Source organism: Tinamus guttatus, unplaced genomic scaffold (assembly GCF_059628265.1).
Source record: "Tinamus guttatus ecotype Peru unplaced genomic scaffold, ASM5962826v1 Tinamus_guttatus_pri_ptg000508l, whole genome shotgun sequence".
NCBI classification, from domain to species: Eukaryota; Metazoa; Chordata; class Aves; order Tinamiformes; family Tinamidae; genus Tinamus; species Tinamus guttatus.
In genome coordinates, this window is record NW_028289042.1 from 337297 (window position 1) to 459281 (window position 121985).

At 39.6% G+C, this 121985-nt stretch overlaps 2 protein-coding genes across 4 annotated transcripts; one reads left to right on the top strand and one right to left on the bottom strand.

Moving 5' to 3' along the window:
• Positions 1–35376: 35376 nt before the first annotated feature.
• Positions 35377–37470, top strand: ID2 (inhibitor of DNA binding 2). Its single transcript, XM_010225430.2, has 3 exons — positions 35377–35752; positions 36056–36120; positions 36826–37470. The coding sequence occupies exons 1-2, from the start codon at positions 35405–35407 to the stop codon at positions 36110–36112; spliced, it is 405 nt and encodes a 134-aa protein (XP_010223732.1). The 5' UTR covers positions 35377–35404; the 3' UTR covers positions 36113–36120; positions 36826–37470.
• Positions 37471–51922: 14452 nt separating this feature from the next.
• Positions 51923–114166, bottom strand: KIDINS220 (kinase D interacting substrate 220). Of its 3 annotated transcripts, XM_088533519.1 has the most exons (30): positions 114108–114166; positions 107563–107710; positions 103047–103145; positions 101869–101967; positions 101314–101412; positions 100303–100404; positions 99683–99781; positions 98532–98729; positions 96283–96381; positions 95132–95230; positions 94322–94420; positions 93261–93438; positions 92508–92672; positions 91617–91796; positions 91097–91262; positions 90339–90490; positions 89319–89608; positions 87984–88124; positions 87401–87644; positions 87163–87251; positions 86340–86484; positions 83451–83613; positions 71105–71283; positions 70397–70623; positions 65458–65568; positions 64554–64610; positions 57694–57840; positions 56364–56462; positions 55008–55256; positions 51923–53420 (listed from the first exon to the last, which is right to left on the bottom strand). In XM_088533519.1, the coding sequence occupies exons 2-30, from the start codon at positions 107668–107670 to the stop codon at positions 52149–52151; spliced, it is 5355 nt and encodes a 1784-aa protein (XP_088389645.1). In that variant the 5' UTR covers positions 107671–107710; positions 114108–114166; the 3' UTR covers positions 51923–52148. The 3 variants fall into 3 exon arrangements, with proteins under 3 accessions (XP_088389645.1, XP_088389647.1, XP_088389648.1); XM_088533521.1 differs by lacking the exon at positions 64554–64610 and having other exon boundaries at positions 114108–114165; XM_088533522.1 differs by lacking the exons at positions 64554–64610; positions 65458–65568 and having other exon boundaries at positions 114108–114165.
• Between the last annotated feature and the right edge of the window lie 7819 nt (positions 114167–121985).

Genomic DNA, 121985 nt, shown 5'->3' on the forward strand with positions numbered 1-121985 from the left:
TCTGCTGATCTTACGTGAGAATTGGTTTAACATTAACAACATACACTGCACAAAAACTCATATGGGCTGAACATTGCAAGGCTGCCAATTTAATTTGAAATGACTTGACAGAAAATCTCTAGGCCACCAAATGCTATTATAAAGCACTGTATTCTCATTAAAGGTCTGAGCCTTTTTTTCTCCCTGAGGGCAGGCTCCTCGTGAGGCTGTCCCTCTGGCATAACATGTGATAGAGCTAATCTGTCTTCACTTGGACAGCACTGCGGATATGCAAACCCAGGTGGCACTAATAGGTTTACAGTAATAACTATGGAACTGGATACAGTATGTTACACTGTGAGAAATTCCCACAGATCAATTTTTGTGGTGAAGGTTAACCAACAGACACAGAGCCATAATATTCCCTTTTCATGGGTCTGCTAACAATTTTATGGCTTTAAAAATAAAAGAAGAGAGAATCTCCCATATTTGGGCAGAACATACATATTTAACTTTTCAAACATAGCTGCAATATATGTGCATAAAAATGCTCTCTCAGAAAGAAATCTTCTGTTGTCAGTTATTCCAGTATAAAACTGGAGGAATTCCACTGGCTTCAAAGAAGTATATCAATATAACTGAGAGCAGAATATGCCCCCAAAATGTATTTAACATACTGTACTGCCATACTATTTGTTCCTACATTTCAATGGCACTTTTATAACTTTATTATTGGACATTAGAACAAGAATAAAATCAGCTGCGTGATTATAATGAATGCACTTCTCAACTGAAAATACCCTTGTTGTCATAAAGCATTATAGGCAGAGACATAAAATTGTGATCTGACCATTTGTGGTCATTAGAGATCCCATGGTACTCTTTGTAAGATTAGGGGTTTTAATCTCAGTGTGCTGGCCAAATTCCAGCATGGTTAATTACATTCTCTCTACCTAAACACTCTGCATTTTACTCAAGGTGGTTGCATTTCCATGGTGCATGAAGTGTTCCTTGCACACAGATTTTAAAATTCTGTAATACTCCTTAGCATCAAAGGTGTTATACAAGATGTGATATCCTTGTTATAATTAAGTAAAAGTATGTTCTTTCCAGAAAATAGAAAAAGCCATCTGTCAATCAACTACAACATTTAATGTACTGATTAAAAAAAATCATTTCAGCTCAAGAGGCTCTCCTGTATTGTGGTATGTTATAGTCTTTGCAGTCATAAATTCCATACCCACGTTAGCTACCACAGATGGAACATATTGTGAAGTTAAACACACAGCGCTAGTGACTGAAGAGGATGTATACAGCCGCACTGCAAATTCACCCAGCTTGTCAGTCCCCAAACTGCATTATTACCAGCTCAAGCCAATGCATCTGCCTCGCTTGAGACTAACAGAGAGATCTCTGAGAAGGAGTGGAGAGGGAGCTCATCTAGGAGAGGGAGTTCTGAAGTAAAAATACTTAAAACAAAACAAAAGATGGGCAAAAGAAATATATTTATCAACACAGAGCCACCTGAGCACTTCTGAAGTAGGGTGCTTGTCTACCTGAAGACAGGGTTATGGGCAATTGCCTACCCATGCGAGTTATTTCTTCCTCAGATGATTCAGGTAGTACCTCCTACTCTAACACCTACTCATCTTCACTAGTAAGCAAAGACATATGGAAAGAGGGTTGATGTACTGTGCATAATTGTAAGGAGATGGTTCTCCAGCTCAGAATGCCATCTCCCATACGCCGCGTGCCCGGATTTCTGTCAGCCATTTTGGTTTGTCTTTCACAGAGAAAAATGGACAGGGAGCCATTATTTACAGGGAAAAGCAGTCATGGAAACTACTTTGGAGCCTTTTGAGAGCACCCACATGCCACATTTTTGACACCATCAGCTTTTCCAATAAGAGTTTTGGTATTATGTAAGCACAGTTAAAGTAGATTTTAGTTTCATTCGTTAGTACCAAAGAGTAAAATAACACCTCAGGATGGTTCAACTCATTGATCCAATAAGCCCTGGATCAGCTTCTGAGACGCTCACCCGAGCAGACTGCCATCTTTGTGACTGCGCATCTCAACATAAGCAATGTCTCGGAGACAAGTCAGATTCTGGTCTGGTGAAACTAGACCAAAAAATATATATATGAAGTGGTTAATCGGCTAATCACTTGTGCTGAGCAGTGCCATGTGCAATGATTGACACCAAGTGCAGTTGGAAGCAGGAAATCACTGATACTCACTTGATATTTGGGCAGGAAATCTTTTACTATAGACTGCTTTTAAGCAGACACAGTTGTACTGTATTAATGCAAAATGACCTGATGCATGGGGAAAAAAATCTAGATAATACTAGGTGAATTTAACTGTAAACTCTAAACACATTTTCTCATTTGCTTAAGCCTTCCATATCAGTCTATATAGCCTAGTTACACAAGATACAGTCTTCTGGTAAGATTAATGTTGGGTTTGTATATTTACAAAAAGTATCATGTGGGTCCCCACTTGACTTTATACATGTCATGTACATTTACCTTTCTGCTAAAAGGTTGTTTGACAACTGATACCTGCCAGAATTAATTCTATTTCCCTCTAGAGAAAAAAATGAGATACTTCAGGCATAGATATCTGATAAAGATTTAAAAAGTCTGTCTTCTTAATTATGGATCTTTGTCTTACCATGCTGTATCCTTTTTGTTTCACCATGTGATCATATTCAGCCTGTACATGGCTAACTTACTTAGGTAAAACACAATTAGCAGAGTGTCCAAATTCAAAAGAACTGCACCCCCTTCTAATTGCCCACAATCCAGAGCTTTTGGACCTGACTCCATATACAAACAATGCAGAGAGGTCACCATGACCTTGAATGTGAAGTTCATCATGAAGTTCATGAAGCTTATCAGCCCAAGACTGTATTTCCATTTATGTTTTGATTGCACAGACACATTAAGACCTGAATTGATCCTATCTATCATAGGCAACATAGGTATCTTAAGAACCCATTCCCCTTTTGATCCTTGTCCCACCAAAAAAATGGAGAGACACTCCAAGAGTGCAACTCCAATCACTTCGGATCTATCCAAGTCCGGAGTTGCCCATCTCATCCCATGGACTACAGGCAAGCCTGACCAACTGCACTACTATTTTAGGCACCTCAGGTGAGTGTCTAAAACAAAGTAAGCTAAACACAGAACAAAAATCTCCCAGAGTTCATGCCCTAAACACACTAACCGGACAAATGAAGTCAGAAATGAAATGCTGACATGTCCACTACATACCAAGAAATGAAAGACATGGTAATGTATTTGAAATATATGGTAACGTAACTTATCCAAAATCCCAATGAGCCCTAAAAAAACAAACAAAAAACAACAACAGTAAAAACAAACAAACAAAAAAACACAAACAAACAATAAAACCCAGGAATGGTTCTTAGTTCTATTGAGTCCTGGTCTATTATCTTAATTATAAGATGCTTTCTTGACTCATTTGTTTGCAAAGGTGCCGAATTTGGGGGTTCAATTTTAGCAATATCTTTTAATAGTGATATCTTTTAATAGAGATATCTTTTAATAGCGATATCTTTTAATATATTTTAATATTTATTTTTCTATCACAAGAAAAAAATATGCTGCAAGAGGTTTTCCTACATTACTTCTAAAGAAAAGACCTGGCTGAATCTTCCAGCTTCAGAGAAAGATCTGACTGAGTTTAAAGCCAAACAATAAATGAGTTAATTAATGAATTGGCAGCTCCTGAAATGGATGCCACATTTTCAGCTACCCAAATCCAAAACCAGCCTTTTATCTCAGTTCTTCTTCCTCTTTCAATGAAATTTCACATCACCCCGTCCTAAGATATCACAACATCAACATTTGCCTTTCCTTCTTCTCAGATACCCCTCTTTTCTCAAAAAAAAAAAAAAAAAAAAAAAAAGAGGAGTATCACCATCTTCCCTATCACATAAATTCTTAGAACTACACCTTATGCAATTTGATTCTTCAGCAGACTCCCCCACCTCTCCATCTTTTGTCCATCCCCAGGCATCAGTAGTCACCACTCTCCCAAGTTACACAACCCACTAATCTGCACTGCCAGTATCTTTGCTTCCCAACACATGATGCTAAAATCTCTGCTCTCTTTTGTTCTCTGGTCATTTATCTTTGCAACTCCCTTCGTTTCCTCCCTCCCTCCCTCCCTCTGACAAATTACACAGGTTTCCCAACCTCTCCTCCCTCGTTCCAATCTCTCTCACATGCCCTGTTTGCAAGATCCTCCCAATCTCTTGCCTTCCCTTATACTTTGCTTTCTCTTGCCTTACTCACCAAGGTACCTGCCTCCTCATTTGTCGTTCACATTATAGAACATTTCTCCCACAAAGCAACTTAATCATAATGTAATAAATACATTTAATATGTGAGGAAGAACTTCTTTCCTGTGAGGGTGACAGAGCCCTGGCACAGGCTGCCCAGAGAGGTTGTGGAGTCTCCTTCTCTGGAGATCTTCCAAACCCACCTGGATGCCACCCTGTGCCACATGCTCTAGGTGTCCCTGCTGGAGCAGGGGGGTTGGACTAGGTGATCTCTAGAGGCCCCTTTCAACCTCAACCATTCTGGGATTCTGGGAATATCCCCATTAATAAGAAATGTGAATATTCAACCTATGAATTTTGCATAGCTCAACACCTACTGTCTCATCCAGCTAAGTCCGTTGCAAGCTCCATGGGGCAGTAATATTTCCCGCTGTATTTTTTTATAGTGGAAGTACTCTGGTAGACCTTCGCAAATAATAAAACAGTTATATATTTTAAAGTAAAGTGATAATAATAATGACCATACGCATATGCAGCAACATTTGTCCAGATGGATCCCCAAACACTCTGATTTGCCAATTAACTGTACAAAATGCAGTATTTATATAGGAATCATTTCACCCACTAACAGTGGCATAATGCCAGCTGTGCTTTAATTGCACAGAGTTACACAATACAAGTTTAGGACAGGAAGTAAAGATCCACATCATATTTCTAAGGGGAATTAAGCTGGTATAGGTAATTGCCAGACTACTGGCTGTAAAATGCCAATAGATTTGCTTTTATCATGCTTCTTGCCAAAATTTCAGAAGCACTCAAACCATTTTTATCTGGTCAAAGAAGAGAGCACATAAACCATCAAAATTCCAAACATTTTTAAAGTTTTCGCAATTTGAAAAAAAAAATCTTGTGTACTGCTGAATAATAATGATCAAAACTGGAAACCAGCCAGGATCCGAGCCTATTCTTCAACAATTGCCACATGATTTGACTGATTTTTATGCTGGGATTTCAGACGACAGCAAATGCAATGTTTTGGAAATTTGAAAAAAAAAGCAATCTAATGATGCACTCACTTATCCAAATTCAAACTCTAATTTATATTAATTAGTTTAATAAAAGCTGAGGTAACTCCTGCTCATGCTTTTTCTATGCATTGACAAATTCACAGGCAGGCATTTCCCATTAATATTTAAACTGAAGTTCCATAAGTAAAAGCAACTTTTCTTTCTCACAACCTTGCATAGCTCAAACTATTCGGAAGATTTTTCACTAACTTTTGCATAGCCAGTTCCACCCGCAGCCCATGGGCTAGAGGACTGAATAATGAAAAAATATTTATGAATAAATTATTCACTGATTGCTCAACGTTTATGAATAATGTATTTGGAGAAGAATATTCAGCCATATATAAAGCTGGTCAAAGAGGGGCAAATGTGTTTCTGAGTAATTTATTCAGCAATTAATGCAAAAAAGAAAAAAAAAGCTATTCTGAAATGTCATTCAAATATCTCTAGACTATAGTAACTTGGTTTCCAGCTTTAAATGAGTCAGTGTGTCAGAAAGTGCCAGGTTTTCATCCACACTAAGCTTTCTTTCATTATTTGAGATGCTCTTGTTCCTATTTTTCCCTTTACTCCAGCAAAATAACCTCATTTTCCAGTACTGCTTACACCGTCATAGGCCTGACTTGCTTTGACTGAAAGTCCAGGACGTAACTCTGGTACCAGGCTGTAACCATCCCTCCCTTCACCAGAAAACCCAAAGCTAAGGAAAATGAGCCCGTATACTTCTAACATATATGCTCAGAGGGGTGCAGGGAGGGAATCCATCTCGAAACAACGGTGCGAGTCAGAGGAAATGCAGAAGAGGTGACATACATAGAGCAGCCACGTTCCTCCATGGCCCCTCTTCCACCCAGGGCGCTGTGGGGACCTCTGCGCTTCCGGAGAGTCCTGGGGATGGGAGCACGCAGCCCGAAAACTGGATTTCCATTCTCCAGCCACAGCCTGATTCATCACAACCAGCAGCCAGCTAGGTTACTGTTGAAAAGAAACCCTGCCATTTGTTGTAATTATGTTTTATTAACTTTATCTACATTAAATGCAGGAAATTTATCACCGTCTCAGCATTTTGTTATCATTGTTTTTCCAATATGCATTTAAAACACACTGTTGCACTCCAAATGTTGGCTGGTATTACTGACTCAATAGGATTTTCTCAGAGCCTTAAGCGCAGCATAATGGAGCACCTTGTCTTTCAACAGCTTGATATGTTTATTTTTCAAATGCAGCTTAAACAATAAAGGTCAAATTTAAAGACACAGCAAGACAAATAGTTCTGCTTTACTTTTTTAAGTAACTCACTGGCACTGCCAGGGTACTGTAAACTGCCAAGGCTAAACAGAAATGAACTGGTAAGGAGAACTTACCTGAAAAGGAGGCAAAGGTGCAAGAAATACCATACAGCCCGCTGGTAAATATGATCTCCATCTTCTTTGGACACAAGGTGGCCTGGAATCAGTGACCGACTTCTCGTGTTCTAGATAAGAACAAAGGCAATCAAAGTGAGGAGGCAGTAGCAGAAAAGATCAGGGCATTAGGCTGTATAATGGTGATTCTAAAACAAACAAAAAAAAAACTCCAACAGTTTCCATCCAAATGTGCTTTAAAATAATGGAACATAAATTATGCACAATATTTCCTTAATTTAGAATTTTACAATACAATTTTACAATTTTTTATTTGGCATCTGCAACATATAATCATCACCAGAATATGAATGCTATAATCCTCGTGGCAATGTCTATTCTACCTACCCTTTCTATTGCTGTTTTGGGATGATTCTGAGAAACATTGCATGTCAGGTATTATTTTTATTAATAAAGATTAAGCATAGCTGAACACTGCTTACTGAAATCTTGTTTAACTGAACAAGTAACTTCTAGAAATGATTAATATACACACTAATGTGCATCCTTTCATTACCACATAATATACCTTTATTAACATACACAATATATTATGAAAGAGCTATGGTCCAATACCAGTTGAAAGATATTTATTTAGTAAAGCAACCATTTTAAAAGTAAATGTATTGTTTAATGCTTGGACTATTTGCCAGCCTGTGATCTTAAAATACAACAGACAAGCAGGGTCTGGAGCTGGAAAGAGTCCAAGATAAAAAGAGGGTGTTGTGGTTTATGGTGTAAGCTAATTCCTTCAGCAGCATTTATCCATCTGCGTCAGATCTGAACCTGCATCGTGCCACGGGTGAGACCCTGCTGCAGGCGTTCGCTTTCACACGAGACATCGCCCAGGTGTCGGCCCATGCAAAAGCGGCAGCACGATGGGCCAGGCGGAGCGGGAAGGAGAAATCCAGGGAAGTCACAGTTCACCCAACAGCCCCGAAACCTAATGCAGCCTCTGCGGGTTCTCCATGGGCCGGCCTCGCTGATGAGCAAGATGGGGAAAGAGCGGAGACGGACGGGATTTGTAAGGACACGGGCAAGAACGGAATCCTGGCAGCAATAACCCGAGACCCCTGCTTCCAAATTAGCAGTCAGATTTTATTTTCATATTTCATGTGGATACTGCAGGACCTAACTCTCCCAGGCACAACCTGTCGCCACACTGATTTGAGCAGTATTAAAGTGGGATACATTTGTTCTGCTGTTTGCATTTTAAATTGCCATCATCTCCTCTATACTTGCAGCATCGGACTGAGATTTCATCTTCGGAACACACCTAAAATTGCCACCTTGCCACCCATTAGAACATCCAAATTACCAACCATTTAACCACCCTCAGCCCCTGCAAGAAATAAGGTCTTTCTCTTTTTCCCCTCCCTCCGCAGCAGATGAATGTGCAGATCCCATCCATCCTCCATTGAAATGACCCCTCTGCAAATATCCTGTTTTCTAATATTTACCACAGAGGTGCGGAGTCCGAAAGGTAAACTTGAAAAGAGCCGGTTTCAGCCCTCACCAACAACTAGCTAGGAAGTGCTTCAGGACGAGCAGGCTGCTTGAGCAGGACTACAAAAGGCATTCACAGCCCCCTTGTTGACTCTGCTTCACTTCTTCGGGACTCGGCTTGCTAATAAACCTGCAAAAGGATTAGCCCAGCCGTTTCACAGAAATGGCCATCATATACTTTATGACCTTGCTCTTGCTGCCCTGATGCAGGCCAATTCCTATTCAAGTCACTGCACACCTGGAGCACAAAAGATTCTTTCTAAAACAGAAGGGGGAGAAAGCAAACTGATAACAAGGACTTGAATTCAAACTCCAAAACTTCAACAGTAGAAGTATAAAGGAGTGTAAAAGAAATAAGATCCACGCATGCAAAATAAACCATTCCTACCAGCTCACAAGCAGCTGATGCCACCGTGCCCTTATCTGCAGGCCTCGACATGGCAGAGCTGCCACTGGGCAGCGGTTTTGGTATCACAACAGTTTTGATATCCTTCATTGAAGCTGGCAGCTTCAAAATAGCTGTAATAAAACAGAGTTTGCATTTACTTTCCTTAGCGATATTCTTAAACTGCGCTTCTTCCAAAAGAAGATAAATGCAGCTGTATTCCTTCTAACCAGGATACCTCTCTAGAACAGAAAAAAGCGTCTTTGCAACAGGCTAAGCGCCTGTAAACTCTGTGGATCCAGGATGTGTCTTAGGCCCGAGGCTGAAAAAGTTCCCCCTTTTAAGAGTGGGGTTATTCCGCCCCTTAACTGCAGTAACGCTGAGGCAGCTTCCAAAAGCAAAATGCATCTGCCAGTTTGGGAAGCGTTTGCTTTAGTGAGGCAGCCTGGATTGGGCTCCTGTTTACGCTGTCTATTCCTGCTTCGAGGAAGCGTTTTAGTGCACAATCCTACTACATTACACCTCATTAAAAAAATAAAAAGTTCCATTTTGCTTTCATGAGCAATTTCCATTTCGTTTGTGATTTTTAAGCAGAAAACCCTTGGCACTGATTTTACAGATGACACTGAAAAAGGTTGGGCTTTATTTTTTCTTCTCTTAAAGGAAATAGGCTTAGAGGTAGAGGCTTTTATATTCCACCACTTCTGAGACATATGTTCTGCTCTCCCACCAGTTATGAAGTGATTACTGGAGTGGCACAAACAGATTTTTTTTAACAAAGTGAAGGTGTGATTTTCTCAGGTTCTGTGAGAACATGCACACTTATTTTTACCAACCCAATCTGTTTTCCAGTAGTTTAATGTCCGCAGGGTTTATAAGGCTATCGGAGGTGTTGGATTCATCGCAGCTTGCAGGGTGCTACCTGACTATGGAAGTTTAAAGAAAAAGACACGGAGAAAGCAGAAATAACACAAGACTCAAAGTAATTTGGAGACTGATTTAAATATACAGAAAGATTGACCTTTTTTTGCTGTTTGCCCATATATGGTTTTCTAAAGCTTGAAGGCCCTCATATCATTGCTTAACTTTACTCATTTTAGAAACTCCACTGAACTGGGGGAGGGGATCTATCCCTACATAATTTACATATACAGCTTGACTTTTAAAATTATTATTTTAATCTCCCCAAAAGAATGTGATCTTATAAACACTTGCTGCTAGGAGCAGTGTTTCCTACATGAAATGTTTAAATGGGGCTTGATTTCTTGCACCAGTTTATGCTGGCTACAAAATGTTGCCAGAGGAAGAAATGCAGAGTTGTGATTTGGTTTCTCTTCAAGGCTTTTTTCGGGCATCTAAATCCCTAGACAAGAGGCTTCCCTGCAAAGTGGCGTAGGGAAAGGGTCCACACTTGAACTGAACTCACCTACTCCAGATTCTTAGCACAAAAGCTATGAAAACACAGACAGATGACAACGCTTCTCCAAGGGACTCTTAAATTTTGGTCTGTTACACTGCTACAAATTTAGAAGAACCACTTCAAATGCAGTGAAATCATTTAGGACCAGAGGAAGTGAGAAAAATGTTGGTGAGGACTGTAGAGGGAAGTAGTCAGTTAACATTTAATCCGTGATGAAAATCCTCAGGTCTTGTGGCTGTATACGGAATTTACAACAGATTTTCTGAAAATCCCTTCATGGATGTATTTCAAGCTACCAATATCAGTTTAGCTTGTAAATTTATTACCAAAAGCTATAGATTTCAGCCAGGCTGCAGTTCATACATAGGTGTCTACAAAAGTTTGAAGCCATTTGAAGTATAGTATTGTTTGAATAGTTAAGTCACTAAAACTTTACATATAGAAAAAAGCCTTACGTGCCTCAAACACTTTGTCCTTACCTTGTCAGTGCCATTAGGACGAGGGGTTTTGTAGGACATTGTGTCGATACAGGACAGCTCAGCCCTCCCAATCAAGATTTTCCCAAGAAGGGCCTTCATCCTTGGGTCAGGATCAAAGCCATTAGCCCCTGACAAAAACCCTAGCAGGACCCGCTAAGCACGCTCGGTAGGACTCGTTGTTGTGATTTGGGATGTGATTTGGCACCCCCTCCGTGAAAACTGGGATCTTAAGGGCAGCCTCACAGAAGTTAATCTGGCCACACTGACGGGAGCAGCCAGGGTTTGGGGCCAGCAGCGGAGCTGCTGGAGACCCTACGCTCTGCAACGGCACCCGGGATGCCCGCTGACGCCCTGGAAGTGCAGGAAGTGCATTAAAAATGTGACTATAAAGCTAAAGGGAAAAAGGATTTAAAGGTAACTTCATCGGCACAGCAATCCAGAGGGGGAAAAAAAAAAAAAACACTACGTAAACTTAAAGAATGGATAATTGTGTTGTAGGAAATATCTGGAGATGGGCCTGGCCATTTTATCTAGAGACAGACCCCTCACCAAGCCAAAGGCGTTTCTAACATCCAAGCTCACGCAGTTTTGCTTTCCCTGCTTGGCTGTCTCAGTATTTCCCGCTTCTGAAACCGCTCCTCAGCAATGGCATCAGAGATGCTGCACTAACTTATTTTTTCTTTCCCCCACATAAGCTCCCTGTTTCCTCTTACCCCACTTCTTTCTTTCCCAAATCTGTATCCACTACTAGACAGAGCTAAGTGCAAATAAACACTCCCCTTTTAAAATTTACTGCATATACCATGTTACCTAAGAATTACTCAGTGGTCACCTCAAACATCTTGCATGAATTATAATAAGTTATTTTTATTTATTTTTACTCTTTGTTTAATGCCACCATTACAAAGCACAAAAGAAATTAAATGGCAATAATCTACGGCAATGCAAAACGCGAAGTGTCGGCTTTAGATCCACAGAGGCAAGAAAATTAAAAGAGGCTTAAACTCTGAGCTAATGTTTCATCCCTAATTCATTCTCTTGTGCCTAGATACTGAAGTCTCAGCACAATGAATCTGTGAACGGACACGTTAATGTGCTGTGGAACCAGCGTAAGATAAACTGATATGGAATTTAATGAACCTCTGATCAGAGGCTGGGCTACAGATTTCAGTGACGAGTGATACTAGACAAAGAATTTACATTTCAATTCAGGCTTTCTCTGAATTTCTGGCTTTAATTCATGCCCCAAGTACTTTTGGGAAAGAGGTTTCTGCTGAGGCAGGTAATCGATGCCTGAGAGCAGTTAGTACTTCTATGATTTTATTTTACAGCTAATTCTTAGTAATACAAGTTCTTATGTTACAAAGCAAAGTCAGGGTCTGAACCTCTGCTCTTCAAGCTTAATAAAAATAATTAAGTCCCACTTAGAGCAGGAGGAGCATACTAGCCCTAATATTGCAGACTGACAAAGGGCTCACAAGATCTCGTAATCCTATATTCTAGCGAAGCAAAAATATCTTACATGGGTATTAACATCAAATCAAACAGAAACTCATGCTCCTTGATATTTTTTTTCAAGAAGAAAAAGCTTGCTTTTCAAAGTTTTCCTTCCCAGCTTGCTTTTTAGATTAACCAAGAAATGAAACAAGATATTAAAGAGATATTCAAGATATTCAGAAAAAAAAAATAAAGAGAAACAGCGTATTCTTTCCACTGTTAATATCCATGCTGAAACGAGAAAGGAAAGTAGAAGGTATATGTAAATTCACTGAAAATAAATTGGTACATGTGCCATATCTTGTAGAAGTGCTGAACAGTTTTTATTACATTTTTGTTCACTGGAGATTGCTATAGAGATCCCTGAATTGCAAGTAGCCACACCATTTCAGTGCTCTGCTGTTTCAGAAGAGCAGATTTTCTTGATTAATAACAAAAGGTTTTGTTGGGATCAGAGCTGTTTCCCACCATCTCTATGCAAACCCGGCAACACAAACTGTGTACATTAGCATTTCAAGGAGCCTCCTATTAACGATGGCAAGAAAAGCTCCTCTCGGTGGGTAAAATCCATTTTGTCCTCTCTTGTGACATCTGTTCTAACTTTTAAAGCCAGAAAGGAAACTAGATAATGCCAGAGAGTCTTTTGATTTACTGTATTGGCACTTGTGATGATGCTTCAGACTATAAAAGCATGTAACCCTAGTGGACATACATGACTGTGTAAATGTGAACATCTGCATATTCCCACAACATAGGGTGAATTGAAGAAGTAATTCCAAAGTTCTTTGTTAAACTTTTAACTAGCTTTTTTCATCATTTCATAATTATGCTTTCAGTTACTTCTATACCATACAAAATTCAGCATTTTAAATTGTATTTTTATGTAAATGTTTACTGCTACATATGTTTTTTGATTTCATTTCATTTCCCGAAAGCTGATTTTTTTATATTTTTTGTGAGTAAAAGCATTCAAGCAAATACGAGTTGGAGAAACTGAAATATGGATTAAAAAAAAGTAAAAACCAAAACAGTGTAGGATGAGAAAAAGTAAACTAAACCCTGCAGATTTCTTACCTCTTTACACCATCTGTGCAGTATTGCTCTTAGGCCTTTTACATTGGTCATCCTGGGAACAAAGCTGAAGGCAGATTCCAGCAGTTTTTCCATTCACTATTCATTCAGAGGTTCATCAGCTCCATATGGATCCAGCCAACTGCTGTGTTAAATCAGAGCCTTTTCCCAGAATTGACATGGTAATGAAGTCATGGTATTGCTCACAGAAAAGGCCTCCATAGGTATTTTCCTCTCTAACAAATCCAGCCTTTTCACCCCATTCACTCCCTAAAATTATCTCATAACGTTACAACATCTGTGAACTGGGTTTTTGCCTTTTAATGTCTAGCATGTTTTATTACATGACTATGCATTACATACTGGTTAACAAGACTCCTACACAACCAAGGAAATAAAATAAACTTGCACTCTTCTCCTTCCAGCTCAAATAGATAGTTTCTTCCCTTTTAATTTATATCATCTACTATATTTATTTTTCTACAGATAGAGCTGTCCAGAGTAGTGATATACACTATTAACTTCAATTCTTCTGTTTTTCATTGGAAAGCATTTTAGAAATATGCAAAGATGATAATTTTTAACAGTAAAACATTAATTCCATCAATATCATGAAAAAGCCATAAGACTTTGTTAACAGCGAATATGCTGTAACAGTTTTTTTAAGGTGATATTGGATGGGTCTGAATTTTTCTTCACTAGCAGTAATTCAATATGTGTAAAGTTAAAAACAAATATAGGTGAGCTTATTTTTATAAGACACTGCCTGCAATGGATATATAGATATTACCTTGATATGACACTATGAGGTAGCCTTATTGAAAAATTAAGCTTTTATTCATAGTAATAATACACTTGAACAAATATGATCTATAAAAACAAGCACCTTTATAAATGGGTATGTGTAAGGTTAGCCATATATCGACACAAGGGAACAGTTAGAGTTCCTTAAAGTTGGTGTAAGTTTTTGAGATGATTTGTCGACATGTCCTGCGCTTCTGGTCTGCAAGTATCCCAGTATTTTGTTGTGTCAGGAACTATTAGAGCCAACTCTGTGTCCTGGTTGGCGCTGGCTTTTTCAAGGGGAAAGCAGAAAGATCCAGCACATGGTCACCATCTCCCTAGAGTAACATCCATCCAGTACTATAACAGAGTGGGAAGCAGCTTGGATCACAAATGGGGCACCTCAGGACCAGAGCTAGGGTGCACTGGTGGGATGCAAACCAGAGAATTCTCTTCTTTTTTTTTAGAGAAGCTGTGATATATGCCTCAAATTTCCAGAACTGGGTACAGTTCTGGTCCCTGCATCTCAAGATGGGTATCATAGTGCATGTACAAGAGCAGCTGAAATGCAATACAGGAGTAGAGCAGTTGCTCTAGGAAGGAAGGAGACACTGGAAGACATCCAGTTCAGAGGGATGGCTGAGAGGGGAGCAACATTTAGAGAGTCACAAAAGTTGAGAGAAAAGCTGAAAGCAAAACTCTTTCAACAAATTTTGCAAACTAGGAGTCACTTGAAGAAACTATGTGTTTGATTTAAAACATATAAAAGGGCTTCTTTACAGAGCAGGTAGTGAGCTTCTGCAACCTGCTGCAACACTGGGCCATGGAAGGAACTGCACCAGCAAGATCTTTTTTTAAAAAGAAAAAAAAAATGTAAATATGTTCATGGGCAAAGGGTCCATTAGCAGACAAACTAGGTAAGATTACATGGTAAAAACCATAATATCACCGCTCTGGGCACTGGGAAGTACAAGGAGATTGGACTGCACAAAGTGCTTGGGCTAGTACTGCTTCCCTAAGCAGCATCTCCTGGAGACAAATAGTAGGACAGCTGGACATTGGTCTGGCCAGGTAGTGCCATTCTTACACTCCTTTCACATCTTAATGAATGTCACTTGACTCGTCTGGATCCTCAAGCTCAGTGTCCAACCTGCTGAAACAGTGACTGCAGGACTGATGAGCCAGCAGACACGGGCCTGCTACTCAGAGTAAAGCTGTCTTAAGGTAGATGGAGTGTAAGACCATGCCCTAAGGAACAGCTCTGGAGCAGAAACTGCTGCATTCCTTATTCTGATTTGACACAATATTTCACAGTGTCCAACAACAAAGGATGTGCTGTGCTATCAGTGATGATTTACGGTTGTCATATGAGGATATTCCAATTGCATATAAGATGACCCCTGGGAAATATGGGGCCATATAAAGTCACTGATGCATCAACTAGATATTGCAGTATATTAAGATGACAGTATTCGTGCTGGATTAGTTCCTTGGAAAAAGTATTCTTGCTTGTGCTCAGTGCAGCCAGTATACCATCATGACTCCCAAAATGCATTTATTATTCATTTGGAAAAGAAGCAAAAAAAAATACTAGTATGATACATGTGTGTAATACTTAGAAATATCCCTTATTAGCAGGAATAGCCATACAAATACATCTTTAATTCTGGCATATTTAATTCTGTTGTATCTAGGGACACCAGAGGGGTCCAATTCTAAGCATATTCCTTCTACACCTTTAAATCCTGAGGGCTAGACAGTGGTAAGGCACCATGACAGCTCCACCAACACAGTAATTTAGAAACACTAAGATTGTGGGTGCATCCAAGCCAGTCCTGGAGTGCATAGCACCAGGCCCATGAAGAATACAGAAACACCTGATGAGCAAGTACAACATCCCTAAAATACTTAGGGCAATCTGGGAAAAAAATGTTTTTGTTTTTATGAAAAAAATAGCAGCTGGAACTTCTGTAGTAGATTATGCAAAGGAGTACCCTGCCCACAAGTACTTTGTTTTACCTACCCACGAATAGCAGCTGCTGAGTCAGAATCAGCCCACTCTACTCGTCCACGCTTTAGCTTTCAAGTTTGCTAAGGTTTCTACCAGACAGTACAATGCTCACTGCTCGCGCAGGATGTCCTGGGCAAAGGCACCCTCGTGCCACCAACGGGCCTCGCTGCTCCCCATGCATCTTAGACACGATTCCGCCACGGTCCCCACCCATGGGGTGGGCGATCCTGGGCCTTGATGCATCAACCGCCGCCGCGCGGATGTGGAACTGAGAGTAAAGCCTCGGCAAGTTTCAAGTCCCCGTTGGCAGGTCCTGCTGGGGCAGGTCCCTGTGGATCCCCGCTGGGGGGACAACGGCTCTGTCATGGCTTCTCGCGTGCCCTCTGCCCAGCCTGGCGCCAGGCGGTTTCGAAGAGGAAACGCGATCGCGGTGGCGAGGAAGCGACGCCATCCCCCCACACTGCGTCTCTCCTCCTCACCAGGCAGCGCTTTCCAAGGCCGTTACAACACCAAGGCCTCCTGCACAGCCAAGAGCCGAGGAGCTGAGTCGCCCCCAGAGAGCGGCACAGAGGGAGGGGGCCGGGGCCGCACCGGCTGCTGAGGAGGCTGCGCCCGCACGGCGGCTCTCGGGACGGACGCTGAATGCGCCGGCCATCTCGGTGTCTGGGACACCTACTGACAGCTGCTCTCATCCCTTCTTGGAAAGAGCCTTTTAACTGTTCAAAGTAGTGTAGGCCTCTTCATACGCAACTCCAGCAGAATAGCAGCTTTCCTTCAGCGTGGGGCACAAGTGTACGGCACCGTGTATTGTAGTTGTGTCCCAATATTTGCAAACAGATTGCCTAGCATACTCTGAGGTGTACGCCAAGGGTAGTGCGAAGGGAAGGAGAAGACTGTTGCTTTAAAACAGGGTCCTGGCGCTGGGTGAGCAGTGTTTTCACTAAGCTTCTGCACTCAGAGTATGGGCTGCGTGATTTAGCGATGCTACAAGAATCACTCAGAAAACAAATGTCCTCTTGCCCTTCTCCCAGGAAGTTAGAGACGCCTTGACCCTACATTACAGGTATTAGATCAGCAAAGAATGAAAACAACTGGAAACATAATTTTGGCTCCCCCTTAGATTCACAGGATTTTGTGGAGGAATATAGAATCCTCTGCAACCTGGCTCAGGAAATCAGATCCGGTCTAACGTAACTCTCCCTCAATCCCTGCACCCAGGGATTTGGGTGTAGCAAGTAATTCAGTTAAATCCAGTTTACTAACAACCTGGAAAAAAATCTCCAAAATGAAAAACAGCTTTGCTAGCCTCTCTGAAGCAGTCAAGAGCTAACAGACATAGAGGGTAAAACATTTCTCAGCTAGATGTGACTGAGGCTTGAGCACAAAAGACTTAGGGCATGGAGGAGGCAACACTGCCATGACCTGTTCCCAGAGAGGCACAAGGAAAGACGCTTCAGATTCTTCAGTCCAGAAAACTTTCCTGAATATAAATACTACTTGGCAGAATGTAAAACATCACATGAATTAGAGACATAAATTTAGGATCACAAGACCAAAGCATTTATCTTTTTCTTCAGCTTAACTCACTGAGGGTCCATTTCTGCACTGATGAAATCAGCCTCCCAAAGGTCAGACGGTCGTCTCTCCTGCCCAGGAAGAGTCCTCTGACTTTTCACCTTCCTTGTTTTTAGTCCAGCTTTCAACATCAGTCACTGGGTGATTCTTGGAAATCAGCAGTTAAGCATTCAGCACTTCTAATTTTTATCTCAGTCGTTTTAATCCTTCCTGACTAGTGCCTTTTTTTTCTTTTTTTTTTTTTTTTCATTTCTAGGCAAGTGTTTTCAGTTCATCTGTTCCATCTCATAGCAGCTGTCTTTGCCACTTCGCAGAATTGCTTTCCAATTGAGGTTCATATTTAGTTACAGTCCATCCAAATCATCGTTTCCATTAAACTACTACCTGCAGCTTTTGTTTTCTTTGATCAGTAGCCCCCTAATATTTTCTGCCTCTACTTTTATCCCATCAGGAGTCACAGAAAACCTGTAGTTTCCCTTGATTGTCTAGCCCTTGAAATTAAGACTGCAGATATTTTGTGGAATTATAATCCATAAATCAGTAAGGAAATTATTCTGAATTAATGACCAACCATACTTTCCAAAATAATAATAATAAAGAAGTAGAATATTTCAGTGTATTTATCTTCTAGGTGGCTTTTTTGGCCCACCATGAGAGCATGAAGAGTTCAGATAAGCATTACCACACAGAACAAGAACACATCCATAAAGTAAGCTACTCATTAACAGTAAATTTCAGCATCCAGATTCCCTGCCAACATGCCAAGAAAATCAAGATGAAGGACTGGCAGGAATTTCAGGACTGCTGTATATATTCTTTTGTAATCACTTTAAAGATGAGGTGGGAAAAAATGTGCTTAGTCGTCTGTAAGACTCTTTAGAAAGAAGCAAAGATTGCTTTGAAGTTCACAACTTCCTAATATTTTAGCTTGTGGCTGTTATGTAGAACTGCTTGTTAAGTGCAGCAGGAGCAATCTGTTGCACTATTAATTTGGTTTAAAAAAATACATAACTGCACTCGGTGCTGTCATTAATAAAAGAGAGAGTTCTTCCTTTATAAGACCTGATCTTGCAGGGATCTCCACACTTTGCATTGTGCATTGTTTGAACTCATGGGTGGATCAGGTACTAAACCCCTATTTTCGGTTCTTTATGGTTTATTTTAAAAGAGCTTTTGCATTTGGTTTAATTTCATATCACCCCAGAAGCTTTAGCTTGTCTCAACTGATCACACTTAAAGTCAGAGATGTGTCAACAAGAAAATAATTGCATTCACTTCCACTTAACTGATTTTAGCTATCTTACCTGCAGCCATAACAGATCCCAAGGGCTATGGCCCACAGCTTCCTAAAAGCGCAGCGACATTTCAGGCAGATGAACAGACAAAATGTTCCACAAGTGCAATGCATCCCACCCCACCAGGATCTCCCTCAACACACGAGGGGGTGCGCAGCTGGAGGTGTGCTGCACAGTCTGCAGACCAATGTAACACATCTTTGGTTCAGTTCAGCACTTCCTTCTCGCTTGCTGGATGCACAGACTGTTCCAGAAAAGCATGTTATAATGAACAAACGGCACCTAGGGTGTAATTCAGCCCCTTGAATAAGACAACTAATTTTGATGCCTATGTGTAGGCATCCATAAGTGAGCTAACAGTCAAAGGCTACAGAACCATTCAACTGACTCAAAAGTGGGCAGTTGTGTTTGGGCAGTTGATCGGAAAATCTCTGGAGACTCCATTGATTTTATTTATTAGACACCAACTGACTTACAATCAGTGTCACGTGGGTTGCAATAGGATGTCTAATCTGAAGCAGCAGCCCAAGTCCAGGTGGGAGACTTGGGCACTTCAAAGAGTGCTGGACTCCTACGTGCCAGCAAATAAATCAAAATTCTGAAGGCTGTTGATGTCTTCATCTGCCAGGTGAACCCTACCTTTACTTCCAGAAGAGCTGTACTCAGATAGAGTCACTTCCAGTTTGAGAGAGACTGGAAACTAAAAACCTACCTCCTACCACGTACAAAGAGAGATCCGATGTGATTGCACAGGACCTGTGCGGAATGTCTTAGGGATGTATATGAGGAATAGAAAGTTGCACTCTAGAAAGTTACAGGAAAACTGCAAGCCAAACTTGCTGCATTGTCAAGCCTACCACCCTGTCAGAGACCTTCAGAGGTAAAATCAGCCTTTGAACTGCGTGTTATGTGCAGCAGGTTGTGGCTGACAAGCCTCAGATGGGACAGTAGTGACAGATCAGGCAGCTTCTCTTCTAGCTAGAAAGGTACCTCATCTGCTCTTGGGCAAGAGATGCACAGGTCTGTTTCTCCCTGGAATTGATTCCTCACAATTGAGGCTAATACTTCATTTGATGTTTACTCAGTTTATGGCCTGTCTGTATTCTTTACTGTCCACATCTGGCATTAGACTTTTTATTTATTCTAACTGATATACATTTATTCATCAGCTGTGTTTGTTCTAGCTATGGTTGAGATGCGATTTCATTCTAAGTCTCCGCATGCATTGATGGATACATTACATTTTAACTAAATTTTCTCAAGTTTATTCTTGGGCCAGAATTTACATACTTTTTTTTTTTCTGAAAGCTAGAAGAAACTGTGTAATCCTTTTCAGACCTTTCATATTTAGACAAGATATGTGGCATTTTCACAAAAACACCTTTTGATAGAAAGTGCTTCTTTTATTTCTGTTCTTTAATTCTTCCACCTTATAGCAACTCTGAAACTCTAGGCACAATTATTTCTTCAACCATTGTCATCAATGTGAAAAAGGCACAGGATTTTGCCTAGGAAAAAGTAAGGTTTGTAAGGAGAGGGGACAACACTCCTCCGAACTGTTTGTGCGCACACTCCAATGGGAGTGTAAAGCTTGTGACTGTGAGAATGTTTAATGAGTCACATTTGCATACAAATAGTTACAGAGCACTCAAATGAGTCATGAAAATTCACGTAGTTTCTAAAAATGAGTGTCTATGTTAATGCAATGGTAAGGGTGAGATTTTAATTGAAGATAAGCAAAAATATTTACAGTTACGACTCCAAAAGACAGTTTACCTTCTGTCCACCCTCCATACCTATAATCACCTCTGAACTACAGAACATTCGTTCAGTTCAGATCTTGCTCGATATAGAGCTTAGATTTTTTTTTTTTTTTTCTGAAAGGAGGGTGGATATTTTTGGTACAACACAATTTCATTTTTCTTGTATTAATGGGAATGGATAAAATATTAATACTACTTTCTATTTTCTTTCTATTTTGTGGCCTCTGCAGTCCGGTAGCTTTCTTTTCCTCCACTCTAGAGACCATGATTGAAGCCCGTGCAACACACCTGGAAGGCCATGAGAAGTAGGACACAGAGCAGCCCCAAGCCCCGATGCAGAAGCCACGGCAGAGCCAAGGCTCTTCTTTTAAAGAAGGCTGATGTGTTTGGCACCTCGCCTGCTGAACAGCTAGGGTGACAATGCTCTCCACTACAAGCACACAAGCAACCACACCACACACCAGTATAAGCTGAGGAAAGAACTAGAGAAAGTTGGGGTATTCTGGGGCAAGGAGTAAACAGAATATGCATTTCTGAAGCACATCTGGCAGAGATGGAGTAGTATGATATTACCAGTGTGTCATAAATAAATTTGAAACCTGGGTCCAGGGAAGAAGAGGGAATTGGGCTAGGATGATCTAATATGCAAGTATCAGAGCTGGGTTTTGCACAATGAGGAAGATGGAAGGGAAAAGAGCAACTGCTCTTTGGGAAGGCGGCTTGGGTGCTTGTTTGCAAGGTTGTGCCATGAAGTATTAGAAAAAAAATTAAAGAGAGTTAAGATGAGTGCAGTCTTCTGTTGGCGTAACAACAAAAAGAGGGTACTATCCACATCCAGAACTCACTGTCCGCCATAAAATTTCATAAAAACTAAGCTAATGTAACAAACAGCAGCAAGAACAAATGGGGTTTTCCCTTCTCTAACACCAAGTAAAACAGCTGAACAACCCAGAAGGCTTCCAAAGGAGAGAGGATGATTCATCGGCAATTACGCTACCATAGCAGTTATCACAAGCACCTGTGCATGTCATAGGTAACATTTCTTATGACTCTAGGAGCAGACATCACGTGAGGACTACAGGATCTAAGTACTGCCTGACTTTGGCATCTGTCATTCTTGCAAGCTGCCTGATTTTGAAACATTAACAAAAATGGCAAGGTAACAGCTTGTGTTTGTTCTGTCATCCCCCCTCTTCAAGACCCCTGACGCATTGAGAGACAGACTGTGGGTCAGGTTCTGCTCTGCCCTCTTCTTTCGGTAGTCATTTACACCTGTATAAGCTGAGTGGAAAACATGCAAAATGGTACCATTTTGTTTTGATAGTGTTTTACCCTCACTTCACAGGGGTGAGAATGAATAGACAGGGTGCAAGGCAGTGGAGAATCTGGGATTTTGTATATTAAAAAACAGTGCAGACAGCCACGGGAAGTGTCAAACCCCATACAAAAGGACTGTTCATGCATTCGTGCTCAGCATCTGTGACCCGGACAGTATAAACACAAGGCGCTACCTTTGTGCAACATGGGGCTTATAGGGTTTTGTTTATATAGTTTAAAAAACAGCAGACCTGCATGGCTGAAGGTTGTAGGGTGCTTGGCAAACAACATCTCACCCGTTCACAGCATTTCAGGAGCCTCAGGAGCATTCGCTTAGGAATTCCCTCTTTGTGGGGACATGGCGATGGCTACTGTGAGATGACAGGTCCTGGCTCCCTGCCATGCAATCCTGGCGCCTACTGTTTTAATTAAAAACCCTAAAACAATCCCAAGAATTGCTGGGCTGAAGCTCTGATTAGCAGAGATGCCTGTCCCCCCGCAGGCAGTTAGACAACTATGGAGCAACCCTTCTATCACGCTAAAGGGTTACGCTCTTTGACTCCACATGCGGAAGCCACCTCGCAAACAACTGTGAAGGGGGGAAGAGTGTAAAGAGGATGGGGTCAAACTCTTCTCGGTGGTGGCCAGTGACAGGACAAGGGGTAATGGGTGTAAGTTGAAACACAGGAAGTTCCACCTCCATGTGAGGAAGAACTTCTTTCCTCTGAGGGTGACAGAGCCCTGGCACAGGCTGCCCAGAGAGGTTGTGGAGTCTCCTTCTCTGGAGATCTTCCAAACCTGCCTGGATGCCACCCTGTGCCACGTGCTCTAGGTGTCCCTGCTGGAGCAGGGGGGTTGGACTAGATGACCTCTAGAGGTCCCTTCCAACCTCAACCATTATGTGATTCTGTGATTCTGTGGTGCTTGGGGCTAAGCTGCATTTGTGGAATCGGCCCCTTAGCGAGGCGAGGGGGCTGAATTCACAGCTGTGAGACAGTCGTGAAGAACGAAATAAGCCTGGTAGCTAAAAGGCAACCAGGCCAAGCTGTGACTCAAGGAGAGAGAAGGTAACAACTAGCAGAGCACAGAGCTGTTCTTATCTCTGTCAGGCTCCAATGACAGCTGGTGATTACTAAAAAGGCATTACGGCCTTGTCCTCCCCAGCAGGAGAGAGGCTGATAGTAAAACCACAGCAGAAATAACGTGAGCGTGTTTTCACACAGGCTGGCTAGAAAACAATTTAACTTGCGCTCTGCCTAGCTATTATCAGCAGTGCCCCGTAGGCATGGGGGTCGAAGTGCATCTTAAGGAGTGATTTGAAGGAGAACAGCTGGAGAGAATTTTCCAGACCTTTGTTCCACGCATGAAGGGCAGGATGCAGGAAAGCATGGAGATGGCTGGGTGGGAAAAGGGCGAGCACGTGGTAAGGACGGTACTGCTGGCAGAGCAAAGGTCGTGGTCAGCAATGCGCTAAGTTAATAGAGCTGCAAAGAAGGGGTAAAGAAAGCCCTACAGCAGAGCAAGGTGGTTTTTTTGCCTGGAGCACAGGAGCCAGAGCCAGTGGAAGGGTGTCATGTGAGGCCAGTAGCTATAGGTGCAGGTTTCTCTCTTTATTAACTATTTGGCTTGTGAATTATTGTTTCGTTGTTGTTGTTTGCAAGAGAATTTCACGCATCCTGGGATTTTGCATTGGTCCTTGTGATACTACAAGCATGCTTGGGAGCTGTTAAATAGAACAGCCACTAGCTAAACAGGTAAAGCTGAGCTTTGCCAGGCTTCACGGCCTACTTCGGAATGCCTCTGCAAATAAAACGTCCTCTCCTTCCCTAATTTTACCTTTAAAATATGTTAGCTCTATAAAATAAAATAAAATAAAATAAAATAAAATAAAATAAAATAAAATAAAATAAAATAAAATAAAATAAAATAAAACTGTGATTACCTTGTTCTTTAAGCATGAGGGCAGAATCTATTTAGACCCGGAGCAGGACAGCTACCTGCAAGTGGAGAGCTTTAAATAGTGCCCACTTCCCAACAAATTCCCTCTCCGCAGGCAACTGCTGTATTAGCCAAATACCAGCTCTATCATTCACGTGTATTCAGAAACACACCTGAGGGCAAAGCCAAAGCAGTGCACCTGATTGAGAGCATCTTCCTGGGCTTCATCGGGCCCCAAATGCAGAAAGCATCAAAGAAGCTCCCATGGCCCGTTTCAAGTCTTACCCACAGCCACCCCCACAACAGCTGACTGCCTGCTTAGTCTGTAAAAGGATGCACATTTGCAGCTCATGCACATGGGCTTAACTCTCCACAAAACACTACCACAATAGAGCAAAAGAGGGCGGTTGGTTTCCTGCAGATTGCCCCCTCAAACAGTTCTGAAAGGTGTGTGTGCTGCTGCTATCAGTGTCATCGCGTCCCAAAACAGCAATGTCTTTACTAGGTTTAAAATAGGAACAGCTGCATTACAGGAAAAAGAAAAATAGACCAAGAAAAACTTACTTAAAAGTTCCCATGACATGTGTTTTCCTTGATAGAATCTATACAAACACTATCAAAAATAGAGCAGAAACTCACATTAAAAAAAAGACAAAATGATCAAAGTAGAACACAGCCACACTATAGTAATTTCTACAAACACAGCCATATACTTTCAAGAATCTAGCAGAAGCTTAACATTATATACAACTTTAAAGTGATGCTGGATACTATGAAAAAAAAAGGTATATATCCCAAATTATGCTGAATGGGTGTGTGAAAAATTATTTTCCCATTTTGTGAAACTTCTTAGGATTTCAGTAGTTTTACTTCTGAAGAAGACCAACCTTCTGAAGAAGACCAAGGACTTTTGAGTATTTTCTAAGCAAATTCTCAGAGCAGTAAAGGGCCTGATGTTTAAAAGGCCTGTCAAAGACCAAGGTATCGTTCCCAGATCTTCCCAGCTCCAGCTGCAACTTGAAGGTTGCAGTGCGCCCGGGAAGGCTCCGCTCACCACTTGTGAAGTGGCTCCCCTAAGGCAACGTGTGTCAAGGCTTATATGGACTTTACTGGATCAAAGCCTTGAACCTACAACTCCCATAAAGTGGAAAACCTATCTAACTGGGGCTAAAAACATCCTAATTTACTTCACAAATTGTCCCATCTGTAATAGGACGTAGAAATACAGAAGTATTCACTTTTTGGGCAGCGTAGCTTTTTCTGACTCATAATTACAAATGAAAGAAACTTAAATGGTAAGAGATTTGAAAGTTGAATCCCTTCTGGCCTGTCTCTCCCTAATCCTCAGAGCTCCTGGTTCCAGCTCCACCTCCTCCTCCAGCCCAGGTGTGTCAGAGCCAACCAGCCCACCAGGATCCCTCTTCTCCCGCTCTCTGGTAGCTTCATCAAGTGCCTGACTCGGCCACCTCACTGGCTCTACACCACCCTGCAAGTGCCAACAATCTGCGGGCCCAGAAAAGCTGATTTGAAAAGAAACTGGAATGGCCCTTTCTACAACGAGCCTCTGTCACCCTCATGATCCTTTCCCTCCTTTGCTAGAATATACTCTGCCCTACACCAAAAAAGGAACTTTCAGTCTTCAAGAAAAAAAAAAAAAAGATAATCTGTTAACTTTAAACCAATGGTCATTTGTGAAGCAGCTGACCAGAAAATGTCCTGGTTAATAGCTCTAGTTCTGGCTGCCAAGTTTGTGATAGATGGCACCCACTATTTCAGAGCGCTTGGCACTTTTGTTACACTTTAGATATTCAAGAACAACTCCCATTGACTTCCCATGTGGCAAACAGTCTCCTGACAAATGTCTGCTTTAAATGACTTGTCCATCATCTCACAAAAATCTTTGTGGCAGAGGCATGGATTGAATTAAGCCTTCCACAGCGGAATTCAGTTGTTTCATGGGAGCGTCCTGCCTCTCTTACAATCCTTTGCACACAGTTCTACAATAACTGAGGCAGGGCTCCAACACACAGCAAACTTTCTCACTGTAGGAGCAAGTAGCATCTATGTAGTAAATGAATAACCAGACCTGCAATCCGAGATTACCGTGGACAACAACTGGCTGAACTCTGGCTCAGGAATGTATAAAGCAAGTAACGATGAGCCTGGAGGTTCCACGCTGAGGCCTGCAAAACGCTAACACGCCACAAGGCCTCGGCAAGAAATTCAGGAAAACATATTAATTGCTGCGTATTTTCTCTCTCAAGTACTTTAATTAAAATGTGTCCAGTCACACAAAAGAAGTTGGGAGAATTGTCAGTGGTCTAGAAAGGCCAAGAACCGCCCTGCGCAGAGATAACCCACATGGAGACTGAGGAAGCCACACGCTGGCCGTGCCACCCACAGCTCTGCTTGGACGTCCTCTCCCACGTCACGGCACGCACGGGACTGCGACGTGTGAACATTGCCTGGCACATCTTCCTACAGGGCTGGGAGGTAGAAACAAGTGTTAAATCGTAGTTAAATGCCTCTTATTTGGGTGCACATGCCAGAGACTAATACCCTATCTGCAGCAGCACTGGTCGAAGGAGGCAGGCTGGACGGGCCCAGAGCGAAACAGAAACAGCTGCCGTGTGGAAGTACAGACACAGGCTTAGATTCCTCTAGGCTTCCGTATTGGGATGAAATAAGTCAAATTGCACAAGGGGTGATTTTCTCAATTGGTTGTGAAACAGGTCTTGAAAGACCGGCTTAGATGTAGACATCCACCAGACACGTGCCTTAAGTGAGAAGAGCCTCATCTCCAGAGTTAGGAGACTTGTGATGCTGTGAAAGGGAACATGCAGCGTTAAGTTCGTGTTGCTCAAACAGAAAGGCAGGAAATAAAGCAACTGCATAAACAGTGCATATTCTGACCTCCTAAAGGAGGAGTGCATAGCGGATCCACAGCTAGGTATAAACCAGCTGCTTTGTTCTGCCCCAAAATATTCTGAAAAGTTGGCATATCCTTTTAGTGATTTCAAACCTCCTGTGTCTGCTGGAAACAATAGCTGAAGGCCTTAAGGAATTTAATTTTGAGCTTATTTCCAATTACTTTTAAACTGACAAATTTTTAAACTGACAAATTTGAATATTTTGGGTGCACATACAGCTTCAGTATTTTGATAGAAGTAGTGGATAGGTTTCTTGAGCATGTGTTTTGTAGTAGTTGAAGGCATTCAGCCTCATGGAGTGACTGACATGAGCAGTGTGGTGGAATCATCTCCGACTACATTTGTAGCTAAAAACCCATCAGCAGAACGTATGACTTGAATTTTGCCAAACCAGACACTTAGTATCTGCCATTGTCTCTACAATCCAAATTTTGAAAATGACGGGATATCAAACTTTGGTGACCTTTGACAAATATTAAAATTATAAAAACACATAGCTTGTTGTTTCATGCGATCATCCCTTTGCAAAAAATCTATGCACAACGAACTTGAACTAGCACACAAAAAAAAAAAAAAAAAAAAACACTTGCACGGCTGAAATCTGATAAGAAGGCTGGGTGACCAGCCTTTCCCCGGTGAAAGAACAAGGGTACACGTTTGGGACTTCTCCTGTACTGCGCCTCACCATTACTCTAGGTTATCAAAAATGAAAAACTATAGCTTGTAGAAACCAGAAAATCACATGCTCATCTCTTCAGGGCTAGGATTAAGGATAATATTTTTAAAGGTACCCAAGCTGCTGTTTTAAAAGTTAGAGTCAGATTTTTCTGGGTATGTAAGTATATAGGAGTGCAATACATGCAAAATATTGAATTTCCATCGATTTAAATAAGTTGCCTTTCAGATTTCCGGGTTGTAGCCTTTCTGTCTTCATATGCATAGAAAAGTGGCTCCTCTCTTAAAATAAATAGTCTGAAGGCCTTTTAGGTACTTACACCATTCACAAAAGAGGCTTTCACAGTAACTTTCAGTATTTCCATCCCTAACTTTCAGATAAGCACTGACAGGACTCAAGCCCACGTTAGGGGCACGCATACCCTGTAGGCTCCATGGGCTCCGGGAAAGATACCTATCTCCAAGGACAATTCATCCCAGCTATCCACCTCCAGCCTTCCAGTGGGAGGAATTACCATTAGACAGAGAACTGGAATGATTAACTTTTAAATACACACCCGTTTCTTAAAGGCTAAAATTAGGTATGATGAATGAGAAAAATGTGTCACCTGCAGTGGAATACACCTTGCTTGGCATGTGTAAGTCAAACTTCTAGTCTAAACTGGCTGTCTAGGTTTTGCTAAAAGCTGACAGAGAGAGACAGGCCCCAGAGAGGAGATTCGTTCCATGCTGAGAGGTGTCTAACAGGCACAGAATGAATCATTCTTGCAGGTGTCTCTTGTTCTCTCTTCCCATTGATTATACTGAGAGACAAGACACCAAACCTCCAACTCACTAAGATAAGGTGAGATCAACCTCACCCCGAAGAATGGGTGAGTCTAGCAGGCCAGGCCCAGGATTTGGGCTTTTTGCCATCCAGGAGATGCCTCTACCCTGAGCTACTGTTGTCAGGCTGCCTTTTGTTTATACTCCCTCTGGCCCTTTGAAATTTGCATCCTTTTCTTTAGCATGGCAAGCTTCGACAGGATGGGCGGGTATCCTCCGCCTCAGCCTTATCTCTGGTCGTTCGGGGTGCTCTGCTAGCGCACGGGAGTTCATGCCGCCCCCGAGGAGGAGCACGTCGAACCCGCGTGTCTGACTGCCAGAGCGGGCGCTCTCACGAGAAAAGCACTTTATAAAAGAAAAGCACTTTCCTTTGCTCCCGCTAAACCTTTCAGCAGCTACAGCTGCTGTGCTTTGTGCTAAGCTCCACGCTGTCAGGGCGCATTTGAGCGCGATCTGAGCACACCTCCCGGACCAGGCCCCTCAGGAGATGTAGACACATACCTATTCTGTGCCTCCCAGGCGGGTTTACGCAGGAGACAGCCATAAAGAAAGTCAGCTTAACCTAGATAGAGCTGGTTCTGAGCCTACAGAAAAGCGGAATGGTAAAAGCCTAAGAAACTTCCCTAGGTGTCCTGTGGTTCAGCAGGACTTTTGAAGGAGCGCCTGCCTTTGGGATTGGGTGCGCACATTTTGCTGAATTGCACCTCCGATGGCTGCAGCCTGAGGGGAATTGGCCTCGAGCAAAAGAGAAAATTTTTCTCTACCCTTTGGTTCAAAAGCACTGGGAATGCCACAGGTCCTGCCCTGTCCTCACATTACAATAGCCCCAGTAAATGGCTACATTGGTACCGCCTACTCACTACTAGAGGGCTTTCCGCCACACAACGGAGGGCGAGATTGTGGCAACCAGGTCACCGCTGCGCCACAGGCTTCGCTCCTCCTCCGCGTTCATGAATCAGCCTTACTGACCAACAACCCGTGTGCGGCACGGCATACAAACACACCACGCCTCCAAATTATCGCGAGTTTGGAAGTTGAGGGGGGAAAAACCCACTACCTGGAACAGATTTTCAAATTCTCCTCCCAACAATCGAATTTTCCAATTCTCCAGTGAAATGGAACCATTTCATCGCTTTACTCATACCTAAAAATCAAAGTTAGGCCAATGTGAGAGGCTGAGAGGAATTAGGCCAGAGAGACAGATACGTAACCAAGGAAAGAACAAGCCTGTTATTAATATTAATTATTATTATTATTATTATTCCTTGGCTTGTTTCTGAGCATTGTTGAAAGGGTGCAAAACTTGCAACATTGTAGAGCCACGCTAGGTTAGAGGTTTCCCTGGAAAAGCTACAATAGGTGAAAACCAGGTTTGGTTCTGCTATGTAGAACCACATGCTAAGAAAGGGGCTGGTTTGATCCCAAGTCTTGCACAACCACGTGAGTTACAGAGCTACCCAGTTGTTCCTTATAGGCACTTCTACAAGTCAAGCTATGTAACACAGGCATTACATTACTAGGAATGCTAACCCAGTTCAAGACCCAAAAAAGAAATATATTTATTTCAGTGCAAGGGTGTAAGAGTCAGTACTTGGGTTCAATACATCTCACACCATTATCTATGCCAAAGTCGTTCAGAAGAATTTCATAGCACTATTTTTCCAGTAGCATCAGCTTAGCAATGTCCCTTTGCAGGTAGCAGTTTATATATAAATGCTTTTGATGCAGTGATCCTATTGAGCAGGACCAAGAAACGTCCCAAAATGAAAGATGTTAGGAACAGAGGTGACTCAGACTCGGCATACAAACCCCTGCAAAACAACCTAATTCATGGAGAAACATCCCTCTTGACAGGTTCTGCTGGAAAACACGGCCTGGGTAGCAGACAGTCCTGCAGAGGAACACAGGACTGGGGGTGGCACCACACAACCTCAAGCATGTCAAAACGGAACCTGACCAAAGGCTAACACTGGCCAAGGGAAGGTATTTGGGAAGAAAGGAGAAGGCAGGAATTTGCCTCCAGAACACCTCCCAAAGCATCCAACAACACGCAGCTCGGGGGCATGCAGCAGAGCAGGGATGTTTATGAGCGGATCTGAGTGGAGGTGCAAAAAAAAAAAAAAAAAAAAAGCCAGATGCTTCAGAAGGAAAGGAGATCGCACAGTTGGTGAATTTGGAAATAAGTTGGTGAACCTTTGGAAATAAGGCCCAAGGAGGCATGGATTTGGAAGTGGGACTCAGAGGTGCGTCCATGCCTTCCCTGAGGAATCACATGCATACTAGGAAGCAAGGTCTGGGGGCGTTAGCGCTACTGCAGAGCTCAGGAGAATTAAAGCAGAATTAAACCCAAGTTCCCAAGCGAACTCGTGCGCAGCAGCAGCAGGATTTGGGGACGGCAGCAGTAAGTCTGAGCAGCAGGGGTGCACGTGGCCAAGACCCATGGAGGAGGCTTTGGGGAGGGAAACATCCACACGGCCAAGGGGCATTTGAAAACCAGGCTGGGGGACAGAGGGCAGCCACATTCCGGGCAGAACAGGAATGCTGGAAGTGAGCTGGGTGGCAGGATCCTCACGGATTCCTCGAGCGAGAAACCTGGAAGCAGCAAGGCCATTCCCATCGCAACAAGAGACACCGTGAGAAGGATGCCAAGAGCCCGGCCGGGGGCAGAGCCAGGAGCGTCCCCAGTGCTCCCCGCGTGGAGCGAGGAGGCTCCGTTCCCCGCAGGGCGCGGCGCGTGGCGAGGCCGCCGCAGAGGGAACCGGCACCGCACAGGGCTGGGACTGAAGCGGGGGGAAGCAGAAATACAAAAAAAAAACACACACACAGAGACAAATCCCTTCCCCCCGAGGCAGCTGCAGAGAGCAATGAAACCCCCTTTTAGGCACAATCAGCCCAGAGCATCTGGGCAAGGATGAGGTGGGTGCAAAGTGCACGGGGAGGAAATGTGTCAGCTGCAGCATCTGAGAGCAGCGGAGCAAACTCAGACGGGAAATGAGCTTGCAAAGTGCACCCAACAAGATGATCGCGGGGATAAGTTGCTTCTATGGAAACTACAGCCCGATGAACCAAAAAACAGTTTGATGGCAAAGTTTTAGCAGGAGCCGGCTCGCGCCTGGTTTTAGCTACATTCCCCACCCCCTAAAGAAGAAGGAAAAAAAAAAGCAAAAAAGAAGAAGGAAAAAAAAAAAGCTGCACAATGTGTTTCTTGTTATGGACAAAAAAAATGGGGACACAGGTTTTTTCCTGTATGGGCTACATCATATTAAGCTGTAAGTTTAGTTCTGGACAAACAATCTCTTGTTGCATCTCTGGGATGGAGGTTAATGAATTCCCACAGATGATGTTGGCCAAACAGTGGTCGGCTTGTGACTTGATTTCCAGCATCATGATGTGAGGGGATCAGTATAGAAAAGCACTTTGAAGGGAAGAGGCTGCCTACAGCAGGATTGTTTCTACAAGCTAATTGTACTGAGTGCAGCTGCACAAAGCTGGATCAACAGTAATAGAAGGCGGCGCAGACTTCCTGACGCCAGCCCCGCAGAGCTCCCACCAACAGCCTGGCAATTCCAGATTGTTTTCCAGACCTTATCTCTCCCCCAAGTTTTTTTTTTTCTTTCGCCTTTTTTTTTTTTTTAATTTTGTGACCGGAACAAAAGTAACAGGAAAATCCTTTGTGAAAGTCAAAAATGCTGTTACAGATCGGTGCGTTTTGCAGAAGTTGTAACTAAATATTTTGCATGTGTACTCTCTCCCGCCCGCTCAAAAGGAAAGCGGGGGGGGGGGGGGGGAGAAAAAAAAGCCCCAAACCCCAAACTTCTAAAACTTTCTTTGAATGAATGTGAAACGTGAGGCAAACAAAAGACACCGGGCAGCTGAAAGCGACCAGGTTTAGCAAGATGCTTCACCTGGTGTATTAAAAACTTCTGCATCCAAATGTATTTGGGCTCCCAGTTTGCATAGATTAGATAGTGTCAATGATTTGGAAACAGGCCAAATTTAACAGATTTTTTTTCCACTCCAGTTTGATGGCTTAAATTCGCAGCAATTAACCCCATTTACATTATTACCGGCTGTTTCAGATAAATAAATTCCACTAGAGTGCGGGGCACGCGTGAGTGTTGCAGGCCCTGGGCAGGGACACGGGACGAGCCGCGCGTGGCAGAGCTGCAGCCCCGTTGCGTTATGCAACCCAGATGCTCTCCCTACAAAATCCTACCGGGGAAAAAAAAAGAGGGGGGGGTGTAAATATATATATGCATTTTTTGTTTTGAGAAGTGTGTTTTTCCGTAGAGAAACGGCACGTTTTCCGCGCGGCCGGAGAGGGGAATCGCCCCGTCCCCCTCCGGCACCCGAGGAGAGGCCGGGCCGCAGCTCCGGGGCGGCGGGGCCCGGCGGATCGCGTCCCCCCCGGCCCGGCCCGGCCCGGCCCGGCCCGGCCCGGCCTTGCCGCGGGGCTCCCCAGGGCGGCGGCGCCGGGCCGGGCTCGGCCGGCGGGGGGCAGGGAGGAGGCGGAGGAGGGAAGGGGTGTCCGGCCGCTGCCCCCGCTGCAGGTGCGCCCGGGAGGGGGAAGCGGGCCCGGCCGCGCCGCCTCCCGCCGCCCCGGGCTCAGCCCCGGTCGCCATGGCAGCCGCCTGAGCGGCGCCGCGGGCCCGGGCGGCGCGCGCGGGGGGAGCGGCGGCCGCGGGGCTGATGTCACGGCGCTGGCGCCGCGCAGTCCGGGCCGGCCCCGGGCGCGGGGCGGGCCGGGCCGCGCCGCCCGCGGAGCCGAGCGCCGCCCGTGGAGCCGAGCGCCGCGCGGGCACCCGCCGCGACGGGTCCCGCGCTGGGGAGCGGGCGGGAGGGGGGCGGCCGCCCTGGGCCGGCGCCGGGGCTGTCAGAGCCCGCTCCCCAAAGGGGCCCGCAAGGTTAAACGCACAGAAATCAGAGAACTAAACGGTGCAGGGAAGCCTCGCGGCGAGCCCCGGCGCGGGCGCCCACGTACGCGCAGGCTGCGCCTTCCGTGTGGCGCGCCGGGGCTGGCAGCATCAGAGAGAGGAGCCGGGTCGGCCTCCCCTCGCTGAACTCGCAACCGAGCGTTGTGCCCAAAGTGGGGAAAAACGAAAGCGGGTGCAAGCGCGTCCTGTGCAAAGCCTAGAAGGACGTTACTGTAACATTGTTTCCCTGTCCAAGAATGACAAATAATGATGGAAGAAGCATGAACATATTTGTTTACATTGTCTATTATTATGCCAAAAATAGTGTCAAAATAAAATTTCTTCCACTAGTGCCTTCAGGAGACTGAAAGGCAAACACGCTGAAGGACCGAAACCTGTGGCAGCAAATCAAGTACCAGATACGATTTAAACTGAGATTTTAGTGATGTAAAGTGGAAAAGCATTAAAGTTGCTACACTGCTGGTTATTTTAATCATGTTGTTAATTGACAGGGTAGCTTTTATTATTATTTACTCTGTTTAACTGCACTTGAACAATGTGTTTGCCTTGCTATCAGATCGAAGGTAGAGACTCACTTTCACCCTTTGCATTTCAAGATGACTGAGCTGTGTTCCTGTCAGCCTCAGCACCGCCTACAGTCCACCCTCGGATAAAAGCCGGGGGGCAAATACGCTGCTGTTACCGCCACCAAAATGTCCTGTTAGGGAAGCGCCAAACACCAGCTAAGGAATGCAACATTAATTGGAGAAAAACATCCACGGACCTCCACGGAGCTCCTTCTCCAAGGGTCCGAAATGTTCCTCACCCCGCATCCCCAGTTCATTTGAATGCAGCAGCGGCACAGATAAATCAGTGTCTGTCTGCTTTTAATAGTCAACGATAGGCAATACAGTCCTAACCGATTTTATAGATGCCACGTCTATGCTTTCGTTTGAAATAAAGAAAAACATACATTCAGGTGGTTATGGAATTCTTCTATGATAACGTGTGTCTATGATATGCATTAATTGTATATGGAAATTGACTTTTTTAAAGTTTAACTTGTGTGAAAAGATGGTAGGGTGATGCGTTGGTATGTTATAGAGCACTGGGTATGAGCAAAATATAGAAAAATGCAATCGACCTAAACCTGAAGAAAAAATGAAATCATTTCTCCAGTTAAACCAAACCCCAACTTTTTCCTCTGGAATGTTTCTGGAAGATGTTTCATTGGCTGCAAGCAAAAGCTGCAAAAAGTACAGCGCGCTCTAAGTATTCACATTTGTCACCAGAAACAATCTATGGGTAATTAATTGCAGTAACATGTCACATGCACTGATAGGGTGCAGATGAGCAGCCTTTCAAGGGTAATACATGTAAATGTACTTTCAATATGCACATTTGCCTAATGATCGCCAATTAATAGCATTATTTAAAATAGCCCTGTCCTCAGGAAACAGCGAGCAAACAGCAGCCACTTCTTAGTCTGCCAGGGCTCTCTGAGCTCCCTGCCTTGTAGTGGGGTTCTGTCATTAGGAAAGAAAAGTTCCAGCTGATTTTATGTTTCCATATCTTTATGTTTTACACTTTCATCTCCTACCTAAACGTGGAGCCCACCGTGCTCTACCACCGAGCCTGGCCGCTGATGTGTGCAGCCGTATTTTTAAACAGGCACTTGGAAGAGCTGCTTGATCCTCTAATTCAAAGCGACTTTCAGGAAGCCTCAGCCTGCACCAACACCTTGTTGTAACAATAAATATCGTTTGGTTCTGCCACGTTCTGCACAGAGACCGCTCACGGCAAGGCAGCATCCTCCGGCGCCTGCCCTCGCGATCCGCGTACGCTCACCCCAGCCTGGCTTATACCCGCGGTATTTTTTTTATTCCTGCTTCAACTATCCGAAATGGGGGGACACGAGGGGCTCGGGTGACTGTTATACGAGAGGGGCGAGCGCCGAGGGGGAGCGCTGAGGGTTCCGCGATGCCAGCGCAAGGACGGCCGCTCGCCCAGCGCCTTTGTGGCGCCCCGCGCGGGCCCCGCCGCGCCGCTATTTGTAGCAGCGAGCGCGTCGCGGCGCCTGACGGGCGGGCGGGCCGCGCCAATGGCGGCCGCGCGGGCTGCGCCGGCGCCCGCGCTATAAAGGCGGCGCCGAGCGGCGGCCGCCGCATTCCGCGCCCGCAGCTGCTCGCGAGGAGAGGCCGGGAGGCGAGCGCAGAGCGAGCTGCCGTGCGCTGGGACCGCTCTCCGCCCGCCTGGCAGCATGAAGGCTTTCAGCCCGGTGAGATCTGTGAGGAAAAACAGCCTCTCGGAGCACAACCTAGGCATATCCCGGAGCAAAACCCCCGTGGATGATCCTATGAGTTTGCTGTACAACATGAATGACTGCTACTCCAAACTGAAGGAGCTCGTGCCCAGCATCCCTCAGAACAAGAAAGTGAGCAAGATGGAAATCCTGCAGCACGTTATCGACTACATCCTGGACCTGCAGATCGCCCTAGACTCGCACCCCAGTATTGTCAGTCTCCATCACCAGAGACCAGGACAAAACCCTTCTTCCAGAACTCCTCTGACCACCCTAAACACAGACATCAGCATCCTGTCGTTACAGGTAAACGAGCTCCCCGCAGTCCCCGTGTCCGCTGACCTAGATACAGCACTGTAAGTCAGCGTTAGAGCTGTCCTCAGTGCGGAGCGTGGCTGAGTTGAGCAATGCTTGCTGGAGAAGCAGGGCTTAGATGAAAACGCACGGGAATTCCAGCAAAACTGCCCCTGCCTTAGCTAGTCCCTGCTGCGAGTCTCTGTCAAAATGTGTCATGAGTGAAGTGCTTCCCGATCCAGCGTACTTTCTTCTGTTTATCTGACTGCTAAGACATTTAACACTGCTCTGTTTTGTTTTATTCTCTCCTTGCAGGCATCTGAATTCCCTTCAGAACTAATGTCAAATGACAGCAAAGCACTTTGTGGCTAAATCAAACGGTGAGTAAAGTGAATCTTAAACTTCAGATGAAAGTGCCTTTTTTTTCCCATTTTGAATGGAAAAATTCTGCTTATGAAGCTGTTACTATTTTTAAGAAGTCTATCATAAAAGTTGATTAGGAGATGCCTTTATAACAGCAATCTGACCATAAAAATTAGACTCATAATTGAGCGTGATAGTCCAAAGTATATTTTGGTTTCTAAGGGTAATTAAGCAGCACAGACTGTTTGCTCTGATACTACTCCCTGCTCAATGCCAATTCTCTGGTTATCTGTTCCTGAAGTCTTAACTTCCCGGGCCAGAGTGACTGATTAAGTTGGGAATCTTGGCACAATTTCTTAAATTTTGTGATGTGGGATTGTCTACGCTATCAGTTAAATAAATGACTGCTTTTAATCAAGTAATTGCTGTAAGAGGCAGACTGGCGCCTCTGAGCAGTGCATTTACAGAGATCTAAATAGAGATTGGACTGAGAATCCTCTTTCTCTCCTTTCCCTGGAGTGTATGTTATTTTAATGTTCAATTTGGGCTCTTGAGAGTGAGTGTGGGAGCGTGTATGTGTTGCATCTGGACGCCAGGGTTTGCCCAATCTTTGAGTGTTTGGTTAAATGTTCAAACTGTGGCTTCCTCTCTGGCGCCAGTCTGTCCGGATCTCTGCCCTGTTAGCATTCTCCCTAAATACGCCTCTTTTCAATCTTTTGCAGGTGTTCCACTGATGAGTTTTTTTGTGATTTTTTTTTTTTTTTTTTTTTTGCACAAGAATATCTACAGTTTTTTTTTTAAGGCGCTGAATTTATTTTTCAGCTGTATCTGGAGGGGAAATCCACATCTGAAAGGACCTTTTAAAATTAATAAAGAAGAAAAATCAAGATTGTTCTTTATCCCCACCCCATTCTTCAACTTGGACTGAACCTAGTTATTTATGAAGAGACTCTTAAATACCCTTTCCCTAGATGGAAGGCTTCCTTTATATACTATTCCCAACGTGGGGAGCGAAACAAAATCTTACAAGGAATTGCCCATTTTAAGCAGACTTTGCCTTTTTTTTCCAAAGGTGGAGCGTGAGTACCAGAAGGATCCAGTGTTCAGTTTTTTAGGAAAGTCTATGGTCAGAAATTACCTTTTTGACATAAACCTAGGGCTGAATGCTGTGTATATATTTATATATAAATATATATATATGAGTGAAACCTTGTGAACTCTTTAATTAGAGTTTTCTTGTATAGTGGCAGAAATGTAAATTTCTGCAAAAAGTGTAATGATGTACTTAATCATGCTAAACTTTTTATAAAAGTTTAGTTGTAAACTTAACCCTTTTTATACAAAATAAATCAAGTGTGTTTATTGAACTGATTGCTTGCTTTATTCTTTGGGGACCAGTTAGTGGCTTTGATTTGTCTTTTCAAATGCTTACACGTTCTGTTATGATTTTACTGAGTTCAAATATGTAAGGAATATAAAGAATAAAATTACCTACAGTGAATAATTCTTGTAACTTGGAAAATCTTATTTGAGTATATATTCCAAACTTGCAGATGATCTATCTGTAAACTGTGAAAGGAACTGGTAAAGTAATTTATTACTCAGGGGCTGCTATTGACAAAGTGTTTGGAAACATACACAAAAGCAGTTAATCCATAGACATTCCCAAGGAGTGGCGACTTTTTTTTTTTTTTTTTTTTTTTTTTTTTTTTTTTTACCCCTACAGATGATTCAGTTCTCAGTAGTGATGCCCCAGATCTGTTAATTTGTGTTTAGAATAATCACTCCGAATTAAGGGTTGTGGGTGGTTATTAGTCCCCCAACTATTAAATTTCTGTAAGATGGCTTTGAATGCAAGAGTTGGTGATGCGTTAACATGGGATCTAGGATGATGAAGTGACTGTTGCCTTTCCACACTGGAATTTTCATGCTTCCATGCAATATTTCAATGAAATGGGCTTTCTAATCAGTTGCAGCAGCTTCTCTGTATGACTAAGATATTGAGAATTGAGCTAAATCGCTGTTGTGTTACTGATTAAACTTTGGCTGCTCCTAAAGGAACTCTTTCTCCATAAGAATTAAATTAAGTTTGAAATAAGAGCCTAAATTCTTGAAACCCAGTAACAGTTTATTTCTTCCCTTCCCCTCCTGCCTCCAGAAACCTGCATGCAATATGCCCTGCTTACTCAAGGACAGTTGTTGCACCCTACACATCCCCTCAAACCTTCACCCTTCATTAGATTTACTCAGTTGTCGGAAGACAGTAGATGTGGGAACTGTGCCTTATCAGATGACATTCTAATTTAAGCTCGGTTATAAAGTTGCCTAAAATGGGAAGTTAAGTTCTGCATCCCGTGTGTGAATTAAGAGAATCATTAGCACTGGGAATGAAGGGAACGTGGCGGGTGCTTGGGGCAAGCAGCACTCCCGGGCAGGGCCCCAGGCCGCGGCTTTGGGATTGCGCTGCTCCGGGGACGCTTGGAGGGAAAGGCAGGAGCTCACCTGGAGCTGGGAGCGCCTTCCGCAGCCAGCAGGTGGGTGGGAGGCGCCTCCGGGGCGCCCGGCTGCCTTTCCTTGCCCTTGACACCAAATCCCTTCCCGTGGGCTGGGAGGGAGCCAGCTCGGATCTCGCAGTGCCGCGGCCACGGGAAGGGGCGCGGAGGCAGCGCCGGGGCCGAGCACCCGGGGTGAGGGGAACGTCCCAACTGCAGGGAACGTCCTCGCTGCCTCATGCGGCCGGGCCGCGCTACCGTCCCCGCGCGATGAACATTAACCCTGACCACCGAGGAGTGAACGCTTCACGCGTGTCTCTGCCCCTTTCGTGAATATTTCATCTATTTATCAACAAGAGCAGAATGAGCGGTTAAAGCAGGACTGGGATCTTTCCTCTTTTGAAACACTAACAACAACCTAACACAATTGCCAACCAATTCCTCCCTCAAACATGATTTTTCACCCTTTTGCTCACTTTTGGGTAAGGCCTCAGTAAGTGTCACTTCAAAGCCCCGTTAATGAAGCTGGGAAACAGTGACAGTCAATTTATTGTCATTATTGCAAGATCACCTCCTTTAGAAAGTAAGGCGTTCACACTTCGATATTTTCGAGCTACACGATGATCAATACATTTGTAGAACAAAACAAAAGTTTCCTTCTCACACACAGCCAAAAGAGAAATTCACAATTTACCAGGCGTGGGGACAAGAACAGAAAAACAAACAAACATGTTTTAAAATGTAAATTAAGAAAAATGTTTTCTTTTTTAAAACCAATTCAGTGTCTCTACTACGCATTCCTGTGATCAGAATTAGGGCTTGTTCTAGAAGTGCTCTGCTTGGAGATGCACTCTTTGATTTTGTTCTGGAGATTTTATAGTCTGAAATTAAACAGCAAGGTCAGAGTTTAGCCTCCAGAGCCTTAACGTAAATTCTCGAAGCTTCCTTAAAGAATTGGGCTTTCTTCATTATATAATATTGTCACTATCCCCCAGTATATATTTGAAAATTTTGTTAAATTTCCACCACCACTTCTGGCCTGTTACTCTATATTGAAACAGAATCATTAACAAAAATCAAGATAACTGACCAGCTGAACACAGAGATCAAGACAAAACGTGCTCAACATGGTGCTAAGGAATGGGCAGTACTCATCATTAAACACCGTAAAGCCTTCGAGGCCGTGCAAGGAAGTAAGTTGCAAATGCACAGGCATAAATGTAAAGTCTCCCCTAGAAATAAAAAGACGCAACAACAGTAGGTGATTTTTCCCTCTAGAACAAGGTTTTCCTAACTTGCTATCGCTCGCTTATTGCCCCTAACAGATGGTTCAGTTCCTGCTGTCGTCCATGTCCATGCACTAAAACATCTCATTTGAGCGTTCAGGGAATGTATTTGTATTATAAAGTACTTAGCACGCTGCTGGCAATACGTATCAGGGCAGGTTAGAAATCCTCTCCCACACGCTTGGGTGGTAAGAGTTCCTCCGATCCATCACCAGGTGAGGGAAACACAGAGAGCAGGCGCCCGGGTCTTGTTTACCCTCTCCTGGGAAAAGGGCGTTATTTCCATTGCGAAGATGTTACTCACAAGCCACTTACTTAAAGAACCAATGCCAATATTTTGACAAAACTCTTACCAAGAACCCCGACGAAGGCAGTACCTTGCGGTGCCGCCTCGGCCGCCTCAGCGCCAGGGCCGCGCGCGGCGCTGCGGGGCGGTGCGTGGAGGGCCACTGCCACCCGCTGGTCCGCGCCGAGACAGCAGCCTCGCCGCTCACACACTGCCTCCAAGGCAAGGACTCGTGCTTTACAGGACAAACCTCTCGCTTCTTTACGTTTTATGACTAAAATCAGAGCAGAGATCTTTCGTGGATTGTTTGCAATCATTTTACAGCTGCAGGTCTTCTAGTTCTTCTAGTTGGAGACTTCCTAAGAAGAATGAAGCAGTTCATAAAATTCTGAAGAAAAAGTTAGATAAAACTTAAAAATACTTCCTTTGTATTATTTTTGGAAAAGCAGTATTTGATTAGCCATAGATAATGAGGTTTGTATTTGAATGCAGAAAGTGAGACAGATTTTCCGGACAATCATCTCATGTGTTAATGATTCTCGTCCATAACAGTTAGCAGACTGACTCAATTAATGCAAGGAGGAAGAGGTATCAAATACTTTATTAATAAGAATTATCCTAGTTGGAGGTAACCAATCTCTTCCTGTTTATCATTGCCCTTACTCAACATGCAGCCAGAAAGGACTTACATAGTGTTTACTGGAAGCCATAAGAAAGATGGATAGCAGTATGTGTCTGTCACAGCACACTAGAGTAAATTATACAGGCTTTGGTGTGGAATTTTGTATTAATTTGTTACAAATTTGGCTCAATTTGTTACAAATGTCCTCTTTAAAAATACTGCTCTGTGGTAGGATCAGTAGTTTCCCATTTCACAAAAAGAGAAATGAAAATGTTAGATCTTCTGTTTCTTACCTCCATTGCCGTCATCTTGTTGAGAATAGTCATTTGTGTTAATGTAATTCTAAAATGCAAGGACCAAATGCAAACACAATTCCAAGAAGACAAAGTTTAGCGCCAGTCAGTGTCTGTGTAAACCACATGCTAAAAGAAATTGTATGAAACAAGAGGAAACAAACGCAATTATTTTAGGAGTTAATCATAGCAGAAAAGAGGAATTCATATTTCAGTTTGCTGCATGCCTTGAAAAAATGTTAAAAATAAGTGAAAAAATGTAAAGAGGGCCAAACTGAGAAAAAAATATACAAAAAGTAAGTAAGTGCTGCAGTGGATGTACCTTTGCTAGCTGCCCTAGAAGCCAGTACTTCCTTGGCAATCCTCACAGGGACACTCTTCTGAGCACACAGATAATATAACATTATATGAAGTTTTAAGAACTATTCAGATTCCAAATAATTAAACTACAGTACATACTAAAAAGTATATCATTACCATTTCCAGTAAGTAACCCTACGAATGACAGCATATGTCTGTGCCTACCAGTTTTATAAAGGTATAAGGGTCTTGATACTAAAAAGTAAGAGCTTGAGCCAGCTCTTAAGTCTCACTACTGATGGCAGACCTTCAAAAGCACACACAAAGCTCTTATGGTTTTTGTTTTTTGTTTATTTTTTTAAAAAAATAGAGCTGGACTGCAAAACTGATTTTTGTTTTCAATTAGAAAGAATAAATTGATACTTACTGTCTTTCACTTGACCAGACCTGACTCAAATCTTCATCTGTTGGAGGCAGCAGAGATGTGCTCCCAGAACTAGGATATCTTCCTCTCTTCCTAAAAGAGACTGAGAATATAAACATTAAAGGATTTTTTTTCAATTTCAGATTCAGTTTCCATATGAGTTAATATGAAGTGATGGGAAGGTTATTTCATAACAATAATAATAATAATAATAAATTTTAAAATAAAAAGAGGTTAACCTATATTTCACAGCTTCTCATTTGTGCTTCTGTGTTCCAGTCCGTAAACATGGAAGAAAAAAAAAAGTGCCACTTCTGCGGGATTGTTTTTTCAATTAAAAAAAATGGTGCAAATTACATTAACTAAACTTCTTATTAGTACTTTTCAAAAGATGTAGCAATTAGAAAGCTGTGTGATTTACATGCCAAATCCATAAAATGTCTTGCTCTTGTTAAAATGCTGGTTTTCTAAACAAAGAAGTTTCTATTCAACAGATCAATATATGAAATAAGGCGCTACAAATGTGGACACATGCTTTTTACTTATCCTTATTGATTTCAATTTTACTCAGCTTATCCCATGATCACTCTCCAGTCTTACTGAAAAAGATGGAATTGTAGCTCGGACCTCATTCATTAAATAAGTATTAAAACTTCACTGTCGCTATTAAAATTAAATGCTTAACTTCCAGTGTAAATCCACTTCTTCAGTCATTCAGTCATTTACAAGATTCAGAAATCTTGTAAAGTTCCTTAGAGATAATACTTTTTGACTGAATTAATTTGATTCAAGGAGTATTTTTATACACACCTATTTAAGGATATTTTTATTCTGCTTGGCTACATTTACTTAGAGAAAAGCGCTCTGTGCAGAAAGACAGTTTAATTGTTTTATAAGTTAGGACCATTATAATAAATACAGAAAAACTATGTGTTGTATATTTGATACCCAACATACAGTCGGCAGTTCATTGATGGCATGAAGAAAATGTCCGTAATCTGAAAATCTGGAACAGATTGCCAGTATTATCTTATTATTTGTACTTTGTATCTTTATTCTTTAAGTACTAATTACTATTTTTACTACTGATCTGGGGCTCTGAGGTCAGCAATATTGTCCAAAAAGAAAAGAAACAAGGGTTGAACAAGGACTGCCAGGAGAAAGGAAGAATTCTGTTTGGGGAACATCAGTCCAAACTGACAGCTGACATTTCCTGAGATCCCCAAAAGAGAGGCAGAAATGTCCATAACTTGGACTATAGCACACCTAGAGGAAAGAGAATATGTGGATTATCAGCCTAAAAATAAATGTAATTTTTCAAATGAGAGAAAAGAAACTTGGAAACCAGATGTCAAAGTCAGAAAAGGAAGCAGGTACTTAAAGCTTTACTAGATTCCCATCACAAAATGTGGAAGTGGTGACAACCTGTCTACAAAACAATGGAAATGTGACTAAAAGTGGAAGAACAAGACAAGATGGGTATACAGGACAGGAAGAAAGAGTCATGTCATATTTTATTATTTTTCCTCGAGGAAATTAGCATGATTCTTCCAGGGGAAGAGAAAAAAAGAGAAAGAATTACAGCTAATGAAAAAGTGAAAAATAATCTAAATAAGGTTCCTTGAATTCATTTTATTTCACATGAAGTCCTACATATTTACAACCTCGGTGACTCCACATACAATTTGCAAGGGTTAGAAATGTGTAAATAAATAGTTAGGCCTGGAAAAATGATATTTACATAAGGAATAAAGAAGTGTTTGCATTTTTTTTCTTTCTTGAGACCTAAGTAGAGCTATACCAGCACAAAGGACTGCTATTGTATCAAATATAATATACAAGATAGTCTAAAACCAAGAGTTCCTTGATCTGAATTTCTCAACTAAATTTGCCAGTGAAAACCATTCACTAAGAGACAGTAACAGCAGGGCTTCTTTGATAAACAATTTCCAGATTCGCAAGGGAAAACCAACGTTATAACTGCTACTTTGGCAGCTGGGGGCATTAATACATGCAGCAACACAAAGGTCAAGCAAGTAGATTTAGAGATGGAAGGGATACGAAGAAATAGTGTTTTATTGTTGGCAACTGCGAGTGGTGACAGCACTTTCCCAATCTGATAGATCAGCAGTACATCTGGGAACTAGGCTAGCGGTGTATAAAGATAGGCCTAAGCAAGCTTTCGCTTTATTAGGTTGGGTGCCAACACCAGAGAATTCCCTGGTAGAGACTTCAGCGTAGGAGACAGCCACAAAAGCTACACAGGGTCGCACGGGTATCCAAATCCTTGCAGCCTGCACGGTTCAGACAACCAGTCCGGCTACACTCACCTGCACAGACTACACCAACATCCTCAGATTGCAGTGCAGACCAAAAGCAAATGCCCGAGGGCTGCAGTGAAGGAACACTTGGAATTATTACTTCACATCCCCAATTACCGGATACCTGTCTTTATCTCTGAGGAAGAGTCATTTTGAAATACGTTTGTCAGGTAATTGTGTGGCAATGTGATGTGAATCATAGCAGAAGAACACTTGCAAAGAGATCTTCAGATAGAGAAGGCTTTTAAGTAACTGAGTGTTTCAGCCAGCAGGCATTTATAGAAACTCATCAGTTGGGGTGGGAAGGTAGAACATGGAAGCTCTACAAATTAATTTCAAGTAAACTTCCCTCTTGCCAAAAAAATAACAGGCATGCTATCTTTTTGTATCTGAATTATTGATGAAATATGTTTTAAAATTTTTTGCTCAACTGATGATTTTCCCTTACATTTTAAGCACTTAATTACACATCAGAAAAGTGAGAACGTTCATTTTATTTGATGTCTATAAAGTCGGTGAATGATTTAGCATGTCCAGGAAAACACATAAAATCTGAAACCCTTTCTTAACTTTCCTTTCAAATTTGTTGTTTGTAAGCAGCTGAAACGAGTAATTTCTCAGCTGCTGAGAGTGCTAAAACAGGGCTTAACTAACGCAGCGGATAAGAATGATCTCGTGGTTAAGGTTCATAACTAGGAGCTGTGTGACACAGCTCCAATTCTAAGCTTTGCCACAGACTTTCTTTGTGACCTTGCAAGTCATTTCGCTCCTTTGTATTTCTACACCTGCATCTGTAAAAACAGGATTTTTTCCTCTTTTTCTCCCTAGGGAGTTCTTAGGAACCAGCGTGCCCAAAGTGATACGATACAGAAAGGCTCCTTCTGACAGCAGCGCTGCCAAATGCTCGGGAGACGTTTGCACAAGCATCGCGTTCAACGCGGTACCTGTCACGAGGGACAGCTCCGTGACAGTTGGCCAAAGGAGGTTTGAAGTGTTAACAGACTCAAGGCCTAGTTTTACTTATGTTACTAAATAAAAAAGAGCCAAGGAGAAAGGCTAAGCTCTGGGCCACCTACATCTCTGCGTAAAGGAAAATGCTGTTTCTTGGGGCCTGAATGTAGCCCCATTTTACGTAGGCTACATTTTGCTTAAACAAGCAAGTCAGATCCACATTCTCTCTCCTTTCTTACTCTCCTGTAACAACATAAAGATGATGCCAAGTTGGCAAAGTGTTGAGAAAGTAAATGGCATAAATAAAAGACATAATGTAGACAAACAAGTAAAAGAATTAAAGTCAGAGCATGAACTGTGACAAAGGAAAGAAAGGGCACAGGAAGTGCAGCGTTTCTGAAGAGGTTAAAGAGCAAACAGCAAACTGTCTTACTTGGATTCTACCAAGACACATGGTAGAATCAATACAGCCAATTGCACATTAATAACATTGGAAATGGAGATAGGCTCAGTGCTGTTTCACTGTGCAAATTACAGGAATGGCACCTGTAACTGGAAGCTTGGCCAATAAGGTCGTGAAGAAGTTGTTAATCTGAAATGGAGGCTTTGCCCCTCTGTTTTAGCCAGCAACCAGCGTATCCCCCATATGACTGGCCAGGCTGGGGTTTTACTTGCTATCACTGCCTACCCATCTATGATAAGGGATGTAACTGTTAGAACATGCCCAGCTCTGCTATGGGTTGCTCCAGTAGCCCTGCTGTGAGGGGTGCTCGCCAGGAGCACTGCGCAGCAGAAGCCAGTGCCACCCTGCAGCCAGCCAAGGGCAAGTCCGCAGCACCTCCCAGCCTGCAGCACAGGCACAACCCTCAAAGCAGCCTTTCACTTTTGAACTTCCATTTCTGCTTCTCTGGGGGGGCATTTTGTAGCTCTTCCTTCTTTGTGGGTATTTACACCCAGACTGAATCAGGGAACTTCCCAGGTAAACAAATGGTTCAGCACACGCTGTTTTTCCCTTTAGTGATCAGTAGTGAATGCAGTGACAGCCACTGCCTTACCAAATAAAATTCAGTCTGTTTTGCCATATAAAAACAAACAAACAAACAAACCCAGAACGACAGTAGGTCAATATTATTCTTGTTTGTTTTTACTTCTCAGAACAGCTACCAGCAAATGAGATTCCACAGCTTCCCTAGGTAACCTTGACAATACTTCAGAAAGTATTAGATTTTCCTTCCAGGATATTTTTGCCACCAGGAAGTAAAAGCTGAATACTTTTTTGCTACATTGATATAGTTTTTTATAATCTCTCCATAACAATATTTACCTATGAAGAAATAAAGTCTGTTCAGTCTTTCCTCTTTTAAACTTAGCAAATCCAATACTTCGAATATTATGTACTCATAAACCATGTTTCAAAAACACTTTTGCTGCTTTCTGTTAGTTGAGTCTTAAATATGCTACGGTCTGGGCAGACTCCAGCAGCCAAGCTTCATCAGCGGAGTATCATGTTTGGGGACTTACTAGTTCATTATTGACTAAAACCCCATTATTTGTCATTGGTAGCATTTCTGTGCAGTTACGCTGCATTTTATCTTTGTGCATTTGATTTCTCTTTGGTAAATGCAGTACTTCATGCTTGCCTTTACTGAATGACATCATACTAATTTGAGATGCTCGCTGTCTATATCAAACTAAATCTGCCTTTCACAAGTCAGGTTCAGACACTTGTAAATTGAGAAATTCCACTATTTTGGTTCCTAATGAAAATGCTGAATAAAAACTGACCCAACAGACCTCCCTGTGACCCTACCAAAGTAGGGTCAATAATAAGCACTACCTTTTTAAGCAGTTGGCTTTCACTTCTTTGCACCATCTACTGAAATTATGACACTAAGAAAAACTTTACTCAAGTCAAAATACAGCACATCTGCTCTATTCTGCGGGCCAGACACCCAGTCGAAGGAGGAAATCAGAGCAACCTAATAACTGTCATTCCTCTAAAATCCAAGTTGACTTTTATACTTGAAGTTTAAGTACCTGATGAATAACACAAACCTGGTGATTAATATTTTTGTAGATATCAAATTAAAGATGACTTGCAATGCCCCAGGCCCTCCTATTTTTTGTGTACTGAAATATAGGTTCAAAGTAGTTGTGACCTATCTTCTAATAGTTGTAACGTCTCCATGAGACTTCAAGAAAACTGATGACGAGTTACAGATTGTTCCACCTGGATCCTTAGCTTCAGCAGGATCTCCAGCAAATCTACTGACTTGAGCAAATCACTGACGGAAAAACAAACATGCTTGGATTGTTATCTGGACGAAACACTGCTTGGGTGCTAGGGGTCTAAAGCGCGCAGAATCCTCCTGGTTTGCTGGTCTCAGGCATTTTCTGTTGGCACTTATTCATTTAAGATTATGCAAGTTCCCTGTATAATTCAGTTTTGTAAGATAGCTGGAGAGAGGACAAAATACCAAAAAGTAATTCCTGACACTGTCCCTTAACAAATCCAAACATTTACCTGGAGTCAACTTTTCTTGATTTTTTTTCCCTTCTTGCCCTCTTTTTTCTTAGGGTATCATACAGGAAACCTTAATCAGTTAAATATAAACATATTTTGGTGATATTTCTTAAGAGCATTTTCAAACCCCAATAATTCTAGCATATCACAATAATATACAGTGCTACACTGCATCAGTACAGAATGTCTTCTTCATGGCTACACTCAAGGGAAGTTTTTTCTATTTTTTTCTTTGTCAGTGGCATGTTTTTAGAAGTGTTCATTTACGCATTATACAGTATTGTAATTGAACATATCCCCAAGCTGCTGAGATCATTTTCAACCTTTGCGCTACCCATAGCACGCGTTTACGTCACATCCTTAACTCATGCTTGATATTCAGATGCTGCGTCCCCTGTAATTTCCAGCTACTGAGTTCCCAGAAGAACTTTGAATGGTAACTTATGAATAGGTTTCTTCCCCATTTTTAGGTGCACATGTAAGCATCTCCATGTACTCTGTACCTGGGAAGCGATGACCAAGTCCTCACACAGACTGAGGAGCCAATCTTTCGAGCAGAGCACTGACTTCTAAGTCTCTGTGTGATCCCTAACTCTTGCTGAATGTTGACTACAGTTACGCTGGCTCTGCTCCAAGTATCCTATGGCTGACAAATGGCCACAGAAAAGCACATAAATACTGCAAGGCTACTTGCATCTAATCCCTCCCTTTAAAAACTACTCATTTTCATTCTGCCGTGCAAAGATACCCAGGCACCAGAGCAGGAGGAAATGGCCAGACTGTGCTCTTCAGCTTTGGTCAGGCATAGGCCTTGATTTCAAGTTCCTGTGGTATTCAGTTACCCAAAATTAGAGCAAATACATTCGCTATAGTCACTGGAGTTCCAGAAAGCGGCCACTACCAGCAGTACATTTTTAGCTGTGTTTTTGTTTTATGCTCTTCATTCATTTCCATCCTCCATGGAACTCTTGGGTTTCATTACTCCCACAAGTCACATAGCTAACATTTAGTATTTCAACACTGGAAATTGTTTATGGTCCCTTAATTCCAAGAGTTGTGCAACAAACAAAGCAAGCAAGTAACCATGGAAATTGTGGTACAGAAAAAAAAACAAGTTTCAACCATATGCAACTGTGTTTAATTTTAATTCTTGAAAATGCTAATCTTTCATATACTACATGTGGCTAATTCATTAAATACATATGTTAACTAATATAGATTATGTGCTAAAAGAGAAAATCCTCACTGCTGTCCTGTACTTCAATTACTTCATTTCTCTCTTCAGTCTCTCCTTTCCTCTCTCCCTTTATGCTACTTCTTCTTCTTTTTGCTTATGTAAATTCTGCTAAAACAAAAATAAAAAATATGCTTCAGTGTGAAACATACGCTCTGCCCATAGCCATTTTTATGCAAGAAGAGCTTACAGATATGGTTCTAAGTATCAGTCATATTTATTGTCCTGCTAAGGAACGGCTTTTGGAGGGTACTGGCCTTGAAATTTCTGTGAAATGGTGGTGTCCTGGTGATTCTAGGAACTTTGTTAGGAAGCCATTAAACAGCAGTCCGTAAACACATATCTGATTATGTAAACTACAGCAAACATTATTTGGGTACGACAAGTTTCCCAATTCACATATTCAAAAAGTTTAACAAATTGTTATGATCATAAAACTCCATCAAATGTGTAGCTATAGAACTAAAACAACCTAGCACACAGAGCAGCACTTCAGTTGCACAGTTAAGTGACTCACCTGAGAACAGCACTGACGTATCTCTTTGAAACATGTATTTTACATGAAACCAGCACTGAGCTCAAAGTAAAATATTATTTTTAAAGAAGGGACCAAATCCTTGTGCTCACCTCCCTCCTCACTACCTAGGCTCCACACAGACCTGTGACACAGCAAAGCAGCCTGGGCATAAAGTATCTTCATCCCCAGGACACTATGGTGAATGACCTTCTGAGATGTAAATTTAATCCCACTGGGTCAAGCTGGACATAAAACACACCTCGTGCTTCCTGGGCAACACCACCAGCTGCACATCGTGGGGACAGAGTCAACACGTGGAATTAGAGCCTTGATCGCTCATGTCCAACTTCCTGGGTTTCTCCAAAGACGTGGGGGGCTGATGACCCAACCCCAAAATTTAAGAGCATTTTACCATGCGAGATTCCCTGATCCTTTGCACAAGTAGTCCTCAGCACACATGATTTAAGCATCCTGGAACTCTGAAGTTAAATAAAGAGCTTCTCAATGAAAGTAAGTGCCTGGATATAACAGTGAAAGCAGCTTGGGAAGGAGGCAGGACTGAAGTGTTGCTTGGAACTGAAATGGCTTGCGGCACTCCCCTTGCCTGGCCTCGCACGCCGGCATTCAGCCTGTGATACTGGAAATCACACAGTTCTCCACTGAAATTTCTTACTGCTCAGCTCCTTATTGTGATGGCAGCTAGTTGTTTGAACTTCAGTGTCACCTTGACACTGAGGCAATCTTAGAGAGACACTTCATTATCTGTTTTGGTGACGGTGGGTAACTGCATTAGTTACAAATGCAAGTTAGAAAGGCTGAAGAGTTTTCCACTCAACTACCTATTTCATCCTAGCACCCATGTCGTGAAGGCACTGGGGGTAAGACTTTCAAAGAATAAAAAAAAAGTTACACATATGAAAAGAAAAATTGCTTCTCTTCTCTTGAATTATTTGAAGATTTTTTTAACACACAAAGTAACTTGAGGTAACCAGTATCTGTCTTCAATACCTCTTTCTTAATTCTTATGAATCAGAAATATTTCTGAAGCAAGCTTCTTGCAACCCCAAAATTTCAGAAAGTTGAACAACTTAAGATCACTTTTTATAGGAGAAATCTAAATTTGAAAAATGTCCTCAAAGATATGGCAAAATATCATGAAATATTGTTAAACTAATATTGTTAAACTAATATCGTTGTTAAACTAGTAATACTTCATAAAGAAGAGATACATATATACACTTTCCAGGACTTCTGCAATACTTTGGGGGATAAATTTTAATTAAATTGAATTCTTTTATGAACTAACTTAACAGCACTGTGTAAAGATCAAGTCTACGATGCTGTAAGATCAGACACCTGGGGAATGAAGAACTAAAGAGCCTAGACACAGCCAGTCTTTCTCTGTTGATTCTGATATAGAAATTACACCCAGAAGTGGTCCCCTCTCCATAGCTAATATCACTTCCTTTAGGAAAGTCTGCTTTCTCAATGCTAGGTATCAAATGTATTTTTATACTTACTGCTTATTTGGTATCAATAACCATACTATTTAACACATTCTTTCACTTGGATGTGAAAGTGCTTTAATCAAAACAACATGTACATATTTAGCAAGAGAAGAAATAAAATACTGCAGTAAACACAAATCCAATAGGCCAATTACTTTTTTTTATTCACTTTGTACTACCAGAGTCTAATCTGAACATTTTTTTCCTCAAAGTCGTGCATATTTCACTGGACAGTACAAAGTATTCATGACAGTAACACTCGGATGCATTACTTAGATGACAAATAAAAATGCTGGAATACTATACTCCTGAAATAAAGAAGCAGGCATATAGTTCTAGTTCCAGCAAGTACACATGGTTTTTAAAACAGCCAACTACCCGATTTTTCATTCCAGAACCACACAATAAGCATTTGACCAGGGAAAGATCATGCACAGCAACAGATACTCCATTAAGTTCAAGATGTCACATTCACACATTAACCCTACAATATTTTAATATAGCTCAGGTCGTTGCATCTATTTAGAGCACTGATTGTGAAATTATGTACCTATAATAAATAATGCATTCACTAAATCAATGATGAGGCACTACCTTATAAACAACTGCCAATTCCAATACATCAAGACAGTCCTTCCTATAAAGCTAGCAACATTCTACTCAAAGCTCACAGAGTCAACAGCAGTTACTGAACACATGCAGAATAAAAATGCCAAAATGGTATCTTAAGATTAAAATTTCAACATACGAAATATTATGCTGCACACTTAGTTGACTAGCTAGTGCAAAGTTTGATAAGGGTATCACAGGTTGGGATATTTAATCATATGGCATCTTTTGCATCAACTGGTGAAAATGCATGGTCTTATCTTCACTGTCAAGGAAGGAGACTTAACTGGAATATTTAGAAGGAATAAATATTGTATCTCCCAATAAAAAGGTAAAATCACAGGATTATTTTAATAGTGAAAGCCATGCTTCTGTAACACCTGCCCCTGACCTTTGCACAGCACTTTAACAAAGAACCAAATTTCCATGCAATGGCAGGAGAAGAAATTTGAGGAGAAATAAAATATTCACTAGCAATACAAATATGAAGAAGGAAAGTCTGAAGGACTTTTGCTTCTTGCAAATTTCTTCTTTCCAAGAAAATGACTGAGAATAATCTAGATCTGTTAATTACTGAATGGAAAGTTCAAACTACACAGCTGTCATAGCCTCACACTGACAAAGAACGCCCAGCAAGCTGCAAGCGTGGGGCACGCTCCGTTTTCCTCTGCCCTCCTTTCACAGGATACTCTCTCTCTCTTCTCCGAACCCGGCGCCATCGGAGGCGGCCACGGTGTGGAGCTCGGAAGAATCTTTGGAAAGCCGGGCATAGCTCGAGCGCTGGCTCCGCTTGTGGGCCCCGCTCTTCAGGTTCTCGTTCTGGACCGCGCTTGAGCTGGAACTTGAGCCGGGGCGCAGGATAATCTGAGAGGAATCTCTGATTCCTTCTGTTTCTTCAAAATTTTGATTGGCTCTGTTGGTTGGGGCACTGTTGTTATTTAGGGTTACTGTGCTAGGGGTTCTGTTTAAATTATAGACTTTCTGGCAAGCAGGCCAGCTCTCTTCTGGGCTGCTCGCTATCAAGCTGCTTTCAGATGGGCTCTTCTTATCTTCTGAGCAAATAGACATGCGAACCACAGCTGGATCCTGAAGGCCACTAAGGCTGTGTGGAATTCCTCGCTTTCCACTGTGACTGTCATCTTCAAGCTCAATGAGATTGGCCTTTTCTAGCTGGGAATCATCTGCTCCTTCATTATGGAGGGAATGATTTGGAGAACTTTCGTTGGATCTTACACCAGAGTCAGAAGAATCTTTTTTATCCAAAAGGGCATCTGTCAAATACTCCTTTGCTTTGATGAATGTTCTGATCGGTTCAGATCCATGTTCTGGGGATTTGGGCTGCTTATCTGCCTTCCCATCTGCTTTCTTGTCTTTACCTTCCTTAAGAAGTGGAGTATTATCCGATTCTTCAGTTCCTGATTCATCTTCGTCACTTGGAAGTTTCTGATAACGGAGAGTAACTCCCTTAAGCTTTATATCTGCAGCCTGGAAAATGCTTGTTCTTTCTGAAGACTTTTTTCCTGGGAGAAGCTTGGAACCAGATTGATCAGATTTTTCATCCTCTTCAGTAATAGGATCCAAAGGAGAAGCATCATTAGTAGAAACTCCTGACGTACTGTAATCAACAACATCATTCCTCTTCAACAAGAAGGACTTTCTTCCATCATCTTGTTTCTGTTCACCATCTTTTCCTTTTTCTTGTTCTGCACTTGAATGCAGGGAACCCCCTGATGTGCTCTGCCCCATATAGAAAGCAGATGAGCTGTGAGGGGAGGACCTACCACTCACCGTAGTAGAATTAGCACCCCCCTCTAACTGTGACATTTGAGCAATATATTCTCTATACGCATCTCTATATTCTGCCTGCACCTTATCAGTGAGCTTTGATATTTCAATGCTAGAATCTTGAGAGTTAAGACTTGACAGACTTGGAGTTCTGCGAGTCTGTGACTGCAAAAGAAAAAAAGAAAGAGAACAACAGTTAGAATTATTTATTTTGACTTATACTGATCATTTTAAAGAGCTGAAAACGTCAAGCGTGCTTGAAAGTAAATTCTTGCTGTGAATAGATCAAGGAAGGCCATTGTAAATGCTATAACTAAACTAATCTTAAACATGTTTATTATAATCAGATATTTGCATTCATACCCTTCACAAAAATTACAACAACTCATTTTTGTTGTTGAATCCCGTAACATAAATTACATAACGAAACAAGTATTTTACACAGTACAATTGAGGCCAACACCTCTTGACTACAGACTATAAAAAATCTCAGGCAGGCAAAATCTAATGTTTCCTAAATACGGACAACCTACTTTCTCACTCTTTTGATTTAACTTAAGATATCTCTGCGAGCATTAATTAAATTTGCATTTTAAGTAATGTTTTAGAATTTTTTTATCCTTCTCTCTGTGATGTTCTTTCTTTGCACCTTCTGTGACAAAAAAAACCCCAACATGCTACTGGCATGAAACATGCCAGCTGGTTTTGAAAAACGTACACTGATACTCAGTTGCAGAAGATGGGGGTTAAGAGGTAAATCCTATCTAAGTGTATGCGTGCCTGTATACCTATCCACCCCTTTATATATTTATATACATATATATATGGCGGGGGGGGGAGAGAGAAAGAAAGAGGGAGGGAGGGGTATATGTGGATGTATATGCATCTCAAATCTCCTTTCAGAAATGATTTTGAATACTAATAAAAATACTATCCATAACTAATGATTTGGTGTGTATTACTGTTTTGTGGTTACTTCAAGATTTCCTGATTTGGACTCCTAAAACCAGAGACAAAAATGTTGCTAAATGTATTTTAAAAATATTTACTATTATTTATATACCATCTACTCATTTATCTTATTGTCTTATTTCTAGTAAACAAATAGAACAACAATAACAAAAAGTTCTGTTTCTATCACATATTTCACGTACTTAGGCTGATTTCAAAGGATAGAAAATTGGCCATAACCTATGGCACAAACAGTATTTACAGGAGGATGTCAAGTGTGGAGTGTATGATTACATTTACCATCACAGGACAAGACTCTCATGTCACTGAATGGTGTACATGATTGTTTGAAAACAAATTAATAAATAAATCTCTAATCCTTAAAATGTGTGACCTCTGACTAGCATATAGCTAGAATATTTCATATTAATTCATGAAATATTCTAAAATATTTCATATTCATGATTTCACATGAAGTCTGAATACAATGATTAACAAAAATCTTACAGGACTGCATCAAGCAAGATGAGTGTGGTGTAACAGCTGTGATGACAAATGATAGCTGTGGCTCTTTTCCTAGAGGTAATTCCGGGAACAGATTAACAGTTTTCAGAGGGAAAAGGCTGGAAACTTTATTAGCAATTATAGGTAAGAGTTTATACCTCTGCAAATCGTCAGTCTTTGGCTAGGCTGAGAAGTGAAAGCACATGAACTGCAGCAGACTTATTTCTTGACCTATATCTAAGAATGGAAGAGAAACCTTGCCCTCTAGGCAAGCAAGCAAGCACCCCTGTTAAATACCTGCCAGCTCAAGTTACTGTGACGCGGAGGAGCTTCATCGAGACCGATGGTGTTGAGCTCCTCGAAGCTGAAGTTCAGCGTGTAGGGCGCCTGGCCAGCCAGGCCCGCCAGCTCCGTGTGCGGCAGCTCGGAGCCGTGCCCGGCGCGGCGCGGCAGCTCGCCGTGGGACAGCGCGGCGGGAACGTGCTCCGGCGCGCCGCGGGCATCTTCCTGCGCCGCCTGGCTTTCCGAGCTCCTCATTTCAAGTATCTTAACGCGAAAAAGGAAGAATGATGCCATTACGTAATAGAAAAAATAAACTCTCAAGAGCGTTAAATAAGAACTGTATAAAAATAGGAGTAAGTAATTCAGTTTTAAAAGTGTACTTGCATATGTGAGAAAGATCTGTTTAAAGACCTAGGGCATTCATTCTTTACTCCAGATCACATTGTAATACTTGAGATTTTTCTTTTATTTACAGACTGTACAGACCCTTGAAAGAATTTATATGCCATAAACAATTTTCAAAAAGTTCTTGTAAAACAATGTGCTAAATCACAAATTTAAGAGCAGAAAACAAATACTTCAGTTTTATAGCTTTAATAAACTTGAATCTGACTGTAAACCTCTTCTTGTAATTCTCAGTGTTTTCAAGACTGATTTAGCAATTCTGAGACAGACTGTAGTTTTTAGAAAGCAAATTGGCAGTATACTAAAAAATACCCAGAGAAAACAAAAAAAAAAGTTCTGAGGGATATATATCCCCCAACCTAAAGCTGTCATTTACTCTCAAAATGTGAGCATGAGATGAGGGAATTTCCTAGCTATATACGTCTGCTTCAGTATTAGTACTGAATGCAGCTTTCCAGTATTACACAGCTATACGTAAATCTATTTAACTCAATGATTCGTTTTTCACCTTAGTTTCCCTAAGAAATGGGGCTTATGTAATTGTGTGCAAGGCATCTCTAAAAGGCTGGCTACTCCCTCTCCCAAATCAAACTTGACCTCTCCAACCAAGTTAACAGAGGGGCAGTGGCCTCAAGGAGGATGAAGTTCTGACAATTTCACAAAAAATAAGCAGCTGGTTTCAAAAAAGGAGAGGTAAGAAGGTGGGGAGAAGGAGGCAGCCAGCCATACAGGAAGGGCAAACATTGTAAAAAGAGGGAAAGACTTTAGCATTCATGAGCAACTACAATACAAAATCCATAGGCAACCAGTTTTCAGGTGAAGTGCTCAAACCAAAAGATGAAGCAATAGTAAATGCACTCATATTTTAAGATAATTAAAAAATACAATAATAGAGGAAAGAAAAAGTAAGGTTCGTAATAAGGCCACTAATTAAGATGACTAGAACACTGAAGAGAAAAATCTTACCATGCTCCTGAACAGGTGCCAGTCACCAAAATTCATATTCATTTCCTTCTTCAGTTCGTCAGTGTTGCACTGAGCCAAGACACGGCCATTGATATTTGCCTAAAGCAATAAAATAAAATAATGTAAATTACCAATACGAGATTTGTGGAGTAAGAAACCAAATGACTAATGTGGTAATTGAAGTCAGATATATTGATGGAATACACGAAGGAAACTCTCCAAACATCCATCTTAAATCCAATACCATATAAAAAATATAAGAAGAATATTTACTAGTGATTGCTGATAGACTAGGATACAGCACAGAAAGAATGTAGTGGAAAGAGGAAAGGAACAGAGAACAGCTTTTGAATAAGGACAGAAAGAGCTTTCATGAAAATATTTTATTAAACTTATCAAAACAAGGACATGAAAGGCAGTGCAGTTGCATTCTATAAACTTACGTAAGGAAACAAGACACTAATGGTAGAACGTTTTTATAGACAGCTACATATACTGCCATAGTTTTCTCAGTCAAACAGTAATAGGTTCTTTTCCCATAGCCAAGTAGACAGTTTTACTCAAACAAGGAAAAAGCCCAGAATGAACCTTTCTCATTCTTCCTGTTCAGAACTGGACTGCTTGCAGTGAGAAATGCAAGAATAAAAGTAAGAGAGATCTCTAATGAAGTAACATGCACATTCTTTCAGGACCCTGGAACCACTGAAGCACCAGAAATTCTTGCAGCTGGGCCTACCAAGCTGCAGTCTGACCTTCAACATCTTCTCTGTTTGCTTTGGAGCTATAACAGGTACTGGGATAAAGCAAGCTCACCAAAAACATTAGTGAAAGCTCCTTATTTTTCCCCTCTTCCTTTGTACAGAAGAAGAGGCAGAGAATGGGGAGAAAAGCCACACAAAGAGAAATAATTCTGTTTTTGTGTGTCAGAGGCCCATGGGGCTTTTCTGAAGCAAACAGAGGTGGATTATGATAGGACAGAAAGGGAATCTTCCTCATCACTCTCACATACAACAGAGATGTGCCAGTTTCTCTGCCACCGGGATACAGAATGCATTTACAACACACCGGATCTATCTAGGCATGGCATTTTTGAAATTATTTTTCATGTTTCTTTTCTCAAAATAATCCAGTCTCATCACCAGCAATCCTTCACATTTCTGATTCCTTTCTTGTAAGAGAGGACTTTCTCTGAGAAACAAAAGCTTTTACTGAAAATGTGTTTCAAGCTAGCACGTATGGAAGTAATAATGTTCAGATATTCAGAGTACATTTTGAAGAAAAAAAGGCTTATGCTCAAGCATTAAATACGTTAATGAAATTCAACAGACACCTTTCGTATAGTTGCAGAGTACTGAGGAAGCATAGTCTGGTCCAGCCCATCGATCTGCTTGAGCTTCTCGCACACAGTTTCCACGCTCATTGTGCTCAGAGGCACAAGGGACACTCCTGTGGCCGACCCCGTGCCTGCTCCTGCTCCCTATGAGAAGCAAAAACAGAAGTGTAAGAATTGTGCAAGCACCCAGTACACCCAGGACTTGACAACACGAACACAAATCGAATTGTGCTAAAACACATTTCTATATCAACAAGAACAAGGATGGCCAGGCATCTTTAACTAACAGCAGCATCTCTACATATTGGGAAGCAATGACTTTACTATTTATATGCAAACAACAAAGCAGCTTGAGTCTTACCTATGTGAGAAAATACTCTTAAATGTTATTGAAGAACAACATAAAAAAACAGAACTATGTAAGGGTTAATCTATCTCAAATCCATCTTCTTTTCTATTGACTTTAGTAGCTTGGTTTTTTGTTTTGTTTTGTTTTGTTTTTAAATCTCAGATGCAATTTTGAATTTACTGTTTTAAAAATTCCTGGTTTAGCTTTAGACAAAGATAACCTACAACACGACTCACTGGATAATGTTACCAATATCTGTCAATTTTTCAGAGGTCCCTTCAGCTATGTTTATGCAAGATCACCTGGGGGCTGCAAACCACCATCCCCAGAGGTGACGAAGCACTGTCACTGCCCCCCGAAACACTAGGACAGTTTCATGTGTCTGTAGCTTTGGCTAGATTCAAGTAGAAATTATTCACAGATCATATCTGGAAAATGAAAGTTGCCCTGATAACGTTGCCAGCTTCTAAGCATTTCAAAGGAAGTGTAGAAAGAGAAAATGAATGAAATGACAAATAAATCAGGGTATTAAGACAGTGTGTCCTCAAAGAAGCTTGTCTCATGGACAGACGCTTATGCATTAAGCAGCATGATGTGCAAAGCTCTCAGCAATTGAGCTAGTTACACTAAATTGCTAACACCAAAACCAGAACTAGCTCTATCAGCAGTGAAACACTTGTAGCCACTTCTCTTGGAAGGGAACAGACCAAGCTTTGTGTTCAGCACTGCAGACCATACATAGGAATGAAGCTCATTTGGGAGGCTACAAAAGAACTTCTGAAGCTTCAGAGCTGCTCATCACATGAGCAAACCCTGGGATGTAAAAGTTAATTTTGAATATCCAGAGTTCAAGTTTGACTATGTTCCTCAATCATCACTGAAGACTATTTTTATAATCCTAAAATATTTTTTCCATTTCTATTTAATTACTTCAAAGCTATTTAGCTTCCAGAATTAATATAAGAAACCCAAGGATATTTACCCACGAAAACAAAAAAATGTATTGTTCTGTTGAATAATATTAGCCATATCTAAATTGTCTAAACCAGGATTTTAGAAAAATCTGCTTAACTATTTAAATTCCGAGACAGCGATCGAAAAACTCATTCCCTACTACCACTTAACCTGAGGGTTATTTAAAACTCGCTGTTAGCAGAGAGGTCCTGCTCTGGGGAACGAGGCGTCTTCCCGCTGCGCTTCCCCTGAACGCAGGCAAACATCTCTGTGCACAAGCACTGCAGGCTCCGAGCCCAGGGGCTGGAGACAGATCAGAGGCTCTAACCCTTGCTTTTGTACCAGATATGTATTGGCATTTGATGTGAACAAGACACTTCAGAAACAAAAGATACAGCCTCATTTTCTAGGTAAGAACTCTACCTAAAATACTGCATAAAATCTAAGCATTCTGCTTGCACTAGAACCTGGGCACCTAGCTATTTCTGTTGAAGACGAGGAAATTTCTCTTCAGATTCTCCAGTGTCTCCCTAACTAGATGCCTGTAACACCTAACCAGTTGTTATATATATAGGGCCCTGAAGGAGGAAGTTTAGATCTTTATCAAGATCAATTTTTAGCATAGCTAAAATCCTCATCAAATTAAGGATATAGGCCAACCAGCAAAATGATGATGACAGGAAGAAGTTTCATCTATTTCCTGCTTTATTCTCAGGCAAATCTGTATTTTTCCTATTTTTTAAAATCTCTTTTTAATTTTTCTTCAGATTAACAAATGATTTTGTCTATTGTTTTCCCAAACACAAGTTAGATAATAACACATCAATAAACACAATAGCTAATTCAAAAAAATGTGTTTTTTTTCTTCGTTTTTGAAAGAGAACTTATCAATTAAAGTGAAAGAAATAATTACAGCCAAAACTAGATTATGGCATTGCTGAAGTAAACGATTCCAAAGCAATGTGTGGAATTTCAATAGCCTTTGTTCCCTGAATCTATTAAACCACTACCTATTGTTAGCCACAAATAAATGTAGAAAAGTTTTCAACATTTCTAATTTAACAGTTCTGCTTTAAATCAAAATACTTTTTATCAGTCAGAGGCAAGTCATTATTTCTGCATGCATTAGGAGTTAGTTTAGAAACTCTTCTTTCTGCGTATATAAAAGTTTATGAAAAACTGCTAAAATATTTAGACTATTTTTGTTGAAGTGTGAACTGTTTGAAATAGATACATATTAATCCAAATCATTCTTCTTATAAAGAACTGTCTGAAGAGCAAGTAATGTAACAGCTTTAGGGATATCGTCAGCATGTAAGTGAATTAAAACTCCACTTACACTGACACATTTTTCAGCCTTAGTGGTTTTGCTAGGGATGCTTAGAGAACATTAGTCTGAAAAGTATTTGCCATGCAAAAGCTAAAAGCAGCTTGTCAAAACAAACCTCAGGGCTAGTAATGAGCATTAGTTTAGAGCCAGCCCAGCATGAAGTGCCAGTATGACAGTTCTGAGATGACTCTCAAACAAGGGAGCAGTAACTCACAGAAAGTGGCTGTACCTGTCTGTGTCTGCTTAACCCAGACTTACACGGCTTTCAGAGGGGACAAAACAGAACGAAAAGAAACAACAACTTCAAGTGACACATCAAAACACATTCCAAGGTATAGATAGCATGCATTAAACTTTACAACAGAGCAAATTAGCACTGAGACAGAATGCAATGAAGTTTTTAAGACAGACCTTTGTAATATACTTTTCGTATATGCTATGCAATTTTCCTAAGAAAAGCCTACTCTTTTTTTGCATTTGTAAAAAAAAAAAAAAAAAAAAGGCAGAATTCTTGTTGCATTTCATTTGCATAAAAGCTTTTCCTCATGTTTCTGATGGAAAACTCTGTCGGTAAACTAGCACTTTCTGACCATTTTAAGATTACATTATATCACCAATGTATCTCAATTACCTTTAAGACCTTTTTATCTAAGCATGCATAAAAACAGAACCAAAGAGGTATTTTTAAGAGCTAACAGAGTGAATATTAAAAGTATAACAATGCCACAATAAAACATGTGGAAAACTCCCATACCACCAACCCTCGGTCATGCCCAAACTTTAGAAAAGCACTTCGAGTTTCTTAAAGGACCTTCTAGATTTATCTACAGTCCATGCAAGGGGCCATTTTAGTTCTTGTTAGAACACCACAAACTATATCTTAAGGCATTAAAAATTAAATTCAGTATGAAAAAATGTATTTAAAACAATATAATTATATTGCAACGAGCCATATCCTAGCAAACGTAATTAACAATGCAAACTAAAATGGCCAATTAAATTCATTACAGACAAGCACTACTAATGCTAGCTTGACTTCTAACAGGTATTAGTAGATGCTATGGACATGTACTGGCAACACTATAACCCAGTGACAAACTTTTTAAAGGAACACCACAGAAATGTGCACAGCTGCTGTCAGAAACACCCACGTGTTCAGCAAGGTGAGCAGCACGGCTTGTTCCACCCTTGCCATGGAAGTGCCAGGCTGGTGTCTGAACTCAAACCTCCTTTCACTGGTGATTCAGGCTAAAGGCCTGAACTTTGCAAGGGGCCTCCTTGCTGATGCGAGGTTATACACATGGTTACATCCAGCTAAAGTGCAGAATGAGCCAGGGAAATCAAAAATCTTTAACTTCTGGCTCTGTCAAAACTCATTTGTCAAAACCTCCCTGCTTCTGGCACAACTCACTATCTATTCAGATAATAATGGAAGACACTAAGTTTCCTGAGGAAAATCATGAAGATTCCAGGGGAAAAATGAAAAACAGACTAGTATGGTAAGAACTAATCTCACATGGCTCATGGCTTTATGGTAGGACAGGTAACGTCCACAATCACTTACTGCTTTGACATCTAAGTTTCGCTTCATTAAGTAAACAACACTCTTACTCTTGTGGAAAATTAAACATATTTCCTCAAAAACTCTGGCTTCAGACTGAAAAAAATCTCATGAACAACAAAATTCAAGTAAGTGACAGAAGTCAAATTATATATTTAAATGGTGACTGCTCTCAATTTATTCACAGTGCATTATATTCTTTTAAAATGCCCCTATATTTATACCAATATAAATCCACCAATTTTCATTAAACTAATCTAGATTTATATGAGCTTCATAAGCCAAGTGCTTAGAACTTTGAATTGCAGAACTCAGTCAGTTCTAATGTCAGACTGAAAACAATGGCAAGGGTCTCACTCCCTCGTTTCTATTGCTTGTCCTGTATAATTTAAGCACACAAAATAAGGATTCTTCTCTAATTTGCTCCTCTAACTCTATGGCAACGCTTTTGGCTGCTTACCAGGCTTGCGTAAAAGACAATTTTCATTCTGCATGTTCTTCTCTTTTTCAATCACCAAACCAGTGGCAGCCCTTCGCATTCATTAACTATTTCATACATATTTTTAGTTCACTTCATTGCTTTGTATGCATCAATTCATGTACTAAGGTATAAGTTAAAGCTGTATCATATACAGTGGCAATGATCCATCAAATGAGAGCTTCCTAAATAGCTGGATAAAATTACTGTATCTATCACCTAAATAGCTGGATGAAATTACTGCACGCATCATCTGTGGATAATTGCAGTGTCTTAAATACTAATACTGTTCCCTTTCACAGAAATTTCAAGAAAGTCTGCAGAAGAAGTGTTTTAAAACAGAAGAAACTCTGATGGGGCATCCTAAAAGGCATGTAGAGTGACCAGTCCTGACTGACACCATCTTTGTGAACGACACAAGAGATTTTCAAAGAACCTGGGATAAAACTAAAAACATTTCAGAATATTTCCATTATATAGCATGGCCAAAATCATAAAGAACACCAATTACACCGATTTATTTTTATAATGTGGCTTGACCCATGAGAAGTGAATGACCTTCTATGCTGCACTATACACACTCACAGTACTAATTAAAGTAGAAATTGAAGACTAAAAATAGTAAAATCATTCATTATTGTTATTTTAACAACAAAAATAATTTAGTGATTAAATTAAATAGAGGTAATGGCCACAAACTGAAGCACCAAAAGTTCCACAGGAACTTAAGGAAAAATTTCTTAATAGTGAAGGTGACAGAGCACTGGAACAGGCTGCCCACAGAGGTTGTGGAGTCTCCCTCTCTGGAGATCTTCCAAACCCGCTTGGACGCAGTCCTGTGCCACGTGCTCTAGGTGACCCTGCGTGTGCAGGGGGGTTGGACTAGATGATCTCTAGAGGTCCCTTCCAACCCTAAGCATTCTATGATTCTATGATTCCTTCCTTTCCTACATGCTGCCAGTGTTATCACATAACTTAGATGCATAGCTGAAACAGCAGGTTACACGTGCTGCAGACGCAACCTCGGGGCAATAAGGAAAGTGCCCACCAGGCCTGCCCCAGAGCAGATCTCAGCCTTTTGTAGGAACAGGCTCGTACAATCATTCCCAATTCCCTATCCCATTTCCCCACTCACACACACACACCTCCTCCAACCACTACACCTGCACTTCCTCAAAAATCCTTTACGTTTTTCCTTGTGCTGACACGGCTGGGATAGGGACTGGATACTCGAATAAGGCCCCAAACCTGCCTGCAGCAGCATCCCCAAAAATATCCTAACGGAGAATCTTCCCCCCAAGGTCACCCCTTCACCCAAGGAACCACCGACCCACAAGAGAGGGGCTTTAGGGCTGCTAGAGATGCAGCAGCTCCCGATTCGCGTGGATTGCTGTTGCTTTTCATCGCACAGCAATGGAAAGACTTCTGGTTTTTGCAACAATTTACTAGAAGAATAAGTAATTGAGGTCAAACTACAACTGTTGCCAACATCTACTGGCAGCAAGCTATTAAGAAAATGATTAAAACTGCATTAACCTTTTGCTTTGGCAATAAATAAAAAAAATGTATTAACCTTTTGCTTTAGTAGTAAATAGTAAATAATAATTTTTCACTGACTTCCATGGTTACAGTAAAAAAAGATACCTTTAAATAACACATCTTTGTATGAGTATTTATGATGAAATGAAGACAAGTCATGAATAGAAAGATGTTAGCACACTGACTTGAGAATAAGCTTATGATCTAGATTTTTTTTTTATCATCATCATTTTTATGGAAAGTTCTTTGTACTTTAAGAACTGCAACCAACTTAAAAAGTAGGGATGACTAAAAGAGGAAAAAGATACAGGTCAGCTACTTCAGTCTAGAAATCTAAGTAACGAATGGCTAACTGTCATTCCTTACTCCATCTAGCTACCACCACACTCTTTATGGAAAACTCTCCACAGCTACCGAGAAAGGAAAGCAGAAAACTACAGGGGAAAAATATAATACACCACATAAGTGAAATATTAGCTCTTAAATTTGCTCACAAACTATATTAGTCTTCAACTACTCTAACTATTTGCCCACCAAAGCCATTGATGCAGTGTTAGTGAACTGCAGTTATGATTAATGCAGACTCATTACTGCTGAAAAAGCAATCAGATGCTAAAATTTCCACACCACATGACTACTCATTTACCATTGAGGGGTCTGTGGGTGAAGAAAGACCCTCATCAGCATCCTCCTTGATAACATCCTAACAACAACAAAATATTATGGTTTGGGTAAAATGATTAAGGGCTCAACAAAAATATGAAATAAGCAATGAATGAGAATGATCTCATAATAATACAGAATTCAACAGAAACAATTTAGTGATTAAAAAAGATTTAGAAACCTTTTAATAGCCTTGTTCAATTGGTCAATAGTCTAGAATTAAAGTAAATGACAAATGAGGCTTTTAGCTCATTTCTTAGCTCTCCTTAGTTCATAATTCCATTTGAACAGCAATCTATGTCAATAAAATAAATATTGTTAGGAATTTTATTATTCTACAGGAACCTAGAAAAGTGTGTTCGTTTTTACTTTTAACATGTAAATAAAGGTGAACTGTATGTACTTACAAGAAAAAGCTATAATTGATGCATGCTTATCATAAAATGTATTTTGTTTTTCTTTTAAACTCTAAAAAATTTTGCTTACTTAGGCCTTCCAATTTCCTGTACTCTTTGCAAAATCCAGAGGTGCCATTTTACTTTCTCCCAATATGTCAGAAAATTTTTATTCCTGTAAAATTAGCACATACATTTACAAGTGGCATTTTTTTCTCATATCAATTTACTGCCATTAAAACATTTTCCTGACAACCCTGCATGTCATACTCCTCTAAACTTGCTACCTGAATAATAAAATTAATTTTCTTCTGTAAATAACTTTTAGGGTTAAAAACAAAATACATTTTACATAACATGTTTACTTAAAGTATTTTAAAAATAGAGCTTCTACTTGTCTAGTACTGAATCACCATTAATGAGCTTCGTTTTGCATTACTCACTATACTTATTGTCTAGGTTAGTATGCGAATTACCCTTCAAAATACTTACTAGGCCATTGTTCTGATCCCTGGACAAACTCGTTTTTAGTGGTGGACGTGAGATGAGATGAGAACTGCCAGGGTAATACCTTGGCATGTAAACATATGGGGCAAAGAATGGCTATGGAAAAAAAAAAAAAAACGTAACAAAAAAAAGGGACAAACAATTACACAAATCAAAATGTAATACTAAAATAAAACTTATTTCAACAAAACACATCCATATAATTCAGTTTAATAAAGTAAAAAACTGCAATTACTAGTAGCTTTCTTTACTTTTTACACTGAACAGAATTCGGTTCTGAAGTGAAACCTTCAAAATCCCTCAGCAATTGTCCCCAAAAGCAAAGGGTGCTCCAGCACTGGTTTTCCTGAAGAATAGAGTAAAAATGTTTCTGATAGTCACACTGTAGCATCTGCTCTGAACACAGGAAAATGATTTAAACTTCTGTTAACTCTCCTATCTCAGAGCTGCTAAAATTAAAACTTGATGTGCAGTGTAACTTGTGCGGTTTCATAATACCCAAGGCAATAGTACATAATCTGTATAATACCTAATAGCATTACTAGAACTGCCAGTACTTGTGGTAACCATTCTGGAGGTTTTTTTCTTCCACAAATAATAGAGGTAACATTACAGTAGACAATAATTGACCTTTGCTTTGTTTTAAATATTCCAAGACATGTTCAATGTTCAATATAGGTATCGTTTTAAATGTTAATTATCAAACTTAAGTCTCAGAAACATTTTTCAAACAAGAAATATTTTTTCTTCACAAAGATCAGCTAACTGTAATTACATTTGATGTTATCATGTCCCTCCTTACTCTCTTCTACAAATGAATTTTATGAAAACAAATTCTGAGTATCCAGAAAGTATCCAAAAAGACTTAAGAGCATATCAGGGTTAGGGGCCCCAGTGAGAACTCAGGCCATTGATGGTGCTTGATGGAGTCACTTAAAGTCAAAATTACCAACATTTGTCTGTGTGAACAAAGCCAGTTTCCCTCCACATGAGACAATAAACTGTGTGCATCTCACCCAAAATTCACCAAACACCACTAGTTTTACCTGCACTCCTTATGTGTGCCCGGAATGCCACTCACTGGTAACAGTTGTGAGTGTGTGCAAATCGTGAGCTTCACAACTGGCAATGGAGGTGAAAAACAAAAAAAGCACAAACTGCTTTTCCAGTATTGTGGCATTTTGTCTTATCTATCTGTGAATTTTTGGAGTCTGTAAAATTAACACTTATTTTACTCTAATTACTTCTATAAGAAGATTGAGTTAGGTCTTGAAATAAAGATTTTCATTTCCATCCTTATCTATTCTCTTTTGGAACAGTGCAATAGAGTAGTAATTACAGGGTCTTCAGGAAAAGTAGAAATAAGGAATTCATTGCTTTTAATTCACTATGCAGTTCTTGAAAAAAATTGCAGATTTTGTATTGCAGATTTCTGGTGTTTTTATATATATTTTTAATTCGATTATCTAGCTATTAAAAAACAGCAAATACTGTTTGGCCTGTGTTTCTGCACATGACAAGATTCTCAGTGGTCTAACTGCACCACATTCAGAATAGAATAATCCATTTTATGACCTGCTGGCAAACACTAATCTCTGATGGGGAAGGACAGAGAGCAATCACCAACCTACGAAGGGGTGTAATTTCTTGAAATAGTGCACTCCTGTAAGGGCTAAAAACACACATACAAAATAAAATACCAAAAAATGGAAACAATAAAAAACCCTCTTTGCATTCAGAGGCAGCTGTAAGTGACCTGAGAAATAGAAGTCCCATTAGCAGGAGCAGTTACTTGAACAGCACATGCTCCAACTTTGAGCAATTTATGGAAAAGGTCAAACAGTCCCATCTTTGCGCTCTCTCCTACATGACTCTCACAAAAAGTTCACCTACTCTTCCAACACACTACACGTTCTGTAACTATCAGTCTAATTGCAGAATTCCACATCACAGATGTTGTTTCACATGAACTTTAAACTAACAAAACCTAACAAAAACTGTTGCTGGAAAAGAAAAAAAATCCCATGGCTACTCCCTCTGCTTATTCTCATCACGTGTTTCATCACTACCCAAAAAATGCCCATGGCTGCCTCAAGACAGCGGGATGGTTTTCTCAGGCATCTGCAGATCCAAGTTCTCTTGCCTAAATTTCCTCTCATTTTCCGCAACTTTCTCTGGCCTGGGTTACTTCAACAGCATCTTTAGGACCAAGTAATAGCGATCAGCAGCAGCAAATTACCTCTACCAGCACCTGTTTTTTAAAAAATGCATCATCGCTTAGTTTTTTTTGAATCAAGATGCACAAAGTTTGCTGCTGTGATGCAGAACAAGCCTTCACATACTATAATTTCTAGTTTTTACCCTGCAAAATCCCAATTACACTGACTTTCCCATAAGACACCTATCATCTTCACAATGGTCTGTGATAATCATAAATTCAGGAAGTTGAACTGAAATCCAGCTTGTAGCCCAGGAATGAGATAGAATTGGGCAATCTGCCAGAACCTTACACTACTACTGGGGAGAGAGTGACCTTTTTTTACTGTTTTTTTTTTTTTAAAGGAACATTAAAAAAAAAAAAAAAACTGACCTGGGTGTCATGGTGGATGACAAGTTGACCATGAGGCAGCAGTGTGCCCTCGTGGCCAAGAAGGCTAACGGAATCCTGGGGTGCATTAAGAAGAGCGTCTCCAGCAGGTCAAGGGAGGGGATCCTGCCCCTCTGCTCAGCCCTGGTGAGGCCGCATCTGGAGTATTGTGTCCAGTTCTGGGCTCCACAGTACAAGAGGGATGTGGAGCTGCTGGAGAGAGTCCAGCGCAGGGCTACAAGGATGATCAGGGGCCTGGAACATCTGCCCTATGAGGAGAGGCTGAGGGAGCTGGGCCTGTTCAGCCTGGAGAAGAGAAGGCTGAGAGGGGATCTAATCAGTGTATATAAGCACCTCAAGGGAGGGAGTGAGGAGGATGGTGGTGGCCTCTTTTCACTGGTGGACACCAACAGAACTAGAGGTAATGGCCACAAACTGAAGCATCAAAAATTCCACAGGAACTTAAGGAAAAATTTTTTAACAGTGAGGGTGACAGAGCCCTGGCACAGGCTGCCCAGAGAGGTTGTGGAGTCTCCTTCTCTGGAGATCTTCAAAACCCGCTTGGACGCAGTCCTGTGCCACGCGCTCTAGGTGACCCTGCGTGTGCAGGGGGGTTGGACTAGATGATCTCTAGAGGTCCCTTCCAACCCTAAGCATTCTATGATTCTGTGATTCTATGAAAGTGTGATTGAAGGTGCTAAAGGAATTAAGTGGACACTGCTAGCAACCACCCTGCAATCTCCATTTTCTACTATAATAATCATTTATCTCATCATTTATCCTGGTACACAGCACACTCCACCAAGCAATGGAGCAAATATAGCTCTTTGGCTCTCTCTGAAAGTGTGAAACAGATTTTAAACAATTATACCTTCGAAGAGTGGTACAAAATTCCAGAAAGGGCCAAAATAGAAATATTTGTGTCCTCAGCAGGAAAAAAAAAAAAAAAAAAAAGCAAAAGGAAAAAGAGGAAAAAATATACCTGGATATACATAAATAATAAAAACGAACAGATAAGCCGACAGTAAAAATAGTTTATGACTCATCAATAATTGGGTTTGTACTGTTTAAAAGGGCTAGAAAAAGTAAGTGTACTACCACATACTCCAAGCCTTGTCATGTACAGTAGCACAGACGCAAAAACAGCACTTCCAATTAAACACCCACAAGTTTGATTTATTATAAAGATTCATGTGATGAGTTTTTGATCAGCACTGCACTACTTCAAAGAGGGCAAGTTATTTTCAGCACAACATAATATTGTCACTGAATTGAGCAAACATAAAAATAATTTTACAAAAGGTAACTTAAAAGGTTCTGTGTGAAATGTATTATTTTTCATCCAGTCAATGAACATCAATTTAGTAATATTTTAATTTTCATTTTTTTAGCTTGTTTTTAAAATTAACTTGCTATTAAATCTCACTGAAGTATTTTCTTGTATACTTTTCTGACAATGACTTACATTACATTTCTGAACACTTTCTTTCTGATGGCATTCCAGAAAAATGTAAAAGTTTAAAAAAGACTGAATATATTCTACAAATATCGGAAATTACCGTTTACTTGGGGCACTCGCTGAAATTTTAAACTGTAAACAAAATAATTACCATCTACTGATTACCATTATAAATTTTGATGTAAGCATACCAAAAAGTCATTCTTACTAACCATAGGCTCATCTAATAATCACTCTCACTTAAAACTTTCAGATTGAACCGATGCTAAAAATAGTTTTTCTAATAATTTTTAAACTCAACTCCACAGTAAATTGTTTAATTCAATTTTAACGTGAGCCATGCCTAGCTGTGTTTTCTGAGGCCCACAAGTAACTATACAAAAAAAAATCAAGTATATAGTTTATGCAAACTATGTAGTTGCTTGGTGGAAAAGATTAACTCTATAGAATAACTCAAAGGACGAGACAAAACAGAAGACACGTCTACACACACTAGATGTTGATGTAGTTTCCGTCATCAGTTTCTGTATAATTTAACTTTTTTATGCAACTAAAAAAGGCAGGATTCTGAGCAACCATGTGAGCAATGCTGCAAAGCTTACCAGAGAAAAAACTAATAAAGTCTGTTGTGTCTCAGCATTCAATAGTGTCTAAAATATATCATTTTTCATTTTTTCATCATTTGTGATTTGTATTTCTGATGCAATTTACCACATATCTCTACATGAGACTACAGTGAGGGGCAACTGTTGTTTTGAAACTTACCAACTTTTGATCTTTTCTTTTTGCATGGGTTTTTTATATAATATTTTGTAGAGGACATTTGCAATGTTACCAAATTAAATCATAAGAATATAAACTAATACCAGATTATTTACCCGATTGTAGAATGGATGCTGAGGTCCTGTCATACCACTATAGTAACTGCTATGAGGTTGTGGTGATAAAACCCCGTTATTGAAAGGTCCATTAAAAGAGGTTGTTGAAGAGCAAGCTGAAGAAGGCTGACTAAACAGAGATGTTGCTCTAGCAGGGGCCTCATGCAGAGGCAACGTGGGATAGGGAAGTCCTCCAATATTCATTTGCTCCCTTGCTGCACGAACATCTGAAAATAAAAAGGTTAAAAAAAAAAAAGTTTTACCATCAAATACCTGAAAGTTTCAACTTGTTTGCCAATTCATTGCAGTATTGAACACTAAGCAGAACTCCTTAAGTAGATGGCTGTATGACACTTCCAACTGCTTAGCTGTTCTTTCTTGAGCATGTCACCTGCATGGCCGTCTTCAGCAGGGTTGGGACAAATTATTGTAAAAGTTTATGCAGACTCCTAAACACCTCAAATGCTCTCTCTCTCTCTCTGTCTCTCAGGAGATAGCACAAGGTTTTGGAAAAGTCTTACAGAAGAAGTAGTGAGAAAAAGAAAGTGTAAACGTAAATTCTCGCAAGACCAAAGGTTAATGAGTGTTTTGCAATGATTCAACGTTCAAGCTTATGACCTGATGAACAAATCAGGTTTCTGTGAAACATGCTGAGCAGCTCTAGTTAGTACAGTCTGACATTTTTCATTTATTTGGGTATATACTCACCTGCAATGATTTCTCGTAGCTTTGGATCTAAATTTACAGTACATGGCAAGAAGGTTTTTACATCACGTGCTATAAGAACAGGCGTCCGTGAAGATAAAAAAACTTCAAAGTTCCGTATGTCTCCATCAATTTCCAGAAGAGGTTCAACATCTTTTGTTGTAGGAATATTCTTTGAAATTCTGAAAAAAAAGACAATAATTAGATAAATCTCAAATAAATCATATTTAACAGAGTATGACTTCCATTTGCAAAATGATAGTCTATAGAAAAAGACAATCCAACCAAGTTTCATCTACTTGTTCTCTAGAAAATAAAGACAATGTGTGAAGATTTGCACCATCTGCAGAAAGAAGAATGTAAAACTTTTAAAATGAAGGAACACAGACGTCCAAGGAATCTTGTTTTATTGTATGCTTCAGAGAAATCTCAAAGAAACCATACAGAAAATTAAGATCAGATGAGGAATTTATAGCTTGGTAGCATCAAAGGAAAGGGTTAGGTGACCATGCTTAACTATTAACCTCGAAGATCTATTCTAATTCCAGTGTCTAATTCAGAAATTCCACGGTTAAAAATATTTTTGAACTAGTATATCTGGCAATAGCAATGCTCATGCAGTTTAGAATCACAGAACGGTCGAGGCTGGAGGGGATCCTTATAGTTCATCTAGTTCAAAGCCCTGCACAAGCAGAGTCACTAAGAACATGTTGCACGGGATCACCTCGAGGCAGCTTACGAGTATCTCCAGAGAAGGAGACTCCACAACCTCTCTGGGCAGCCTGTGCCAGCTGCTCTCTTACCCCCATAGCCAAGAAGTTTCTCCTCAAATAGACAGAACTTCCTGTGCTTCCATTTGTGGCTATTGCCTCTTGTCCTATCAAGAGGACACCATTGGCCACCACTGAAAAGAGTCAGGCTCCATCCTCTCGACACCCTCCCTTAAGGGATCTCCTCTCAGCCTTCTCTTAGGCTGAACAGGCTACACATCTCTCAGCCTGGAACAGTGATCTTCACCTCAAGGAGTTAATAATAAGCTAAATATTGATCAGAAACACACAGATGTCTTTACTCAAACATCATAAATTAAAAAAAAAAAACTGAGACATTAGCTATGCATATTTGACTACTCTGGACATGAAAATCTAAACTGGCAAAATGAAAACTAAGTCAGGGACTGAAGAGTTAAAGAGCAGCCTACTTCAACACTGAAATCTGAAAAAAAAAAAAAAAAAAAAAAAAAAGCCAGAAGAAAATGTGACATAGATTTAAATAAAACACACAGCTGATGAATCACATGAAACAAATTAGCTGCATTTTAATGCCAGCTCTGCTTAAGTCTGAATGTGAACAGTGTTCTGAATGCGATGAACAATACTACTGTTGAGACGGCACTAGCCCACTGCTGGCTTGTACATCGAAGCCTGTATTCCAAGCTCCCGAGGTCAAGGCCTTAAACTCCGTTCTTGAATGAAATATACAAATGATAAGGCATTTCTGGCAAGGAGCCACAGAAGAAGTATATGTGCCTTTTCTTCTCAGATTAAATATATACATATATATATATATATTTAAGCAGTTTAGAGGTTACTTTTTTCAAAATATAAGCATTATATACCCTCACATAAGCATCATATACCCTTGCTTTGGGGCTGGAATTTTCTCATGGAAAAAAAATCACTCCTTAGAGCACAATAATCAAAAACTGTCAGTGTCACAGTGTCTGTTTTCACATGAAACCACTCGTATTCAGAAAGAATGGGTCCAAAACAGAACCTTACAGTGACAGATTAGAACCTTAATAATATTACTCAGCATGCTTTCTTTCTGAGAGCAACTAGAGTTAAAAACTGCTCTCTGTGTGACTTGAGTTATACTCCCGCATTGATGAATTATTCCCGGCTTTTTCTTCTAATAAAACCATTTATTGTAAGTATATACAGCTACACCAACTGATCTTTCATTCAAAAGGCTGAACTTGCTCTGTTTTTTTTTTTTTTTTTTTTTTTTTTTAATGTTCATCTTTCATTTTTGTGCCTGGTTTGGGAAGTAGCCATCAGAATACAACAGGTAGCCCGTGGCGCCTGACTACCACTCGGCAGTGAACGTTGCCAGAGAAGATGGAGGAACACACTGTCCTGCCATGCTATACAGGTACAGCCTTCCTTTGCACTTCTGCTGCAGGAGATGCCATGGTCACAGTGTTGTCCTTCACCACACAGCAAGTAGGTGGCAGAGAGGCAGCACCAGCAGCATTGATCACGTTCACTGGCACCAAAGGGCTCTGCTGAGCCCCCTTTCCCTGTTTGCTTGGGTTTTGTCAAGCCAGGTCAAAGGGCTTGCCCACTTCCTCCCTGTCAGGCCCGTGGCTGCTGCTGTGCCGGGGTTTGGGCCGCCTGCACTCAAAGCCAGCCCTGATCCCATGGCAAGCAGACTGGATCAGACGCTTGTGACAAGGGCTGTGAGGAGCCTCATCAGGTACCTCTCCTGCTTGGCTCAGAAGCTGCATTTACACTCAGGCCTTTGCCTTGCTCCTGGGCCGAGCTGCGCACAGCCACGGCCTTGCTGGGTCTGGCACTGACTCGCTGCCACGACCCTGCCTCATGGCTACAGACTCGCTTGGCAAATGCTAGGCTATTTTCTGACCCTGCAACTAAACCTGCTGTGCTCTTCTTGCTTGGGTAGCACGGAGCCGGTCCATGGGGAAAATGTGCTGCTTGCCTTGCGGTTGCTCCCTGCTCCCGGCCTCCTCGGGCAGCGACCTGCCCTTACTGCCCCTCTTCATGCTGAAGGTTGATGTTCCTGCAAGTTCCCAGGCTCTCCAGGGCCATCCTCCCTGCTCTTTTATCTCATCTCCAATATCTGGTAACAACAATGATTTGCTGTCAAGTATTTACCCTACACCTGTTTCACCTGAACAGAAAAAATGCAAATAGTGTATCTGCATGCAAAACAGCATGAAAAGCTCTGACAAAAAACACACTTCAGAAAATTTACAGCACTATCAATGTATCAAAAATCCTGCTGCAAATATTTTTTTCAGGTTGAAGTTTTTACGCAGCAGTTTGGATACTCAAAAAGAGTGTTTGCTCATAGATACGCATTTACATAAAAGAAAGAAAAAGCCATCATGATGTACTCAATATCGAAAAAATAAAATGAAACAATGTTTTGACAAAGACAAGAAGAAGCAAAGCTATGGTCTGATATAGCTATCACAAAAGTTATAAAACCCACAATGCGTATTAAATAGTACAGAAACTTCACTGAACAGATGCAATAGCTATTTAAAAACTCCTCCTATTACAGTAGCTAGCAGGAAATCTCATTGCAAAACTGGCTCTAACTATCCAATCCAAGTAAATGTAGATAACACACTTCCTTCGGACTGCTGCAACTTTTGATCATTTTGGAAAGAAAAAGCATTTTGATCCTTAAAAGACTGAAAGATTGATGTTTATTAAATCAGTCTTCCATCCGCACTATCATGCTCTGCCACTGAACCATGTTATAAATATCAAATTTTAATTTGACTTTCTAGGATATTCTCTAAATCAGAACTCATTATCATTTTCTTTTTTAAAGGACATTAATACAGCTACAAATGCCTGGATTCACTCACAGCTTTACAGTGCCCTTTGAATTAAGACAAAGGATTAGAAAAATAAGCATATTCATTATACAGCAGAAAGTGACAAAATGGAGTAGCACAAAAGAATCCAAGATTGGTGAACACTGATCAGTAAGCAAAAAAAGTAATTATGGCTTGCTAACTGGCAAGTGCAACAAGATCAGTCACACAAGTAAAATACAGGTAGATACTATAATATTAATCTGTATTTACATTATCGAACACCAGGTATTAAGTTATTCTAGAACCTGATGCAGGGATTCTTTTAGTTAACACCTTCATCTGTGGGACTACAGAAATTCAATAAATGTTTGCAAGTCTTATACCATCAGGTATCATCACGGTCCACCCTAGTCTCCACTAGAAGATGCTATTCCCGGTCTGTAACATTAGGGCACAGTTAATTAAACACAGGACAAGACTAATGGGCAGCTCTCCTCCACTTGTCCCCTGCAAAACCCACATTCACAAAGCCCGATTTCTATTTCCCAGGATCAGCTGTACACTAATCTGTCAATCTATTATAAATACTATCCAGAAGTGGAGAGCAAAAAGATAAACTTGCTATTTGACATTAACCTTTATAGGTTAATTACCAAAAGAAAGTCAACCAGGACAAAAGCAATTTTACTTCCTTTACCTATTTCATTACCTGGAGTACTGCCCCTTCGTCTTGCCCTTCTGAAGCAGCTTCCTATGACAGAACTGACCTACTGAGGCAAGTTTACTGAATGGGTATCTGAACAAGTCATTGAAGGGAATACGGGAGCATCAACTTCCACAGCAATTGCTACTCCACATTACTGCTTGCTTGGTATGCTCTTACGCCACAGTAAGAGGCAAGTATTTTTTGAATATGAAATAAACATTTTGTCTCTTCATTTTTCTCTTAGAAAGATACGCAGCAAGGCAATGTGTTATCCCCAATTTTATTTGGGAATTTTTAATATTTCCAGAGAAGAACCCAAGTCAAAAGGATCAATTTAAACAGGTTCAAAATAAAAGCAATTTCTGGAAATCTTGTGTATGGGCGTTGCTGCTGTGTTCTAACTAGTTTCAATCAGTAAAGTTTGGAGGGGATTAAACTATATACATTAGCATTTTGGAAAGTTGTCATTAACACATTTTAACTATATTTTAAGCATTTAAAGACTTACTTGGGAAGTGATTTAAAAATATGAATTACTACCCCAAGATGAATAAGAGAACCATACAAAAAGTTTTAAGTACTCAGAAAACTTCCTCTGCTTTGCTCTAATTAGCTCTTTGCTCCAAATCTTTTTCTCTCCCTAGTATCTTCTCATCTGAACTTCCTCGCTACATTCTCTGGTACTTTCTTCTCTTTCAAGCCTTGCCTCACACAGGTCTATCCAGATAGTACATGGTTTGGGAAGGAATGCCTACTACTCATTTGTTATGTTGTCTATTAACATCAGACCCCACAATTAGCACAATAATAAAAACAAGGTAACTTTATGTGTCCTATTTTTTTTAAATAGGACACCATTAAAGGAAACTGAAAAACAAAAAGGTTAAATATTTAGAATTAATGCCTTATTGTGAGGTCTATGAGAATATTAAATTACCTATTTAAAAAAATGATTTATTTAAAACTATCCTAGCAACAAATTATTGCTGAGAATATTAACAGTCATGAATGAGGCACCTTCTATAGCTTTTTTCATCATTAATTTCTATAATCACTAAAAAGATAATCCTAAATTAATAGATTTGATACAGCCAGCATATTCCTCGAAAGTCAATTTTACCCTTTTTATTAAGAGGTATTTAAACAGTGTCAAAACTGGAATTAACATGACAACCTTTCAGAAAAGTTACATTTTAAATGAACTTGCTCAGCTTTAACACTGCTAGAGATTTGCTGAAAACACGTAAAACAATTTTTAGAAAGGATAATTTAATAGATACTTGTCTAAAACACTGTAATGGAAAAGGAGACAGATAATGCTTATCTTCTGGTTTTATTTTATTCTTTTTCTTCTTACTTATGTATATTAACAAAAAACCTTCAAATGATTTAGACAAAAGCTTTTAGCTCAACACATAATTGCAACAAAATTACAATAATTGTACCAATTAAAATAATCCTGAATGAACAGTTTGTCATCTTAATGTTCCAATGGTTTATAGAAGGATCTACTTAATTAGCTGAAATTGCTTTCCAATGTTAGTATCAAATGTCATTTGTTAAAAGTTGAACGATTTCGAAAATAATTTAACAAAGCAATTCTACAAAACACCAAGAACCAACATTTTCTTTTCAGCTGAATAAAGCAAGCAGATGTGTCATCAAATTGCTATAAAAATAAATGAGGCTTTATAAGGGGAAAAATAAATTTTACTACTAGTGCTAGAGAATACTATTTTCTGATTGTTTTATGAAATCAGATTTCTTTAATAATTTTCATATCACTTCTATTTTGGTGCCATTTTTAGTAGGCTGTAAATACATTTTCTTAAATTGAAGTAGAAAACAATAAGATAGACATATTCAATTGTATGTCATATAGAAAAGTGTTTTAACCTGCCCAGGCGATCTCCTATTTTCATTCACACATGCTTAGCACACAAAAGATTTTAACTTACTAGTAGAACACAGGGACATTTATAGAATGCCAAATCTAATTTAGTCAACTGCTGATGCACTTATAATTGAACTAGTCTTTACCAGTTTAAACTGAAAAAAAAAAGGCAGAGAACTAGAGGATAAAATTTCAACACTGTGTAGAATTTGCACCGTGTAGTTATTTACATCGTTTAGGAAAGCACGATTATTTTCTAATGCTGGAAGACATGTCTCATCTTCAAAAAACAAAGACTTAAGATCCTTTATTTCTCCTTTAGCTTCCTAAAAAGCATGTTTTCTAGGGGAAAAAAAAAGAAAAAAAAAGAAAAAAAAAAGCAAAGGTAGGAGCTCCTAATGGGAATGTATGGCTCATAAGAGCTTTCTGTATCCTATGCCAAGCTCTCAGATTCTCGTATCTGAATGAGCACAGGAATAGGCCCAGCAGAGAAATTCAGGAAGCAGCAGCCCCTTGCCAAAAGGATCCTCACAACGGAATGAGGAGCCCTGTCTCAGCTCTTTTGTTTTAGTTTCTTGAGCAAAGCCTAGGCAAAGAGTGACAGCCAGGACTGTCTCTCATGACACCAAACACGACGAGCAGAGTAACAACAAAACTAGCCAGTAGGAAACGTTGAATAAAGGTGTTGTGAAGACCTACATTCCCTATGATATTATTCATTAAACAAAATGTAAATTTATTTCTAGGGACAGAAAATAAAATTGAAGGCCTCCTCTCCCAGCGAGCACCTCTAAGCATCAAGACAGAGAGTCACAGTTCTCTCTTACAAACACCTCCTGAGTGTGTGACACACAGAATCACAGAATGGTTGAGGTTGGAAGGGACCTCTAGAGATCACCTAGTCCAACCCCCCTGCTCCAGCAGGGACACCTAGAGCACGTGGCACAGGGTGGCATCCAGGCGGGTTTGGAAGATCTCCAGAGAAGGAGACTCCACAGCCTCTCCGGGCAGCCTGTGCCAGGGCTCTGTCACCCTCACAGGAAAGAAGTTCTTCCTCACATGGAGGTGGAACTTCAGCTTGCACCAATTACCCCTTGTCCTGTCGCTGGCCACCACCAGGAGGAGTTTGACCCCATCCTCCCTACATTCTCCCCTCAGGTACTAATACACACACTGTTTCTCTCTGTATGTGGACACACAAGGCTAGAATTATATTCATAAAGCTATAAAACACCACGAGAAAGAGGAAAACACTATTCATGGATGTATCAGCTTCCAAGGTGAACGTTTGGCCTCAGTGGCATTCAGATACCGTCATCAGGCAATTCTCATGATCTATCACTAACTTTATACTGACTCTTTTTGTCCCATGAGCTCTCCACAGCAGGTAGGTAGAAGGCCGTGAAGTTGTCCTGGTAGCCAGTGCCCATGCCTGACTGGGCAAGCGATGAGACCGTTTCTGCAACCCATCACAGGACCTGCACCCAGCAAGAAGCACTACTTTACTCCCTACAATATCAACGTGAGCTAGGTACTGCCACACCTTCCCTTCCACATGTGTTTTTAAATAAAGCAGACTCAGCTGCTGTGTTTTGCTGTGCTGAATCTAAGCATTTCTTTCTCCTGTTACAAAAATGCTCAACAACATTTATTCACCCAGGCTTTTTCAAATGGCTTCAAATACAGATGATTAAAGATACCGAACAGGCTTAGGTGCAAGGAGAGCACGAGACTCAGCTTAGCCAGTTGTTGGCAATGTTGGGCATTCACACTAGTGGAACTGGAAATGTTAAAAATTCAGGGAAAAAAAAAAACAGACACCTCCATTTTTTTCAAGTGTTCAAGCTTAGGCTGTACTTTTGAACTCAAGGCACATACACATGTGTTAAGTTTCACCTTCAAATTTATAAACCTTAACACGTGGAACAGTCAAATTAACATTAACTTCCTCAGATTTCACAAGGAAAGCCCTACTGGCAAGATAGCTGTGCAACTACTTAGTGTCTTCTAGGAGCACTTTCCAACAGACAAAGTGCAGAAGACTTTGCTCTCTTCCATGATAAAAAGACAGATGTAGGCAGCGTTCAGCAGATTCTCAGTTAGTGAACAAACTTAAAGATGAAGGAGACTTCCCCTCCCGCAATATCAGTTTTAACAACATTATTTGTAATGGACAAGGTGTCAACATCAAATCACTGCCTTGAGTATTCCTTAAAAAAGTGGAAAATGTCAGAAATCTGAAAATAAGACGGCCAAAACTCAGAGCCCCACACTGAAATGAAGAATCTTTCTCTTCTGGAAAAGAAATAATGACCCAGATGTCTGTCATAATCAATCAATTAATAAACAGCACTTTGTTAATTTACAAGCCTGAGATGTGGCAGCAGCAAACACGCCCATGCCTTAAGGGAAGTTTTCCTCCAGTCTCTAGAACAGAAGTCAACAAGCCAGCCTCTGCATCACTGCCACAATATAACAGAATTATTAAGCACAGGCTTGTTCCCCTCTACTAATGACCAAAGAAGAACTACAGCATAATATCTCCGCTAGTTCACTGTGATCAACTCCATCCATAAGACCGGTCCCCAAACATGCCTATGCTGAAAATAAGTCTAGATGTTGCCTATACAATATTCAACAGGTCTTCCCAATCTTTCATATTCATCGATATATCAATATATCAATATATCTATAGCAAAGCACAACAGTCATTTCCCCAACAATCCTTCAAGGTAGAATATATTAGTCAGCCTTTTTTTTTTGTGCCCTTTTCCAATAAATCGAAGCACAGATAAACATATATTCAGTCAGTAAACAATATGTGGTAGTTAGATAGCTGTGTTTTTTTCAGGGCACTCCCAGGTACTGACAGCAGAGCTCCAGCTTCAGACACAGCTCCGGCTGCTCCCAGTTTACTGTCTGACTACGGAATCACTACGAGACTGCTGCCAGGTTCACGAGCCGATACTACCTCCCCAAGCAGGCACAAAAACCACCCAAGTAAAAGGTACAATACAGGCGATCAGTCTCTGACAAACAGCTCTGGAGAGGCTGTCAATTGGCACAGTTTACTTCTTCTAAAAACCTTTCCTCTATTGTAAATTCTCCAGTTACAACAGATAGCACCAAGATGTGCCATCCTTTTATTACATACCCTACACAATTAATTCTGCACAGCCAATAAAAGTTATCCCATAAGCTGGAAGGGGGAGGAATTGAACAAGATCCTCTAAATCATGTATCATCATGCACACATAGAGGAAAACTAGCCAAAGATGAATTTTATTCTATTGCTACCTACTGCTTGAGTACTTGACTCTTCAAATTTTACCATGCTTTGTGTATGTTGTCAAAGTATTCTTATTCTTGGGAATGATACCGGGAAACAAGTATCTAGGGGGAAGATCACTGGCACGCGCTGGTGCTGGTGTAACTGCTCTCTCAGCACTGTTTCGGCTGCACTTGTAAAACTGTTGTTGTCCCAGTGCCACCTGCTGGCGCAAGCCACAGAGGTACCCGGCTCAAGCACTGCGCTCAACGCGCCTTCTGCGCTGCACATACGTCTGCTCGGCTTAAATCCTGCTTCCTTCCCATCACCTTTTGGTGTTGCACGTGGAACACAAACAGCACTATTTGAAATGACCACCAATTCCCCTTTTCCAACACGCAGTTCTTCACATTCCAGATCCTGGTTTAATACACTGAACTTACCAAGCCTGCCGTGGATTGGCTCTCCACTCACGGGGCTGTAGCACTTCCAAACACCACAGCAAGAGCCATGCGACTCTGCACCTGAGCTAACAAATCTTGGCACACTCCGTGGCAGCAGCCTGAGTGTCTGAATTAATGGCAAAAAATCTGCAATCTGGGCAAGTCACTCACATTTAGTTGTGACTGTACTCTCCTTTTCTTCAAGATGGTTTAATACAGATTTAATCTTAGTCTATACTGAAATAGTACCCTTTAAAAGAACAATTTATATGTCAAATCCCACTTGGACGCAGTCCAGTGCCACGTGCTCTAGGTGACCCTGCGTGTGAGGGAGGGTTGGACTAGATGATCTCTAGAGGTCCCTTCCAACGTTAAGCATTCTGTGATTCTATGATAACTCCTCCTTTGGTTTATTTATCAGAAAGCCCATCCAAAGTGGTATGTCTTGAAGGCAGCAAATGTATTCCCAAGATGCTGAGCTGAGCACAGGGAATACCCAACTCCAACTAGCGTACTCAGTATGCACAAAAGAAAAAGGAACAGGGATGTTTGGATCCTAGCCGCGACTTGTCAGCAGCACAAAGAAATAAAATGAAAAATTTATAGTTGATATCAGTGAAAAGAATATGCTTACACATTTAGTTTAGATTACTTACTACTACTTACCTACTTACTGTGCACCACTAGAAACTTGTATGGGATTTGTACAGCAGACAGAATGACTAAATTTCATGCAAAGCTGAAGATCTGTTACAAAAAGTTCAGCAGAAGTTCCAAGGTAACAATCTGCGATGCTAGTTATACTGTGCCATCAAGTAATCAGCCGTGACATGGAATGAAAAAAAGCACTTCTGCCCATAAAAAAAATTAAATACAGGCTTTGCTCAGATATACAACCAAGACCCTTCAGTTTTTATTCACTGAAACACTGTGTCTTCACTCTACAACTGTAAAACTACTGTGGAACCTCGAAGAGTGACTGTATTCCTGTCTCAGGACAAAATCATCCATCAGTTTAGCTCAAAAACATCTCAGTTTAAATTCACTAAAGGGCAAACAACTGAGTTTTTTCCATACTGTTAAAGACAAGAAGTCTGATATCAGGACTTACATGGAGTCCTGTGCATTTCTTTCATAATGACTGTCTAAATTTACATTGCTCACTCAGCTACAAGCAGGACTTTCTCAGTTAAAAATAGTCAGTGAATTTCATTTTCCTCGTAACAGATGAGAATCTTCAAAGATGCCTTACAAAGGAGGTATCAAGTTTCTGAAATATCACTTGGACCTATTTTTCTTTTCTCAGATCATAATTGTCTTTTCTAACCAGAAGATGACAAACCTACCAACTCTAAGTAGCAAAGAACTGCTGAATAATGAAATTACTGAAAATATAAAATCATAAAGCATGCCAAGCCACACACCAAGAACTAAGCCAGGGTATTGGGACATGAGGGGTAAAAGGGAGTCCCTGATGATTGTGAATTACTAGGCAAATATGAACATCTGTGACATTATCAGTGTTAAGTAACAAGTACACTAAGGTATAGGGCACATATAATACCAGTATGATTTCAAAGATATCAAGGTAAAATACAGAAATTGTGGATTTACTCTCTAGAATAATTGTTTTTTCTGTCCTCTCCATTATTCCCTCAGCCTCGGAGAAATCTCTAGCTTTTCTAGCAACTTCTTCAAACAATTTCTGTCTTCCATCTTTACCCCAGCCCTGCTTTTCATCTGACCTTACATCACTTTTTATACAAGTTCAAATCCTTGCTTCTTTTCATGGACTTCCATTATCAGATTTTGCTGTTTTCCTATAGCCTCAGACTGTTTTCTTTTATTCTTCCAAGTGTCATCAGATCGCTCATCACAAGCTGTTTTCCTTCTGGAAAACAGCCAGATACTGAAAAGAGAGGCTGGTTCACTGGACCACTTGCTCTCAGCTGCGAGACCTAAGACAACTTAGTTGGACAGCAACTTCTATCAGTAGCTGAAAGAGGAAGTCTAGCTTCACCCTTTTAGTCTTCAACAGCAGCACAAGACACTGCCACATTCCCAAACACAATCAGGGAAAAACAAATCCCCACAGATCTAACCAGCAATGTCAAAGATAGGGTTTTTGCAAGAACCTCTGCAAGAAAAAAAACTCTTGCAATTTGGCTAAGGTGAAGTGAAAATCAACAGGAAGGAGACATATGCACAACTAGTTATCAATAAAAGAATTCCAGTATACTCCATTGATTTTTAATTTTAAAAAATATATTTTAAAATGGTTAATTATCAATGAAAGCCATTTAAAAGTCAGTAAGTTGCTGAAAGTTATCAGAAGACAGTAAGACTGTAGCAATTTTGGATTACATCTTGGTGGCTGTTTGAAAGCCATATTATTCTAATAATCATAAATAATGTTACAATTTTAATAATTGAAAGCATATTCAACTACTAGAATAATTCCTACCTTTCATAAATGGTTTTTAAAGTCAGCTGATCTGGAACACCTTCAGTCTCTTCAAGATGTAGTATAAGCCATGATGTTCTGTAAGGCCACTGCTCTGTGAGATTGATCCAACTAGCCAGTCTATCCCAATTGAATGTGATCTGATTAGCTCTCAATAAACGACCTTAGTATGAGACAAAACGAAGTAAGAAACACAGATTTTTGGTTTGCAGTTTTCAAAAGAAAAAATCTTTTTGTGGAAGTAGCAGCTATGCAAGTCCACTGACCTGATCTCTTAACTTCCTGGTATTATATTTTTAGCTCAGTAAGTTCAAATTATCTGATCTCACAGCACATCTAAAAACATGATTTGACAATCTGATAAAAAGTTTTGAAGATATTGGTCAAAACACAGGCTCTCCAACACTGTCAACTCCTACTTTATGTCAAACACTCATTATCATCATCCTGTTAAGGTGAACTTGACTTTACCACAAAACTTAACACAGTTCACACAGCATTGAATTTCCAACTTTAAAATGGAAGTTATGTTAGTACTGTTTTTGTATACTGGGAGACAAAATATCAGAGTCAAAGCAAGTACAGATACAGCTGCTATCTTAGTGAATAAAGAAAATTCAAAGCTGAAAACAATACAGGCAATAGGCAGTTTTCAGTTTAATAAGCCAATGCTTAACTATAAAACACATTTTAAAAAGCAGAAAAAGAATGAACAATGCAAGTTAATGTCAGAGCTTCTGTATTTCAAGTTTCAGCATTTGTTTTTTTGCTAAAACATTAAGACTGCCGACATGCTGGATAATTATTAGCTTGAAGACTCTATTTATGAAGCTCTTTATGGAGTTACCATACGTAACCAAAGAGTACTGGAGGAGAAAAGTGTTTTTGCAGTTCTATTTTTACATCTGGTAACTAACAGTTTGTGCCTTCTCTAAACTTTCACATCTGCACTATAATTTGCCAGAAACAGACATTTTGTGCTCCAAACTGTAGTGACAGTGCTAAGAGACTGCACATTTCTGTGAAATTCGGCTTCTATTCGCTCTGAATGCTACGTCTATTGTCATGTATAAACAGTTAACACATATAAACATGTAAAAGTCAACGGGAGAGAAAAGACATTAACACTCTTCTATTATTACTAGCACTAATACAATGGAATAGAAATATGTAATTGATTATTTTATTTAGTTTAGAAGATGCATTTACATTCAATTTGTCATAATCTGCATGAAGGGACATTAGGATAAGCCAGATAATGCAAGAAGCAGGAAAGCACCTGCAGAGATAGGCAGCCACTCAGTGTCACCCTAGTTGGCTGTCCAGGGCTGAATCTCAGCTCAGAGATCTAAGTCCCACGTCTCTGTACCACACAGCAGGAGTACTGTGATGACCATTACCTTGGCACTGCACTGTAAGAAACCTGAACCAGCTGCCAACTTGGGCCATGCTGGAAACAAGCCCTCCCAGAAGTGCAGTGTTAAGTGCAACAGTGATATGGCTGAAGCAACTCTCCACAGTCCCAAATGGATCTGCAGGAATCACTTCCAGTCCATCCCATGTTATCACTCTGGAAAGCAAACACTTCTAAAGCAGCTCAGATGGTTGCAGCAAGTTCATTAGCTCCAGGTACGTTCCAGGAACAGTGACAGGCCGCCCTAACTGAAGCCACTGTAGGCAACACAACTACATTCACTTGAGGCTGAACCTGATGCCAGCTGTTTTGAACCCATGCTTTATCTGCATTGGGCAACTGCAGTATTTCTATATTAGATCATTAATGAAGATAATAAACAGTATTGGCCTCAAGTAGTGAGCCCCAAAATGGGACATGACTAAGTCTCCAGCTGAACTTCTGACCACTGCTCACAACCCCTTGAGCCATTTCAGCCAGTTTTCAGTCCTCCTCACTGAGCATTTCTTTAGTTTTATGGTAACTCCACAAAGAGCTTCATGAATAGAATCTTCAACTTAGTAATTATATAACCTGTCGACAATCCTAATATTTCAGCAAAAAAAAGCAAGCTTATCCATGAGGATGTTATGGAAGACAGTGCTAAAAGCCCCAGGAACCAATGCCCACTACTTGCCCCTCACCCCCCAATCCAGTTATCTCCTCACAGCTGACTATCAGGTTGGTTAAGCACTACTTCCCCTTCATAAATCCATGCTGACAACTCTTCATCACCTGGAAATGGTATCTAGGATACTCCACCACCTTCCTAGGAATTGGGGTGAGGCCAACTAGCCTGCAGCTCCTCAGATTCTCCTTCTTACCTTCTTGAATACAAAGGTAACATTTCTCCCAATGCTCTGGAACTTCTCCAGACACCTATGACCTATTTGAGATGCCTGAGCATGGCTTAGCAATGACATTAGCCAGCTCCCTCATGGGTACATCCCATCAGGAAACACGGCTTCTGCTTGTCCAGTTTAGGTGCTCCCTACCTGATCTTCCATACTGATTGGAAGCCTTCCTTGCTCCAGGAAAGTTAAAATGTTGCATATTTTACTACTCTACTTCAGGATTAAAAATATCACACTTCTTTTAAAAGTAGATTAGAAATATTTGACTCCCACTAACTTCATTCAATGAGACACCAAAAATTAAGTATTTTTTTAGCTGTACTTAAAAACAATAGTTTAAAATCTATCTGTTCATACTTTGCTAGCACTCTAGGAGTTTTTGCTGGGGAAGATTTTCCAAATCAACATATATTTGAAAATAGTGCCCAAGTTCTCTTTTTCATCCGCATTGATAGTAACCTGATTTGTTACATTCAGTTTGCACACTAAAGACTGAACGTGATGTAACTGTAACCAACCAAAAGACAATTGTCACTATTGACAATTGACACTATTTACTGTATCCATATGTGCCATGCTCACCTGTCACAGAAACAATATTAAGTAATCTTCTCATGGTCTGAGGACTAATATCACTGAACCAATCCTCTGTAACCAAAAGCTTGGTCAGATCAAAAGACATCTGGCGAGTGATGGTACGTTGCATCTGTCGTCTTCTGTAAGTATCCTGATAATTAAATCAAAAAGCAAGCAATATCGATTAATGTCAAAAACCTGTATTTATTTGGAAATTTACTGACTCGTAAGTTAGAAACTTCATGAATAAGTATCTGTGAGGTTGAACTGAAAATCCATAAAGATATTTAAGGGAATATATTTTGCTCTAGTGATGTAGTAATCAGAGTGTAATATGGTATTCGCACTTTATTTAACCAACTTTCTGGTACTATGTTGGGGAGATAGAATAGATAGAATAATGGGAAAAAAAAGTGTGGTGAACATGCTGCTCTAAAAGTCTCATAATATTCCAAATTCCTTGATTTGTTTGATTATTGTCCCTTGTAGGAACAGTCACAGACTAGATAATACTGGGCTTATACATAAGAATCTAAAAAACATATACATACAGATGACCAAGACAGTGTTTTAGCTCAGCATTTGCAGAGAGTTTGGACATTCCAACTCCCTTTCTGAATTTAAGTCTTTGTGAAAGAAAATGTTTTGGTGATCAAACTTCTTCCCTTCTGGTAGATTATCAGTTTAGATTGTATTTTTCCTACAAGGACCATCAATGGTAGTTTAATAATAAAGGACTGCTTAAGTCTTTGAAGCTGACATAGTGAAAAATCTAAAAGACAAGTACAAGGTATTAACAGTATTTCGTTTACTCTAATATCTTTCTTACTCGTCTATTAAGAGCAGTTTTGCTACCAAGCTTGGTCATCTCTCCAAGACTGTTCTGAGAAACTCTTCTGTCAACTTCTTCATGTAGTCCTATTAAAATATAAATATACATAAAACATTTTTCAATTCATATGTATTTAATTAATGATTTGTCAATTATTTAAATAGTTCGTTCTAAAAAATAGATCTTATAAAGATTGCTTTTGTGACTTACAGATAATTCTCCTGTACATCCTTACCTGCATTCTCTGTATAGGGAATATCTCCATTGGTCGTTGAAGCTACCATCAGTTTTTTTGCATTACTCAGCCCACGGCTATTCAGAAACACAGGCAAATGGACTATATTTCGCATGTAATCATGCCCATTGATGTTTGAATCGCGAAGGACACTATTAAGATTTTGGTTAATAGCCTTTATAATAATGTGTGGATCACTTGCAAAAATAGCAATAAAAGGGCCTTTCGAAAACAAGACTCGCACCTGTAAGAAAGCAGATCATAAGACAGTCACCACCAAGAAATCATTATTATACAGATAACGCTTGTTTTAATGGGACACTAATGATTTACATCTTGTGATTTCAAAACATGTTATAACATGCCTATTCCAACAAATCTCCTTGGACTTTACTCTCAGTTGCTTAAAGCCATGAGTTAGCATTACAGCTATGCTGAAACATTAAGAAAATGAGTATAACACAGAAAGACTCTGTACATCTATTTAACTTCTCCTTATGGCAAATACATGGCTGCTAAAAGTAACTGAGCCCATTTATGGAAGACAGAAAACCAGAGATTGCCTCTATATGATCCAACTCACCGTATCAAGCATCTGTAAAACTTTGTCTTGTTCGCAAGCATCCAACCCATCAATAATTACAACAAGTCTTGTCTGATTCTGAGTAAAGCTATCAATGGTTTTTGCCATTTTGGCCATCAACTCCACTTCACATTTCAGAACCTACAAAAAAGAAAAGCAAAGAAGGAAAGACATTTCTACAGTATTGAAAACTCAAAAATATACATCTAATTCCTTTTACAGATTGCTACCTACCCTAAAATGCTTCAATAAGACTAGAAGAAGAAATGCTTATAAATACTGAACTCTGTCTGCACTGAAGTTTTGTATCTGCCTTCCATAAAAGTTATTTCACTAGCTGAATGACCAGTCATGATTCATATTCTTATAACTTGAAAAATTTTAAGTTTTCAGTATCAAATTAGACATGTAACTATGTAACATATAATTAGGCTTTCCTTCAATAAAGAATTGAAGGTGGAATTCATCTGCCCTAATTTTAGTAACAGAAAGCTAGACATTTAAATCTGATTTACTCATTGCTAGGTTTATTGAATGTGAACATTAAGAAGAGATAAGTCATAAGAATCACAATCTGGAATAGCCCATTCCCTTTGCTTTCAGTGTAAGCCTACATTTCCAATGTCTAAAGCTGTACAAGCTGAGCCGCACTCAAAACAGACACAGATGAGGTGCTACCTAAATGTTTGAGGAGGTTGTACAACAACTAATCTGTAACCCACAGAAGTAACTCTCGGGCTGTTAAGAGTTAATCTTCAAATAAAGGTAGATGGGATATCTGATGACAGTCTCATGTTTTCTGCTGTTCTTCTGATATTGTAATTTTTTTAAACAGTTAAGCTATGTTGCAACCCAACAAAAACCTAACATTTCCTGCTATTTTTCACAAAAAAATTTGAACTCTTCTGGAATGTGCTTTCAATGTTATCATTCTTCTCTTAGTAAAGAGGTCTTGCAGACAGACAGGTTGACATGTTTTTTTTCCCACTTTAATAATATTACAGAAGTTACTCTTAGTCTTATGATTTAAACTTTTAGCCAATATAGATCATGTTTTCTTAATATTCTCCTTCTAACAAAAATAAAATTAGAAGCTGAAAACATAATCCAAAGTTAACATTCCTAGTTGAGCAAACATGGATCATGTACACTAAGCATAACTGTCAGCGGAACAGAAATGTTCCCTTCTGCCAAAACCTGCCAAAATTATTCTACTGTTGATATAGACTTGGCCTGATGAAATCAGTGCCACTACCTCTTACGAACACTTCAGGTTTACAATTTGAGTTTGGGCTTTTTTTTGGTTTTAAATGGTTAATTCATATGGATGCTTACCTTCATGAACCCCTCACTTTTTAACTTGTGGAGCTTGGAGGCAGCATGATGAAGACGTTTTCTTTGAGAATTTAAAACCGAATCCATCACTTGCCACCAGGTGCGACAATTCAAGATAAAGGCCAAGCCAACAACGCACGCGACTGCTATAAGAATAGCATTCACTGTCATGTTTGTTGGTTCCACGTTAAATATGGCCAGCAAAGCAATCCCAGAGACAATGCAGGACAATATGAACAGGAAAATCACAAAGGATGGGAGACAGCAAGTTTTCTTCCATTTCTTTTTACCTATAAAACAAGTATTTCCTGTTAAAATGAGTGCAGAATTTACAGGCAAGTGTAACAGCTTATTATTCTGAATACTTTTCACAAAAACACTAGCTTGCATAGGAGGTTACTTCAATGCAACTACACAGACTTGAAAAACAAGTTTAAGCTTGCCAAAATTCTTGGAAACAATGAAGCAGATCTTCTTTTAATTTATAGTTTACTTCCATTGTTTCAAGAAATAAAACACTAGAAGCAAATTGTCTTTATTAAGCAGGATTCTCCTCTGTAGGATCTTCCCTTTTTTATGAAGTGTTAGCAAAGTATCAGAGATATTAGCTAGGTAACTAACTGGTTTTAAAATAAAACATTATGTGTAGGTAATATAATAATAATTGCATTAGAGAACTAAAATGAAATTATAGGCTACCACCTGGAATTATTATTTGGTCTTTTCTATATACAAAAACTTTCACACACAATGGAGCAGCTCTGAACAAAAAAGCTAATACAAAGACGACAATTTTTTCTCAGCACAACAAGAAGGACTTCCATTAACACTTCCAGCTATCCTGATACTATGAAAAAAGACATTTTTCTCTCTAGGACGACACACAGTTTTCCCTTTATTCCTCTAAGTATGAATTTCTGCATGTTTAAAGCTTAGTTTCAAAAGCCTTAGTTTAACAGAATTTCTGGTAACAGCACAAAGAAATGGAATAATCAGAAAGGTCATGCAGGTAATAAAAACCTTGGGTATCTTCTGTCTTGAAGACTCGAAATAGCCTTGTTGCTAAGAAACCAAATTCCCTTTCACACGCATCGGAGAGGGTCGCAATCATCTCAGCCAGTGACGTTTCTCCACCTACACTGGACAGTCTATTGTAGTCAGTAAACAAAAATCTGAAAGAGAAAAAGAATGTGCTTTGCATAGATTAGAAAGCTATGAATATTTTTTGGCAACAAGAAAAAATATTTTCCTGCATATCTGCAGATGGAAGACCAAGTGGGATAAAAAGTAAAATACCTTAATTTAATATAGAGATTAAATTTATTTCTCTTCCTTTTATCAACTTATTTGCCCTATTTCCTATCCTAAAATTTGACTTTATAAAAAGGTAAAAACAGGCATATCACTAAATGGTAGCGCTCAGTAAGCAATAAAAATATAAAAATTCATCTTTATTATCCCCAACCTTAATACATCTATTTTCAACTTGCACTTTGAAGCATTTCCAATACTTATAATTAGTACTAAGATTTTTGACCATCATGCTAAAAAGCACTGTTTCACTGAATTTGCCATGAACAGATATTTCTTTCCCCAAAAACATGAGTAGTTCCTTCACGCTTAGAAATTTAATTGTATCTTCTTCTAAAGGTACTATTTTCCGCACAGAAATCTCAACAGTATTTCATGGGAAGATAAACATACACATTTTGATATACAGTGAAAAAGTTTAGTGCAAAGTTGAGTTACATATGAAAGAGTAAATAAGTGACACTAACCTGACAGGTAAAGCTTTAGTGGTTTGTTCTGGTAGTTCTGGTGGGTTCACAAACATGAGTTTGAGAAGCAACTCTAAATACCCAATATGTCTTGCCAGCCTGGCACTTAACACCCAGGCCCAGTTCCAGCTCTCACCTTCTCTTCGACCACCAAAATAAATTACGGCTGGAAACAAATATTTGGTAAAATATATTTCAATAGATATTCACAACTGAAACAATCACGAAGTTTGGACAAGAACGGAGCTGTGTAAAACCAGCTGAATGAGTAACAGTTATGGCTAAAAATGGGATTAAGAGCAAATAATGAAGGTTTATACAAAATTTTGCTTTGCTTTCAAGAATGACCTCTCACAAATCATGTAAAGCACAAGGAAATACCATCAGGGATCTTGTTTTCCATAAAAATACTTAGTAGTGTTTTCTGAATCACAAAATATGTTTACAAGACAGAAAACAGTGATTTCTAAGAATAAACTAAGCAGCATCATAAAAATGTTTTATCAAAGAGCAGACTTACCAAAGAATATATAGAGAACTGCTAATAGGCTGAGGGACACTGCAATTCCAAGCTTTGCATCCACTGTGAAAGCAAGTAGTAATCCCAAACCTCCGCACAGCAGCAGTGTAAGGAATACAACAAGCCAAGAGAACTGGAACAGAGGCTCAATCTGCTGTCCTGCAAAAGTTTTCATTTCATCTAAAACCCAAAAAGAACAGCTAATAGGTTAACATGTCAATAATCTTTCTAGAATAGAAAGTAAAAGCGGCATTATAACAATCTTTGTTTCTGAAGAAAAGCACTTGCTTTTACCTCAAATTTGTGACTTTGCCCTGATACTAATTCCAAAATAAATAAATAAAAAGACAATACTGTTTGAAAAGAGATTCAATTCTTAATGAAAAAAATCAATTTTCACCCACACAATGAATGAAAACTTTCAAATATATAATTACTGCACTGCTTGCTGCAGATTTTCTATTTTTAAAGGCATATTAAAGCCATGCCAATATCTATGCTCCTTCAATACTTTACAAAATATATTTATGACACCACAAAAAAGAAATCTTACCTGTTCAAAAAAATAATAATAATTCATTGCAGAAATTAGCAGCAAATACATTAAATCATCATGCGTATTACTAGGTAAAAGGGTTTAATATTTATTTTCTGTTTGTTGATTCATGTTTATTCAGACAGGAATTCCTGAAAAATGTATTTAGATCTATTTAAAGAGGAAATATACACAATAGAGAATAAAAAGATGATTGAAATTATATCCTGAACTACAGTTTAAATTCCTGTGCTGCAGCAACAGGCATGGGCCATTGTTTGTTGCAACCACACTAACTCCCATGCAATGCAGTAGCATGGATCTGGATCAGTAGGAAAGGCCGAGTTAAATGTTACCTTCCAGTTTCTTGAGAAGAAAAGATTTTCCACTTCCCCACTGCGCGTACAACCCAACACAAATAGGTGGCTGCATGGTGGGTTCGCTAAGAATATCAGCCAGAGCGCTGCTGTAGAGATCGTAGCCCAGCATGTCGCCGTCAGACTCCGTGGGAGACAAGTGCCCTGGCACACAAACACTCGTGTAAAGCTTTTTTTCACTTGATAATCTCTGTACACAGAATCATGACCTTTTTTTTAGCCTATATTTGTATACATATTCTTCCTACTTAATGGGAAGTAGTATGAACTACTACTCACACTTTCTTGTTCACTGGAATTTGAAAATCGTCCCTACGAATGTTACATAATTATCAAAATTAATATGGCTTAATATATAAGACTCAAAATCACGCCTCAAGCTGAAGAAAATAATTCTTATATCAGCAAAGGTGAAGTAGAAACAAAACCATCAACATAAGCATCAACATCATGTCAAAGGACAGAGGTCAAATACAAAGGCCCATTCTATCCAGAATTCTGGAAGGACAAAGGTGGGGTTTTTTGCTGATATCTCCTGCTAAGCAAAGCATTTAAAAACGTGAATCATTCCAGTTTTAAATATGTAACTGAATAAACTTGATTCTTAATATACAAGTGAATTAAAAACAATAAAAGAGAAAACTATTCCTTTAGTTATTATCTCTCCAAAATAAGTTTTATTTTCTTCAATATTCACTTAGAACTGAGTAAAAGATAACTACTTATACTTACTGGCTCCAAATATCTGTGTTAAAATACTTTTCTGATGACTGCAGTCAATATTGTAAGGTGTTTCTCCTGTTTTGTTTGGTCTATAAAGCAATCTACCATCTTTTGGATTTCTTAAGAGCAGTTCAGCAAGTTTACGGCTCCTTCCACGAATGGCAATATGAAGGGGAGTGTCTCCTCTCTGCAATTAAGTTAAAAACTAGTAACACCTAATACAAATTAATAAGCTTATGAAGGGACCATATGTTCCACATCATTATAGGCGTGTTACTTGAGATACAATTTAAGGTATTCTAAATACCATTAACACCGTATGACAAATGCCTTTTTCCTCAAAGAAGCACCACCAAAGTTTTTAAAAAGACATGTGATAACCCAGAAGTAAATTCTTATTTCTGATAAGGATGCTTTTTTCATATTACTAAAATCATCCAAAATCAAGCAAAAGTTAAAAATACCAACAACGGGAATAAACTTATTTTTAAGTATTTTAATCTTCTTAATTACTGAATCTATGGGAGACTCAAGCCTGGGGCTGTACTTTGTTTGTTACCATAGAAAAATTAAATCACGAGGATAAGCAACTAGATTTCTGGTATGCACTAAATATGAGCTTTCTAGAATCAGGTCCATAAATAATTAAACACCAAATATTGAAACTACTCGAAAATCAGCCTGTTTAATAACTGTTGTATAAAAATATCAATAATCATTTTTAGATTCAGTCCCATTGTTTTGTGGCACTTGTATCTGGCTTTTAATACAACAATAGCAAAAAATAAAATAAAATAAAACAACTGAAGAAAATCATTATTTCATTCTTTTAGCAAAATTAATGTTCTATCATAATCACCATAACTGTAAGTTACATGTCCATTGTGCAAAATCTAAAAATTAAAAATAAGGTATGAATGGTTTCTAGAAAACTGAATGATTCTTATCCCACCTCTAACAGAACAAAAAAAAAAATTATTCATGTTTCATCCTTGACAACTCGCTACAAAATTCCCCTACAAAATGAAAAGGATTAAACGTACTGAAATAAGTTATCAAAAATTCTTTACCTTATCTACGGCAGAAACCTTGGCTCCTTTGTCCAGAAGGAGCTCTACTATCTCAATATTTCTCATCTTAGTTGCCTTTATAAGTGGTGTTTCTCCATCCTAAAAGTGAAAAATAGACCCAATAAAAAATCTTCCACTTAAACTTAAGCAAACACTAACAATTGTTTTCAAATTAAATTCTTAACTTTTAAGAAATAATTTTTTCAATAAAAAATGTTACTATGAAGGTATCAACACTTCAGTGCATACGTTCCTGAAGCATCACAAATACTGCAATCAAGACTGATGAGATTCCCGGTGCACAAGACATATTTCTGTTAATAAATATTGGATAGAGAAAGAGAAGATGCAGATAAAATACAAGAGATCTGAGGAGCGACTGGAACAGAAAAGGTGTAAGAACAGATTGGAAGAATGACATGTTAATTCTCTGCTTTATTTCCTCTAGCTTCCTCTCCTGTACACACAATCAACAACTGCAGAACTTTCTAGTTAGTAATACTAGAAGTTTCTTTCACTTTCTGCTGGCATCTACTTTCTACCCTGATTATGTTTAATGTCAACATTACCGAAGGAAATTATTCACAGATTCTGTACCCAGTTTTAGTGGAAAGCAATTATTTAATCAAAGGGAATAATAACATTACTTAAAATAAGATTCTATAACTTAGAAACAAAATTTTAGAATTATTTTTAAACAGGCACAGGTTTCCACAGTTAAAAACAATAGAACTTGGTTATGATTATCTTAAACTTATGTAGGAATCAAGAAAAGATGTTAAAACAAAATCACTTCCACAATTAAGTTACCTTTGTACATGTTTCAGTATCAGGATTGCATTGCAAGATATCCCTCACCATTGTGGCATTTCCTTTCTCAACTGCCCAATACAAAGCAGTCTTATTATCCTATAAACAGATTAAAAAAAAATAACAGATGTTACTAATACTTTAATTCAATTGAATCGATTGCAAAGACAACTATAAAATACAACTACCATATTGAAAACAGAATACTACACAGCATAATTTTAGCAGTTTGGGACAAAGGGAAATGCTACCTAATTTAATTAGTACTTCTGTGGAAATTGGGGATGAAAGAAATATTATCGCCCATATTAAAATCTGGCTGAGCCAGGTGGGTTCCAACAAGGCCGCAGAGTGAGGAGGCTGAATCCTGGCTGGCAGCATCACCCAGCAAGGTGGCTGAAGTTGGGACTGCCCCCCTTCCAAGAAGGATCGAGGGGGACAAGACCTGGGCCTCCATTCCCCCTATTCTTGGCCACTCTAGTGACATTTTATCCAGGTTTTCCCTTGGCTGAATCACATTAAGGAGCACGTTACTGATCAGCAGGGAGCAGAGTACCTGCAAGGCCACACAGGACCCAGCAATCTTGCTGCAACGTCACAAACCCAGGCTCTGGGCAGGCAGTTAAGTCTCCCAGAAAAGCAAAACAAAACAAAACAAAAACACGAGTACTTATTGCCAGTTTTGGTATCCCTGGTCCTATTCTAAATATCTAAAGTGCACAACCAGAATCTTCCCGTGATGGTACCTCCTCCTCCAGTGCAAACAAGGCCCCAAATACAAATACACTCTCAAGCTTAACAGCTGTGAACAGGGACAGGGTCATCCTCGAGCCCAAGCTTCCAGCTCCCCGCTCCCGGCAGCTTCAGGCTGCTTCTTGGGGCTCTATTTCACATCAAAACATTGAAAAACTCCTGGTTTTCAGACCCATGTCAACAAGAAGCTGACAGATATGATAATGAAAGCAAATTCTGTGCTGAGCAATAGGGGTTTTGGTAGAAGAATAAAAACACCACCATATACAGGGGATGGGAGGGCTAGGTAGGCAACATCGAGGTCAGGAACTGTGGAAAAGGAACTTACTGAAAGCAACAAACCCAGCACAGCAAGAGACCTGCCTAAACAGCACTCACGCTTACACTGCTGAACATACCTGGCCTCTAATGTCTATATCAGCGTATTTATGGAGCAGGGCCCTCACGATTTCCACGTGGCCTCCTCTCACAGCTCCAATCAGCACTGTGTCTCCACTCTGGAAAAATTGTGAGAGAGCATCAAAGCTGAGTTAACACTATTTGTCAGAAAGAAAGATATCATGAAACAAGTTATCATCTCCAATTATACCGTGTGCCATTTTCATTAAGAAACTTAAAATCATTTTAAAGAAAGATATGAAAAATATTTATGTCCTTGGATGCATACACTGTGTATGAGGTAAAAAAAAATATTTTATTTTTTAACCAAGAGATTAAATAATACATGTTTATGGCAAAACAAACACCTAAAATGAGTTCAACTTGAACTATTATCTTAGAAAAAAAGGAAGCATATATTGTAAATACATACAGAAAAACTCAGCTGCTTCACAGAAAGACCAGCTGCCCACAATAATAACCTCTCTACAAAAGGTTGTCTGATTTTGCTTTAGCCATTTCATAGCTCATAGAATATCTTGAAGAATTTTTCTTTCTTTTTTTGTGTGTGTTCACACTTTTGACTGCTATCCTGTTTACATATGCTCTACTGTTAGGAAGAAACAAAAGGTTAACTCTACCTCAAATAACTCATATAAATTATTAGAAATAATTTTGGTGTAGTATAAGCATGAAGCAGTTAAAACTATGTTTAAAGCCTAATTTTAACGCAGGGGGCTACGTCAGAGCTTTAGAAAATGAAATCCTGAAACTACCTCTCTAATACTTATCTGTCATGTATTTAGTAAAAGCCTAAGGCAAACAAACAAACAAAAAAAGGATTTTTCGGATTTTTCAAATATCACAGTTAGCTGGAAAAAAAAAAGGCAAAAACTAGATATAAAAGCTTTTGAACAGAGTTCCACAGTTAAAGAAAGCATTCTCCCATCAATCACAGTCATTGCGTATCTGACAGCCAAGCAAGAAAATGAGACTAATCATTACTGGACGTATTTTTGGAATACAATCAACTGTACTGAAAGTTGTAATCTTTCCTTTCCATAGAGCAGAGGACAGTTGCAGAATTTTGTGAGAAAAGAGATGGAAAGGGATGTATGTTCTTGAAAATTTTAGCTTTTGCTCTGGTAAATGCTTGAGGGTTTCGGGGGGTTTTTTGTTACATGCAACACTGCAGCTTGCTGTGAAGCCACCTGAAAAATACACTAATTGACACTTGAAAGCTAGGAAAGAAATATGCCAAAAATCATGTTTTCAAGTTAAAAAACAGATACTGGGATTTTTTCTCATTCCTCTACAATCCCTAAAATTTATGGTAAGTGTAGATGACTGGGAATTCCACCTCAAAGCTATATGGCTGCTCTAACACAAAATGCTCTCCTCGCACAGGCAGCTAAATGTAGGGGTTTCATGCGTGTATCTAAGCTCCTGTTGCGCCCTAGGGAATGGTGGTCAGCCTGCATCTGCCACTTCAGAAAAACCTGAATATCCCAGTGGCACCATGGGCAGCCCCAAATACCTCTGCAAAGGCAACTGAATAAAAGCTTGAGTGCCTGGCAAACCAATCCACGCTCTGTCACCGCCTGTATTGATGCTTCCACTGAACATCACAACAGCAGCTCAGATACACAGGGCACCTGCCAACATTTACATTTGGTTTTCTCAGTCTCTTCCTCTAAATACCCTATATGCTCTGTTACACTTCCTCAAATATATGCAAGAGGTTCCTAAAAAGAAAGTTTCATTGTAAAAGATGAAGGTAAATGAATATATTCCTTTTCTTTGCAATATCATCCCATATTTTCAAGTTAACAGCACTGTTGCATACATTGCTACACAAAAAAAAAAAAAAATGAAGCATTCAAGTTAGTTGAGTATTACTCATGTTACAGATAGGACAAACAAAGATATAAGACTGATCACTTCTGCAATATATGCCAAAAGGAAGAAATTGCTAATTCAAAGCATAAGAAAATGAAAAATTTTAAATTAAGTAGTAGTTCAAAGCTTCATCTTACAACAAAAAAAGAAAAAAAAAGTATTAGCTTTTTGTATACCTTTACATAGCATGTATTCTGAACAGCAGCAAACAGCACTAGGTAAAAATACCCTTAGGATGCAGAAAGGCAAGAGCGTCACACAGGAAAAGGATATATTATCTGCATACGCTCATATATACCTTTTCTTTAAGCACACACACAAGAAGAAATACACACACAAAACCACATTTATGGTAAGAAAACGTACTCACTCTATCAGGAATATTCACGTAAGTTCCAGCATCAAGAAGATCCTGCACTATTTCAGTATGGCCCTCCTTTGATGCAATCATCAAAGCTGTATTTCCATCTTTGTCTGTTAAATTGACATTTGGGTTCCTTTTCAGTATTTCTTTAACACAGTCAGTATAGCCACCCTTCACTGCTACAATAAGTGCAGTCATAGAATTCTTAAAAACAAAAAAAAAAAAAGGGAAGAAAGAAAGAAATTATCATTGTAATAATAGCCTAAGTAACAAAACAAACAAACGAAAAAAACACTAAGTGACACATTACTTCCTTAGCCATTCAGTTGTTACCTCAGAGCTATTACTTTTTTAAAATTAAAAGCACGTTAAGCATACTTTAAAAAGCAAGGAAAATAGAATACAAAAATAATATATTAAAAGCAAACAGTAAAACTCATATGCTATGCTAACTCCTGCACGTCATATGCACCCTACAGTCATTTTCCTGTTGTATGAGAATACAGCACCTACCAGGGGACCTAGGCGTGCTAAAAGGTGTGCCAGAAAAAAGTATTTAGAAGAACTTCTAAACTTTCTACCTAACATTTAATGACATTTTGTTATCAATAAGTATTTTAGATTATCGAATGTAATGTATTACATGAGAAATAAATGAAAACGCACTGTATTATGAAGACAAATACCTGTAGCTGAAAACTTCTAAAATACTGTCCAACTTTTAAAAGTGCACCTTTTTTTTTTTTTTTTTTTTTTTTTTTAAGATGCCTTGTGTTTGATTTGCATTTTAAATAGGTATTTGAAGAAGGTATTTGAGAGAGATTTGAGAAAGATGAGAGAGATTTTTGCCAGTTACATAGTTACATAATATTTTTATTAAAATCATAAAAAAGACTAAGTAGTACTCAAAAGTCATTTGAAAATAGCTCTAAAGTAATAAACTCCAACATCAACTTTTCATCTTCTGATGAAATATATATATAAATATATAAATGCATATATTGTATAAACATATATGTGGTATAAATAATTAATATAAATAAATGCATATATGTTTGCATACATACATAAAGCTTGGTATTTATATTCAACACAAAAAGAACCCCCACAGACTTATGTACCCATATTTTACCACAGAAAGGCAAGCATTTACTTACAGCTCCTTCCTGATCAACATCAGCTCCCATTTGCAGCAGATACTTCACACACTCCAAATGACCTTTCCTTGCTGCCCAAACCAGAGGGGTGGTTCCATACTGAAAAAAAATATTAATAACATTTTATTATATTAATCTTTGTATTTGATATCAGCTAAATTCAATATTTTTCCTATGCTTTAATGCATTAAACCTACAGAGACTTAACTTCATCTGGAGAATTAACAAAACCACCTGACAAGCTATTTTAACTTCTTTTCTTTAGTGGCAACCAGCTATAAAAATTATTTTCGTACGTCCCTTAACACAGCAAAGTTTCTAGTAGCTTAAAATATAGAAATATGCTCAACTGTAGTCACGTTCACTGTAATCATTTCCAGCATATTCTAAGAAATCTGCAATACTCCTGCAAGCATAAAGATTCTTATTTTAGCACATGAATTCTAATCTCATGGGTGGGGGAAAAAAATAATAGCAGCTGTTTTTAAATCAGAAGATCTTGGATACATTTTCATTTCTTTTTAGATGCAAAAGTCATTTTAGGCATAATATGCTAAGAATTTGTTGTTTCAAGAGCTGTATCAAGCATTAGAGAGATTAGTCACTATTAAACAACTCACTTTGTCAGAGCAGTTCACTTTAGCTCCATGTTGCAGCAAGAGATGCACTATATCTGAGTGGCCTCGTCCTGCAGCCCAAATAATTGGATAAACACTGTATTGCTTAAAAGGGAGAAAAAAAATAAATTAGCCATGTGAATAAATTACAGTTTCAGCTCTAACAAAATATCAATCAGAATGCTTCAAGAGATGATAAAAACTGGGAAAAAGGAATACACAGACTTAAACCCAACTGTTTCTTGGTACTTTGTTTTATTGATGGCTAGGAAGTTGTCTGCTCTTTGGAAAAGATACCATTTTAAAACTCCCTAAACAAGATTTAAAAATTCACATCCTTACCTCCAAATATGCCTCTATAAAACAAAAGAAAAATAACACAGACAGTTTCCTATTATCCTTAACTAATTGAGACTGCAGATCAGTTGTCTCACATGCAGAAGCTCCATGTGCAAACCAGACTAAATTCCAAAGCAGAAAGACAAGTTCCTGTGTTTTCAGTGAGCTGCCCATAACAAACAACTTACTTGGTCAAGTTTCAGGATGCCCACGTGTTTATGACAAATCTTACATGCAGAAAATGAAATAAATCTCAGGCTTTTTGTAATTCTCTTATAGTTATGAATGTATGCTATGCATTTGTACAGTTCGGTCGATTTGATAACTACTACGAAACAATTAACACAAAATATTACGTTCCTAGATTGCACAACATTAGGAAATCTATTAACTTATACAGATGCAGACAAAAATGAGAATTGTTATACTGATCACACTACATTATTTATTCTTTTCTAGTATTTCTCTCCTACTGATTTAAGTCTTACTAGAAACTGTATTTTTCATTTTTTTAAACAAAATATCCTGTCTGCGACACAAATTTAAAACCATCACATTATAATAGAGTATTAGAGTGCAAAAAAAGTGAAAATAATTAGCCAAGAAAATCAAAATAATAGATGATTAAGCATTTTAAACTTGTTTCTTCCTTTTATTGAAAAGGCTAAAGCTTACCAATCCCGTGATGTTTGGATTTGCTCCTTTCTCAAGGAGCAGCTCAGCTACTTCCGTACGGCCTTTGTAGGCTGCCCACATCAGAGCTGTCCATCCGCCCTGGCAAATACAATTCAGGAAAACATCAAAAAAGAAAAGTACTCTTTAAAAACTTAAAACTGCTACATCAATAGTCACAGTTCCACACCATAAAAACTCAAATACAATATGAATGTCCTCTGGGCAAGAACACTTATTTTATCAACCTAACACTTCAGTTAGCTTCTTTCCAGTGCAAAATCTGCTCAAGTACATAAAGAGACACCCTATAAAATAAGCAGCCATTATTAACACAGAAATCTATCACAAAACAGTTAAAAGTAATTTACCTATGTTTATTCTTTCCATTTTATCAGCACTGAGTTAAAATAAAGATTTGATCAAAGATAAAGCTCATCAATGTGTTTTACCAAACTGAAAATCTCCAACTCTCCAAATATTTCTTGTTACTAAAGCAGGGCAACCATTCACATTACCTATTCAATGTTAACTGTTTAACATTAGGACAACACATACCAAGTCTCGATGCTCCAAACTGACATTATAATTGAGCAGCTCTTCTACGATATCCACATGTCCTTCTTTAGATGCTGAAATAAGAGCTGTCCAATTATCCTACAAAAAAAAAAGGAATTTAAGTGACATTCAGTACTTTAATATAATTATTTTATTTTGCAAGTATACAACCTACATGATAAGAAATCCAAAGCTCCTTAAAAGAGCTGTCCTCTAACAAAATAAAAGTTAAATAACAAAAAATCTCACTCATAGACAACCTGCCCAGCATCCTCTCCAGTTATGTCCTCTCCTTCTCAGTATCCCACTCGGACACTATGGACAACAGCACCTATGTTGCTACTTCAAGACCACAGCCCTGCTTCCCAAATCCACAACTGCTTCAGGCGACCAGACTTCTTTCCTTTGCTACCTCAGGGAGTTGCAGACCCAGGAGACTGGGACAAATTTCCACTGGTGCTACACGGGGCTTCCATCCACGGCTCAAGCAATACGTAGGTGTGGACTGGTCTTGTTTTATAACCTCTACACATTTAAATATAGTACCTGCTTATACTCTAATTATTCTATGTATAAATATAGAAACTAACGTTTACAGAAGACATAATGAAGTAGCTCCAAAAATGCCTCACATTTGCTCTCCCCAGCCAAGAGGTCAAGTAGGACACCAGACCTTTCTTGTGTGACAGAAATTAACTACTGTCAGCATGAATAACGCTGGTTTTGATAGTTCTTAATGGAAATATACAGATCTCTCAATTTTTTTTCAGAATGCTTCTACCCTCTCCTCTCCTACCAGGCACCTTTTCATGATGGAGTCATCCCCTTCTTCATGGTCAGAAAGAGAACTCATAAGATTCAAACCTCTCTATTTGTATGTCTTCTGGCTTTCACATACAGTATTTCTTCAATCCAAATTCTCTTTCAGTATTCATTCAAAAACACCAAAAACAATCACAACACTGCACATACCATTTCAACACTGCCATGACTAATCTGAAGAATACACAATCAGTTATTTTGAACAAAATTTCTCCTAAATGTCATTATTTTCCATCCTTCTCCCCTCTGCACCACCCCCACAGCACATACTCATCTACATAACTTTTCCTTGCCTGTTTCTTGAAATCCCTTCTCCTTATATCTTGGGTACTGTAAGATAAAGTCCTGATACTTACTGCATCTTCCAAGTTGCAATTAGCTCCCTTCTTGAGAAGCTCTTGGACAATTTCTAAGTTGCCTTGCTCAGCAGCCAACATGAGCGGAGTCTGGCCATTCTGAAACCAAGCAACATGCAAAAGAGATGCAGCAGTAAAACACCAAATAATGCATCATATGACAGCAGTAAAGGCCAATGCCTATACAGGCACTTTAAGTTCTGCTTCCAGTATTTCGTTATCAAGCGAAAAAATAAATAAATAGGACATTTAAAAGATGGCTACCCAGAGAGTTATAGGGATTAGAACATCTTTCTTCCAGTATTTCGTTATCAAGCGAAAAAATAAATAAATAGGACATTTAAAAGATGGCTACCCAGAGAGTTATAGGGATTAGAACATCTTTCTTTCCTAATGATTCATCTACTGAAGATATCTCCAACACAGCCTGTCACATCTTTACATCTTAAATATCTCAGGCACATAGGTAGGTTTTACTTTTTTTTTTTTTTTTTTTGAACACAGGTATTACAATGACCATAGAACAGGTTCAGCTTAACGATAAAATGTCTTGCTGAAGTCTAGCAAAAATACTCAAATGACACATCCCACCCTTCTTGGACAGGACCAAATAAAGACATCATTTCTGTCCTGTGCAACACGGATCCCATCTGTCTTAATAGGAAGCCTTCATCTCAATGAAGAAACACCCTAAAACTGATTTATTTTCCTTTAAGGATTTTTTTAAGTTAGTTGCAATCTGTTACCCTTCCATTACACTGTTTTTTACATCAGAACCTCTCTTCAGAGCTGAACAGCAGCAGAAGAAACCCCCTCAGAGCAACTGCTCTGTATGGTAAGAAGCAAAGTTTACAATAAATCTGTTAATTGCAACTATCTTAAAAAAATGGCTCACATTCTTCCTGACTTCACTCCAGCCCTTTCTCTGTAACACATATTTTTAAGTATACTTTTTTTTATTTAAAAAATGTTAGAAGCGTTTGAGAAAATGATGCTAATGCTGCACATTTGCCAATCACAGGTAGGATCACTGCTCTTTGCTAACCTTCATGACTGCTCTACTAAAGAGTATGTTTGGTAAATTCCTTTCTGTCTTATGGTACAAAAAAGTAACCATAGAAAAACAGCAATTCATTCAAAAATGTTTTTTAGTCCATCTGGCATTCCCTGACTAGTTTTTACAGAGGTTTTTCAGAGTCGTTACAGATAGTCAAGAGTATTACGGCAGGGTATGCTTTCTATTCAACACAATTTAATTTTTTACTGTGAGAAAATGGTTTTAAGTAAGGTAATGTTGGTATATATACTCAAACTAAGAATATGTTTGCTCTTAGATGCTGAAACACATTTGATAGCAACAAATGAGTATGCGAGTCTGGTCAGCACCAAAAAACTAAATGCTCGAAAACCAGATCCCAGAGTCAGCGGTGGACACTGGGTGCGGTGCTGCTGGAGGTCTCTGTTAGGGAGCAGGATGAGGGGACGCCCTCAGCACGACTGCAGGGGATGCAGAAAACGAGAGGAGTGGCTGGTCCCTCCACTGCTTACACTGCTAGGCAGAGGGAACTCCACAGGCTGCAGGAATGGGCAGGGAGAAGCTTCAGGAAGCTCAAGAAAGGGAATTCAGAGCCCTGCACCCAGGAAAAAATAACCCCAGGCACCAGTAAAGGCTGGGGGACTCAGAGTCTATGGAGACTGCATACTTGGAAATGCTCAGAACCTGACTGGAGATGGTACGAAGCAATCTGCTCGCAGCTGACACTGAGCAACTTTGACTGTCATTATTTAATAAAGCATCCTCAGTACATAGTGGGTTACTGATGGACCAGAACAGAAAAGGCATCAACTGCTTCCCTCAGTATCATTAATACCATGAAGGAAGCAATTCTTGGAGAAGTGTAAGCGGTCTAATGGCCCCACAGCTGCACATACTTTATATGAAGTCCAGCACAAAAAAACCAAAAAAAGAAATCCAACCCAGAGTCAGCAATGTAACACAGCAGAGCTAACAATGCAGAGTCACAGGGATGACAGGTATGAAGCAACACGATCTTTTGTATCATTAATGATGACCTTACTACTCAGTTTAAATACAGGGGCACAGAGGCACCTTCTTTCTGGAAGCCATTAAGTGATACAATCCTATAGATCAGCTGTCTCAAAGTCTGTGTTGAAGATTCAGAAGCTACTTCAAGTATCCAGATCAGAAGAGTAGAAGACAAGGCACACAAAAAGGGCTACCAGAAAGCAGGTTACCAGAACCAAAGTACATCACACAAGACAAGTATCTGGTATTGGTTGTTAAATATCATGGTAATTGGTATAAGAGCAAAAGAGAGAATGAGAGAGACCAAGAACTCACACCACGCTAACTGAAATGGCTGTTGTTAATCCAACAAAATCATCCATACCCAAGCTGACCAGAACATCCCGGCTTTCCTGGCAGCTCCTCTGGAGTCTAGATATTAAGGGTTGGCACCAGTGCAGGTGATTCCATGCTCTGACAATTCACTGCAGCCTGGGAGGTCCTGGCATTAGCAAAGCCTTGCTTGCAAGCAAGCTATTCAGACATACTCCCCTGGAGCTGGCACTCTGCTCTGTTTTTTACCCAAGAAAAGACTTCTTGGCAGGTCCCAAACTGGAAAGAGCACTGCATTCAACACCACTGAATTACAATGAAGACCTAACATTTAAACAAAACTCTTTGTAAACAGACTCCCCCCTCAATCCTCATGGTTTAAAAAAAAAAAAAAATATTTTAGGGAAATGGTCACTAAAAAAATGCAGTTATTGAAACCCAGCAGTGCCCTTAATCTCATCAAGAAGAAAAACTTAGAAAAAAAGAAGTGAGGGCTGTGACATAACTGTTAAAGCCAACACTGACTGATAGTCTGATTCCTGCCATGATGTTGAAGGGAACTATCAGTAGAGGGAACAGATCACCCCTCTTCTCAGATATACAGCAAGCCTGATGGTGAGATTGACGTGCATGCCCAGAAACTTAAAATAATAATAATAATAATAATAATAATAATAATAATTTAGCACGTGCACATCCATAGCACCAATGAATTTGATGACAGTGAAAGAAAACTAAAATGGCTATAAGTACAAATATGTATAGGACATACAAGCAAAAACTACATGCTGAATTTTTTCAGCCTGAAAAACAGAAGACTAAGGTGGAAAATTGGCATCTTTCCCTGGAGAAATGACAGAGTCTTACAGAGAAAACAAAGGCAGATTCTTCTCAGAGATGCACAAAGAGAATAAGAAGCAACAGTCGCAAGTACCAGCAAAAGATTTTCTAATGAGAAACAAGGAAAGAGTTTTAGACAAAGAGTGGTTACACATTGGAGTGCTGCCCAGAGGGCTGTGGGATCTGTGTCCTTGGAGACTTTCAAAATTTGCTTAGCTCAGTCCCTGAGCAATCTGACCTATCTGTGAAATTGGCCCCGTGACAAGGAAGAAATTAAATCCAGTGACCCCAACATGTCCCTTCTACTCTTAATTATTCTATGAATTTATGATTCTCTGAACATGCTGCATAAGTCATCAGGGCTCCAGTTCCACAAAACCGTTCAGGAATTCAGAGCTGAACCAAAATTTGATGATAAAAGTTGAAAATTCAGATAAAGGAAAAGCCCAGATGTTTATAGCCATAGAATATAAAATAAGTCAAATCTTCTTGAGCTTACTTATCAAGTATGCACACACATTGCATTACAACAAGATAACCTGAATATTAAACACGAAGGAAAACAGTGCAAACAGCCATTGGCAACAGACATTTGTATGAATCCGGCCTCCCAAGAAACTCTCAGGAACATTTAGTACAATATCCTGAATTGCAGCATATTTATTGCTGTTGGTGATACCCTCAGATCAGACTAAAACAAATTCCAGTGAAATAGCTAATGATGAGCGCACTCCCTCCAGGATTCAGAATATCCACATTTCAACTCCCTGCCACATATCAAGACTTTCTGTCAAGACCTTTTTTCAAGCCTGCTGAAGTTATTTAATCCTCCTGGTCAAACTCAGATTTATCTTATGATGTGTATCTTTTCATCCAAAAGAGCATGCTCAGCGTATGCTACAAAATATGCTCCTGTTGGGGTCATGTAATGGAATTTCTCATGCCTCAAAACTAGAATGTGGGGAAAAGGCCAGGGTTATCACCTCCATACTTCATCCCAAAAGGGACAGGGCACAAATGCACACACGTCTGGATCTGTGAACTCCTGGCTGCAGAAGCATGAATATCAGCCTGTTCCTACTTCATGGATAAGGATTATGTTTTCCAGCTTACTGGAAAACTCAGAAACAAACATGCTGAAAGATGTTGAGGTACTCAGTGATCAGATAACCAACCATCATCCTGTGTGTTCACAGTGCAACTAGCAAGCAAAAAGTTGAGTATAAAACCAATATTACTATACTAAACAACAATTTATTATTTAGTCTGTAGCTAATAAGCCGATGCATGAAACCAACCTTTACAAAATCATCTTACCTCATTTCTCTCATCCACATCCTTGCACTTCTCAAGAAGAGCTTTCAGAGCAGGAACATTTCCTTCTTCTACGTAGGTCAACAGACTCTGACTCATCAGGCTCGCCATCTTTGCACAGTATTGAAAATGCCTGTACAGCAGAACTTATCTGCATTGAAATAAAAGATGAAAGAAAACCTTAAGTAACGCTAATGTGATTTCACTTTAACATTAGAAAAAAGTGCATGCCAATAAATTTCTGGAAGAGTATAAATACTTGCCATTCTCCTCAACAAAATGCTGAGAAGACAAATTTACATTGCATTTCAGTTATTTTTGTAGTCTTAGTTTTGTAATTTGCAGCTAATTTTCTGTAATTCTTAAAAAAAATCACAGAATTTGTCCCATTTTGATGTGCAGTCTAAGCACTTTTTTGAATGGAATGCATAGTTGTCTTTCATATGCCTATATTTTTCTGTATATACAAAACTATGAAAGTAACTTTATACATTACACACATACACAGTTTATATCTGCTAGTTCTTTACAGCATAACTCTGATCTTTTAAGCACACAAGCAGAACACTGAGAATACTCATCATTATGAAATACTGTGATAATTTTAAATAGCAAGCACATGGAATTCCGGAAAAGTCCACTTATTAAACCAGTTGTCACAAATTTTATCCAGACATGGCTGCATGTAATGGCATGCTGTTCCCTTATTACTCAATGTAACTTCTACCAGTTAATTATAGGGAAGCCTTGGGCTAACAGAGAGCTCAGAGAACCACTAGTATCAGCAAGAGCCCCCAGTGTATGTACATGCACGTGTCTCCAGAAGCTAAACTTACCCAGTTTGCATTGGATGCAAAATAAGCCATGGAGCAGAAGACAGAAACGTTTCCCTGTCCCCCCTCCAAGAGCCTTCTCCTCACCAGCGCATGACAAATGATAACTCTGTGGGGCTTGTTTCCCTGTGTAATAGCACTGTTCCAGTAAAGAAAAATTACAGCTCAGTATTAGCTGAGGTCTGGAGGTTAGGCTCTATCAGGCAAAAAGCCCCACTGCTTTCCCAGGCAAATGCTCTAAACTTCTATTTTCACATTAATGCGGTCAGTGAATTCCTCCATACTCCCACCTGAAGTAACTCTCTAGCCAAGAAGAGACAGAAGGAAACTAGCAGGGACTCCACTACACTTAAAGCAGAGAAGTTGATGCAGATTTAAAGATTCTTAATAAAGCACTCGATCTACCTTTGCTTTAATTTTTTTTATGAAGACTGTAGCACAACCACACCACTCTTCTCCCTCTAGCAAACATGCTTATGAGTAAGTGTATGTATAAGCAAACTGAGTGTGTTCAGGGTGTTTTGGGTACTGCTTGTGCTCATGTAGAGTACCAGGACCTTCAGAAGACATGGACGTTGAAATGCCTCAGTCAAACGTGCCAGCAAAGAAGTCAATTTGCACCCGAATTCTTCCAATCAAGTTTACATATCTCAAGAGACATTCATTAAATGGGACTTGCATCCCCAAACTGCTACCACATACATTTTGTCAACTCCCTGTGCAGTGATCCAGATTTTCTATAGTAGCTGAGCCTTATTTCTCCATGTTTTCCATATCAAAAACAAAGTTGAAATACTTATTAAAAATCATCAGCGAAACATGATTATGTCTCAAATTATACTCCCAGGAACAACCGAAGTTTCACAAATAAATTCTTAGCCAGCATGAGAAGGAAAAAAGAATTACACACTACTCCTCAAAGTAAAACTCCTTCCTTCATGTTCCTTATCACCATTCTTCAAAAGTGCAAAGGCAGCCCTGGGGCACCTCAGATAACTGCACCGCTTTAGAAATCGCTACTTGAACTCAGTTATCGGCCTAGCAGAGTTTCTACCTTAATGCAGATGTGAATCCTTAAGCGCAAGCCGAACCTTTAGCCAGGAGCAAAATCCCTAGCACCACCACCATCAGAAAAAGGAAAAAAAGAAGATCAGAAATTGCATTTACAAACTCCACATTCATATTCCTTTTCCAAAAAGATAAAAGTTTTGGCAGGGGCTAACAATCCCCAAGCATGGTATATTAATATTCTTTATCAGCTATCCATTGCTATGACAAAAGTCTGTTCTCAGATTTAAGAACAGCCTATTTTATAAAAAACAAAACCAATAAAATCTGATGCTTTAATTCTGATTTTCATATTCTACTGCTCTCATTTGACACTTCATACAAATTTTTAGGGCACCTAAAAGATTGTTGGAGGGCTGTAGGAAAGCACTGATCAGAGAGTCAATACCAGAAATTTCCATTTTAAAAAGCAACCCAAATTTATCTGCTTACTGTTTGGCTTCTCATGCTTAAACAAAGCCATTAAAACAACATAAAAACAAACAAACAAACAACAACAAAAAAAAAACCCTACCAACAGATAAAAGTAAAACAGGTGGCTTAAAAACCTATGGAAGTTTCTATATTGTTTGACTATTTTTTTCCGAGAAAAACAATGCAAAAATCTGAAATTAGCTTGCCGTTTATTCATGATATTTTCACTCACAACAGCAGCTCAATAGAAATTTGACATTTTATTTCTATAAAAATCATTAAGAATAAAAAAAAAACTAAGAGATTAATGGTGTTTCGTAAGTTTTGGAATTTAAAAAAGGATATAAATATATATGTATGCCCTAAGTGAAAGGGTATTGTTTTTAAACACAAAATAAAGACAAGAAAAAAATTCTATGGATCTTTAACTTCATGAATCTTTACACTTCTGCCAGATATATCTCACTACAGAAAAGAACGAATTAGACATGAATTAGAACTCATGTTTTGCTACTGAAATATAGAAACTTGTAACCTTCTCTGTACATAGGTATATTTCATAGTTTAGTTACATAAAAATATTAATCTAGTTTCCTATCCTCTACTTCATCAATAAAACAAAACCCGTAAGTCTTCCAGCTAATGAACTAGTCACGTTAATTAAGTCTTTGACAGCAAGACCCAGAATCAAGAAAAGGAGGTTAATGCTTCCAGGTGAGACGTTACCTTTCACAACACCATATGCTGTTACACCTTTGGCACAACCACAGCCCACCTTACCATCAATTAAGACCTACGATATATCTAACAATATAGTACTATCTTCTGAAAAGCAAGCACTGTATGGATGCTGGACATTATGGTGTGATTTCCTCCAGTGCTTAACAATTTCTCAGGCAAAAACTGTACCTCTCAAGAGCATTCTCTCCTTAACTGCTCAACAGTATTTGCTTTGCTCTTCGACACAACAGTGCACAACCTATACCACGGCCCTCATCCATGAAAATCAGAAGCACGTTGAGAATTTGATCCCCTTTCCAGAAAACACTAGTTCTGCTCTTCATAGACGTGTTCTTTCAGGTAGGTCCACAGGCAGGCTTGGAAGCCTCTCAACACAACAGGACAGCAAAGCTCGGTATCTTTTAAGGCTCTAAAATGTTGCAATGAGAGAGAACAAACTGAAAGACATGAAAAGAGGTACCAAGAGCACAAATGCTCAGGGGAGGGTAAAATATTTACACTAGGATTAACCTGTTCTTCCAAAGGAGAGATTATCATGTTTTGGAAAGACTGCAAAATTTGCTGATTTACAGAAAAATTAGTGTCTCTTAACAGCAACCATAGTGACTGGAAAGGTGCTGAAATTAAAACCTGTACATACCTACTAACTCAGCCTTGCATCGTTTCCAGCTACCTACAGAAATATAATGCTATTGCTTGTTAAACTTGCCTAATATCACCAGCTTTTTATGGCTCACAATTTTTAGTTACTGGGTGAGCTATAACCATTTATGGATACATATCAAAATTGGTCTAGAAACACTAACATTATTTGATTTTTTTTCTTTTTCTGTAGGTCACAGTAAAGATCACTGCGAATTAAACACAAGATAAGGTGTTCTTTTAAAATAGATTTCTTTCTTATTTTTCTGGATCCTAAGGCTATCTAAGGCTACCTTCCGACTACACTACAGTACTGTGGCAGATCTTCCACTTACCTGTAACAGGAAATATATTTACATGGCAGCTAAAACCTGGACATGTACAAACCAGACACAGACAAATGCACTACTGCACTGAAGAACTGAAATGACATTCTGACAAATTATAATTTAAGGAAGAGTGAAAATGAGAAAAAAAGTAAATATAAAATTATTTCCAAAAATTACAAAAGTCTGTTTAGTACTCTCACACACTTTTGTACCTCACTTACAATGGTGTAAAACCATGAAAAATATGAATTGGAAATTTCTGGAGTTCTAGTCCTAGGAGTTAAAAATCATATTACTCCCACTTTGTTCACACTGCAGGAAATCTAGGAACCGCAGCATTCCCAGTCTTTTCTGACACCCTGTTTAATCATTACTTACTTCATGCAGATGCTGCATAACCATTAAAGAAGAAATATGCCAAGTCAGATACCACTCAGAAAAAAACAACAAATCTCCTTAACTACACTTTCTGTATGGACTGAGCCAGTCAAGGTTCTGTTTAAATAGCAAATTTTGCCATTTTTATATGAGAAACCCTAAAATTGACACACAGAGGTAGGAAGAAATAATAAATGTGCGTTTCTGCCTGATGTTCCATTCTGACTAATAATCTCATGATTCTCAGCTTTTCTGAAAGATTTTTTGTGGAAGAATTTTTTCTATGTATTTTGCTAACACTCCCTAAATCCAAATCAAAGGAAGGAGAAAAAAAAAAAAGAGAGAGAGAGAGAGCTATATATGTAAATGTTCCTATTTGGGAATCTGTACTTACATAGAAAAAAAAAAAAAGAGAAAAGGTTTGCAGAGAAGGAAATTGCTATAACTATAATTAGCTACTGTCTACATTACTGAACTGTAAGAAATATGCGAAATTGGAAGAATGAAAGTTATTCAGTCCAGTTTTTCCCATATCAGGCATAATTCTCCTAGTTCTAAACATTGTAATATTAAAAAAAAAAAATGAAGAGACAGGCCAAAAAGATTTATATTTACACAAAAGTGACTATCACAGTTTAATAGAAAGCATCAGATATGTTTAAATTCTATTGTGATTAAAAAGATCAAAAGAAAAAAAAAAAAGTAAATGATAGGGCAATTTAAATCTCACCAGAGAAACAAATCAATATCTTTAATGGAGAATTTAAATATGTTCAATGCACAGTTAGTTACAGCTAAGCATATCCGAATTTCAGGAAAAATTTCAACTCCCTTCTAAAATAAAAATACAAAGAGCCTGAAAGCACTATTTTAGATTTAAAACATTTCAAAATGAAGAAAGCAAACAAAATCAGATAATCAGCATAAAGGTTTTACTGAAAAAAAAAATTACCGACAAATATAAATCAGTGAGAACCTGTACAAGACATGCACAAACCCCACAAACAAGTCTCCAACGCAGCACTCGTATCAGACTGCTTCACGTGCCCAACAGGCTTCTCTGAATCACGAGGTGAAGATTCTGTTAGTCATAGCCACAAACTATGCTAAAACCCAATCTATTTTTCACTTTGTAAAAACGTGGTTGTGATCAAGATGTAATAAATTATTTTTAATTAACATGACATTTCAAAAGGAGTAGAATTTTGGATAACTCAAATTTCTTAAGTTACTTTAAGCTCTGGTGACAGAAAAAGAAAAGAAAATGAATAAATTCATATCCATGTCAAATGCAACCAACTGAGGGCATTTAGTGAAAACGAGTTTTGAGGCACTCAAAGCTCTCCATGCAGACCAGCCTTCTGGCCAAATTACTGCCTTACCTCTGACACGGAAGCCTCCTAACCTGTGCTTTGTCTAACAAAACAGCCAAAGAGCAGGTAGGTTACTCACAAATTAGATAACTTATTTGGTTTGCTATGGAAACAAGGAATATACACTGTATTTAATAGCATATATAACGGTATCAGTGGTAATGTACCTTAATAACCTCTAAACTTGCTGGCCAACATTACCTAGACTTAACAAAATAACAGATATTTCATTATTTAGTTCTTGTAGATCTCGTGAAAAAAAGGAGAGCGCAGCATGAGGTGTCATTGTGTGTGATACACCAGTCTTCACACACATTCAACCCTGAGGCAAAAAGCCAAACAGAACCAAGTTAATCGTTTCAATTTTCTTTAAAAACACACGATACCGAGGTGAGAAGCTTCTCAGCTCCTCAAACGCAGCAGTCACAGCCACTGGGCAGGTACTGCGCTGTGAATAATAATTCCGCTAGATACGCCACACAGAGCAACCGAGATTAACATTTTCATTGCGGACAGCCGGCGTGAAGACACATATTTCACTTTTAAGCTGCATCCTCATCAAACAGATCATTGCAAGCCCATGCAGTGAACAAATGCGTTTTTGTTTTTTTGTTTTTTTGTTTTTTTACACATACGGGCCCTCTCCTTCCCGTTCCTTTCAGCCTTCCGGGAGCACGAAGCGGCTCCGGGGGCGGCGGCGCCCTTTGTCTGGCAGCGGCCCCGCTCTCCCCGCAGCGCGGCCGCCCCGCGCCCCCCGCGTCGCCACTCACCCCAGCGGCGGCGGGACTCGGCCCGTGCGGGCGGCTCCCCTGGCCGCGGCGGGACGGAGGCGGCGGCGGCGGCGCGGGGCGCTGCTCACCGGGCCCCGGCGGCGCCCGCCATCTTGCTTCCCTCCGCCTCCCCCGGCGCGGTCACGTGAGCGCGGCGGGCGGAACGGCGCCCGCACGGGGAGGCGCCGCCGGGCCGGGCGGCTGCCCGCAGAGCCGCGGCCGCAGCCGCGCGTAGGCGCCTAATGGCGGGTGGGCGGCCCAGGAGCCGCGAAACCTGCCCGGGAGCCTCGCGGCGCCAGGCAGCGCCCGCGGCGGGCGCTCAAGGGGCCCCGGCAGCCGCCAACGGCTCCGCGCGACCGTTGGCCCGGGGCGCCGCCAAGGGCTGCCTGGGCAGAGCCTTCCTGGGGGCGTCCTCCTCCCTCGGGCCCCTTACGGAGCGTGCTGTGGTGTCCGACACACGTTAACCGCACGGGGGGCCTTTCTGAGAGATGTCACCAGTGAAGAGAGCGGCTCAAAGCGTGGTGTTAGCGTAGCGTTTATCCTCAGAGCCGATGCTTTTTGCTAGAAAATGCAAGAAAGCAAGAGAAAAGGAGAGGGGGGCGAGGTTGTTAACCAGTGCTAGCTGATCGGTGGGTGTTTCTCAAGCTGCCCTCCGTACTAAGGATGGAAGAACCCGCTACAGCCCGAGGCAAGGCTGAATCCCGGGTCCCACTGAAGGCACGAACTGGAACCCAGGGGCCTTCGGATTTCACACAAAGCAAATTCTCCCTCGTAAAATACTTTGTGTGGTGAAGTATTAAGAGTAATCTCTTAACACACATCCCCAAAATTTTCAGTCTGGCATATCATTAATGCATAGTTTGAGAGACACTTAAAAATTGAGTAGTATTGTTCCAGATTCTGTGTAGAAATGCTTGATTTTTCATGATGCTCTGTAATCAGGTAGTAAATGCTGATACTTGTAAATTGCTTTAGTATGGAGCATATAATCCAACAAAACAAAAATTCTCTTCCCATTATTTTCTCTTTTCTCCTTCCCACTTTACCATCTCCTTCAGGATTTATATTTGAACAGCTCAAAAAAAAAGGCGGGGGGGGGAGAGATTAAGTGTGAGAATTCACAACAGACAGATGATGGGAAAGATTCATAATCTCCTGCTGGCTTTCTACACCCTTCATACCAAGTCAGCCAACTTGAAAAATATTTAACAAGAATGCTGGCACTCAGCAGTTAAACCTTTGTTTAAATACCTAACATCTGACATAATTCAGAATTCGTACCTAACACTAGTTCAAGTAATATCTGAAGATGAAAACATTAGAAAACAAGCATGTCTAATCGGCACCCAAAAGTGCACGTGACCCCACGAAATAGTTTTTACAAATGAAGCAAAGCTCCTGTGTGAAATCCCAAAGCACTAACAGAAACAAGAGAACAAGATTAACAAAGCAGCAGCTCAACTTCATAAAAGTGCCCAGGTAAAGAATCTGCAGGCCAAGAATTCCCAGCGTGCTTGAAAATACTGTCACCACCCAACAGGTAAAGAAACCCATCACAGTGGGGTTGTAGTAGTGAAGTTTCACGAAGCAAGAGAAAAAAAAATGAGAGGTGGTATAATACACATCTAGGGCTGCTTCTCTGAAATGATCACTTAAATAATCAGCTTCCCATAAAACATGATTTTGATTTCTTAGCTAGGAAGTTTTGATGGAGCCAGCTGCAGATTGGAGTTGTTGCATTCAGAGAAGTGAATCAGAGAAGCTGCTTGATGCAGCAGCAGGGAAAGAATTTAAAGCTGCATCAGACCATTTCCCACAGTGGCAAGACTTGAAGGGTTACAAAATCCCAGTCACTTGGCTTTACTGGGAAATAATCGTGTATGATATTTGTATGTGAGCTCTAGACAACAAAAGGAATAAAACAAGACTGTTGAAACAATACTGCAAATAAGTAAATGCATGATTGGTAGTGCTTAGTACTGTGCACAGTAATGTCTTGCTTAAGCAAGACATTATCTAATATCAGGGCTGTGAATCTGATTAAACTCAGTTTTCACCTTTGCAACACTGCCGTGAAAACTTCACATGAATCTAACATGCCTTTATGTTCAATTTAACATTTTTTTTCCACCTGTTATTCTATCATTCTTGAGGCAACATTGAATGTTTCAAACTGTGAAGATTTCAAATGTCAGAACTGTGGTGCAAAAATAAAAAAATCCATTCAGCAAACATTAATGACTTACTAGATCCTATAAGCTGCTACAAACTGCATTAAAATAATGCCCTTTCTTAGCCCTTACTCAAAAACAGACATCAATGAATTTAACAACACAAGTTTAAAGGTTTTTTAAACTACAGTTTAATCAGATTTCAAGACACAAATTAGAAAAAAACATTTATAGGCAAGTTAAAAACACCTTTAAAACATAACAGCAAGCTGCTTCTGCAGCACTGCTGAGACAAATTAGAAATAAGTAATTATTAAAATATCACAATCACAGTGTAACTAACAGTGGTATTTTAATTTTACCATACACCAACACTTAGTTTATGGATCTGTTGAAAAATAACACTTTTTAAAAAATATATATTTTGGAATAATAAAAATGAAATTCACTGACAATGCATTATATTCTGAACCAGGAAAGGCAAATTGAGGAATACTGCCGCTATCCACTTTTAGGGATGTTTTCACATCTTAACAAATGGGTATTTGGAGGCAAAACTACTTCTGCTTTGAGGTAAAACTATTCCCTTGAACGTGTAACCAAGGCAGGAAAGAACAAAGTTCCATATTTTAAACTCTTAAATTCAGTAACTTCTTAACGACTTCTTTGAATAATGCTATATTTTACCCATCTTACACAAGTTTTCAATCAATACATTTTGAACATTGTGTTCTAACTGATCTAGAATACATCTGAGGTCTGGGATTTAAGAGTAACTACTTGATTACTATTGTTTCATTTTTGACACCTTTGTCACAGTAAGACACATCAGAAGATTCTTCATAGAAATAGTCAATATCACTAGACAAAAAAAAAGGTAAAAAGACAAAAGAAAAAGTGCTAAGAGAACTGATAAACACATATAAAGGCAAAATATGTGTAGGCAGTTACTCCTTTTCTTTGACTTATTGTGACAAAAGTGTGCGCACCTTTAATACGTAGAGTTGCACTATCCTGATTGCCAGTCTCTAGAAACCCTGTTTCACTATTTTTTTTTTTTGTCCCCTATTACATCTTCCCAGTTTGGAAGGAAGTTAATAGCCTAAGTCACACTGAACCATAGACCACAACTATCTGCTCATCCTTGATATTCTAGTAAAATTAAATTCTGACCTGGGGCAATTTTTTTTCCCCCTCTCAGATAATGAAAGTAAAATTGAAGTAGCATTTGAAGGAAAAAGTTTCTCATCAGTTGATCTGGAATAAGGTACTAGACTGACTCATTATTAATACAAAAAGTTGTCTCCAAAAGCAACTCAATGTAGTTTCCAATTCAGGTTTCAATAATATATGTCAAATTACATATTCATAGTCTGCTGCAGAAAGTCTAGAAAAGTTCCTTTTGCAGCAAACCAAAAGCCCTTTACTTTCTTTATAAACCCTAATTTACAGATTCTGTTCTCGCTTTAGGAAACAGAAAGCACTCTAAGAACAGAACTGATTTCAGTAAATACAGCGTACAACTGGAGATCTCTAGTCTCTCATAAATATTGATATGCCCTATTTTAAATATACTTATGCATATTATAGGCAGGTACGCTGTGTCAATCCATGAAGTTTATACTATGCTTATATGGATATGCACAGGAATCCAGAAAACTTAAAAATGCTTTAAATATAAAAGCAGGTCTAAGTCACAGGACACAGTGCTCACACAGAACAGAATGAAGTGGCAAAATTTGCTTTTGCAAATTTCTTACTGCAAGGTGAGCAAAATTGTTTTTTAAATATTTTTTTTTAAACAGGATGAAAATTGTTTCAGTTGATAATTAGGTTTTGTTAAAAATATACAAAAAACTCACCTCAAAACATGTTTTTAAGAAATTAAAAATAGTAAAAATATTTTAACCTTAATAAACAACTGTTGCAATATTTGCAATGGTAACATTGCAGGGTGACTTTGCAGATGCCTGGATTTCCTGATGTTTCATCAAGTGCCTGGATTAAAACTGCAATACACTTCAGAAATCCAGACAGCCCTGACAGCAGCTGCAAGGGGTCACAGGCAAGCAGGACACGCTGCAGGTTGCAGGAAATACTGCCACATCAGACAGCACTGCAAGGAGGAGAAAGGCCAGGACAGATCCAGGTAGATCCAGAAACATAATGAGAAAAAGGCTCAACTTAGCAGAGCCTCTATCTAGTTACTTGTTCCAGCATAGCGGGTAAGTGCTTGTTTTACTTAAAGCTTTTATAGCCTACTGACTTTGGGGCAGGGCTTTAAAAAAAACTGCTCAGTATTACTGCACATAAATACATAAAAGGTAATCATGTACTTAGATGCCATGATGAACCAACACTGAAGCTGTGCATATTTTTCTATCAAGAGCCTTCCTAGTAAAATACTGAAAGGTATTTCCTTCCGATGGGCAACACCAACCACCTTTCTAAATTAATGACACCATTTCCAAAGTTTCCTTTTAAAATAAAGTTATAGAAACTTGATTTCAGAACTCAATGAGAAGGGGAAAGTAAGGGATAAAAGGGAAATGAAAGCCCAAATTACTGCAAATGGCACTGTTAAACTTCATCTTTTCAAGGCCAGTTTGTAGAGCTGAGCACGGGAAAGCCTACAGGTAAGCATCAGTGACACGTTTACATGCAATCTATACAGAGCATATATTTGATCCTGTACTTGAATATACAATTTGTTTGCAAAGTTTCTAAAAAACAAGCCAGAAACTGTTGAGGGAGCCAGGATCTTGTAATGATGTTTATAAAAAACAGATCTCATCCACATCAGAACTTTTACGGCTAATTGGATCAGTGGCATTAAAGGGGCCCAGCTACCTTGTGTGCACCCTGTCATGCCCACTGAGTAGCATTCATCCTTGTAGTATTTGTTCCCATAGGGTAGAGGCAATAAGTTATAGATGTGTAAAGTTCTTTTAATAAATAATATACTATGCTGGCAAAACATCACGACTCATGATATGAAACAGGCCAGTGTGGGGCTGGGGATATACCAGGATATCTTTGTGAAGTACACTCACTGAAATATGCCTTGTCATCAAGAGTGTATTAAAACGCATACCAATATTTTTATATGGCAATACACTGCAAAATGACACCCATTACTGAAATACTGTTTATGTGTCAGCTTCAGGAATGTATGTGGAAGGATAAAGCTTCTGAATAAGGGCATATACGCATGCGTAAAGCCAACAAAGCTTTCTCCATCACAACAGTAGCAGGCACCACTGAAACTATGATTTAAATATATAATATAGATATCTTTCATTCATACAGAAACAGAAAAGATTAAAAATAGTAGGCAAACAGTTACTATGAGGATGACTACATTTAGTAACTGACATTAAGTGCCTGGAAGAATTGTTCACAATAGGCAAATACCTGTGAAGCACCATCAAGTTATGAAGGATATGTTATATTTACTTTTCAGAGTGTGCCGAACTGGAATACAACAAAGGCTTTTCACCTTTTAGATGTACATAACAAATAAGAGAAAAAGGTCTTGAAACCAGGTTACCTTCATGCCCAAAATGTATCTAAAAATTTCACTTTCTAGTATTCTTATTGAGCAATAGCAAAAATAAGTCAGCATGAGAGCTGCCTGCTCTTGATTTTTTGAATGGATGAAAAGGATCCAGTGCAACATTTTCGTTTGCCATAGCAAGGTAGATAACTAGCAAAGCAGAAGAAAAACAAAAATAAAAACAATGCCTAAGACCAGAACACTGTCATTAAATGACCAGAAACCAAAAACCCAAAACACAACTCTTTCCATAGTCACAATACATAACGGATTTGCACGAAGAGATGTGGTTCGGAGTACTTTTATATTCAGCAATGACATTTAACACACCAATTCTAGGACACTTCAGAAGGAATTCTGTGCAGCACAAGTGGAACTGTCGATTTTCTAAAGCTGCAATGTTTCAAGGGACTCGAATCATGAAGAAAAAAAATAACTGTAATGCCTGCAGAAGTCACATCCAATTTTGTTGTTGCATTTTGCTACTGGTGCCCACCTAAAGCAGATACAGAATTTCTCAGCTGTTTTAACTTCCTCTGATACAAGAACTTAACTGTTTACTTTCTCCGAGTACTTGCAGCTGCTCTCGTATTTCATGTTTGAGAATGAAATCATCTCACTGCAGACACTCATACCCACGCCAAAACAAGGGTGCCAGAACATTAATGGAAAACTCCAACATTAGATATTGTCCAGGCACCCAAAAATGCTTGTGCTGGTAGATATGTAAACTGCACCAGCAGGGAGAGGGACCTAGGTTCAACAGCAATTAATACAAAAAGCATCAACCTCCAATCTCCTCCTCCATCCAGAAATGGGCAGGTCTATTCCTTATTTAAAGCAAGCATCCCTTCAAGAACACGAAGTGAAAAATGTCTTTCCTGATTCTATAGCTAATAGGGATAAATAAGCATAAATAGTGCGTCCTTACTCATAAGCAACAGGAAAAGACAAAAAGCCTTTCCACAAAGGCAAATAATGACAATTGCAACTCCATTCAAGGTGAGGTCTACACGTGCAGTCAAAGCCAGGATTCACAAATCGCATTATTTTCTTCCAAAGATCACCCATTCCCAGACTGCCACATAAGCATTCCCGCTCAACAAGAGATTCATCTGCTCCCACTCCATCCTCACTTCCCAGTTCCTGCATAGCTTCATTAGTGCTATCCTTCTTATACTGATTTTTTCCCTCCTCAAGGATTTTGGGCGAGGAACCAAAAGCCAGACACAAAAGTATCACGGCAAGGAAACAACTGAGACTTGACTTTGGATTTGGTTCTTTAGACAGTTAGCCCAGGGAATTCTTGTGACTACTTAAGCAGAATAATATCCCCCAAACTATCACCCCACTACTGCCATCAGATGAGTATTTTAAGATTTAAAGTATTTTCTTATGATAAAGGTTTTTTCTATTCATTTGCAGGTTATTAATCAAAAAATTACAAGATATTGCTGGGGAAAATAATGCATCAATATTACAGTTAACACAATATGTGGATAAACAGTTTGTATTTACTAAAAAAATATGAAAATACAGAATATAAGCAATTAAAGTGTAGCCCTTTAACACAGTACTCTAGCAGTGACCATCACCACAAAAATGGTCTGGAATAGATATAATCATTGCATTGGACATTTTCATAATTAAAATTCAAATATTCTCATTTTTTTCTCTGATTATGTTACCAACATGTGTGACGTGAACTTTTATCTTTGCATCTGAAAGCCTAGTTTAAGCTTTTCTTCAAATTCATATGTTCCTTTAGATAACAAACATAGAAAAACTTTTTTTTTTCTGTTTGAAAGAAATTTCAAAAATTCTGAAAAAAAATCCTGTTTCTTACCCATGAGCTCTAGCTAATTTGGCTATTTTTATGCTTTAAGCATTGTCAATTAACTACTGCATGACAGAAACTTAAAAATGACTGTGTTTAATGTAATAAAAAGTCATTACAGCTCCATTCTAGTATTCCTGTTATTAAGGGTAAAAAAGCACTTTAACTGAAAACCTGATGCTTGCACATTGCCTTAAAAAAAAAAAAAAAAAAAAAAAAAAAAAAAAAAAAAACACCCCTCTGTCCTACAGCAGCCTTCCCTTTTCTAGCTGCAAAGTCCATTTAGTGCTATTTTATTTTATTTTTTAAATTAA

Coding starts and splice junctions, on each gene's coding strand:
- ID2 (XM_010225430.2), top strand. CDS start 35,405: ATGAAGGCTTTCAGCCCGGTGAGATCTGTGAGGAAAAACAGCCTCTCG. Junction 35,753..36,055: donor TCAGCATCCTGTCGTTACAG/GTAAACGAGCTC, acceptor CTCTCCTTGCAG/GCATCTGAATTCCCTTCAGA.
- KIDINS220 (XM_088533519.1), bottom strand. CDS start 107,670: ATGGCGAGCCTGATGAGTCAGAGTCTGTTGACCTACGTAGAAGAAGGA. Junction 99,782..100,302: donor AAGTGAACTGCTCTGACAAA/GTGAGTTGTTTA, acceptor ATTTTTTTTCAG/TATGGAACCACCCCTCTGGT. Junction 87,645..87,983: donor TTTTACAGATGCTTGATACG/GTGAGTTGGATC, acceptor GCTTTCTTACAG/GTGCGAGTCTTGTTTTCGAA.